Source organism: Dermochelys coriacea, chromosome 8 (assembly GCF_009764565.3).
Source record: "Dermochelys coriacea isolate rDerCor1 chromosome 8, rDerCor1.pri.v4, whole genome shotgun sequence".
Taxonomy (NCBI): domain Eukaryota; kingdom Metazoa; phylum Chordata; order Testudines; family Dermochelyidae; genus Dermochelys; species Dermochelys coriacea.
Window position 1 is genome coordinate 63,821,832 of NC_050075.1, and position 144,179 is coordinate 63,966,010.

The window sequence follows — 144,179 nt, forward strand, 5'->3', positions numbered from 1 at the left end:
TCCCAAGTCCTCAGGGAAAATTAATCATTAAAAATACTTGCTTTTAAAACATGTATTATATTTTAAAAGGTACACTCACCAGAGGTCCCTTCTCTGGCTTGGTTGGGTTGGGAGGGTATTTCAGTCAGGGTGAGAAAAAGATCCTGGCTGTCGGTAAGAACGGTGTGCTGTGTGCTCTCCTCAAGCTCATCCTCCTCATCTTCCCCATCCACAAAATACTCAGGCATGGTGGAGAGGACCCCATCATCAGAGTCCACGGACGGGGTTGGGTAGTGGTGACGGCCCCCCCTAGAATTGTATGCAACTCAGCATAGAAGCGGCATCTCTGTCCCGAAGCGTCCATTTGATTCTTTGGTTTTCTGGTATGCTTGTCTGAGCTCCTTAAGTTTCACACTGCACTGTGTTGCATTCCTGCTGTAGCCTCTGTCCCTCATGGGCTCAGAGATTTTTTGAAATGTTTTGGCATTTCGTCTTTTGGAACATAGTTATGATAGAACGCATTCATCTCCCCATACAGCAATCAGATCCAGTACCTCCCATTCGGTCCATGCTGGAGCTCTTTTTCAATTCTGGGACTGCATGGTCACCAGTGCTGATGAACTCGCCTGGCCAAACAGGATAGGAGATTCAAAAGTTCCCGGGGCTTTTCCTGTACACCTGGCCAGTGCATCCGAGTTCAGAATGCTGTCCAGAGCAGTCACAATGGTGCACTGTGGAATAGCTCCCGGAGGCCAATACCATCAAATTGCATCCACACTAACCCCAATTCGAAATGGCAATGTCGATTTCAGCGCTAATCCCCTTGTCGGGGAGGAGTACAGAAATCGATTTTAAGAGCCCTTTATGTCGAAAAAATGGCTTCGTTGTGCAGACTGGTGCAGGGTTAATTCAATTTCATGCTGTTAAATTCGACAAACTCGTAGTTTAGACCAGGCCTTAGTCAGGTAATTCATTTTGGGGACCCCCCACTCCCTGAGCTGTGTCCTCAAGTCAGGGAGTTAGGGTTTGAGGATTTTATAACCTGCTGCATATTACACCTGTTCAGGGATTTACCACCTTCTTCCACTTGTGAGTCCTTTGGGCTGTACTGAACCCAGTCAGCCACACTGCTAAACCACTTCAAAGAAGAATTTTGTGGTTATAGGTCATCAAGGGCCCCAGCAAAGTATGTGTACCAATGGGACACTAATTTTACATTTGTTACATCAAGTGACAGGTATTTTCAGTGTGGACACTGGTGACTAAAAATAGTGTTTTACCCTGTTATGTTGTATTTGTCTCCTGTTTAATATAATTATTGTGTTGAATATATTGTATGTGTTTGTGTGATTTCTTGGAAGTCTCCAACTATCTGGCAGGTAAGTGGGGATTACCCTGTAGTTAGAATTTTCTGCCCAAGCTCCCCTGGTGACCCTGCCAGGAAGGAGCGAGGGGGGTGGAGGCACCACCAAATAATTTCATAGGAAAAAAGAAAGAAGATACACCCTGCTGAGTGGGTGGCGGGATCCAAAAGAAACCAGACCTGTAAGTGGATTGGCATTAAAGGAGGTAACCAGTTGGAGAGGGGGTGCGACAATTAAAATTGCCACCCCACAGTATCATGTGCAGTAGTTCTTCACCTCAGTTTCCCACCTTGTGTTGTGAAAGTCTAATGGACAAATGTCCCTTAAACACACAACTCCGCCTTTCCCTCTCTACATCCCACTCATCGTTTGTTGTCAGAGGTTAGAAAAGTTCCAGAGTCTGGGTAAAATTGGGCCTGGCTGGGCCACTCCACCCCCTAGCTCTTGCCTGGACACACAAATATTCAGGGGAGAAATATTCAAATATGCATCTGCTCTGACCATGCTCCAGCTCAGGGGCTTCACGGGCTGAGCACAAGTTTCCCTGAAATTGCTACTCCCAGCTGCCAGGGATCACTGTGGAACCAGGCCCAGGAACTGAGAGCAGGGAAATTGCATGTCTGGTCTGGCACAAAACCAGCTTGGGGAAGGAGACATCTGATTGGAATGCAACGATATGTGGAATTGGGAGGGCAGCAGGAGAATAGGGGCAATTGGGGAGAGGGGTAGGAACTAGAAGGAGGCAGGAAGGGGAAGGAGGCAGGAAGGAGGCAAGGCATTGTGGCGGGTGGTGGGGAGTAGGATAGGAAAGAATGTGATGTAATTAAAAACTGTATCTTAATAAAAACAGAAGGGGGGTGGATGAAGGCAACCCTAATTCTGGCATTTCCTAATTTGTGAGAACTTAACTTTGCAACCTTAAGATTTTTTAACATAGTTTTTGTGTGCGTAATTCTCTGCAGACCTTACATGTTATTGCTAGATACTTGCAACAGCCTTCCCCCATGTTCCGAGCTCCATAAAACTCGGCTCTTGGGATTCCTAGGTGTAACAGGTGAGTCATTTCCCAAGTACCCCTTTTGTGACCAGAGGTGACTCTTCAACACCTTACCTCAGTTTTCCCTATTCAACACTCTAAATAAATTTCACTGGTCCAGAGTCCTTAAAACATTCCCCTTCTGGGTCTAATTTATTTACATACAATTGAAAACAAACCCAATTCTGGGGCTTCTCCCCTTTTCCCAGAAGAGAATCCAAGCTTTCTGGCTACCATTCTAGTTCTTTTCTTCTTTTAGCAGGCTACTTCCAGACTTACTTGGCTGGAGTCTTTTGGTCCCTGTCATAGAGTGATTCACTCACCGCAGGACTAGTGCGTCCTACTGGTCACTCGAGGCCGACACCTGCATCCAAAGTTTGTACACTGTCGCTCTGTCTCCGGTCTACAGCTTCTCTCACTTGGCTGCCCCAATCACACCTGGATCTGTAGCCTCCTGTTACGTGGCTTGGCCTGCCAGCCCAGGTAACTAAAGTCCTCCTCTTCCAGGGAAATGACTGTGCTCTGTCCATCTGGCAGCTCTCATGCCCTTCTACTTCTTAGTGGCAGGTAGCAGAACCCAGGCCCACCCTTTACACCAGGTTCCAGCCCAGGGACCCTTTACTAAGCGGCCACAGTCCCTACTCTTACAGTCCTATCCCAGCTGCTGTTGCTCTGGGCTATTTCCTACCTGTGTGGCTTCCGCCAGCCTCCACCTCCCTCCATTCAGGGAGTGACTGCAGCCTATCTCCCTGCAGCCTTTCCTAGCCACGGGAACCCCCTACCTGCAGCCAGATACCTGGTTTGGGCAGGCAGCACCTGTTCTGGCACAGCTGAGCCTGTTCCTCTAATTACAGCTCTCTCCTGTCCACATTCCATATATTAGGTTAATTGGTCCATGGCCTCCATTAACCCTTTCCACTTCTGTGTGGGGTGGACACCCCACCACAGTCCCTGAAGCCACAGGCTCTCCTTCAGAGGCTTCTGCTCTTTGCAGCATTTAGTCGCCTACTAACTGTCTCCAAGTTCACTCTGCCAGATCTTCCTCTCCCAGTTTCCTCTTCCCCTCTGGCTCTGTGTAGAGTCCAGCTGCCCTCCATCAGGCCCCATCAAGAAGCTGTTAGTGAAGCATGGGCAGTGCTTAATTTGTGCCAGGACTTGCCAGGGATGAGCCTCAGCACCTCCAGGCTTGGCAGTTCATAGCCATGGCATCTCTGGGCTTGCTGCATCAGTTATGAATGTAAAGAAATTTCTTGAGCTCTGACAACTCTTTCATTACAGATTAAGCACTGGGCACAGGTGGGCTGGATCAGTTCTCTCCTAATGGGGCCCAATCTACCCTGTGACACTTGGGATCAGACAAACATACTGTGGGTCAAAACCATTCTCTAAAAGAATCCATTTCCATCCCAGAGTGGTATTTAGAGAAGCTGGAAGTCCAGTGGGAAGGAGCTGACCCTTCTGTTACTGCTGCCACTGCCAATCTTGCCCTCTGAACGCAGTTGTGGAAAAGAGCAGTTAAGAATCAGGAGAACCCTGCCATTAACTCTACATTTCCTGAGTCTTGTGTGATTAAAATCTCACCCTTAATCTTGCATTACATTCATTTTGTGCATCTATTTATATATTTTTAATTCATTAATTTCAATACATACCAATTTGGGCAGGGGCATATCACAATAGTTAGACTTTTCCCATAATTGAAGTTTTCCACCCAGCTAGTCACACAGGAAGCCTCATCCAAAGACCATTGAAAGCACATACATATTTGTGAGGAAAACTCTCATTGACTTCAAAGGGCTTTTGATCAGGCCCTGTGAGACAGTTATTGGGACAAATTCTCAGAGGCACAGGACAGAGGTGTCTGACAGAAAATAGCCATCAGCAATGAGTTATGGAGTTGAAGTAGGCCGTCTCCATGCTAGCTCCAGTCAAAGCTAAGGATAAGTCACTTTACTGGAGTCATTCAGGAGAGGCATTCACCCCACCACAGAGCAGTGACAGTAGTTAACCAGAAGGAATAATCTATTGGAGGGGACAGCTGTACCTGGTTTCAGTGGTAGCCAGAATAACAAAGTACATTTAATGGACTTTCTTAGGGCCAGACTGAGATCCCCCATGCATCCTGAGTAGGACTTTACCTTGCAAGTAGACCCATTTATGTCATTAGAAATTGGAATAGTGACAGCCTGGAAGTGTGATCTCACTCCTGACTACTGTTCTTCTGGCATGCATCTCTCTACAGGGCCTGCCAGAATTTGCCCTAATAACAGTCTCACTGGCCCTGATCGAAAGCCCTTGAAGTCAGTAGGAGTTTTTGACACAAATATACATGTCATAATATTTATTTCGAAGGGACTATGTAACGGGTTCCCCTGTGTAAGTGCAGTACCTGCCAGAGATTGGAAACTTGATATCAGCATCACAGTGTGAGGGCCAATCGAGGTTGGTGGGCTTGGAAGAGCTCAACGGTCCCACAGTCCAGGTTGCACCCCAAGGACCAGTCCCAGACTGCTCACAGCATAAGGTACTACTCAGACTGAAGAACATATCATAAACTGGCCTAAATGTGTATCTACCTAAGTTTGGAAAGGGAGCCATATAACTTAGTATCTAAAAGCCTCACAGTCTTTAATGCTGGAGTGTAATTTGCAGCTCAAGGAGACATACCCGCATTAGCTTTGATTGAGATAGTATGCTAAAAATAGAGGGTGGTCACAGCAGTGTGAGTGGTGGGACAGGCTAGCCACCCCACGTACATCCCTAGTGTCTCTGACAGGCACATACCCAAGGTAGCTAGCCCTTTCCACTGCTCAAGCTACCGTGACGACTATCTGTTTTTAGTATGGAAGCTCGATGATAGCTAGCACAAGTTTATCTCCTCAAGCTGGGAATCATACCCCGAGCTTGAAGTGTAGACATACTCTGGGAGGTAGAGAACTATATTATTCCCTATTTACAAATGGAGTGCTGAGGCATTCAGAGACTAAGTCTCTGGAGTCCCAAGCTAGTGCCCTAGCCACTGGACCACCTTTCCACTCTGCCTGCTTTTTGGAGCTATTTGGTTAAGTTCCAGAATTTGACCAATTTACTGGGGACAGAGCATCCCATCAATGCACACTAGTTTTGGATTTGTTTGTTATTCCCAGCTGGTTCTGGCAAATCAATCAGTCACAGGACTGGTCAACTTTCCAATTTACTGCTTACAGAGGAAGGCAGAAATAGTTTGTTCACATACTGCGAAACACACATAGCTCACTATTGCTCAAGTTATCTGCAGACCTTGGTTCATCTTTGTTTGCATTTTTCATCATACCCTAAAGTTTCCAGTCAGTTTATTTCAGGATGGGGCTGTTAATAAGCCACAAAATATACAAGACAGGAATGTTCAGGTTATCTTAATTGCTAAATGTTTTGTACAATGTTTTCATTTAAAAAAGAAAATTAAGATTATGCATGTTTAATCTTTAACCAAAAGGAACAATCATTTCTATATATTTCTGTTAAATAGATTGTGGTTGCGTCTACTAAATTACTTTATTTTCCCAAAAGTCAATTTTTTCCCCAAAAGTAAAAAGGTCTGAATGTTTTCCTGAACAAAACCAACATTCTGGTACAAGATCAAGGTTGCTAGTGAGATTTTCTCCTTTTGGCCAGGTGGGAAATACTACTTCTACCAGCATATTAGCAAAAATAGGAAGTGCAGAAGCACATGTGATTACGTTTTAAGCATCAAAAAAAGGTTTGGCTTTGATTTGAGTTTGGGGTGAAGATTTGGCTCAGATCTTATTTTATCCAAACCCAGTTGCCCATCCTGCTTTACTTGAAATTAGTCGTAGAAATGTACCTTTGTTCAAAGACATAAATAAATGTGTGTAACCGATACATGTAAACTGTAATCCATGCAAATATGCCCCCCCAAAAAAACAACAACAACCAGGAAACAATCTGAGAATATTACAAATAACTGGTTAATGGATATTGAACGTAAGATGCTGGTTAAAGATACCCTTAGATGCTTATTTTCATTCAGCCTAAGGAACCAATCAGATAGAAAAAAATGGAAAGTAAAAAAGTTACTTGTAAATATATATTTTTGAAGCTAATAGTAGCCCTGGGAGCTTCCAGACTCCTGGCTCCATGGCAGGAAGTCCCAGGTGTTCTCAGTGACTGAACTAGGTCAGTGGCAACTCTGTGGCAGGGAATCTGGAAGCCCTAAGAGACGTGGCTGAACCAAGAGCCTCAGATTTGGGCTCTCTGCCATGGAATTTCATTTTGAAATTTTCAAAATAAATGCTTCAATTATTTGTCAACTGAATTTTTTGAAACGTCCCTTCTGTGAGAAATTCACTTTTTGTTCTGAAACAGAATTTTTTTAAAATCAAAATTCCAGAATGTCCCACTGAAGGGACATTTTGATGTTCAACCAGCTGTAATATTATCTACCACAGACTGTTAATTTCCTTATTGTAGAATTCTTTATAGTCTTGCCTGTTATGTACAAACTTTACAAACAAATGCTCTTGGGGCTTTAGTCAAAGTGTCATGAAGCATGAGGAGGGAGACTCATGTGAATAATTCTTGGCACAGGGTTGGGTGCCAAGGAAAATCTCTTAATGTCATTAGAGGACACTTTAATCCAAAAATATATTTTAAGTATCCAAGATTCCCTGTTCCTTCTCCATTTAAAACACCATTACCAAAATAACCTCTCCCAATTAATGGAGGTACACTGATTTATCCCAGCTGGGGATCTGATCTCATGTTTTTAATTTCTTAATAAACAACTTGCATACTTCTACTGGAATATTCAACACTGATATTAAGCAACAGCTTTTATCTTGTGAACAAGGCATAAATCTCACTTTATACATTAGAATTTCAGAGAATATTATATTTGACTCTGTTCAGTCATCATGTCATGTATTGATTGTATTTTATACACCCTTAGACATCCTCAATAAAAACAAATAAATAAAAAACTTGGCTTAGTGGACAAGTCATCAATATTGTGGTTAAACTAAAGATTGCTTGTTCCTGTGTTTACATTTAGGGTATTCCAGACTCCCCTCTAAACATTGTACCCTAAGTCCAGAAGATGTTGGATCCAATTTATATCCCCATTTACACACAAATTGAACAAAGATCCCTGATAACACATATAATTTTTGCTCATAAGGCCATCTCAGCTGTATTTTGTTCCTCTCCATATCCTCTGGGGTTACAGTACAAGGCTCTGCAAAAAAAAAAAAAAAAAGAAAGAAATGGCACTTTAGTTATTTGCACAAGGGTCTGACCTGGACATTTGACTCAACAGCACTTTATTTGTAAAGTATGTATTCGCAAATGCTTCAAATAAATAAAAAGATCAGTGCTATTTTCTCTTTGCCTCTGATGATACAGAGACAGAGATGCTAAAAGAGTGTAGACCTTCTTCCCTTCTGTCATAGATCCTAGCAAATGCCCCCTTGTGGAAACTTGCTAAGTCCAGCCATTGCCACAATTTTAAGGTCCCTAGGCACACTCTCAGGGCTCAGACCTTTCATGTCCAGGGCTCAGACCGCTGTCCAATTGCCTAGCGCTTGGATGGAAAGATGACTCTTCAGAGTTCCTTGCACCTAAACCCATCCTCTCCCAGAACTCCACCCAAAAGGTGTGAAGCTCCTGGTTTACAGTTTAAGACTCCCAGGGGCACACAACAGTTAGGAAAAAGTACATATACACACACACACACACACACACACACTTTGCACAGCATATAACACATTTGCTCTTTTACTTAATATAAAATGCCGTTGAGCATAGACCACAAAAAATAATAAAACTCTGAGACTGCAATGTCCTACACTAGTTCACCCTGCTCTTGTGTGTCCTTGAGGAACCTTTTGGGAAAGCAGGCAGTTCCCTGCCTCATTCAGCCTGTCACATGCTGGCTGGTCTCTGTCCCTCGTGGAGTTCCTTATGCAGTTTGTGTGACTTTGTTCTCTCCTGCCCCATTCTTCTTCCTGTCTGGCCTTCTCTGTTCCTGTTTGGTTGGCTATTTAAATCCCCCCAGGTTCCTTTGTTTTGTCTTTTGTGTCACTCTCCACTGCTCCGACCTTCCTTTCTCCCTTCAGGATGCAGCATAATTTCAGCACATTAATTTTTTGTGTCATTAACCATAAATATTTCCCATTGTCCCTCTCTGGTGTGTACCTGCTACAGGACTTGTCAGCAATGGTGGATCCATATACATATTGGCAGTTTTCCATAATGCAACACCACAATATCAACCAGATTTCATAAACTGTACAGTCATAGTCCCAATTCATCTCCTGATGGAGAATTATGCAATCAAATGTCTATGGGGAAAATTTCTTCCCAATTAAAACTAGGAAAATAGTGAGAGTAAATAAATATCCACAGATATTCTCTTGACTTCTAATTCATTTGGGATGTGACCATGTCCACACCAATTCTTACTTATTTACAAGGAACACTGGAGATACCATTGGCTCAGTTGAATGTGGGGTGAAGTCACATGTGCATGCCACTACTGGGGTTACACAGGAGTCCCGGTGAGGGGGAGAGTGAACAAAGGATTTAAAAGATAAATAAACTGGTGCGATCAACATCATGAACAGCCTTGATGAGGAGATTGTAGTACAGCAGGCCAAGAGGATGGATGCTGCAGTCCCTCCAGCTGAGAGGGCCAGCCCTTTGTACCATCAGTAAGCAAGGCAGGACAGGGCAAGCAGAGCCAGTGATAGTGCTATGGGGTGCCACAGACACAGGAGTGGGAACAGCCATAAAAGCTGCAGGTAGTAAGGTACTGCTGAAGTTGACCAGCGGGTGGTACCAGTGAGAGTAACTGCCACAGCTGGGTATCTTTTCTCCATGAGTGGAGGCACACCGTGGGAAAGAGCAGGAGCCTGTGGAGGGCAAACTGCTCCTGGGGACCAGAAGGATGAAGCAGGATGGCTGGAGGAAAGCCACAGGATATATTCAGGTAGCCAGAATATAATGAATACCAGGCTTTTAGCCGTAGGAAGAGGAACATTATTCTTAATTAATTATTATTATCTGCTACATGATGCATAGAGAGTAGAACTAGTCAGAAAATGAGGTTTTCTTCTGCAGAATTTCTAACTTTTCAGCAAAATAATAATTGAAAAAAATTGTTGGAAATGCCACCATGGTGCCTTATGGGAGTTATAGTTCATCCATCTCATGATCCCATTCTCCTCAGGCTCCCTGGTTGGACTGCATTTCCCTTGATATGCCATGGTATCCCCCACTGGGTGAGGATAAGATGTGCATCATGGAAATCCCTGGCCATAGTGCATCATGGGAGATGTATTTCAGCTGGGGAGCCCAGCCTACAGTGGAGGATGCCACAGTTGAAGCATTGGAACTACAACTACCATGAGGAACCATATCTAACCACAGCATATCTAAATACAAATTTTTGGTCAGAAACTGAAAACTTTGATTTTCAAGTATTTGGTTTTTCAACAACAACAAAAAATAAAAACTTTACACAGAAAGAAGAATTTTTTTGTGAATTTTCAGTCAAAAAATGTTTAGATGGAAAATTTTTGACCAGCCCTAAAAGAGGGAGTCACATCACTCACACAAGCATCACACAAATATATTAGGGTCAGTCATCAATGCTCATGCTCAGCACCATCTGTGGAGGAGGCAAAGATTGTCTAAAAGCCACTTTTATACCTCCCCTGATCCTGGAGACAGCTGGGGACTGATCCCCACCCCATAACTCAGCAGAATTTAGAGCAGCCACAGGACTACCCAACTTACAAAAGCTAGAATGGTCTCCTAGGGACTGTTCTGCTAGCCAGAAATTTGTTCAGTGCACCTCAATCTGTCTCTGCCCCCTTTGGCCCCTGACATAACCCCTCCTCACCCCATATGGTTCCAGCTTTGTGCCATCCCAGGATTCTCCTCAAGCTGAGAGAATCCTCAGCTGCCCCTTAAAGTACTCTGCTCTGGTAATACAAATAAATAGTAAATAATAAATGGTAATAAATAATAAATTATAATATTTTTTGCTTTTCCAATATTTCACATGACCCTAGCAGGGTCCAGAATCTGTCCCATTTCACTGTTGTGAAATCTTTACATAAATAAGACCCAGAAATTCAGGGCTAGAATTCTGCACTGAGCATCAGGAGCAGAAACAGAAGCAACATTCTCATCACACAGACAGAGCATTACACAAGAAGCTATGCACAAACGTGGAAATATGGGATCGCTCCTATTCCACCTTCATTTGAACCTTTTCTCATAAGAATGTAAAGGTGCTGATGAAGACGACTCTTGTGTAATAAAATGTAAGAAAAACCCCAGACTTTAGAGACAGAAACAGGAATGGCTCTGATATGTAGATAGGTACTAGTGCTAGCCTGAGTTCTGTGTTGCCTACAAATATCAGAGCCCAAATATGGAGTCTACTAAATTTTTCCTCTTTCCTCCTTTCCACATTCTATCCTCCCTAATTATTAACTAACTGGATTCTAAGAGACTCCAGGAAAAGAGGAAACAAGTTCCATATTCTCTGTGTGTAAATAAGACAATCACTGGCAGGTTTTCCCCGTTCACTGCTTTATGGGGCATGTACTTATTGGTGCTCAGAATCCTTTCTGGTTATTTTCCACCACCATCTCCATGGGTTTCACCTCTGCTACTAGTCTCATACTCTGGCTATGTGTATTGTGTGTAAGCAGGCAGCGTTGTTCATCTTAAAAAATAACACAGCTTCATAACTCACTACTGTTCTTTTTCATATAATTGATTTTTGTACATACCTAAGCAAACCGGTGGGTCTGTCCATTGTCCAGAGTCACATCTAACACTTTGAGGTCCCTTCAATATATGCAAACTTTTGCATTTATATTCCACTGTTGAATTTAGTACATATTGTTTTAATGGGAACGAAACAATGTCTCCATTATCAATTCTTGGTGGAGGCCCACACTTTCCACCAGCCTCTGAAATGAAGTATAGAAATAGAGAATAAAACTACTGGGCAGCATTTAGTTACTGTAAATGCTGTAATATGACAGTACAGCACTATTAATTCACTCTGATTTGGAGACCAGAAAAAATCAAAGGAAAAAGTGAAAAATAGCTATCCTGATATTGGAAAAGAAACCAAAATATTAAAAGTCATACTGACATTCAAGTTGCAGCAGTACTGGATGAAACTGATGCCAAACTAGGGTAACAAGATGCTCTAGCTCTTCATGAATTGGTTCTGGGTGGACTTTGAAGCAGGGAATGTATCCTGTTTTGAAATCCTTTGGCTTGCCAGTCATTTCCACCATACTAATCCACCATTCCAACTTAAAATTTGACACACAAAGTAAAGGAGGCTTTGACAAAATTCATCTTGTGCCAAGGCTTCTTATGTGTGCTAGTGTTCCCACTTCTTGTCACTCAAGTAGTCACTGGCCTGTGCAGAGCCTCATTTTTCCCTGAACATGTTAACCACTGAGGTATTTCAGACAGTGGTTCAGTACATTAGAGCATTAGATACTCTTCCTGTGGTGACTAAGTATTGAGAGGAGGAGGAGGAAAGAAAATTAAGAGAGATGAGAGATGGAGGGTAAAAACTAGGTAAGAAGATACAAGTTAAGGAGAGAAATGGAGAAAATGGGTTAAAAAGTGTAACATAAAACACAAAATGAAAAAAGGAAGAAATACTGACTAGATAAGAAAATGAGCAATGAGAGTTCAACAAAGAAATTAAACAAAAGAGAAAAAGAGGAGAAAGATAAGAAAAGGAAAGATGCCAAGGAGAAAAAACAATAGTAACAATAAGAAGTGATGTAATCATGGATGGAGTTAATGCTTCGTTCTCTGGAAAAGGCCTTGGGCCCGACAGATTAATAATGGATTATACAAATATAGGAAAGAGAAGCACCACTCATCATTTGATAGTTACTCTCAATAAATATCAAACGATAATGATTTGATTAGTAAAACAGCCCAGAGTGGCTAAAGGGGCTGCAAAAGATTTTTTTCTGCACGGGAAAGTCATCAGCTTAAAAAGGTAGTGTCTGGAGGGATTGTGTTAGGGCAGAGATGACCTGCAGCATGTAACCCTAGCCAGTTCTGAGCTGTGGAGTTCTCTCTTATGGTTTTTCAACCATCATTGGCCTCAGAATCAGGCTCAAAGCCACTTTTCCCCCACCCATCCCAGCTGTGCTTACCTTATACTCGGCACAGCTGAGGAACTGGCCCTGTGGCTTGAAGGCACTGGCCCACATTTGGAGCCATGTGTAGCCTTTCCACCCTAAGGAAAATTCTGAAAGCCACTGTGCTATAGAGAGGGAACACCTCCTGAGCTCAATGATGTACGGGGGTGGGGGGGTCTGTGCATGCTGCACCACCCCTAAGGAAAGAGGGGGTGGTGTTGCCAACTCTCAGGATTTTGTCATGAGTTACATGGTATTTCATGTGCTGCTGTTGTTTTTTTTAATTCCAACTCCTGGAGTTATGTTATTATGTGAGAATTTCAGCTGTCATTAAAAAAATAAAAAGATGATAAAACTCATGGATGTGGAGGAGCACTTGAAAACATGGCCCAGTGGGTTAAAAAAACAGAAGACAAACAGACCCCAGATTTATTATTTTTAAATATTTTATCATTGTTTAGTGAATCTGATGAGTTTAGCAGGCCTTATTCATAATTACTGAATGCTTGAGGTTGGCAATACAAGGGGAGTGTTCTCCCTTTTGTGGCTGGCCAGATCCTCTAGTCAGTGTGAGCCAAGGCCCCTCCCCTTTCTGTCCTCTTTCCAGAAGGAATTAAAGGGCAACAGGCTCTGTACTGAGAGCAGGGACTGCAATATATGATTGTTTCCCCCTGCCCCCTCCCCCAAAAAAATATTAACAGAAATACCCTGGTTTTATTTTGTTGTCAAAAGAACTGGAAAATTAAAATATTATATTTGTGGAAAATGTGCGTGTTGAGAGAAAAGATCGTTCTGCTGAAAAAAATTAGAAATGTTTCTGTCTACTCTAGTTATTAATAAAGGAAGATTCATAAGCTCTTTGAGGCAGAGGCAGTCTCTTTATGCATATGGCTACAGTGCCTAGCACAATAGGTCCCTAATACTACTATTTTGGGGAAGTTCTATGGCCTGTGTTATACAGTAGGTCACACTAGATTATCAAATCGTATCCTTCTGACCTTGGACTTTTCCTGCCCAAATAAGAAGGTTTCCTAAATAGCTGCCCAAATAGCTATGGTTTCCTAAAATCAAATGCAGTCTATAGTACTTTAAATGGTGGGGCAATGTTTAAGTTAAAGAAACTGTATTTTTTTCCTGAATTTAGAAGTTACTAATACTTTTAAAAGACCTTTTACATTTTGTTCATATTTCATCCATTTAACTTTTCATTTATTTTTATAAAAGTCATAATTACTTAAAATGATTTACATTTATAGTATGATTTTGACTTTAATGTATATAAACAAACAAACTGCTATTAAAAATAAACCATCCCAATCATAATGATACCGGTGGCAACTAAACAAGAAGGTCTTACTCTTTTTCAAGACTACATTGCTTCTGCCAAAGAGAGATTATAACGAGGAGTCCTTGTGGCATTTTAGAGACAAACACATTTATTTGGGCATAAGCTTTCATGGGCATGAAGTGGGTTTTAGCCCACAAAAGCTTATACCCAAATAAATGTGTTAGTCTCTAAGGTGCCACAAGGACTCCTTGTTGTTTTTGCTGATACAGATATCACAGCTACCGCTCTGAAACCAGAAAGATTATAGAAAATATTCTACTTCTTTAACTGCATTACCATCTCCAGCTTCAAATTACATTTTCATAGTATTTTTCCTGCAAATAAAAGGTAAATGGCAACACCATAAGCACACTCACATTATTGCCACAACATTAAAAATAATAATTTTAATGAGCAGAGGATGTTAACATTTACTCTAAGAGTACGATAACTTTATAGCTAATGGAAGAGGAATCATATCACTTATTTTTCTAATTTTTTGTTTCTAAACAAAGCAATGGAATGTACAGCTTTTGGGTTTCCCAGAGGTTCTAGTTGTGTGGGCGGTCTACCTGGCTCCCCAGCTACTTGGGCTGATAAGAAGTTTGAACTTATTTTAAATTTTTCTGATGGAAGAATGCTGAGTAACTGGCCGTTGCTAGGGCTCTTTCTCAATTAGCTATGTTTATAGTATATTTATGTTGAAATTTCCATAAATTGATGACATAATATTATCTTAAGAATTTTCACCCAGATAAAATCATGCCAGCTTCCTCAAAAGTGGTCTCATGTACCTGGATTTTTTTATATTTTTGGGGTGAGCCACAGACATCGATCTCTGTGTTATGGAAAACACCAAATATTTTTAAAATTGCTAATTTAAGGGGGGCTTTTCCAAGTTGATACTCACTAAAGATGACCTAATTCAAAGCTGATTGCACCAAGTTGCATGGCTACAAGGTAGGCCTCTCACTATGAGGGGGGAGGTACATCAAGGTTGAGTAAGCAACTTTCACAAACAATAAGAATCAAGCGTAAGGCTGAGTTCCCTTGCGAGACATCCCAGCTGTTTAATATTATTTAATTTTAGGGTGTGGAATTGTGGTTGTAAGCATGCTTATGTAGAACACTACCCATAAAGTCTTCATGGGGAAAGCACCAGAAGGAAATTTCCCTATGTTAACACAGCCCAAATAATGTCTCATAGAACTTATTCATTAGAGAGTGTGTTCTGCATTCTGTGTTTAAAAGTCCTGAGAGATTTGATATTGTCATTTATGCTAACTCATCTGGTAACTTCTGATAAGTTGTCAAACTTCTCCTTATCAAGAGAGTTCTGTTAAAGTCTGAATTATATCATCTCTGTTGATGTGAGAGGAAAGTATTAACCACTATACAAGATGGAAGAAGCTTTGTAATTGGCTCTGGGATTGCGATTCAGACATTATCTTAATACTGAAACCAAATTATTATCTATTTAACCAATGCAAAGTTATACATTTAATTGACTTTGGAAAAATTCCCTACTTGGGATTTACAACGAAATGGACAGCCATCTCCTCAGACTCCTTCTTAGAATTTATATGAAAAATTTTTTGCATTAATTTGATGATTTGACTAATTTGATTATTTTATTTCAATCCAATATTGAGACTAATTTGTTGATTTCTTGAACTTTCATTAATTTTATTTTTATTAGATTGTTTTAACACTTTACTTTTAGTTTAGTTTAATGAAATAGCAACTTAGCTTTGGTGATATGTTTTCTTGGTTTTATTTTAATTTGTTTAATAGTTTTAGTAACATTTATAAAATCAATACAGTCACATTTCTTTCAGTAAGCAACATGGGTTCAGAAACTTTGAAAGCACAGGGTGGATATTGGCCAGTCAACCTAGAAGCCTGATGAGCTCCCCCTAAATAAGTCTCTTGGTCTCACAGTCTATACAGCGCCCTGACCAGTAGAATTGCCCAGAAAGAGATCCGGGCAATTAGAGTATGTTTTCTTCTTCCTTAAAACCATTATTAATATTATTGAACCTTTGGAAGACTTTTGAGACCAAACGGTAATGACTGGAGTTGAAAAAGCTGTCTTCCCTGTGCAAAAGGGGGGAATTAGCTGTGGGATGGTAAAATGGGAATGTTTGTTAAAAATAAACAAAGGCTAGATTCTTTCAGTTGGAATGCTATAAAACTTCCTCAGAAGGTCTGAGGTTGCCTCAGATAAACTATAGCTATATATCCCTCGTGCACTTGTTTGTAATCCTCTGACGCAGATTCGGACATCAGGCCTTCCTTCCCTGAAAAGGAAGATTTCTTGACACCCCCTTTTCACCCTTTGGTCTTAGGTGTTTGGCCCTGTGACAGAGTGGTCTGGGACTTTGTGGTGTGATATACATTGGGGAGATGTTTTCCTTTTAAGAAATTTCTATTGTTGATAAAACTCTTTTGTTGCAGGTGGCATGAGTGAGTGAATGAGATACAAATGGAGATGGAGTAGGAGAGATCATATTCATTTTTGGTATTTGAACCTCTCTGCTTTATGTCCGTTTATGCTGCAAAATTTTGTTGTTCTACTTCCTATTTCACTTTTGTTGGGAATTAAATGAGTCTCAGAGGTTTAGCAAGCGCTGACACTGGGAAATTAGTTGGGGTTGTCATGACAACAGTTAACCAGGAAAAGCAAGAACTAATTGCCCGGATTTGATTTGAAACACTAGATGAGGAAACACAGTCTGGGTCAATCAGGACAGAGGAAGGGCCAAATAAAAACAGGTTTCTTCAGTTTGTAAGGTGTGGATGATTCCACAAGAGTGGGAGCCTTGTGTGTGCTGGTGGAGCTGAGGCCTGTGAACTGGAATTAGTTAAGAACTAATGCCAGGATACTCAGACAGGAAAGTTGAGGGTAGTATACTGCAACTGTTATGCTGTTAATTTAAAGGCTGAAAGCTGCAGGTATTCTGAATCTGGATGCTGAAACCATTAAACTTCATGTGCTGAGACTGAATCTGGGAAGATTGTGTATGGGGAAAACCAAGTGTGAAACCTGAATTCTTTTTTATTCTTTGGGCATGTTCTTTCCCAGTTTTGGGAAGGATGAAAAGATTATATTATAGAAAGAGAGCACTTGTGACTATTTTATTAAACCTAGACCCATCAATTGAGAAAAGTCCCGGGGACAGGTCCTATGCTCCTGTTTCAGAGGGAGGCAAGAAATTGGGCTCAGGGATTGTTCAAAAATATTTTGAGTAAGTAGGGTTCTCCCTCCACACAAAGAGGTTTGGCTTAATGACTCACCTCCCACTCTGGGGCTTGCCTATGGCTCTCTCAAGGAATGGTTTAGGCTCAAAAATGAACTCTCCAGAAGCATGATGCCTTAGGACTGACTTGCCCAAGATGGGAGGTCCCCATGCTCTACCCCTTTCTGACACATGGGGTTTACCTGGGTCTGCATTTCCTCTGAAGGCTTGAGCATGGAATATTGTGGGAGACCTCTAGGAGACCTTTGACAAGTGGCAGGAGTGGGAAAGGGTCTGGGCAAAAATGCCCCTTAGCCAGCTACATAGTGGTGGCACTGTGCATCTTGTGTCTAATGCTGCCTTTCTGTGATCCTATACGAGGTGGAGCCATTGCAATCTTCAGTCTGCTGCACTGTCTTTCTGGTGTTGCTATTTTGAAGGTGGGGGCATGAAAGTGGGAACTACTTGCCACTGGAGCTGGCTTTTCAAATTCCACCTGCCCCTTTCTCCATCTGATGGAGGGGACAGAGGTGATTGCACCTGGGCTGCTGAAATGCTTCCTGCATGTTGGAATCAGAACTGCATTTTCTTTGCATGGCTTCTATCTTTCATGCCTGGACAGACTTCAAGGTGACCCCAACTCAGACTGGGCTGTGAGATGGAAACTCCATTCTGTTCATCAAGAACACAGAGCTTCCCAATGAGCTACTCAAAAAGGGGGGTGGGATGAAGCAGGAGACACAGAACTTCCTTTTTGCCTTTGGCTTTTTGGGCTTCGCTTTTCCACTGAAGACTGTAGGGACCTGTCACTGCAGCTCGCTCTTCAGAAGAGGAAGCAGTACTGAGGAGAAAAACTCCAGCAAGCAGGCTGAAGCAACCATCATAATGGATCTGTGGCCCTTAGCATGATGAAGAATATATTTCTTTTTCTGGTGCATGTTTTGCAAGTCACATAATATAACAGGGATCGGTAACCTTTGGCACACGGCCCGCCAGAGTAAGCCCCCTGGCGGGTCAGGCCAGTCTGTTTACCTGCCATATCCGCAGGTTCAGACAATCGCAGCTCCCAATGGCTTCGGTTTGCCATTCCAGGCCAATGGGGGCTATGGGAAGCAGTGCCCAGCACATCCCTCAACCCGCGCCGCTTCCCACAGCCCCCATTCGCCTGGAGCGCAGAACCGCGGCCAGTGGGAGCTGTGATCAGCCGAATCTGCAGATACAGCAGGTAAACAAACTGGCCAAGCCTGCCAGGGGGCTTACCCTGATGGGCTGCATGCCAAAGGTTCCCGATCCCTGTAATATAAGGAGAAAGATACAGAGAGAAGTAAAAGCTTCTTAGTATGAATGCAGCTTTTGATTCCAACAGTATCTTCATTTTTAGGATATGTATAAATAATAAAATAAAATACCTCTGCATTCTGGTGGTTCTGACCATTTTTTCTTCTGACATGTCACTGTCTGTGACCCAATGAGGCTCAGCCCTTGTTGACATCGATAGCGTACTCTCTCACCAGGCAAATATCTTTGGTTTCCATACTCTAGAATCTGACTATTAGTAACTACAGGTGGAGGTCCACACATCATATCTAAAAAGATACATGAGCACATTTACAGTCACTGACATTTCCAAGAAATACTTGAAATACAAATCTTTAATGACATTTCATTAGCTGTTTATCACTTCTGTTCAGATCCTCCAGGTAAGGTACGTAACTTATTGTGTTTAGTTTATCAGAACCTTTTTAATTGTAGAAAACCAATTGACAAACCTTTTTAACTTCAGAGATTAATATAATTAATCTGAAATACCCTCAGTCTATAGAAAATAGATCCTGTCAAAATAAACTGATATATTTTTGATGCAATTACAAGTTTGTTAAGTAGTGATGTAACAGACTTGGACTTCTGAAAAACATTTGACTTGGTGCTACATGATAATTTGATTAAAAAACTAGAATAATACAAAATTAACATGTCATATATTAAATTGATTAAAAACTGGCTAACTGATAGGTCTCAAAATATAACTGTAACTGGGAATCATCATCAAGCAAGTGTGTCTCTACTAGGATCCTGTAGAGCTCGGTCCTTGGCCTTATGCTATTTAACATTTTTATCAATGACCAGTTTTATCTGTGCTTGAGTCAGCTGCAGCCCTTGTCACAAAGAGAATATCAAAGAGAATATTGCTGACAGGAATGGGTTGGGATTTCAAGGGACACCAGAACTTCCCTCCACATCCTTCAAAAAAAATGAACAAGACAGACTTCTGAATTCTTTTGAATTATTGAGGGGCTGAAAACATAAGAACATAAGAAACTGCATATAAGACTTTTTCCTAACTTCTCCAAATGAAAACCTCTTAAAGTCAGCTTGTTTGGCTGCAAATATTTGCATCACCTTGATTTTACTCATTTCAAATTTAACTTTTACAACACTTCATTTTTTTTTAAGTTTTTCCTTTCCTGTTTTAAAGGAGATACTAGTTGCAGACTCTGTCACCGACAGATGTCCATATGGACTATGAGAGGAGTGAAGGAGGCACTGTGATTTTACCCAAAGTTGGCAAAATTAATAATAAGCATGTTAAGGGCAGGGCTGCATGACCCCTCTCTTTGAACTGTCCATTGAGCTGGTGAAGTACTGAATGTTGTACCCATTCTAATGGCCAGATTCTGCTTAGCCCTAATACAGGTGCTCACTTGTGGCAAGGGTACAAGGAGCCTTCCCCGACTTTTAAATAGCTTACGTAGGGGCCAGGGAGAATTTCAATCCCTATGCTGAGATGCATGTAAGGCCTGCTTTCTCTCTACTAGTGGAACATGGTTCTAAAAGGGATAGGGAGGCAGGGCCACTGCTTCATCCTTCTACACAATAGGCCATAGAGCTGACAAGCAGTGGACTGGGGAAAACGAGCTGCAACCAAAGAGGGTAGTAGTGACATTCATTCAGACTCTGTTTGCCAAGGATGTTTCAGAAGGGATTCTGCAACCTCCTTGCCTTACTTGACACCCATATACTGGGCAGGTACAATCTGGCATGAATTGTTTTAATAAAAATTCAAACCTCTACCTTCACAAGTTGGAGGTTGTGACCATTCCCTATTAATACAGGTGACATCATTTGGTCCATGACTTTCAAAACCTTTATGACACTGATACTGAACTCTTTCAGCAGGCCAATATCTTCTGTGTCTATGGTCTATGATCTCAGCATTGGCAACTACAGGTGGATCTCCACATGTTGCATCTGAAAGGGGAAATTTATCAATGTGAAACACTTTTATGGAGTATCTTATACTTTATGGCCCATAAAAGAAAACTCCAGGCACTCTCATAACAAAAGTAATGAAACAAATCTGTAAATGTGAGATGAGTGCATTTATTCTGTATTCCTTATTCAGGCAAAAAAAGTCACAGGCTGCAGCACTGGACTCTATATTGTGACAAATAAGTAAATTGAAATATGTTAAAACAACCTGCAGAACTTTTTGATAGTTTTAAAAATGCATATAAGTTCTCTTCGTAGAAGCTGGGAGGAAAAATAATTTGCTTTCCTATTCTGTCCTTTTCCATTTGACAAACAACAAATCCTCTCACAGCTCCTTCCATATCTGAAATTATCAGCATTTGTGTATCAACCTTCGCAGTGAATGAAGCACAGCCATGGAACTGAGTTTGGTGTTAACTTTCTGCTTCCTCTGCAGCAGCAGAGGACAAAACAGTCAAGTATCCTAAAGTATTTATCAAGTCTATCAGTATATCTATCTGATGCAACAAAAGGCATGCGGCACTGTGGGTAGCCAATCCCAGTGTATTCTGCACTGCCTTCAGGTGCACCTTGTGGGGAATTGTCCCTGTGTATTGTGCAGCAATCACTGTATATTTAGGGATACCTATAGACCTCTCAGGAAATTGTGGGTACTTGATCCCCAAATTTCTACAATTTCCCTTGTTCCATCCCATAATATGCTGCTCTCACACTCCATTTTTTAATTGGCTGCTGCAGTCTCCTTAAAGTATTGATCTACTCCAGCTGTATCTCTGACTCAGCTCGATAACTGAAATATCCTTCTCTCTAGTCTTGACAAATGCACTCTTGATCTGGTCATATACATTCAGAATGCTGCTGCAAAGATCATTTTCCGATCCCATCCCTTTGAACATGTCACCCTCTCTTTTAATTCCTCCACTGGCTCCCCCCTTTGCTATTGCATCAAAATATCCCATCATCTTTCATTCACTATCAGCCTCTCAATGCTCCTCTCCAATCGGCCTATGATGCCAGCCTCCACTGCCCAAGTGTTCCATTTTGAAACTAGCACTTTCATGCTTTGTCCCATGGGAGACACTCCCCATAAACATTCACAAAGTAACCTAATTATCCTCCTTCAAATCCCACCTTTAAATTCTCCTTTTCCATGATGCCTACAAAAAAACTTGACAATGTAGGCCATTGGTGTGCTGATACCATTGTCTGTCATGCTAGCCAATAGTGTCTTCTTGTCTCCTTGTACTCCCAGTACACTCTGTATCCATCTGTTGACTCTTGTCTTATACTTAGATTGTAAGCACATTGGTTATAGGGACTGTCTTTTTGTTCTGTGTCTGCACAGCATCTAACACAATGGGGTCCAGGTCTATGGCTAAGGATCCTAGAAACTATACTAATTCAAATAAATAGTAATCATCATCTCCTGGGTATCTGAGTACCTATAATAGTATAATAGGTTCCTGACAATTAAATCAAACTACACACTGTACCTTGGCATTCAGGTAGCTGGGTCCACTGCCCTCTTTTACATGTTACCTCCTGTGATCCAACAGCAATAAAACCTGGGTGGCACTGATAGCGCACTGTTTCACCAGGTTCATAATTAGTCTTTACGCTACCTTCAGCCTGAGCATGGGGGACATCAGGTGCATCTCTGCATGGCATTTCTGAAAAAATAGTCACACAAATTGAAAGTGAGTGAAACCCTCTCGCAAATTACCTTAATTCAATAAAGCCTGTTTAACAATGTGCTCAGATACAAAAAAGAGAGAAACTTTAAATAAAGGCTTCAAGCAGCACTCAGAAATGTGCACTGAGACATGGATGGGTATGAAACTTACACAATGTGCACTGTTAAATAAAATTGCTCAATACTTGGTTAATTAAATAAACAAACGCTAAATAGATTAGAATTCAGTTTTTGTGGATGTTTAGTTTCTGCCTCAGTCTAAGATCAGCATTTCTGGTTGCTTCTTGTCTCCTGGATTTCTCATACAGTGGCCTGTCCTGTGCTAGGCTTTGTCAACACACAGAAGTCATGTCATTGTAACTTAAATTGTATTTTAAACTGAGTTACTTTAACCCCATGCAAACTCCTCTGTAGACACTTTTATTTTGATTTAAGTATCTCACTTCAGTTTCGTTTAAACCTGTTGTGACTAAACTGAATCTGGTTTAAACTGAAATAAACTTTTTTAGACACCATCACCATAGTATCTGAGTGACTGACAATGTTTAATGTATTTACTCTCATGACACACCTGTGAGGTATCTAAGTGCTATTATCCACACTTTACAGGTGAGAATTTGAGGCACAGAGAGAAAAAAGATGATGCGCCCAAAGTCACACAGGAAGTCTGTGGTGGAGCAGGGAACTGAAAGTGGGATGTAAAAGAGTCCACAGATTGATACAACCGTTTAACTAAATAGGTTTAAAATCACAACTCAAGATAAACTTGGGTAACTGCCTCATGTACACAAGCCCTTATTAATGCTATAGAGATGAAAAGATAGAACCCATCATAATAGCATCAGACCATCTTACAAGCTTTAATTAATTTATCTCCATAGTGTCCTCTGAGGTAAATATCCCTTTGCAGAAGGTAAACTGAGGCCCTGGAGGATTAAGTGACTTGCCCAACATCACAAAGGACATTTGTTTTAGAATCAAGAACAGATGCCAGATATCTGAAGTTCCAGTCAAGTGCCTTAGCGACTAGACAGCCCAGTGGTATACCACATACTCATTTCAATAGTCCTAGGACTGTATGATTATTATAGACCATGACTGTGGGTTGGGCAGCCATTGCTGGAATTTGCACTCACTATTATGTGGAAAAATACTTTTTTTTTGTAAAGCCCTGGTTGTAACACCTATAAAAGTTGCATTGCATAGAGAGAAATGTTACTTCTCCACTGGTATTCCCCATCCCAGGGGCAGCACATGGGGAGGTTCACATTATAGAAAAATTGAAATGTTCAAGTAGAAACCATTAATTAACTATTGCTTTTACATAAACACATATTTACCAACAAAGTCAAAATTACAGGAATGACCCTATAGTCACATTAAAATCCCTGTTTTAATGTTTACGTAAGAGGTTGACTCATTTCTCAGCATGTGGCCATGTTTTTGAAAATTAAGTATCACTGGAAATTGTCTATTTATTACATATAGAGGAATCCTGGAATTTGTTGTGAGCTTATGCCAGGACTGGTTAGAATGTGATCCTTAACCTGACTTATCTGTCACACGCAAGTGATGAGTGCTATAAGTACAAAATGATGGGTCCTTTTTCCCCTGTGAAATAAACAAAAGGCTCCTATTGTTCTGTATTGACAAGATATCAATGCATGTGCCTTTTCCAGCTGGAAGTGCTAATATCTGTGCTATATTGCATCTCACAAAACAACACACATTTTCTAAAAGTGTAAAGAAGCACCTTACCTTGCTCAAATGCAAGCCTTATTCATGAGCCATCTAGTTCAAGGCATGTCAGTTTTTGCTGCTAAGATGCAATACAGGTACAGCACTTACTGCAGCATCCCAATTACATCCCAAAGCAGAAATGCTGGATGTACTAAACTTTTATGAGCACTTTAGGAATGTACATTGGACAATGACTGAGGGAAATGACCCTACCAATTATCAGAAAGTTAGAAAAATCTGTCTTCTGTTGTAGAATCATAGTAATAAAAGACGGAAAATACCCATCAAGTAACATATTCTCTCTCTCTACTAATACAAGATTATTCAAATATATATGCTCTGTTTTCTGAATCATTATAAAAATTTAAGTTATAAAAGCTATAAAAGAATTCTTATTTTTTGGATGGATTGATTCCATCCAATTACAAAACTTCTTCAGTCATTGTTTAGTATATTTTTAAGTAAAATAAAATGTACAGTTTTTTTTAGTCATTTTGACTCTGAACAAGCGAATTCCCAGACGATTGCTACCACCTGAATACTGGCTGATGTCTATTGTTTTCTATGGGCATAGCACGATACTGTGCCAAGGAGGAGAGAGAATTTCCAGCTCCTGTGTGGCATAAGGGCAGGTTGGGAATTTTTGGGTACAACTAGTTCTGCTCTGGCTCTTTGCTCTTGTAAACTTAGAACACTCAGTCCATGAAATGTAACAGTCTGTACTCCAGTAGGAACCAGTCTCTTCCACTACCAGCTCTTGACACCGGTCCTTTGACCCATGAAGACGCCGGGTGTAGAGAAGAACTGACAGTGGAAGAAGCTGGCACCAGTGACTGTTTGGAAGTTGTTAGGAAACATCAGCCTGCTGAGACAGATGTGCCTATGGTCTCCATGGGGCCTGCAGGGCAGAATGCTAGAAGAGGTCTCATTTTCTCAGAGAAGTAAAAAAGAGGGAACAATCACTGGGACAGAAGATAAGTTCCACGAGGCAGTTTTTAAAAAACAAATTTTTTTTAAATAAATCCTTCAATTATAAGTTTGTTTCGCAACAGTCTAAACAAAAGTAAGAGTTCCTGTTCACCATCGTTTAGCCTCCACTTAAAACTCACTGGGCCAAATTCTTTGCTGAAGCCATTGGAATTACACTAGCAGAGACTTTGGCTCTTTGATTGCTCTACTGAAAAAATATTAATGGAAACGCAACTCAGCATACAGTATAATTACCAATACAAGCAGGAGGCAAGGTCCATTTTTCCATATTACAAGTTATCTCTGATGGGCCTCTTAACATGAATCCCGCATTACAGCTGTACTTTAATGTTGAACCATTCGGATAAGTCATTGGTTCCGGTTTCTCCATTCTTAAGCTTTGATTTTCTAGACTTAAAATCTCACCATTTTCTACGGGATATGGTTGCAAACATGATTTTTTTTCTGTTTGGAAGAGAAAAATTAACAATAAAATTTACATATCAAATGCACATGTAATCTAAAACTGAAAGAACAAAAGGTGAAGCTGAGTGAATGTAAGTTCTAGTCATTGTTCTTAATGCAGGACTCCTTGTATGGGCTCAAATTAAGAAATGCTACAAACAAATCCTCTGACCAGCTTCATAATAAACATTTGAAGCTGTTACAGTGTAAATTAAGCACAGTACAGTCAAACAGAAACACAGGGATTGTCAGGCTGAACAAGACCAATGGTCCATCTGGTGCAATATCTTCTCTCTGACTTTGGCCAGAACTAGATAATTCTGAAGAAGCTATAAAACTGCCATGAAGGAAAATTATGCAATAATATGTTCACCTGAACATTTTCCTCTTAACCCCAAGTTAATGAAGATAACAGTGATGAAGTGACTGAATTCCTGCTTCTCTGTATGCTCAAAAAATTTTCCATACATCAAAGCTGGGTAATGCTGAAGAGTTTCATTAAAGTGTGATTATTCCATCTTGTTTCTAGCCCCAAGTAAGAGCTGAACATACACCTACACACTGAGGGGTGCATTAAGTGAGGGATTTTTAAGAAAGTTCAGTACTGGCTTAACTCTTCTTTCTTTGAAGTCAGTGGGAATTTTACCATTTACTTCAATGGGAGCAGTTAGGTCCAGTGTGTATCAGCTCCAACAATATGACAATTGTTATTACTGAATGTGCTTTTTGTCTGATTCATCCAATTTCAGGAAATCTGTATTAAAAACAAAAACATGAATAAAACATCCTACTGACCAATACAGTGTGGTGGTGACTGCCACTTTCCATCTTCACACATTATTTCTTTCATTCCATGAAGCTTGAAATTTTCCAGACACATAAAAGCTATTTTTTCACCAGTCTCGTAGCTTCTTTTCTCTGTTATCTTGGAGGCTCCTGGTAGCTGAGGGGGAGGTGGGCATTTTCTTTTATTCTCTTCAACAAAAGATAGTTTCAGTCAGATCTCATGGCTCAAAATATGGTAAATGTGACAGTTCATTGCAAATAAGAACAGTTAGTAGATGAAAATCTGAGCATACCACAGATCTTTAGTAACCATTCTCCACTTTTAATTGCTATCATATTCATATGGTGCTGAATCACAAAGATCTGCTGGTTGATCAGCTTTCTGCCCAGAGTTTTTCAAACATTCTATTTCAGTTCTTCTCAAATTGTGGAAAAATTGGCATTTTGGATTTTTTGTTCTGACTTGGGATTAATTTTTTTTTAAAATGTGAAATTTTCCATGAAAAATAAATTCCAGTTCCCACATAGCTCTAGGGCTTGGTTTGTTGCCTTGGATTTGAGGGGTGTGTATACCCCAGAATATGATCAAGCTAATTGCAACCATTTTGTGTGCATTCCACCACCCTGAAGTAATGAAATAGAATACCACATAGTTAAGGGTTAATTTGGAGACAGGCTTTTAGAAACAAGGTCAAAACTAGCTACAGTTTCTGCTTATCAGAATGGGAGGTAGGGACAGACAAGTAAAAAACTGAGTGTGAAAACCTTGGTGGCTGAAAAACTTTGAATCTAGACACCTTTGATATTAAAAGTTTATTGAAAATTAGAAAAGTGATGATCCAGTAGAGATCATTATGACCTATGTGTTTTGTAGAAGTTAGTTATAAAACATTAGCTAATAGAATATACTTGGGAGCAGTCCTCTGAAGCCATCTTGAAAGACATTTTTCCTGATACCCTCTTTCTCCCCATGGGTGAGCAACTGGCCACTGTGAACCTGTTGTTAATTATTCAATACCATTCCAGATGTTAGGTAAGTATCTGGGATGATCTAAACCTATTGCTTATGTTTGTATGTGCTTAAATCTAATAAACTGTAGTTTTAGATAGAGCATGCGTAGTAGCATGAATCTGATCAGACGGAAGTGCTGTGTTCCTGTTGATTTATTCCTTACACCGCCTGGAGTAAAATAGTTAAGTTGCCCCTGTTGGGGGTTCTGAAAACCCCGGGTAACGGGTTCACAAGTGAAATGACGGCCTTAATTCTGACGCTCCTTGCAGTCTCTCTATACTGGACCTGGTGGCCTATAGGACCTCTAAGTTGGTGGATCTCACCACTGGCACAAGGGGGACTCAAATAGAAAAGAGTTGGCTGATGCCCCTCAGAATCATCCCATACAGCAGTGTACCAATGTATACATATGTTGGGGAAGGAAGGGCTGCTCTGACTTACATAAGGATCATTCCAGTCCCTGACAAACTCCAGAATCAAAGAGGTGCAAGGATAGTCCTCATGAAAAATCTGGAACTTAATAGGAAATATGACCGTTCTCTTTTGAGCCCCTCAAGTGCCAATTTGAGGGGAATAGAGTCTTTGATCAGGACCCATGTAAGATCCCAGATCAGGAAACAACAAGCTCTTATTGCTTTTGTAAGCTATGGCCTGATCTACACTACAGAGTTAGGTTGAAGGAAGCCACCTTAAGTTGACCTGTGAATATACGTGTCTGCACTACCGAGTCACTTACATCCACCTAAGTCGCCTCTGATGTTGACTTCTGTAATCCACCTCTGCGAGAGGCGTAGTGCTTAGTTCGATTTTCATGGGCCAACTGCGAGGTAGTACAGACGCAACATTGCATAATTTGACTTAATTGGCCTCCAGGTGGTGTACCACAATGCTCATCTATGACTGCTCTGGAGATCACTCAACTCTGCTGCACTGCAGCCAGATACACAGGAAACAGCCCCTCCCCTGCTAAAGCCCCGGGAACTTTTGAATTCCCATTTCCTGTTTGATCAGCATTGGGAGTGTGGCAGCTTGAGCACAGCTGATCATGGAGACTACATGCCCCAAATACACTCCAGCCTGGTCTGCACAGGAAGTGGGGGATCTCATCGCTGTGTGGGGAGAAGAGTCTGTGCAGGCAGAGCTCCGATCCAGCAGAAGAAATACCGACATCTATGCAAAGGTCACTCATGGAATGGGGGAGAAGGGCTACATGAGGGACACACAGCAGTGCTGTGTGAAAATAAAAGAACTTTACCAGGCATACCAGAAGGAAAGGAAGGCAAACAGTCATTCTGGTGCTGAACCCCACACAAGCCGGTTCTACAACGAGCTGCATGCTTTTCTCGGGGGTGACCCTACCAGCATCCCCACAAGCAACATGGACATCTCATGGGTGTGTGAGTATAGGGACAACAAGGAGGATAATATGGTGGATGAGGAAGAGGAGGAGGAGGATGATAATGAGAGACAGGCAAGCAGTGGATCAATTCTCCCTGAGATCCAGGAAATATTATTAACCCTGGAGCTCTGTGGGTCGCAGGACAGCATGGTGGTCCACCGTGATGCCGGGGAAGGAACCTCTGATGAGCACGCATTTTAACTGGACTTTCATTTTAACTTTAGTGGGCACACACATTCAGTGGTATTGCATGTTTATTGTGAAGAAAAAACAAGGTGCTGTGGTTCTCTGCTTAGAAGAGGCAGCTCCAGCTATGCAGAGGGTGGCCCCTGGAAAAAAGACTGTTTATGTGGACTGGGATAGCCTGGGAATCCTCCATAGATATCCCTAGGAAACTTTCATGGAAGTACTCTGCAATCCTTTGCAGAAAATTTCTGGGCAGGGCAGTTTTATTTCTTCCACCATGGTAGGACACTTTCCCATGCAACTCCTGAATTAATGCTGGCATCATTGCAGTACACAGCATAAGGACAGATGTTTGCAGCATCTCCTTCCTTTCCACCTCCCTCAGGAGACTGATATCACATAGGGTCGCCTAGGGGAAACAGGGGAAGTTCTCATTAAAAGTCCTCTTACATGGGGAAAAAAAGGGGAGCGGGGCATATAGACCCACCCCACACACACACACTCTGGATCGCCAAACCACATGACCACGAATGTGCCTTTACTGTGCTTGGCGTAGGTCGGCAAATAGTTTGAAGTGGCTGATGGGGGCTGGAGCTCCACATCAGAGATTCTGCAATTTCGGAGTGAAAATGCCCCCCGTCCCTGTTTGTAAACAGCTTCCCGTGGTGCTTTGGGGAAGGGCCATTGTTCGACTAGCTACTTCTGCTCCCAACATGAGCCTGCCATAACTTCATTAAAAGTGCAGTCACCCATGACTCACGGGCGGGGGGAAGGGGGCGCTACTTACTGAAGCAGCAAACAGCATGAACGGTTATGGATTCTGATTATGTTATGTCTTGCACCTAGTGTAATAAGGGTTTTCTTTTAAAGAAAACGGCCTTGCTATAGAAACATTTTATTCATGTACAATGGCTCCTTTATTTTTTCCCCTTTCTGAAAACTGGAAATGTGTCCTTCGGTGGGTCATCAACACCTGAAAGACTTTCAGTGATTAGAATGGAGGAGAAAAAGAACGTGGAAGGACATGTTCAGCGAGATAATGAACGCCTCTGGGACAACTGACGCAGAGCTGAGAGTATGGAGGATTTTAGTGTCCAAGAAGTTAGAAAATGGACATTGAGAGCAGGAAAGCTTCCAATGAGCAAGAATGTGTGGTGCAGGATGAGATGCTTCGGATTATGAGAGACCAAGCAGACATGTTGAGACATCTGGTTGAACTGCAGGAACAGAAGCAGGAGGGTTGAGTCCTCTGCAGAACCTGGTGGACAGCTAACCAGCATCGCCTGGGCCAGAATCACCCTCCCGCAAGCGTTCCATGTGTCTTAGGCATCCACAAAGGATGAAAGTCCACTATCCCTTTCGCTTAACTTGGGGGGGGAGGGTACAAGGAACAGAAGGCGCCCATTCACCCACCTTTGATAGTCTGGAATGAGGTGTTGTGTTACACAGCTGAAAGTGTTTTTCACTTTCCAACTTTACAACCCCTTTTCCCCAAGGTTACCTTTTCTTTCTGCTCTCCTTCTTTACTTATGTTTGTTAAATAAAGTAAATGGATTCGAGAAATAAATGTTCTTTAGTGAATGGAAGCAGGGAGCTTGGGCGGGGGTTTGGCTTTACAGGGACAGTGATACAAGCCAGGTGAAGGTTTGGGAAAGCACAATGCAGCTTTGTGAGACAAGCAGCTCACATTTCAGTAATGAGTCACAATAATGGCTTTTCAAAGCCTTGCTTTACTCTTCTTGTTGCCATGGTGTCTGACTGCTCAAAAATGGCTTCCATGTGACATGTCTTAACTGCCCATCTCTGCAGAAAATTTTCCCCCTATTTTTCCACAGATATTATGGAGCACACAGCAGGCAGCTATAACCATGGAGATGTTCTCCTCTGTATGGTCCAACTTTGTTAGTAGATTTCTCCGGTGCCCTTTTAAAGAACCAAAGGCACATTCAAACACCATTCTGCACTTGCTGAGCATATAGTTGAACGGTTCCTTACTGCTGTCCAGACGTCCAGTGTATGGCTTCATGAGCCATGGGGAAGGCTGGGTCCCCCAGGATAACTATAGGAATCTCAACGTCGTCAATGTTAATTTTGTGGTCTGGAAAGAAAGTCCCAGATTGCAGCTTTTTGAACAGACCTGAGTTCAAGGAAGCGGGCGTCATGAACCTTTCCTGACCATCCTAGTTGATGTCAGTAAAATGCCCCGTGATCCACCAGCACTTGCAACACCATTGAAAAGTATCCCTTTCGGTTTATGTACCCTTTGGAAAGGTGGTCTGGTGCCAAGATAGGGATATGTGTACCATCTATCGCCCTACCACAATTAGGGAACCCCATCGCAGCAAAACCATCCCCTCTGTTCTGCACATTTCCCAGACTCACTACCCTTCATAACAAAAGTTGATTAATGGCCCTGCACATTTGGAGCACAGCAGCTCCATTGGTTGATTTACCTACTCCAAATTGATTCCCCGCTGACCAGTAACTGTCTAGCATTGCAAGCTTCCAAATAGCGATTGCCACTCACTTCTCCACGGTCAGAGCAGCTCTTATTTTTGTGTTGCTGAACTGCCGGGCAGGGGAAAGCTCTGCACAAAGTTCCTTGAAGGTGGCCTTCCACATTCAAAAGTTCTACAGCCGCTGCTCATCGTCCCATACCTGCAAAACGATCCAGTCCCACCAGTCAGTGCTTGTTTCACAGGACCAATAACAGCACTCAACATAGTGCAGCTGCTCTGAATTTCCACCAGCAACTGTGAATTGTTTTTTTAATGGCTTGCAGCAGGGCTGCTTGCAGGACATTGCTATGTTCCCTGTGGTGGGCCCTACCTTGGCTCTGGAAATACTGCAGAAGAAGGCGCAAGGTGTTTGAGATGCTCACAGCAAGAATGCACAGGTGAGCAGGCTCCATGCTTCTGGGGTTATGGCATGGGCATGGCAGTTTTAAGGTGCAAAAACCACATGGTTGTTTGCTGTTGATGTGAGGGAGTGAGCACAGTGCATCATGGGATACTGACGTAATGTTCCCATTCTTCCATGAGACAATGTTTTGGTCCCATGAGGCATGCACAAACTTCCTGAAAACACACTGCGGCAAGTTGCACTTTGGGATATCTACCCATGATGCACTGCTTTGTGCATCGATGCAGGCGCTACTAGTGAGGACGCACTCCATAGAGACAATGAGCAAGGTGTGGCCAAGCACAATCGACTTCATTAATTTGGGGGCTCGAGGTCGAATTAGATAAAGTCGACTTTGGGCTTGTCTACACTACAAAATTAAGTCACTTGCAGCCCTAGCAGCCTCCAGAATTCTATTTTTGTCCAATATCACACAAACTGGCAGCATTTCCTAGATTATCCATTTTTCCAGATTTATGCATGGGGATTGTATTGCATGAAGGCTCAAAATGATATTACAAACACAGAATCCAAACACATCTAGTCCTCACTTGGTTTTCCAGAGTTTCTAGTTTTTCCGCCTCCTCCTCTTCTTATTGAGAGGTTTTTGCATTTGTTGAGTTTTCATTTGCACAGATATTTATGGCCTTAATCACAGTCTCCATGTACTTCAAATGCAGTTCAACCCTAGTAATTTTAGGATAAAACCACTCACGATACTGAGTCCATCTTTTCTTCCACAGAGGACACAAATTTTGTAAAACATTGAGTTAAACATGTAGGGCAAAAATCATTTCCTTTGGAGTCCCCTTTCTCTTCTGCTACAGGATTAAGTTAATTAAAAGAGAGACTCACTAGCACAAGCTCAGCACACTGGTCTGACATTTTATTTAGCAGTTTCCCACTGACCCAAAAACTCTACAGTTTGTTTAAAGTTTCTTTCTGAGCACAGGACAAAAGTCAGGTCTATGTAATCTGCATTCACCTATGGCACTGCAGATCAAGATGACATTATCTCTATGTAGAGAGAAAGAGAGAAACTAAACCAACTCTCATGGCAATATGTACTTTACTCGGACTCTTAATTGTTCTGCAAAAGTAATTCATAGTAAATTAGCCAAAAGTCATTTGTTTAGGATGTCAAATTATTTCTGCAATTTAAAAAGTATTTGGACAGTGTTTTCTTCCTATTAGCATATAAACAGATTTCTGGTTTAATTATTAAATCAGTCCTATTTTTCAAACTAGTGAACTTCATTTAGATTAATAGTAGCTTTAATAAAATTAGCATTCTTTAGCTGGATTACAAAGCAACAATTTTATATAAATGCAAATACTTACCAATGCATTCTGGCTTGGGTGACCATTTCCCATATTCACAGACTGTTTGTTTAAGTTTCTTGACATCTGAACTACATCTGTATTTTACAACATTTTTGTGATAGAAACTCTTTTGAAAATTGTAAACCGATAAAAATCTGATATTCTCAAGATTCCTTGGAAGTGCACATTTGACAGATGGATCTAAATAAAACCAAATACAAAAATTAAAATTTGTTAGTCCTGTTGGGATCCAGAACGGAGAACAGGAAAATTATCTTCCCTTGCACTCTTAATGTTAACTTACAGTGCTCAAGAAGTGAGGAGAATAAGAAAGCAGCCTGATTTAGTATGCAGGGGGTGAGAAACAGTGGGTTGGTGGGGTACAGGGAGAGGGGTTTGCAGAGTCAGAGTGTGAGGAAATGCACTGCGGGTGGGAGACAGTGGTGGAAGGGGGGACAACATCTGGTAGGATGGGAGTAGAGGGAGAGGAAATGTTTTGGCAAGGTATAGGAACAGATGGTGTTGGATAGGAACAGAAGGGGATTGGGCAGGAGCTGGAGGACGTAGGGGAATATAGGAGCAGAGGGTAGGAGCCAGCAAAAAGGTATAGAGAGGAAGGTGGGAGTATAGAGGAAGAGTAGGAGGGCCCTGATGGATGGTGGTTAGGGGGTGGGACAGTTGAAGGGTCTATAATCACTAGTATACACTCCTATCCAGAACCTGGAATTAAATACAGCAGTCCTGAGTTTCTACATTTCTTTGCTCTCAAATATCTGTGAAACCCACTGGGAGAGTGTATGTCTTCTATAGACCCTGATCCACAAAGGATGACAGCTTCCTTTAAGTCAGAAGTCTGTGCAGTGGATCCAAAGAGCCAAACCTTGCTGATGATACAAATTAGATGCCAGAATTTCTGTTTTTACAGTTTTCTTGTTATTTAATTTTGAAATGGCATCAAAAAAAAAAATCTTATGTTAGGAAGTGCCAGAATGATGTTTACCTATTCAATCTTAATTTGGCTCCCTTGTGATTATGCATTAAATTACAGTCTTTGATTACATGATCACATCCTTTTTTCATCCCTCTTCAGTCCAAAGGATGGACCTGGTCGGAGGATGAATTAGGGTTGTGTAGTAAATGAGACTGATCTTAGGAACCTTGTTTCAGAATGTGGAAGGCTGGTAAAGAATGAGGTAGGAAATTTCCTGAAGAGGAAGGATTGTCTCATTGTTCAAGAAGTTGAATGCTGACCAAGAGAATTGGACTGTATCCCTGACTCTGTAAAAGAATTATTATATGGTCTGGCCAAGTCAATTAAATGTTCACAGTTGACCACAAGACATCTAGGGCCAGATTTGTAGAACTGCTGAGCACTCCTGGCTGTAATTGAAGTCAATGGGAGCTGTGCTTTTAACATACAATGTGCTATAAAACTGCTAGAAGTAGTGTGGAAAGTTAGAGCCTAGGCATTAGTAGACGCTTTTGAAAATTTTAGCCCTAATGTCTGTATTTCAGTTTCCTACCTGTGAAATGGAAATAATTCCCCATTATCTCACAGGATTGTTGTGAGAACACATGTATTAATGTTTGTGGAGCGCTCAAATACTATGATGAGAAACACAGAAACATCCAGCAGGAAATTAGTAGTTTTCTATTCAGTGCAGGGTTTGAATGGTGTGCAGTAAACAAGGCCTTGGCCACATAATGAATGTGGAGAATAAAAAGGAATGTTGAATAACTTCTCATTTGCTCAATGAGGCTGGGGATTTTGTGAAAAATATAGTATATTGTTCATCTAATTAAAGTCTATAACATAACACATGTCCAGGAAGGCAGAATTAAAGATGCATGGATAATCTTCAGTTGTGTATTTCCTAACTTTTGAGTGCTTGACTTTGCAACCTTGATGTTATTTTAATACAATTGGTTTTGGATACAATATCCACATTATTCATCTATATTTATGAAAATACTATTAGAGTCTATACATCTTTAAATAAAATTAAGTTACATTGATGTTTAAGATGTTATCTAACAACTGTTTACCAGCACATGAAGGTAAAGATGTCCATTCTCCACTAAGACATTTTATGATATTTGTCCCAACAATTTCCAGGTTTCCTTCACAGCCATACTCCACTGAATCACCATGAAAATATTGGTTCTGGTTTACACTGATAGCACTCCCTCTGACAATACTGGGGGGTGGTACACATGTTTTTTCCTCTTCTGTAGGGTAAAGAACATAAATGATCCATATTATAGTTTTATCACATTTACAGATACATCATAAAAGAAATTTAATGCAAACATTAAAATCACTATTTTAGGAACTTATCTTGTTCCCATTCTATATTCTTTGATCCAATAATTTTAAATCTCAGGTTGCAGTCATATTCCCTGGCTTCCCTCAAGCTCAGCTTCCCACCTTCCAATCTGCAGCAAAACCAGTGCTAAAATATTTTCCTCCCTTCCTGCTGTGACCACATCACTGCTCTCTGGATTCTTTCCTTTGCTGGCTGTCTTTGTCTGCAACAAATTCAGGTTCCTTACTCTCACTTCCAAGGCTCAGCACAATCATTACTTCCTATCTTTTTGCCCCATATTGCCTACCCCCACCTACCTACATTCATCACAAAATCTCCTGGCTAGCTTCTTTTTTTCTCTCCCCCATTTCACTTTTAGTTTGTACTTAATTTCATACCCACCCCTGCACCTAGGATTCCTTATCGCTTATTATGCGCTACCCAACCTCCCCTCCCTCTATTAAATTACTCCTTACAACACACTCCCCCAGGAAGCATTCCATTACTGATCTGCACAAATATCCTTTTCTACATCTCTTTGCCTTTCAACTGTTTTTGGTACATGCATCTAAAATTCTCTATAAATAATAAGCAACATTCATAGTGTCTATTTTATGAAAACATCTGTAATTATTTCCTAGAGCTGCAGGTCTTCACTACTGCTAAATCCAAACAAAAAAACTCCATTTGATTTCCAAATAAACTGCAAGAGCAAGAAAATACTATAGTTTGTACATTTATTTTTAATTCTTAAAATTAAAAAAAAAGAGTTAATATGCATACCAAATGTCTCCCTCAGAGTACAAGTAGTAAATTAGCCATGTGGCACTCATAAATAACATTATTGTAGCATCAAGGAGCCCCAGTTATAGACCAGGACCTCGTTTTGCTAGTATGGTACAAACACAGAACCAAAGAGCTTACAATTTTCTTAATCAACCTTCGTTCCAGATCCTGCAAATTACAGTTGGTCCCTGGGTAGCATATTAGGTGTCAAGGTAATAAACATACTTTGTCACAGAGTATCCCTTCACTTACTGTGTAAATACTGCTACCTAGCTACAAACACACAGCCTGTTTCTCTCTCATCACATGTGCTTTTAGTTTTCAGCATACAACAGGAAAAGTGTTTCACACAGCTTTCTCTTCTTTCCTCTCCCTTCACTTCCTAGTTCCTCCCAGATATATCTTTCCATTTACTGAATAAATTGCCTCATTAGCTCAACAATTGCCGCCCAAGTAATCCCTAAGAGAAACTGCTTAATTGACTTCAATTAAGGCTGGAGTCTTTCCAGTGCTACCTCACTAAAGAATGCACCTGTCAAAAACTTGCACAGGTCTGATTCCATCCCACAGAGGGCTATGGTACAGAAACTATGCACACCAGCCAGCGTGTTACACCTCATTGTGTATAGTTTTCTAATCTTGAAAGTGAAAAATCTATAGTTTACCAATGCAAAAGGGTGAAGATGACCATTCTCCATCAACACATTCTATATTCTTTGATCCGATCATTTTAAATCTGAGGTTGCAGTCATAATCCACCGAGTCACCATGCGGATATTTCTCGTGAAGTTCACTGATAATATTCCCATTGGTAATGCTGGGTGGTGGCCCACAATCTTTGATTTCCACTAGAGCAAAAAGAATATCTAAATATTTTGTATAATATTAGTCACAGCTAGAAATATTCTATAATCAACATGGATGAAAACAAATTCACTCCTGCAAGTGGGGAAATGTGACACAAATGTCTTAGTGAGTGACCACACATCTCTGGAGATTTGGATTCAAATGCTGATTTAGGTCACAAGTGGAAATGATTTTGCAGGGCTCATCCTAGTCTCACTCCACACAATTAGTAGGTTCTACTCCAGGATAGAACAGCAAGGAATGAGCAGTTTTTTGGACTGGGTAGAAGAACACCAGTATAGATATGTGATAGAAGTTTACATAACACCTCCCCACACAATGAATAATTAGCTTACATTGTTAGTACCTGTGATAAATGAGGTGGGGGTAACTCCCTTTAATGGACACCCAGTCAGTCAGTAGCTATAGGATCCTCCTAAGCAGCTGTACCCTAATTGCCTTAACTGTAAAGGGTTAAGAGAAGCTTAACCTGAGTTAGCACCTGATCAGGGGAACCAATAGGGTTCCTGTACCCTTTCAAATTGGAAAAATGGGTGGGGGTTCTTTGTCTTTCAGGCTGGAGAAAGGGGAAGGTAACAACATGCTGTAAACTTTAAGCTAGGTATGGAAAATCATCAGCATCATACTTAGAAATTCCTCATTTAGAACCCCAGATATGTAAGTAGCATAGGAAAAGTTAAGACAGATGTGATTAGGAACCTTTGATTGTTTTGGTTTGTGGATTCCTCTGTGCTAACCCCAGGTGCTTTTGTTTTGCTTGTAACCTTTAAACTGAACTCCAATAAAGTTATTTTTGGTGTTTAATCCCTGAGTTTTCAGATCTTTCTTTCTTTTTTTAATAAAATTTACCTTTTTTAAAATAATCCTTTGATTCCAAAGCCCTTAGATAAGGGGTTGGTCCGTGCTCATGTCTGATTGCTATTTTATTCTCAAGCCTCCCCAAAAAATGAGGTGAAGAGGCTTGGGGGGGATATTTTTGGGGGACAGGGTTTCCAAGTGACCCTTCCCTGAATATTTGTGAAAATCACTTGGTGATGGCAGCAACTTCTGTCCAAGGCAGAAGACTGTGCCTTGGAAGAGTTTTAACCTAAGCTGGTAGAAGATAAGTTTAGGGGGTCTTTCATGCAGGTCCTCACATCTGTACCCTAGAGTTCAGATTTGGGTGTGTATACCCTGACAGTACCCTACTTTAAACAATGAGGCATGATCTGGATAATTTAGAAAGGAAATAGGGGTATGCACTGAAGTTATCTTGTGCCCCTTGCCTACAGCACAGAGGGACTAAGTAGGCACAGCCTATCCTTTTCTGGATCAGATATATTGTAATTTTTACCCATGGCTATGAAAAGTCTGAGGGGACTTTTATATGTATAAATTTTACCTGTCCATTTTCAGAAAACAGGCCTCTCCACTATGCATAGCTAAGAATAATAGGATGAAATTAAGAAAGGGAAGAAACATCCTAACTGTGAGATATATGCGGTTCAGGAATAGTTTCCCACTGTAAATGGTGAAAACTCAGTTAGTCAGGGCATTTAGAACTAGACAATGAAAATGTGCTGAAGGCAACAGTCCCTGCATTAGCAGGGGGACAGATGAATTATTTGACTTGGAGGAGAGGTTACAATACAGAAGAAGCCCACCACAAGATTAAAAGTATGCAAGAGTCAGATGAATTACTATTCTCCCTTTTCAATAACCCTAGAGTAAATAACAGGTTTCAGAGTAGCAGCCGTGTTAGTCTGTATTCACAAAAAGAAAAGGAGTACTTGTGGCACCTTAGAGACTAACAAATTTATTTGAGCATAAGCTTTCATGAGCTACAGCTCACTTCATCGGATGCATTACCTTGACATATTGGAGGTGCTGGGGACCATCCAAAATAATAACACTGAGCAGAGTCTGGTCCTACTCTGGTGTAACGTTTTGCACAGGAAAATGTCACTACGTCTCCATTAAGATATTTGTCCTTCTTGGGAAAAGCCTCTCCATGGGCCAGCATCACCATCTCGCATTCTATTGCTAAAGATGGCGGTGAGGGAAGGAAAGAAAATACCACATTGTAACAACTACACCTATGGAAAAGGATTCAATAATTTCGCTAATAGGAACAAAATAATTTAGGGTCTGATTAAGAGCTTTGATTATCAGCAAGAAGAAAAGTCCTGGTGAGGATAGACTGGGAATCTCTAAAAGTATAAGATTCCCATCTCAGGCGGGGAAGAAAAAAAGACAAGGAGGCAAAACAAAATGAATAAAAACAAGCTGCAGGGCATAATATGATATTTGTCAGAAGGCAAATGATGAACCTTAACAAATGAGGATTTGAATTTTCATCATCTTTCCCCCACATTCTACCTTCTAATTATAAATAGTTTTGCAGGAAACTTTAAAACCAGGCCATTTTCACTGACCTGGGGCTTCACTCAGCAAAATTATATTTGGTGAACTGTAAATAATAAGCTGGTGAATTTAACCTTTCAAACTACACTATTTTCCATCAGGCCTTTAGATTTCCCTGTTGCAATAAAATCTTAATGCAGATATTAAAATAAGTATTTCTTATTTTAGTAAAAATTCTGTTTGCGTGTGTTGATTCAAGCACTCTAACTAGCTAACATACAAGTTACTAATTCTCTAAAAATCCACTGACTATGGCAAGTAAAACCATGACAATCCTCCATTCTAAAACAGCCATGCACCCTCAGCCCGCACTCCAGGCCCTGGTGTCCCTATACAGACACTTCAGCTCCATAAAAGAGACTGGGCTTCCTGCAGCCTGCTCAGGAACACCTTATGATTCCAGATGGGGATTGACCACAACCATTAGGGTTCAAGAGACACAGTACTTAATGCTTCCAATAGCCCAAAGAGAATTTTCTCTTGCTATAGTCTTAGTACATCTCTGATACCACTTCCCACACTGGCTATATCATCTGTAAAAACAGTCTCTGAAATGAAGTTGGAGGGATACAACAAACAGATGTCACACTGCACCATCAATAATGTCACCCACATAGTTTATTCCAAATTTTCAAAGAAAGCTGGGAAACGAGGTTGATATTTTAATCTTAATCTATGAAGAACACTGTTTCCTTGGGATTGCTGACTAATGGGATTAACTATTCTTGACTACCTTGGGAGCCATCAATTTTTTTCCACCCAATCATTATCCACAATGTAACCTGCATATTAAATATTTATTTATTTAAATTATTAAATGAAACCGCTACAAAACCCATTCAAAGAGAAACATTCTGCAGTGTAGAAGTTTCATTAGTACCAAAAAAATAGCTTACCAAAACATTGGGGCTCTGGAGTCCATCCATTTATGCTACATACTGTGTGACCCCTTGAGATTTTATTTAATGTTTGGTATCCATCTGCACATTCATATTCCAGTATGTCTTCAGGCAAAAACACCATTTTGCTGGAGTAGAAATGAATATACTCAAAAGCAGGCATTCTACATGTCCCTACAGAATTAGAGAAAGATTAGTTATTTTTATTAACTAGATACTCTGACAGTCTAAAGTATCCTCATTATACATACTTTGTGTATGTCAACCTTATTAATTGCATATTTTTAAAAACTTAAAAAGTAAAACACTTCAATGCCACACCAAAACATTCTATTCTACACAAAGTGTCGCACATTACATCTGTTTCATTTGTCTTTAGAAATATGTGGAGGTAAAGAAGAGGTTTCTTAGACGCAAAAGTCAGTTACAGAAGAGATCATTTTGAGCATTTAGTTTGAAACCTGATTTTGTAGGCTTCCCACTATGTTAGTTCCACAAATGTCTTCTCAGACCTGTTTGTTCTTGACAATCTACTGTGATAGTGACTCAGGTTTTCCCCTTGAGAGTCAACGCCAATGCTCTTACTATAAAGAATATCTTCCTAACATCTATCCTAACTTTTCCTTACTTATTGTGAGGCCACTGATTTTTTTTTTAACCTTCTGACACTGAATAATTCCCTTCCTTCAGTTGCTGTACTGGATATTGTTTCTGTGGCTGTTCCAGTTGTAGTCATGCTTCCCTCAGCCATCTATGCGGATGTCTGCATTGCAGCTCAGAGTGAGCCTCCCAGCCCAGGTCGACAGACTCATACTAGCAGGGCTTGAGCTAGAGTACTAAAAATACCAGTGTGGACATTGAGACTTGTGCTGGAGCTCAGGCTCTCAAGCCTACCCAACCCCTAGGCTTCAAGCTGCAAGAGTTACACTAAGAGCTAAACTCTCCAGTGTGGGGAAGCCAGGGCACAGATTTTCTGATCTTACCAGTTAGGCACAACAGGGAATCAGAGTAGGGGAGGGATCAAAGGTGATTTTAAGCCAATCTTCTGCCTTCCAGATCTTCAGACTGATCCACCCTCTTCAAGCTACCTTGTGCTGGCTATCTATGCCCCAAGGGCTCACTCCAGCAGCCAGTGATCCCTGCAGTGCAAGGACACCCCAGTAATGTCCCTTTTCCCTAGCCAACTCCTCCATGCCTGGGGGGAACTCTCACTAGCTAGCTAAACTGATTTCTGCCTGTTTTGTGCAGCCAGAGCAATGCCAAGTGGATGGAGCAAGAGGCAAATTTGGCTTTGTATGTATAAAAGGGCTAGGGATGGAAAGACACATACAGCCTTACATATGATTATCTAACTGCATTTAACAATATTGTCCCTTATATTGACCCATTTTATCCCATTTGAAGGTCTAGTCCTTGTTTACTAGCCAAATTAATCCATGCTATGGCACTGTCATGCTCACTGTCTGTATTTCCAACATCATGACATGCATGAACATCACAAAAGCCAGGAACATTTCCTCACTTAATTCCATATGAGTCATATGGTGCAGAAAGCTCCTATAGAAATGGGAAAAAGAAAAGGAGTACTTGTGGCACCTTAGAGACTAACAAATTTATTAGAGCATAAGCTTTCGTGAGCTACAGCTCACTTCATCGGATGCATTTGGTGGAAAAAACAGAGGAGAGATTTATATACACACACACAGAGAACATGGAACAATGGGTTTATCATACACACTGTAAGGAGAGTGATCACTTAAGATAAGCCATCACCAACAGCAGGGGGGGGAAAGGAGGAAAACCTTTCATGGTGACAAGCAGGTAGGCTAATTCCAGCAGTTAACAAGAATATCAGAGGAACAGTGGGGGGTGGGGTGGGAGGGAGAAATACCATGGGGAAATAGTTTTACTTTGTGTAATGACTCATCCATTCCCAGTCTCTATTCAAGCCTAAGTTAATTGTATCCAGTTTGCAAATTAATTCCAATTCAGCAGTCTCTCGTTGGAGTCTGTTTTTGAAGCTTTTTTGTTGAAGTATAGCCACTCTTAGGTCTGTGATCGAGTGACCAGAGAGATTGAAGTGTTCTCCAACTGGTTTTTGAATGTTATAATTCTTGACGTCTGATTTGTGTCCATTCATTCTTTTACGTAGAGACTGTCCAGTTTGGCCAATGTACATGGCAGAGGGGCATTGCTGGCACATGATGGCATATATCACATTGGTAGATGCACAGGTGAACGAGCCTCTGATGGTGTGGCTGATGTGATTAGGCCCTATGATGGTATCCCCTGAATAGATATGTGGACAGAGTTGGCAACGGGCTTTGTTGCAAGGATAGGTTCCTGGGTTAGTGGTTCTGTTGTGTGGTGTGTGGTTGCTGGTGAGTATTTGCTTCAGATTGGGGGGCTGTCTGTAAGCAAGGACTGGTCTGTCTCCCAAGATCTGAGAGAGCGATGGCTCGTCCTTCAGGATAGGTTGTAGATCCTTGATGATGCGTTGGAGGGGTTTTAGTTGGGGGCTGAAGGTGATGGCTAGTGGCGTTCTGTTGTTTTCTTTGTTGGGCCTGTCCTGTAGTAGGTGACTTCTGGGTACTCTTCTGGCTCTGTCAATCTGTTTCTTCACTTCAGCAGGTGGGTACTGTAGTTGTAGGAATGCATGATAGAGATCTTGTAGGTGTTTGTCTCTGTCTGAGGGGTTGGAGCAAATGCGGTTATATCGTAGCGCTTGGCTGTAGACAATGGATCGAGTGGTATGATCTGGATGAAAGCTAGAGGCATGTAGGTAGGAATAGCGGTCAGTAGGTTTCCGATATAGGGTGGTGTTTATGTGACCATCGCTTATTAGCACCGTAGTGTCCAGGAAGTGGATCTCTTGTGTGGACTGGTCCAGGCTGAGGTTGATGGTGGGATGGAAATTGTTGAAATCATGGTGGAATTCCTCAAGAGCTTCTTTTCCATGGGTCCAGATGATGAAGATGTCATCAATGTAGCGCAAGTAGAGTAGGGGCATTAGGGAACGAGAGCTGAGGAAGCGTTGTTCTAAGTCAGCCATAAAAATGTTGGCATACTGTGGGGCCATGCGGGTACCCATCGCAGTGCCGCTGATTTGAAGGTATACATTGTCACCAAATGTGAAATAGTTATGGGTCAGGACAAAGTCACAAAGTTCTGCCACCAGGTTAGCCGTGACAGTATCGGGGATACTGTTCCTGACGGCTTGTAGTCCATCTTTGTGTGGAATGTTGGTGTAGAGGGCTTCTACATCCATAGTGGCTAGGATGGTGTTTTTAGGAAGATCACCAATGGACTGTAGTTTCCTCAGGAAATCGGTGGTGTCTCGAAGATAGCTGGGAGTGCTGGTAACGAAGGGCCTGAGGAGGGAGTCTACATAGCCAGACAATCCTGCTGTCAGGGTGCCAATGCCTGAGATGATGGGGCGTCCAGGATTTCCAGGTTTATGGATCTTGGGTAGCAGATAGAATACCCCAGGTCCTGGCTCCAGGGGTGTGTCTGTGCGGATTTGTTCTTGTGCTTTTTCAGGGAGTTTCTTGAGCAAATGCTGTAGTTTCTTTTGGTAACTCTCAGTGGGATCAGAGGGTAATGGCTTGTAGAAAGTGGTGTTGGAGAGCTGCCTAGTAGCCTCTTGTTCATACTCTGACCTATTCATGATGACGACAGCACCTCCTTTGTCAGCCTTTTTGATTATGATGTCAGAGTTGTTTCTGAGGCTGTGGATGGCACTGTGTTCTGCATGGCTGAGGTTATGGGGTAAGCGATGCTGCTTTTCCACAATTTCAGCTCGTGCACGTCGGCGGAAGCAGTCTATGTAGAAATCCAGGCTGCTGTTTCGACCTTCAGGAGGAGTCCACCTAGAATCCTTCTTTTTGTAGTGTTGGCAGGAAGGTCTCTGGAATTCCACCATGATTTCAACAATTTCCATCCCACCATCAACCTCAGCCTGGACCAGTCCACACAAGAGATCCACTTCCTGGACACTACGGTGCTAATAAGCGATGGTCACATAAACACCACCCTATATCGGAAACCTACTGACCGCTATTCCTACCTACATGCCTCTAGCTTTCATCCAGATCATACCACTCGATCCATTGTCTACAGCCAAGCGCTACGATATAACCGCATTTGCTCCAACCCCTCAGACAGAGACAAACACCTACAAGATCTCTATCATGCATTCCTACAACTACAGTACCCACCTGCTGAAGTGAAGAAACAGATTGACAGAGCCAGAAGAGTACCCAGAAGTCACCTACTACAGGACAGGCCCAACAAAGAAAACAACAGAACGCCACTAGCCATCACCTTCAGCCCCCAACTAAAACCCCTCCAACGCATCATCAAGGATCTACAACCTATCCTGAAGGACGAGCCATCGCTCTCTCAGATCTTGGGAGACAGACCAGTCCTTGCTTACAGACAGCCCCCCAATCTGAAGCAAATACTCACCAGCAACCACACACCACACAACAGAACCACTAACCCAGGAACCTATCCTTGCAACAAAGCCCGTTGCCAACTCTGTCCACATATCTATTCAGGGGATACCATCATAGGGCCTAATCACATCAGCCACACCATCAGAGGCTCGTTCACCTGTGCATCTACCAATGTGATATATGCCATCATGTGCCAGCAATGCCCCTCTGCCATGTACATTGGCCAAACTGGACAGTCTCTACGTAAAAGAATGAATGGACACAAATCAGACGTCAAGAATTATAACATTCAAAAACCAGTTGGAGAACACTTCAATCTCTCTGGTCACTCGATCACAGACCTAAGAGTGGCTATACTTCAACAAAAAAGCTTCAAAAACAGACTCCAACGAGAGACTGCTGAATTGGAATTAATTTGCAAACTGGATACAATTAACTTAGGCTTGAATAGAGACTGGGAATGGATGAGTCATTACACAAAGTAAAACTATTTCCCCATGGTATTTCTCCCTCCCACCCCACCCCCCACTGTTCCTCTGATATTCTTGTTAACTGCTGGAATTAGCCTACCTGCTTGTCACCATGAAAGGTTTTCCTCCTTTCCCCCCCCTGCTGTTGGTGATGGCTTATCTTAAGTGATCACTCTCCTTACAGTGTGTATGATAAACCCATTGTTCCATGTTCTCTGTGTGTGTGTATATAAATCTCTCCTCTGTTTTTTCCACCAAATGCATCCGATGAAGTGAGCTGTAGCTCACGAAAGCTTATGCTCTAATAAATTTGTTAGTCTCTAAGGTGCCACAAGTACTCCTTTTCTTTTTGCGAATACAGACTAACACGGCTGCTACTCTGAAACCTATAGAAATGGGGGGATTGTTCTTGGCTGGAAATATGGGAAAATGAGGCACTCATCCAAAAAACGGCCTATTCCTTCATTATACACATTTTTTTATCCTGATTTGTTTTGAAGCTTCCCAGTTTGCTTTGTAGAGCCAGAACTGTCAGCAGCTTCAAGTTCATGTATTTCCACAGGCAGCCACCATAGAGGAGATTCTCATAGTCCTGGTAGCTATGCTGATTATGTTATAATTGTACCCTTCATTCTGTTTCACAGAGCGACCTCATCTTGAAACCTAATTATAAGTGAGTTCTTTCAGTCACAAAGGTGATACTAATAGACAGAATAACCAGGAGATAAGGTATCCTGGAATAAAAGGAATGCCCTAAACTTCACTTGGGCTGGGCTAATACTGTAAGTCATTATTTCATGAAAGTGGGAGATTTAGTTCTCCACCATTAAAACCATACTTCCCCTGGCCTGGAGAAAAGGGGAAGGGGATTAAGATACCTAAACTGATAACAATCAGAAGAAAGTTTTTTGAAATCTTTCTACTCTGGTGTTTTACATAAAATACATCTCCTTATGATTTAAATATAGATCAGACAATGGCAGTAAGTTCTTTTGTTTATGATGGTAACATCTTCCCAAATAATAGATTATAAAATAAGGAAAAACAGTTACAACTAAGGGAAAATCCAGTAAGGAGCCATGTGATTAAACTACTCACTGATGCATTCTGGAAAAGGACTCCATCCTTCTTCAAGACATTGTATCTCCCCTGTCTCATTTCCTTCTGGAGTCATGTAACCAATCTGACACCTATATGTTGCTTTTTCATTTAAATCAAACCTGTTCTTTGTTTCATAGAAATATCCATGAGGTACCTCTGTCCTTCCACATATTTCTAAGGCAGGGAAAAAATACATTACTTAAAGAAAAAAATACTGTTAATTAACACGTGTTTTATAAATGTAAGGTGACCATGAGGAGAAATGCACATGAAATTAAATGGAGTAATGCCATTTAAAAACTCCTTGAATAATTCACTTCATTTCTCCATATTGTTCTGACTTTATGGAGACCAGATGGGATGTCAGTAAGTATGGATAAAGGTCACCACACCATATTGCTTCCCAGCTCTCATAATTTCTGATAGTGTCTTGCAGAAGTCAAATTAAAAGTTGGCTAGAAGGAAATGAACATTTTGGTTTTGACACTAATAGCTCTTATTTTATAGCAATTCTTTTGTTTGTTTGTGGACAAGTAATTCTGCAAAGAAACTTTTGTATTGTTAATGTACTTGACAAATCAGAAGGGGCTTGTACATTTGTCATAAATATAAAGGGAAGGGTAAACACCTTTAAAATCCCTCCTGGCCAGAGGAAAAATCCTTTCACCTGTAAAGGGTTAAGAAGCTAGGATAACCTTGCTGGCACCTGACCACAATGACCAATGAGGAGACAGGATACTTTCAAAGTTAGAGGGAGGGAGAAACAGAGGGTCTGTGTCTGTCTGTGTGATGCTTTTGCCAGGGACAGAACAGGAATGGAGTCTTAAAACTTAGTAAGTAATCTAGCTAGATATGCATTAGATTATGATTTCTTTAAATGGCTGAGAAATTAGACTGTGCTGAATACAATGAATATTCTTTTCTTTGTATCTTTCTAGTAACTTAAGGTTTTGCCTAGAGGGAATCTCTATGTTTGAATCTAATTACCCTGTAAGGTATTTACCATCCTGATTTTACAGAGGTGATTCGTTTTATCTTTTCTTATATTAAAATTCTTCTTGTAAGAAATTGAATGCTTTTTTCATTGTTCTTAAGATCCAAGGGTTTGGGTCTGTGGTCATCTATGCAAATTCGTGAGGATTTTTATCAAGCCTTCCCCAGGTGGGGGGGGTGCAAGATTTTGGTGAGGATTTTGGGGGGGAAAGACATTTCCAAACAATGTTTTCCCAGTAAACCCGGATGTTTGGTGGTGGCAGTGGAAGTCCAAGGGCAAAGGGTAAAATAATTTGTACCTTGGGGAAGTTTTAACCTAAGCTGGTAAAAGTAAGCTTAGGAGGTTTTCATGCAGGTCCCCACATCTGTACCCTAGAGTTCATAGTGGGGAAGGAATCTTGACAACATTTAATTCAATTTAATTCAATTCAAAGGAACAGTGCTGTTAGCAGGGTATTATCCCTTAAAAGAATTCTCTCAGCTTTGGAATTAACTCTTTGCCTGAATTTTCTGACCTTCAGGATACATTACACAGCTCATCTGTTTTCCCAAGCAATTGACAAAAATAGAGATATGGAGGAAAGAAGGCTTTGAAGCAGAATGGATGATGTTTGTATGGCTCAATTTTCTTAAGGTATTGCTGACTAGAAGTACAACCTGTATTTGAAATTGTATATGTGATATCTTTATCGATTTCCAGGTCCCAGGGGCACTGGACAAATTGTCCCACAGAAGTAGGGGAGGCAGAAAGAAAAGGTAGGGCCATGGCTTTAACCCACTTTGAAACACCCAGAAGTGTTTGTCGGGCATAGTCAGAGGAACATGCTGTACCATCCTAACATGTATATACTACACTGTGGTAGGGCATCTGGGAGACAGTCTGGAGCTTACAGCCAAAATAGCCTGGGTTCAATCCAGAAGCACCCTGCCCTTCCCCTGGAGCTGGGCTATATAATCAGGGAAAGGAAGCTAAACAATGGAAAGGGGACCTGAAACCACACTGGCTACTATAGGTGGCAGGTCACTACCCTGACCAGAGCCCTAGAGACTTTTGTTTATTGGACTATACATTTGGTTGCTCTGACTCAAGTCTCTGAAGTCTCAAGGGCCTTATGAACTATATGAAGTGGTTCCTAAGGAATAGGAGCCAGCCTGCCTGCCTGCCTGCCTGCCTGTCTGCCTTCTAGAACACCAAGAAGCAGCAGGAAGTCTGATGGCCAGGGTCAGTTTGGAGACCGCCTTAGAGGACACTTTTTTTTGTTAGTTAGGTTTTGGCCTCCCACTTGATGGACCCTGTATAAATGGTGTAGTCAGCAGGGTTCCATGTGAGCCCCTTACCCTCAAGAAGGGCCATGGATGGAATACTCTGATTATTCCTTCAACATAACAGGCAGTGGGGGATTGGAGCTGGTGTTTCCTGGAGGCGCAGGATGCAGCCCAGCCATACCCACAGGACACACAGTTGGTGGATCATGAGAGGAATTGCCCATATCAAGAATCAGAGCTGGTTTCCCAGATCAGAATCCCAACAGCCTCAAAAAGAGATGCAAATAGTCACCCCACAACAGGAGGTGTTATGTGCAGAGCAGGAGCAGAACCACCAGCTTCAGACAGACATGGCCAGACTGCTCACCCAGCAAACTGCAGGGAGAAGATACCCGCCATAGTAAATCTCCCGAGCCTCACCCTGACCAAGCTGAGTGGTGATGATGACCCAGAGGCCTATTTGATCACTTCAGAGAAGGTCTGGGAAAGGAGTACTGGATAGTGTGACTTGCTTCTACCTCACCGGCAAGACACAAATGGCCTGTGAGTGACACAAGTAGCTGAGTGAGGCTAGGGCATAGTCATATACCACACTAAAGATGAGCATAAGGGACTGGCTTGGCATCTACTTGGAAATATAATCATCAGAGTTTGGGGAATGAACCATTTTCTGCCAGAGTGTACCCATGTGGTGTGGCCCAATGACTCCAAAATATGGTTGCCTAGTGGCTGATTCCAGAGACCGAGACGATGGAGGAACTATTGGAAGGTATTGTTCTGGAATAATATCTGCAGATCATCCAGCTGCAGTACAAACCTGGATCCAGCATTTCTGTCTGACATGTTTAGCAGTGGCCATGGAAATGACTGAGAGGTTCCAGAAGGCCAAATCACCCACAAATGGCATGGTCACCCACAAATGGCATGGCAGGCATGGTCAGGAACAGCAGCAGGAAATGGCACAGAAATGCTCACAGAGAGGGTCAGCTCAGAGCCACTGAAATTCTGGACTGAATCCCACCCATAACAGCAGAACAGACAAAGCCCCCACAAAACTCAAGTTGCCTGGAGCATACCACTCTTTGTCTAGGGAGGATGGGTGGTGTGTTATCACTGTAGGGATGAATGCTCCCTTATGAAGTGTGACTATCTGGGATGCTACTTTGATTAGTCTAGGGAAGTGAACAACCAATCCATAGGCCATCCCAGTACCTTATGTAACACAAACAAAAATAGGGCCAAACACTGTGGAGTGTTTGGTAGATTCAGACTGTGGGCAAACCAGTTCCAATACTACCTAGTTTCATTGTAGGCCTTAAATCATGGACATCCCATCCAGGTGTCACGTAGCCATGGTGCTAGTACACTGTCTGTTTGGTACACCTGCGCATCTACCAATGTGATATATGCCATCATGTGCCAGCAATGCCCCTCTGCCATGTACATTGGCCAAACTGGACAGTCTCTACGTAAAAGAATGAATGGACACAAATCAGACGTCAAGAATTATAACATTCAAAAACCAGTTGGAGAACACTTCAATCTCTCTGGTCACTCGATCACAGACCTAAGAGTGGCTATACTTCAACAAAAAAGCTTCAAAAACAGACTCCAACGAGAGACTGCTGAATTGGAATTAATTTGCAAACTGGATACAATTAACTTAGGCTTGAATAGAGACTGGGAATGGATGAGTCATTACACAAAGTAAAACTATTTCCCCATGGTATTTCTCCCTCCCACCCCACCCCCCACTGTTCCTCTGATATTCTTGTTAACTGCTGGAATTAGCCTACCTGCTTGTCACCATGAAAGGTTTTCCTCCTTCCCCCCCCTGCTGCTGGTGATGGCTCATCTTAAGTGATCACTCTCCTTACAGTGTGTATGATAAACCCATTGTTTCATGTTCTCTGTGTGTGTGTGTGTATATAAATCTCTCCTCTGCTTTTTCCACCAAATGCATCCGATGAAGTGAGCTGTAGCTCACGAAAGCTTATGCTCTAATAAATTTGTTAGTCTCTAAGGTGCCACACGTACTCCTTTTCTGTTTGGTACCCTGTTTATCTTGTTCACTGATCCTATGGCTCTGCACTAGCTCCATATGATGAAATGCCCATGTCAGTTCTGAGCAGTAGAACACTGTCCAGGAAAGGAACATCATAACACTGATTTCTGTTTGCTGACTGAGGAAGATGTAGGCACAATTATTGAGTGCACCAATGGATCTAGTCAGAGCGGGGAGATATGTGATGAGGTGTACTACCCCTTTAAGGGACAGTCTGGCGCTTACAACCAAGACAACCTGGGTGTAAACACGGGCTGCTACAGATTGCAGGCCCATTAGTCTTTAGGTCACTAGCCTGACTAGGGCCCTAGAGACTTTGCATATCTGACTATAAGTTTTGTTGCTTTGACTCAAGGCTCAGAGTTCTCAAGGGCCGTAAGAATGGGTTAAGCAGTTCCTCCCCAAGCTGACACCTAAGGGAAAGGGAGAATAAGCCAGCCTGCCTCCTAGAACAATAAGGAAGCACTAGGAATTCTGCCAGAAAAGGTCAGTTTGGAGGGTTGATTTTTTAAAGGGGACATACATTTTTGTTAGTTTGGTTTTGGCCTCTCCCTCCAGGATCCTATACACACGCACTCCTCCTGACTGATAGGGGGCTGGGGGAGGGATTGGGCTTCCTACAGTAAAACTGGGCCAGTTTTCCTCCACATCATCCCCAACACAGGCTAGTCACTAAATGCCATAAATTGGCTTAAGCAACGTTGCCTGTTGTTAAGATTGCTGGACACACTCCATTATAAGACCCTGTTTTCAGTTGCTTACAACTTTGTCAAACATTAATTGTTGCAGATAAAATTTTCTATGCTGGGTGTCACCTCAGTATGAATTGTTTTTGAAAATATCTGCTAACATGGTTCAGCCATTTATAAGAATGAGATGAGAAAAAAAAATTGTTTTGCTCATGTTAAAATAATCTTACAGCTGTTTTGTTAAGAAACTAAGGCACTTGGATGCTTTGGGGAAAAGACTTGCAACTTGACTGGAATGTCCACCTGGTATCAAAAATGTATCTTACTTCTCGTCCAGAATATTCACTCAAATTTGGCAAGTTATAAGTTTACGTAAATCTCTGAAATTTCAAATGCCCAGTACAGAACTGTTACAATTTGACAGCTAAATTCTTTGAAGATCCTGTCCACGCTGAGCATATTCTAGGGTTGCAGGGGCTGAGCAGGACTTCACTGCTATTGTTTTTCCTAGCTTCTAGGGGCCATAATGGTTCTGGACATCAAAACCGAGACCACTGAAATTGTCTCTCCTGCACGCTCATTCCCCACAGTGATGGTGCCCAGTCAGCCTGGAGAAGGAGAAGCAAATAGAATGACTGAAATGCAGTGGGGTGAAGAGCACTGATGAGCAGAGCCAACCTGTAAGGATGGAGCTAAGAAGAATCAGGAGAGGCTCTGGGGTGGGGATAAGGAGCAATAAATATGGGCTGCAGGAAGAGCATTGATATTAATAATAATTTGTATTATGCCCACAAATATATTTGGCTGGTCACAGAAGACAAAGAAATACTTAGTACTTGTCCCAAGAACTTTACAATTGAAATATTAGACATGACACAACAAGGGGAGGGGCATGACAAACAGCAGAGAGGGTCTGGATGAGGAAGGCCGAGGGTCACAACAACATGATCTTACAGTTACTCAGGTCAAGAATAAACATTCTCATGATAAGTCATCTGCTAGAATTGGTATTATAACACTTGCTTATAGAAATCAAAGGATTTATTGGGACACTGCAAGTAGTAACTCCAGCACAAACAGGCAGAGCTAAAACTCCTTCCTAATGCCCTGATCAGATATAACAACATATTAAAAACAAAAACAAAAAAGCAACAACTTTGCACTAAGATAAAGATACAGCACCACCCTATGGTGGAGGTTCTAGCTATACTAATCACTACACTATTTTTATATTTCTCTTAAGCAGAACATGTTTAGTTTGAAGTACTTTAGCCAGGAGCCTGAAAGAACAAAAATGCTGCTTACTGTTCAAGATACATCTTGGAGTAGGCATCCAGTTATTCTTTGTGCATGTAACTTTTGCTTGCTGATTTTCGGGGACATATTCATGATCACACACATACGAAATTTCATCACCTTCTTTGTAGTATTTCTGCCATAGAATTAGGAATCTACCATTTGACAACCAAATGGGAGAACACTTTTCTAAAGGAAAAAGGTTTAGTATAGTTAGCAGTTGGACAGCAAGTATTTAAACTGGGGTGGGAGGGAATGAGATCCTTTGGCTTTCCACTTTCTGTCAAGCCTACCATTCTGTGCACCAGATATTCTCCACTTCAGATCCCTCATTAAAATTCACCTCTTTCACTGTCACTTCCGATGTCATTCTGACCACCAATGTCTCTAAACCTACTGATTTTGTACTGGAACAGCTATGCTGTGCATTATGTTGGCCTGAATTTGACTGTAAACTCTTTGGGGAACAGGTTTCAGAGTAGCAGCCGTGTTAGTCTGTATTCGCAAAAAGAAAAGGAGTACTTGTGGCACCTTAGAGACTAACAAATTTATTAGAGCATAAGCTTTCATGAGCTACAGCTCACTTCATCGGATGCATTTGGTGGAAAAAACAGAGGACTTAATGCATCCGATGAAGTGAGCTGTAGCTCACGAAAGCTTATGCTCTAATAAATTTGTTAGTCTCTAAGGTGCCACAAGTACTCCTTTTCTTTTTTAGAATTGTCTGTGATGAGTAGTAGGGAAAACAGGGATGGAGACTCTATGAGGGGCCAGGGAGCAGGGCTGGCCAAATAGTAAGACATTTATGCATGCTCCATGGAAAAAAAATCTTCATAGCAGATGGAGAAAACTTGGGTGTAGGTTAGAGATTTCTCCAGCTGGAACGCAAAGTTTTCCAAAATCTTTAGAAAGAGTGGATCTGGCTTTGTAAAAAGCTTTGTGCACAAGCCTGGGAAATCGTAGATATTGGCTAAAGACTTTATGGAACAGCTGTGATGCTTTTAGGTCTCTCAGACACCCCTGGTCTACGCCCAACCTCTGAATTACTTTCCAGCCCAGAGCCAATTCTCCAGGTACTAAGTGTGTTCCCTATACATACCAGTTCCCAGAATATGCTGAGGAATAGATCTGGACAGGGAACCATTTTCCTATTTCACATTAAGACAAAACCTGAGACCTTTTGAAATTTTTCATAAAAAATATGAGAGAGAGATGATCATCCCAGAAGAGCCAAGTGGTAGGGCACTTACATAGTAAGTGAGAGACCAAGGTTAAGTCCCTGCTTTGCCATTCTCCCACATCCCAGCTAAGTGACCTAATTGCTGCCCTCATCACTGATTATAAGCCACTGGTAAAACTACTGGGTTCAAAGGTGATGCACTTCTGGGATGGCCACACCTCATAACCAAAGAGCAAATTAGCCCTTACTATTTCAGGAAAATGGAGTTATCCATGGAAAATGGTTGTTTTCTATGGGGGCTATGAGTAGTAATAGCAAAATGAACAGCAAAAGATGCCAGTGGAATTACATGAGCAGCACCAAAGAGTAGTAAAAATGAAAAGGAGTGGCCAGAAGTTATTTTAGGTGGCTGACTTTAGTTCAAGATATAGAAAGGAAAAGTAGCCAGCATGACTCCTGCAACAGCCATTGAAACATACCAGAAATGGTACTATGTCACCCATGAAAGGGGGCTATGAAGACTGTCAGTGGCTGCACATTGACGTTGCAGAAAAATAAGCAAATTTATTTAGTTGTGGCTGATGCTTATTCTCGGTGGCCAGAGTTGGTGCACATGACAACAATCTCTTCCTTTTGCCATCAGAGTTTACCTACAAAGCTCTTTTCAGATAATGGTCCATAATTTATTTCTGAGGATTTTCACACATTTCTATGGAAAAATGTATGGAAGCATATTAGGTTGGCTACCTATCACCCAGCATCAAATGGATTGGCTGAGTGTTTTGTGCAGATATTGAAACAAGCATTAGACCAAAATAATGGGGGACACAGTGCGTTGCAAATTTCATGTTCTCATATAGGTCTAGCTCAGTCTGCCTGCTGAGTTTTTTAAGACTTTAGTTAGGTACTACATTTGATTAACTTAGATCAGACTTACTAAGAATACTCGATGAAAGACAGCAAACAGTCAAAAACCCACAATGTAAACCTGCCAGGTTTGTCTGCATAGGACAAGAGTGTTGGTACAAAATCACAGGGGATGAAGTGGGAAAAAGGTGTGGTAAAGCAGATATTGGGACCAGTGATATGTTTGGTAGAGGTAAAAGAGGAGACAATGAAGAGGCACACTGATTGACTGTTACCAGATACAAGCTCAGCATGGTTATAGGATGTGGCCTCTCAAGTTACTAAAGAAGGTTGTACATTTTGTTGGCCAGAGGAAATAGTGCTGCTAGAAGGTAATGGCCGAAAGAGAAGGAGAATGAGCACGCTCTTTCTGTGCATGATCCATAAGGAACAGGACAAAGATCAGGTGTCACTCCTTCCTGGCGGTTACCACTGGCCTCAGTGAAATCGCAGACCTCCCATATGGTTACATTTATGAAATTTTTTACTGTGTTTGTTTTAATTGAGGAATTCACAGCAGAGGAGTGTGCTGTTTTGAAAACTGTATTAAAGTATATAAGTATATTAAAGTATACAAGCACCTTCTGCATAAAACTATGACAGTAAGATCCATGTGGACTTGATCAGTGTTTTCCTGATCCTGCTTGCAGGCTGGGGGGCTCCACAGGGAAGCATGCAATCTGGGTCTAGTAGCAGTTAGGCTGTAAAGAGGCAGCTTGCAGTAAAATAAGGTGAATTGTGCCTTCCTGCCTTGGGGACCAGCCTGCTTTCTCTCTGTGTTTTTGGTTTTGTATCTTAAAATTTTGATCACTAAGAAATAAAGTAATCTTATTATGCAACCTTCCCAAAAGGATATTTTGTGTGTTTATCTAACTTCTCTGTTTGTATGCCATGAGTAACAAGGCTACTAAAGATTTTTTCATGTCCCTGGATTAAGAGTCTTGACTGGGAGATGTAAGAGCCAGACTACAAAAGCATTGTTAAACAGTCTCCCCACTCCTCCCATCCTGGTTCCTTCAAATGCTGATGATACTCTACAGATTTATTAGTGTTTCATTCTACAATAGTATTTTTAAGAAAAAAATCAAATTTACATTTACTTACTAAGACATTTTGGCATTGGGTCCCAGCCATCTGCAGTACATCTGATTAGATTCCAGGTGCTCTCACTCTTAGTTACATAACCATCAAGACATCTGTAGAAAATTGTCACCCCTAAACGTACTGGAAAGTCTTTTTTGCTGTGGTTTTTGTAATAGCCAGTTAATCTGCCATTTTCTATATGTGGGTAGTCACAGAGTTTCACTTTAAAAGAAAGTTTTGAACATATATATATATATTACAGCGTACATGAAAGAAAAATTCACTGTTATATTCACTCATCAGTTCTCTCCTCGGTTTTAGTACTTTGCTATTTGAATGTTACATTAACTGGAGTCATGAGTTTAGGACATATACAATCTGATGATCTGGATTATTTTACTTCTCACCTCCATAAGCTTTTCCTTATGGACAGCTTTAGAAATTACTGCATAACAGCTTGTTATACACAGACTCCAGGAAGGATTACCCTGTTCCTTGGAAACTCATTGGAAGAGGTGGGAGGAGGGGAAAGCTCTGCAAGATTCCACTCACAATTCACTCAGATTGTTCAATTGGTGCATGCGTTACCGCTTTCACCTGGTGAGCAGGGGATCCTGCCCCCAGAACACACATATTGTGAGGGATCTCCTCATGGTACACGACCATCCACAAGTGGGCAAGATGGTACCTTGTAGGTGAGTAATTTCTCTCCACACTGAACAAGCTCAGTGTTTACCACAAAATCTGTAGTCTCATTATCAGAGGGTTAATTTATAATGACACTGTTGGGCTTCAAAATTTCTTACACCTCCTCCTGTTTCAGACAGCTTTAATTTATCGTTAAATATCAAGGGCCAAATTCCTCAATTTTTACTTAGTCCCTACTCAACAAAACTCTCATTGCAGCCACAGGGATTTTACCTGAGGAAAGATTAGGTAAACATTTGAGAAAAAACTTCATGATTTAGCACAGGAAGAACCACCTGGAAAAAACTGTAACAGTTCAGAATAAATGAAGGTACCAAATCTGAGGGCACAAAACTAGGGCTGTGGTGTATATGACTGACTAAGAGTCCAAATATGTCCCATAGAGTTTCTTACCATTCATACTATACTGGTATTGTGCCTGGTATGCTACCATTTTGATAGGTAAAATGCAGAGATACAAATCTTCCCTGTCGTAGGGTTAATCCTAACACATTCGCCAAGTCAGTCATACTGCATATGTTCATTGCACAGTTGTTTACAACTATCTGATACCACACCATGTTGTTTTCACAGGGACTTTTTCCAAGACATTCAAAGTAAGCTTTGCAAAAGGGAAAAGTCCTGCAAGTGTGAATCTTTCATTTCTGTTTACTGCAGAAGTGAGGCCTCTAGCTTCTTTTTATTTAAATATTTTTACACTGAAAATGATACACATTATATAATCATTGGGATTTTGATAGCTGTTTTAATGTGTTTAAAAACTTACAAATACATCTTGGAATAGGTAACCAGCCATTCTTTGTACATTCTGAAGTCTTTTCCATGTTGTCCGTTTCAAAGTGAAATCCACGATTACAGTCTACTCTGATTACATCCTCTTCTCTGAACACTCTCTTTTGGGGCTGGAAGGTTCCATTGGTCACTAATGGGGGATCACATGTAATTTCTATACAGAAATAGACAAATAAGTTGAAATGGAAACAGGACTTTAGGCCATAAATCCCCTTCAGTTAAGATTCTTTATATCCATCTTTTTTATTACCTCTCAACATTGCAGTATACCAGCACTTTCTGCATCAAACTGTGAAAGTGAGATCCCTGAGCACTTAATGAAGTCTATAGCTCTTCTCCTGTGTCTGCTGCTGGGAGGATCTGCTTAGGGTAATTTTATTTTATTTTATTGTGTAGGGAGCAGGTAGTTATTGTTATAAGTATCATTCTGATTAGGGTGGGAAAACTTTATCAAAAAGGCAAGTCTTGCAGTGAGACCTAAAACTGGACAGACATAATTTTTGTTATGTCACATGGAAATTCCTCCTATAGCTGGAGCTGGATCTCCTTCACCAAAAATGCCTTATATCTGGCTCACACACACATTTTCTCCTAAGCTTGGTGATTGGCATTGTCCCAAAGAAGTGCAAGTCTTGGCACATCATAAATGGAGATGTGATTTCCAATGTAGGTGGGTCCTGATCTACTAATGGCTTTGTATAATGACAGGTTTCAGAGTAGCAGCCGTGTTAGTCTGTATTCGCAAAAAGAAAAGGAGTACTTGTGGCACCTTAGAGACTAACAAATTTATTAGAGCATAAGCTTTCGTGAGCTACAGCTCACTTCATCGAATGCATCCGATGAAGTGAGCTGTAGCTCACGAAAGCTTATGCTCTAATAAATTTGTTAGTCTCTAAGGTGCCACAAGTACTCCTTTTCTTTTTGCTAATGGCTTTGTGTTCATGATCAGAAGAACCTCTCCATAACATGTGGATTCTGGGGGAAGAACCCCCCAACCGCTCATTCCAGGTGGAAGTTCTACTCCTTGCCCTAATGAGATTGGCTGGGTAAATTATGGGTGGCCTTGGCAGGATTAACCCTGAGGTGAGAAATGCAGAACATAATCCTTAGTGCTCAGATGAGACAGGGGTCCTACAAACAAGACTTCTTCACTACACAACCCTGATTCATCCTCAGAGCCACTCGATTTTAATAGTTAGGTTTCAAATAGACCCTCCTTTCTCTGCACCACATTCAAATAGCCCTTAAATACTCAGGAACTGCCCAGTCTCCTGGAAAGTCATCCCTCCAAGACATATTTTGCTATAGGACATCATGGTAATGGCCAAGTCAGGTCTGGTGTTAGAAATTAAAGCACCCACTCATTCTATAGGGCCCATTGCACTATCACTAAGTATATGAAAAGTACCTATCCCCATGGTACCTATAAATCAGGCCCACAAGCCAGAGCATTTTCTTCAATCCATATAACAGTGACCCTGGCAACGATACAGAACAATTTCTAAACGAACCAGAATACAATGACTACAATTACAATTCATGTAGTGTGGCATAAATAAGAGACATCTGAGTACATGAGTGAATTTTACCTGCTGTCTTGATTATAGCAGTGCTACTTATAGAAATATTGGGTCTGCTCACCTGTGTCTGCACTTTGAACTCTGCAGTGTTTTGGGGAATGCGCTCAGCCCCGCTGCATCAGGCAGTAAATTACCTGCATGGATAGTCTCCAGAACTTTGTAAAAATGAGAGTGAATATCTTACCGTCCTCCTTCAAAGATTTTCATTCACTCTCTTGTTAATGACTTTGTCCTGTTTAGTGTATATTCAACTGTTTCACCTTGTAAAGTGGTGAACACTTTACAACACTATCAAATAATGTGAAGTTGTATATATGAGAGTTTGCTGTAACAGCACTTGACTATGTACAGTATTGAGCATATTTAATATCACCCCACACCAGGGAAGAGTTAAGCTAAAGTGTTGTTGAATATTTAAATTCATTTTGTATCTTACCTTGGCCCTGAGCACAGAAAGCCCAGAGAAGCTGAATGACGAAACAACTCAGCAAAGTCATTCTGGTGGTTGACCAAGTAAACCCAGCACTTGTAATGGCTGACGTTGAGTTCTGCTCCTCTCTGGATTCTGTCGTCAGCAACTGCTTTTAAAGATTGATCTTGCTTTCTAACCCCTCCCTGTAGTTCTGTCTATCATCTCTCTTTCAACATCAAGGTACGAGATAGCATATGTAAACTCCACCGGGAATACAGTTCAAGGGTTTTTTTTTCCAATATCCTCTTTCATTACATGACATTTCTCCCCACACAGCGTGATCTGGGAAATACTTGTACAAAGTACTAAGACATCTACTACTGGGAGTTCAAACAAATTCCTCATGTGTAAATATCAGATAAATTGAGGTTGCTTAAGCTATATTTTTAGTCTGCAGAAACTTTCACTATGCATTCCCCAGGTTGGTTTTCATCTCTATTACTACATTCTTTTTTTTTCTGCTTTCCAAAATGGTCTATTAATTGTTCAACACAAATTTTCATGCTACATTCTGCTAACCTAAGATGTAGAGTTTCTGTGGATCTGAAGGGACCTATAGTTTTGAAATGCTGGAAAGGGAGTTCATGATTTATTCATATGTTTAAAGAGGGGTTCCTGGCTACGGGAAGTTTGAGAACCATGTGCACAAGAAGCATTTGTTGGAATCTTCAAAAATTCCTATTTGTAAAAATGAATGGGGGTTTTCATCAGTTTTTACAAACCACCTTTTTTCTTTCTTCAGAAAGAAGAAATACACCATGCACTATGGAAGACCATTAAATTGATATCCCATCATGTCTGACTGTTTCATTTGGCACATGTATTTCAAAAAAATGTGTCCAGTTGAAAGACTTTAGTTGCTGAAGTTGTTCCAAACTAAACATTTTATTTGAAATTACAGCTTTGTCAACTTTTCTGATTTGCCAAAGTTTTTCAAAATTTTTAGATTCACTTTCACTTGATTTTTTCTTTCATTATTCCAGAATTTTGGAACTCCCAGTGAACCAAACAAATCAGTTCTTCATGAACTGATTCTATCATGTCGGACTATTTCATCTGGCACATGCTCTTCAAACAAAAAACCAATGAGACTCAATGAAAGAATTGGACCTTCAATATTAGAAACCTTGGATCTCATCCCATTTCTGCCAAATTTGACCTTTTTCAAATTCCCACTTACCTGCAAAGAAAAAGAAGAGTGGTGAAGCTCACAACATCATGAACATGATGTAGTACAAGAGGAGACAAACACATTGGCTAATCAGACCAATGCCTCTTCCACAAGGCTACAAGGGGATTTTTGGGGGAGGGCATTCACTCAGGACTTTCCCAGTCATATGCTCTCTGGCAAAAAGACATCAATCTACCAGTCTGAGCCTGTGTATTGTACTGTCAGACCAGAAACCACTTACTCCACAGAACTGAACTAAAAAGCTAATATTTTTATTTATGCATTTTCAAAGCCAAGTGCAGAGTATAAGCTGAGTGCAGTGAGAGTTCAGGGACACGAGTTTTGTGTAGATCCCCTCCACCATTTGTTTTGAACCAGTGCACACAGAAGCATTATAAGCACCTATTATTTTAGAAAGCAGAGTATTTTTCTGGGAGTCTTGGAAATCCTTTTATGAAATTACCCCAAATTTGCACCACTTGCTCTAGTCCTACACTTGAAATATCACAGCAATTTTCAAGGCAAACTCCCTGCCCTATGATTTTACAGAACTTTAAAATATTGTCTATAAACCAAAACTCTGCTGCAAGCTTAGGTAGGCGCTGCCTTATAAACAATGTTCAGAAAGGCGCAGATGTTCTGTTTTACTAAACTGCCAAAATCAGCAGATGGTCGGAACTTGATGGTTACCTGTTCTGTTCATTCCCTCTGAGGCACCTGGCATTGGCCACTGTCAGAAGACAGGATACTGGGCTAGATGGACCTATGGTCTGACCCAGTATGGTCATTCTTAAGTTCTTATGTTTTTTGATAGTTACCCTGAATGTCTGGAACACCCTCCCTTCTTCTTTATGAAATTCCCCAGGATCTCCTGACCCCAGAATACAGTTCCTGTCTCTCTTGCTGTATGACCAACCCCTTCTCTTACACACATAAGTTTTAAATTAACAAGTTGCTGGGACCCTCTCTCTCTGAAGGTGGCACGATATTCTGGATGTATTTGTATAGCCCCCTTTCCCCTGATCAAAGGTAACAGGATAAGGGTGCAGCCGGGCTGGCAGATGCAGGAGACAGAACCATGAAGGGATATCTACACTAGAGTTTTTACCTCAAATTAATCGAGTACCAATTAATTCAAGCTAGTTAACATTTTGTAAAGGCTACGTTGGACTCTCCTCAAACATTTGTCCCAGAATACTAACATGGTTTGCCCTAGGCTGATCCTTCTGGTTAACCACAAACATTTGGGAACTGCCCAAATCACCCTTTACATTCGCATTAAATCCCTTGAGTTAACCATCAGTCAATTAAATGGAGGTAAAAAAACTCTAATGAAGCCAATTCCTGAGACACAGCATTTCACCAGTGGAGGCTGGTATTGTGCAAATGTGAGCGTTTATCAAACATTGATCAGAAGGTCATTGGCCAAACAGACACTTTGAATTCTGGCGTGAAGCAGCCCTGAATGTGGTAAATCATGTTTTGAAAGAATCCCCCTTGTATGCCAAAGGCTAAGGAAAGAAACATTGTTATCATGGCGTAACTTATCCTGGTGTTTTGAGTGGAGTCAGGATATGGCCAACCAACTACCACCTACAAATGTTACTGTTGTCCGCAGTGTTTCCAATGGACACCTCTGCACAATGTCTGGCAGAGCCTGGCCTGGTAACTCTGTTCTTCAGCAAAACATCTCAATGACTATTTATTTGGAGACTTATTGAGTAATACAAAGAGCTTAAACATATTGGTTCAACCCGTAAAATACAAATTTATTTTCAAGGAATGAACAGAAACAATACAAATAGGTGCAAAAATTAAATGAATGCAATAGTAAGGGTGAAATTTCCATTGCCCATGATTTAGGAAATGCAGAAGTACTGTGATGGTTCCCCTAGAGAACTAATTCATATGTATGCACTGAGAGTGGAAGAATAACAGCAGCTGCAGCAAGGTGGACAGGTGAATCCTGGCAGGAGAAACACTCTGTGAGAAAGGGCGTGGGCAGAAATAGCAGTATATAGGATGTCTAATGACTGGGATAAAGCATATATCTATTCCGTTTTTGCAGTATGCATGTGTCCCTGTTTTGTGGCTTATTTGGGACAGACCCACAATTTTCCTGCACTCTGGCCAAAGAATCCCATCAGTGCTCACTTATTTTCTATCCCCATCTGATGGCTAGGAAATTCACCTCAGGGACAGCACTGATTTAATTTCTAATTGACTGTCAAAAGAGGAGCAAAGAATTGAGAATTTATTCACAAACCACATACAGTTCACAACTGCAGAAATTCTCTGGAGATTTCAGTTCATTTTTGTGTAGTCCTTTCATAATATTTTAAGATTTCTTTTCAGTTTATTTGTTTATGTGTTTAACACATAGAACAATGTTTTCCATTCAATTCTGTTAAATGACTGTCTAGTTTGTAGTTACAGCTCTTAAAAAAAACCATTTTCTTTCCACAACAGCCAGCCATCAATAGTGATGGAGGAACGAGCTAAAACACCAAATATTTTCCTGAACTAAACTTTCTGGTTTGCAAATATCACAAGATCAAGATTTCAAATGATTCTTAGTTTTGACCAGGTGGGAAATGTTGCTGTTTCTACCATCCAAGAGAGAAAACTAGAGAGTGCAAAGGCACATAATTTCATTTTAAAGTTAAAAAGAGGTACTGGTTTGGTTTGAGTTTTGGGTGAAGATTTAGGTCCTTCCTTAGAGTTACAAAACCTATTTGCACATCCTATGTTGCTTCAAATTTGTTATAGGAATGTATATTTTGATCAAAGACATAAACAAGCATGTGAACTGACAAGATGAATCCAAGCACAAATGATGCCAAAGAATAGGAGATAATGTGTAAATATTACAAATAACTGGTTAATGGCCTCAATGATCCTGAGGTTCCGGTTAAAATTATCTGTTTGAGGCTTCTTATTTTCATTAATCTTGAGTAACTGTCAGATAAAGAGAATAACAGAAAGTAACAAGTTAGCGCTAAGTGTACAATTTAATCTAATAATAGAAATAACAGTGCGATGATCCAGGTCATCATATTTCTTTCCATCACATGGGGATTCTACCAATCAAAACTTACTAGCTTTACAAATAGAGAAAAAGTTAACGTAGCAATCTGCATGGAACCCAGAAGGATGGTCATGGGTTGCAGAAGAGAAGAGTTCGAAGAAGGGCTCCAGACACTTAGCCTTTGTGTGTAGATGACTTGCATTGTTATGCTGCAGTTGGAGCAACTCTGTAAAAAGTGGCTTTACTAAAGAGCTAGGTTATTTTCAGTAAGAATAGAGTCCTCTCATTTTATTACTAGCAATCAGCGAATGAACCAAACATATCACATGGTAGGGCGCGAGGAGAGAGAGCACATGTGTGGGCCTAATGGACACTGATACCGAAGATCTCCAATCAGCAGTGCAGGGATGCAGGCACACTTACAGTGGAGCACCCATAGGGACCCTACTCAAAGAAGAATACTAGGTTAGCAAGTACATTTTCAATCTGATATGTTTAGTATACGGAGTTGGGTTTTGACATTTGTTAAGCAAGACAAGACACAAATGCAACTTATTGCTACACCTTGGAGGAGGCAACCAGCCATTCTTTGTGCATTCAGCTGTATTTTGTCCATTCTGAATATGAAATCCATGATTACACGTAATTATAATGACATCACCATCCCTATACATGTTCCTTTGAGGTCTGAATCTACCATTATCCACTCTTGGAGGATCACATACAATTTCTAACGAGAATGAGACAGACAAATTTTATAAATGAAAATAGGCCAGTAAGCTGTACAATCCATCATCAATTATTGTGATTTATCTCTGAATAAAACATATGCAAATTGCATAGGAGGGAACCTACTGTGCTCCTCTACTTTTATGTAATGCTGTTTAAGAAGTTGCCAAATAGAATGTGGATGAACTGATTTTTAATTGAGCAATACGCATGCCAGAGCTGGTCAAAAATTTTCAGTCAAAACTGTTGCTTTTAAACGAGAAATGATCTTTTTTCTAAACCAAATACTTTCACAGAAAAGTTTGGGTAGCTTGGTTTGAGATTTTTGTTTTGAATTTTTCTAGTTTTTCATAAAAATTGGATATTTAAAATCATGTTTTTTCTACTCCCGTTTTTTTCTTTTTATTAGTAAATACAATAGAATGAATGGTGTCAAAGTCTTTTACCACCACTTTTTCTTTTTTCCATCTTTGGCTTTTCTACTCTGTAACTATTCCAAAGTTGGAGAAGTTTTCAAAATTTACAGAGTGGAAAAAGGAAAACGAGATAGGAAATCGCAGACACTATTCATACACTATTTTCAGTAAGATGCCAAAAAAAAAGAAAAAAAAATTAGGAGGGTGGATAGGAAAGGAAAACATTCAAAATTTTGAAATTAAAGTGTATATACTTTGTGAACAAAATGAAAAATTGCTCTATTTCAAACCCTGCAAAATGGTAAAACCATCAGATGTCAACACTTTTCACAAAATTGCTTCTCCATTTTTCATCCAGCTCTGGCAGATTTGCTGCGTCAGGGCTGGTACCATAGAAATTAAAAGGACGTTACAAATTTGTAGTTACAAATTGTTATACCCAGCGGGTGATTATACCATCTCTAGTTCTCCCAGCACTTTCATACCCAATAGCAACAAACCAAGCTCCAGGCACAAATTCAGTTTTCCCATTATAGACCCAAGTTGTGCTGTCAAGAAAGGCCTGAGCAGCTCTGACCGCTGTTTCTGAGAAGGCTTCTGAGTAATGCCCTTAAATATTCTGTGAATGGATTCAGTAACATCTGAAATAGCCTTAAATATACCTAGTTACAGACAATAACTCATTTTTATGAAATGTAATCAGCTTAACCGAGCTGCCATCTGGAAGGCTTTAACCTCTGCATTGTAGTGATCAGAGCAAAGAAGCAGCTCTTTCACGTTCACTTATTCCTATCATTGCAGAGTGCCATCTACTGAAAGCAGGATATTTGAGATACCCACTAGAGTCCGTCTCTACCTACCTTTGTATTCTGGATAGACAATTGGATTTCCATGGCACTGCACCATAAGATTGAGATAAATTTGTTGCAAGTGCATATCCTGGTTTGCAGCGAAGCTCAAGAAAATCATTACATTTTAAGTACACCCATTGCAGTATGTTCTCATTTGCTGTCCCATTCAACTCTACCATCCGGTTTTCATTTCTTTCACTGAAATAGCACATGGCTTTAAAACAAGAAAAAGAAGCCTTGGTAACCCCCCACACCCTCAGGTAAGCACATTAAAGTAATGTGTTTACACAGGTGATGAGATTTGTTCAGTGAATCTCTAAATAAACCTCAAAGCCTAAGAAAGCAGTATCTTTTTTACCTAAACAGAGTGGTGCTTTTGTCCAATTCCCATTGTCACAAAAAGATCTGTTCTGTCCTTCCATTGCATAAAATTTTTGGCATTTAAATTCTACAAAGGAGCCAGATGTGTGTCCTTTTTCCAAGAATGTAGTTGTGTCTCCATTCTCAATAGTAGGTGGACGGCTACAGTTTTTTCCTGTTTCTAAAGGGAAAAAATGACAATTATAATAATCTTATGCAAAAATAGTTATGATGTAATTTTTTGGCTTTAGTACAGCATGTGGAAAATGGCTCGTTGTCCAATGTTAGGGAAACCATTTGTAGAAATCTCATGTGGCTGAGCTAGGCACAATGACCAAAATACTAAGGGCCTTATCCTCAGCTGGTGTAGATTAGTGTTTCTATGTCAATTTATACCAGCTGAGGAAGGGGCTCTGAATTTCTTGCGTTTTATTCACTTAATTCAGACACTAATTTTTATATGTAACATATTTAGTTGTATATCTCATATTTCGTATCTGCCTTTCTCTTTCACACTCTCGATTATACATATTTGTATTACCTACAAAACACCATCAAAATCGATGTTAAAAGATTATTAAGATTGCAAAGTTAAGCATTCAAAATACGCATATGCAATACATTAAAAACTTTACTAGCATGATCACACACTATTTTTCCCACAAGACCCCTGCCACATTCATTGCACAGGCTAGCCGGTGCTCACTGAATGAGATGACTATTCAATATTTCTTTTCATCCTCATCTTTCTATGACCAGCCCATTGCCTTATTGGCCTCATTACTCACAAAAGCTAAAGGCAGGAGGAAGGCACTATGCAGGCCATCCCAAACAAGTGCCACTAAATGCGAAGCTGCACAGTGTTTTCAGTTGTTAGAAGCAGTCCCAGGGAAATGGGTAAGTGGGCAAATGGCAGGGGATGCTGTCCAAAGCACACGCTTATCACATGACTCTGCAGTTTAGCACATGGTCATCAAAACCACTATATATTTTCTATATATACACAACAAAACTAAGTTAAAAGACCTTTAGGACTACTATGTGAAGCATCCTAAAAGTTAGGAAATTCCAAAATTAAGGCTGCCTGTATAACCTTAACTTTGCCCCCTGTGTGTATACATTATGACTGGCCTTTAATGCATAATCATACTGTATTTTTTCTAGAGCAACCCGGCCTCATTCAGAGTGAAAGCTGAACAATGACTGAAGCAGCTGTTTAATACTAATTTTTGCTCACAGTGTTCAATGTGAGCTCTGTTTCATTCACTACACATTCTGCAGTGGTCTTGCGCAACCCAACTCATGAAGTAAAAAAACCTTCTCATTCACCATCTAATCTGCTCACTGAAGGAGAAATTCATCCCTGCACAGAGAAGCAGCTCAAGGTCTATGCACCATTTATGCCCTACCTTGTGCTGGTCCTCTGAACAGCAATGAATTCACCCTGAATGAGGCAAGAGCCCTGTGGAAAATACAGTATACCATCATTTAAGTGATGCCTATAGAGGGTGATGCCTCATGAGTGATTATCTCTAATGGCAGGGGAAGGTATTACATTCTGTCTTATTATATGTATGTGTATATATATATATATATATATATATATATATACACCTCTATATTAACATTTAGAAATACCTCTTTTATTTTCCTTGTCAGCAATGTCAATTTTATATTTGTAGCGAGAAATACATTTTAATCTATATCTTGATGAAGATAATGGGTCTGATACTCCACTATCTTGCATCTTACAAAACACTTTCTACCCTGCAGAGAGAGAATAAAAAAAAAGAATGGCCATGTTTTGCAGTCACTCACTACAAAGCAAGTAAATGGCTGCACAAGATGAAGGACACTGAAAACTAAGGCACTATCATTTTCATTTTTTCTGGTTTTTCATTAGCACCGCGTAGCCTCAGCAACTGGAGACCAAAAATCTGCTTCTGTCTAATGGCCGAAGACATGCACAGTTGATTCAGAGTGACCACACACTGGAATTTATGTGCAGTGAAGGATATACCCTCACAACTCCTTCAGTCAGGAAGTACGTTAATGGGCACATGGACTTGACTTCATGTATCTCTGGTAAATCTGCATCGTATTTTGATAAATCAGTTTCTCAGTTTTATTTGATCTCTTGTGTACAGTCAATTAGGTTCATGTATTGTGCTGTGTGTTCTGGACTGTGACACCTGTGACACCTGAACTATTCTGTCTTACAGCTAGAAATGGCAGAAATATCATGTGGCTTTTCTTACTTTTGTTTTGAGAAAAAGACTCTTTTTTTGAGGCCTGGATGCTTGAAAAATTTTTATTCTACATTTGAAAAACTACCTGAAAATCCCCCTTCGATTAATTATAAAGTTGCTGTCAGGAATAACTATTGCTCATGAAAACTTAGAAGAGAGGAGTGTGTCAAAACAATATTTATAATTGAATTCTGTCTGAATAAAATAGTGTCGTAAGTATGCACAGTACTTTACAGAGCTCAAACAAGGACAAGGTCCTTCTCCAAAGAGCTTACAGTCAAATTCAGACCATCACAATGCACAGGATAGCAGTTCTGGTACCAGGACTGTAGGCTCAGAGACATTGGAGGTTAAAATGATGTAGAAAGTAACAGTGAAAGAAGTGAATTCTAAGGAGGGGGTCTGAAGTAGAGGATCCTTTTTGCACAGAGTGGGCGGCTTTCCCACTGTAGGGAGTATATTGATAGGAGGCGCAAAGCCACAAGAAGCTCACACTCCAATCACAATATAATTGCCAATCACACCTTCCTGGCACTCATGACTCATGCAGGTGGGCGAGAAAGGGTTAAAAAACAATTCGGGGGTTAGAATTTTGGTCTTGAGCCTCGTTCTTTGCTCCCAGGCTCTAAGGGGCATGGGGGGCTGTGGAGCCAGCATGCTTAGCTTTTGGTTAGGATCTTGGCAGGAGGGAGCAACTTGTGTTTCTCTGTAGCAAATCTTCAGACTCTGAGTCCGAGTCAGTGATAAGTGGGTGAATAATGACTTAGCATGAAGCCTTAGGGCTTGGGATGAAACCCTGGTGCCATGGAAGTCAATGGCAAAACTCCTATTGACTTCTACGGGGTTAAGTTTTCACCTTTTTGGTAGCAGCTGATGAGTTGGGAATGGAATTGCTTCAAGAACAGTCAGAGGATTCTTTAATGAAAAAAATGTCCAGTTGCTAGATGCACTTAACATTTTTGCCTTTAGGAAAGTGTTCTGTCAGTCATTTGGAAGATGGTAAATTTATATGTAACTATGCGAAAACCTACCAAAAAGGTGATGACATTTCATGTGTGCGAGCTCATTAATATAGTCCTGAAAATCTGCACACCAAAGTTGTATGCACAAAGAATGACTCGTCGCCTTCTCCAAGATGCATCCATAACAGTAAGCAGCATTTATGTTCTATTGTGTTCCTGTTTAAAACCTCTAGACATGTTATTATCTTGGTCTGCCTAAGATAAACACCAAAATACCAATTCTAGCAGGTGACTCGTCGTGGCAATGTACATTTCTGACGTGAGCAACTGTGAGATCATATTGCTGTGATATTCGCTCTTCCTCACCCAGTCTGTCCCTGCTGTTTGTCACCCCCACTCATTGTGTCGTATCTAATACAGTAACTCCTCGCTTAAAGTTGTAGTTATGTTCCTGAAAAATGAGATTGTCATAAACATATAGCTAAGGGTAGCCTAGAATTCCTCCTTACCTGTAAGGGGTTAAGAAGCTCAATTAACCTGGTTGCCACCTGACCAAAAGGACCAATGGGGAAAGAAGATACTTTTAAATATGGGAATGGAGGAAGGCGTTGTTTGTGCTCTTTGTTTGTGTGTTCTCTGGGGAAAGCAGAGAAGCATCATGTCAGAAAACTCCTTCTCCTAAAATCATCTTAAAATGAGTCTCAATATTGCAAAAAGAGTAAGTAAATAATGCAAGGTGTGTTAGATTATCTTTTGTTTTAGCTTGTGAATTTTCCCTGTGCTAAGCGGGAGGTTTATCCCTGTTCTTTTTTTTTTTTTTCTTTTCGGTAACTTTGAAGTTTTGCCTAGAGGGAAATCCTCTGTGTTTTGAATCTGATTACCCTGTGAAGTTACCTTTCATCCTGATTTTACAGAGGTGCTTCTTTTACTTTTTTTCCCCTTTATAATAATGTTCTGTTTTTTTAAGAATCTGGTTTACCTATTTGGTTGGTATATTATTCTCAAGCCTCCCCAGGAGAGGGAGTGAAGGGGCTTGGAGGGATATTTTAGGGAACAGGAACTCCAAGTGGTCCTTTTCCTGAATCTTTGTCTTACTCACTTGGTGGTGGCAGAAGTACCCATCCAAACACAAGGAAGGATTTGTGCCTTGGGGAAGTTTTTAACCTAAGCTGGTAGAAATAAGCTTAGGGGGGTCTTTCATGTGGGTCCCCACATCTGTACCCTCGAGTTCAGAGTGGGGAGGGAACCTTGACAGCAACTTTAAGCGAAACAATGTTAAGCGAATTCAATTTCCCATAAGAATTAATGTAAATAATGGGGGGTTAGGTTCCTCACACTCTACAAGGCAGCACGAATGGAGGGAGGGGAGACAGCATAGCAGACGTAGACAGACACCCTGTGTGAGAGAGAGAGAGATTGCCCCTTTAAGTAGGCTGACCCCACTCTAAGTACACTGACCCCACTTTTAAGTACAGTAACGCCTCACCTAAAGTCATCCTGGTTAAGGTTGTTTCATTGTTACATTGCTGATCAATTAGAGAACATGCTTGTTTAAAGTTGCACAATGCTCCCTTATAACATCGTTTGGCAGCTGCCTGCTTTGTCCACTGCTTGCAGGAAGAGCAGCCTGTTGGAGCGAGCTGGTGGGGGCTTGGAACCAGGGTGGACCAGCAGCCCCCATATCAGCTCCCCGCTCCCACTGCATCAGCCGCCCAGCAGGCTATCAATTGTCGGCAGTTCAGCTGTCCCTCCCCCCGTTGCCATGTGCTGCTCCTGCCCTCTGCCTTGGAGCTGCTCCCCGGAGCCTCCTGCTTGCTGTGCAGGGGGGAGAAGTCAGGGGGCTGTCAGGGTGTCCCCTTCCCCTCTGCTCCTGCACCCCACTTACCCCATCTCCATGGGGGGTGGGAGGTGACATGACAGGGCTCAGGATGGAGGGAGCTTCCTGGGACCAGCTGCTGTATCAACTTGCTGATCTACTTAAAAATGCAGTGTACTTAGAGTGGGCAATCTCTCTCTCAAACACAGGGTATATGTCTCTGTCTCTGTCTGCCATGCTGTCTCCCCTTCCTCCATTCGTGCTGCCTTGTAGAGTGTGAGGAACCTACCCCCCCCCCCCATTTACAGTAATTCTTATGGGGAAACTGGATTTGCTTAACATTGTTTCGCTTAAAGTCGCATTTTTCAGGAACATAACTACAACATTAAGCAAGGAGTTACTGTATTTGGTAAATACAGAAAAAAAACTATCAAAAGTGTGCATTGTGCAGCTGACACCTTTGAAATGAATTACCTTGTATTTTTTTTTAGAAGATGATTTTCTTCATCATTTTAGTTCTCAGAGAGCAGCAATTATATGCCCGGTTGCCTTATTTGTAATGCTGGAAGAAGAACACCACACATTAGAAAATAATTATCCTCAATAGGTCCAGAGATTCCAGGGAGTGAAGCATAAGGAACTGCAAAACACATCCTCACTAAGTAAAAGTAGCTGAGTGCTCACTCAGGTCCTGAAGAAGGCAAAATAGCCACCAGTTGGTGTGGTTTATCCTGGACCAACTCAGTTTGTATTCCCAGAGGTAATTACCTTTTTCCATAAATTTCTCATACTTTTTGTAATTGTCTAGAACAGGGGAAGATAATTCTGAAACAGCAACCTCATCTGACAATAATGAAGTGTTGAGTGAAAGCATTAAATATTCCATCTGCTCCACTGTCTGCTGAGCATCCATAGCTGGAGGACCAGAAACTGGAGAGAGAAATTTTTTCAGCTGCTGTGTAATGGTACTGGTACACAGAACAGTGCCAGCTAGAGAATGGCACCCTGATAGACACCTAGCAGAGTGCTGACTATGTGAATATCACATGGAGACTGGAGAAACACTTCCTAGATTCAAGAAAGTCCACCTCTGTACTTGATGTAGTACCATGGCCCATCTCCAAAGGAAGCTATGTCTAGATCTGCTCATGTAAGAGTCATGGTGCCAGCGTGTTAACTTGCACAATAAGGAATCCTGAGATGCTTCAGATCTCCTGTAAGGAGATCTCAATATGTAGGATCTCACTTCTAGTCTGAAGAAGAGTCAGCACTGGAATGCCAAGGTGGCATGGTACTGAGTGGAGAAGATGAACTGCAGGTCCTGGACCAACATAAGATGGACAGTACCAGAGAAAGCACTGAGGCTTTTCTGATGAAGGGACTTGCTGGAAAGAGCTTCAATGCTGGTCTTCCCCCTTTCTCTACTTGGCCAGAGCTCAGGACTTGTAGAGACATTCCCCCCTTCCAGTGACAGGAAAATCTGCAGCAGGAAGTCAGGTGTAGGATTTCTTTCCAGTTCTCTACCCAGCTGATGATCTGGGTTGGCTCCTCCCCTGATCAATCAGACCTTGTGGAGATAGGGCTTTCACTAGTCTGGGGAGTGACTACTCCACACTGCACTATTGACTTAACTCCCATGAGAAGCCATAGAAGCAGTTTGGATGAAAGGTTGTCCATGACTCAGAGGCTCAGCTACAACTTCGAGTTCTAATCTGTTCTAATTCAAAAACCCTGCTCAACATCCCAGAGATAGAATGGGACACATTCTGTTTCCTAATTGTTGTGTTTGTAAGCATGCCAGATGGCTGATGCCTGCAACTAGGTAGCTCAATTAGCACAACAGGCCCTAACAAATTAACCATAAAAAGCGAGTAAAAAAAGTAATAAAATGTCACAATAAACTAGATCAGGGTTTCTCAACTTTTTTCTTTCTGAGGCCCACTCCAATAGGCTATAAAGACTCCATGGTCCACTGTGACGCTACACCCCATGGTCTTCATAGACATATGCTTATGACATGAATATGGCATAACTACATTGTATTTGATGCAAGATGGGTCTCGTGAGATATCCTTGGAAAGGTTCTGATTTAACCAAATATGATTATCCTATTTGTATGCATGGATCATATGCTGTAAATTAGGAATATACACTCTGTATCAATTGCAAAATTGTTTGCATCTGGGAAACGCCCACCAGACAGGAGGCAATCAGCCTGAATGGGCCATTAGGAAGAACAAGACTTTGAAGATACCAATCTCCCACCTTCAAGAGAAGCTTCCTGAGTTGCTGCTTTGACGCTACAGGGTCAGGTGATCGTGTCACCTGGTACTAGACTCTCATCTTGGGCTTTCAAATGGGTTTCAAATGGGTTTTTCCATTAAGAGGGGGTAGAGGGGTCAGACTGGGAAACAAAAGATTCCCGCTATATTTAAATTCTATTTAAGGTTGGTGATTGAGTTAATCAAGGTCGCTGGTTCTTTACTGAATCCCTGTCCAGGATGACTGCTGGAAACACTTAAGACTGATCTGGGGAGAAGGATGGGACTCAGGCTGAGAAAGGTCAGCCTATGATGAGTATATCTGGAGATATGACCTGCAAGCGGTGCAGTTTACCTTCAAGAAACTCTGCAGCCTGCACAAAACAACATTTAGGGTGAGAAATTACTATTTGTAGCCAATTTATTTAATGTATCGAGCCTAGTCTGCATGTTTTGTTTTATTTGCTCAGTAATCTGCTTTGATCTGTTTGCTATCTCTTATAATCACTTAAAATTTACCTTTTGTAGTAAATAAACTTTTTTTGTTTATTTCAAAACCCAGTTTGTGCAATTCATGGGGGAGGGGCAAAAAGCTGCGCGTTGAACAGCTGGCGTGGGATGTGATTTTTATGAGTGTGTGCTGCACAGATCTCTCTATACAGTGCAAGAAATATTATTTTGGGCTTACACCACAAAGGAGGTGTGCACGTGAGTGCTGGGTAGATCCTCGAGCTGAATCCTCCCTCACAGAGCGGATTTCAGTCTGTGTCTGCATCTGGGTGTGTGCTAGAGAACGCTTGAGGGCCTGGAACAGCAAGGACAGGGTGTGGAAGCCCAGGCTGGTGGAATGGGTGGGCTCAGTGGGACCCAAGTATATCAGGTGGTACCCCAGAAAGGGAGGTCTAACCGTCACACCCACCTGTGCCAAAACTACTGGTTTTCTGCCTATAAAAGCCAGGGCTGGCATTAGGGGGGGAGCAAGCAGGGCAATTGCCTGGGGCCCCATGCCACATGGCCCCCCATGAAGCTAAGCTGCTCAGGCTGTGGCTTCAACCCTGGATGGCAGGGCTCAGGGCCCCAGGCTTCAGCTCCATGCAGTGGGTCTTTGGCTTTGTGCCCCAGACCCCAGCAAGTCTAACATTAGACCTGCTTGAAGGATCCCCTGAAACATGCTCACAGCCCTCCCCCTCCCCGCCACAGGGGGCCCCAGACTCCTGGTTAAGAACCCCTGACCAAGATAACAAATGTTGATAGGAAAAAATACAAAAGGGAACCAGAAAGACTAATGTAGTCCAAACAATATGCCCTGCCCCGTGAAACATGATCTCCTGAAATCAGCCGGGCTGGGGAGGGACAGGACTTCTCCTTCCCCTGCATGGCTGTTAAGGGGAGAGATCAAACCCACCTCCACAGGCAGCGCAGAAGATGCACCCTCACTTTTGCGCTGCAGCAGCCCCAGAGCTGAGCTCCAGATGGGACTTGGGGCTTTCATCCCCTGGAGCTCCTGCCTGGGCTCAGGGACCTGGGCTGGGGGCTGCCATCTCTCGTAGCTCCATTCCCTGCAGCTCCTGCCCGGGCTCAGGATTGCTGCACCACCACCACATCGCCGTGGCTCCAGCTGGGGCTTGGGGCAGCCGGGCTCTGGGCTGCTGTCCCTGATAACTCCTGCTGGGTGCCAGGGTGCCCAGGCTCAGGGCTTCTGCCTCCCCGCTGGCTCCTGCTGGAGCTCAGGCCTTCCACCCTGTAGCTCCTGCTAGGTCTGGGGCACCCATTTTTCAAATTGTCCAGGGCATGGGCACCCCCCTACAACAGAGGGGGGGGGTGTGGGTGTGTGAAGAGCTCTCATGTTTTATGGAGATTTATCTTTCTGTTTTGTTAAGGACAATGAATGCAAAAACTTCTGTGTACCTATTTATAGTCATTCATGTGTCCTGCCATTTGAAGTTCGTGGACAGTGTAATGACTGTGCACATGCCCTGACGGGACTGACCACTACATTCATATCTGTACTTCAGGGAAAGCTCACCAAATGTATGGGAAGTTGTTAGGAGCTTCTTGACTTCATTATTGTTTATTTGATAACTAATCTTCCACTTAAGCTTTCCCCTTTTCCTGCTTTGCACAGTGCATTTTGCATAATCCTAACTGGTTGATTCCTTCCATGAGAATCTTGTATAGGTCTTATATTGCAGACTGTCATTGAACTCACAGTGTCACACCATTTTCTACCTGCCTGCTTGAAGCTCTTCTTCTCAAACCAGTTCCACTGCTTAATGATATCTGACACTATTGCCAGGGAATAGACAATGCCACACTGAAGCCATTACGCCTGTCATTGACAGGACCAGAATCTGTTCAACCTTGTATTTAGCTGTGACACTGAGTACCTTCCCCAGACCTGAGGAAGAGCTCATTGTGGCTCAAAAGCTTCCCTCTCTCTCTCCCTCCAATAGAACTTGGTCTAATAAAAGTTATTACGTCACACACCTTATCTTGTGGAGATCCAGACCAAGGGTCCATGTAGTCCAGTATCCAGTCTTCCAACAGTGGCCAATACCAGGTTCTTCAGAGGGAATGAACAGAACAGGTAATCATCTAGTAACCCATCCCTCGCAGCCTGTTCCCAGCTTCTGGCAAATAGAGGCCAGGGCCACTTCAGAGCATGGTTTTGCATCTGTGCCCATCCTGGCTATTAGCAATTGGTGGCCTTATCCTCCATGAATTTATCAAGTTCCTTTTTGAACCCTGTTATAATATTAGTCTTTATAATATCCTCTGGCAAAGAGTGCCACAGGTTGACTCTGTGTGTGTGTTGTATGAAGAAATGCTTCCTTTTTTGTTTGTTTGTTTTTTAAACCTGCTGCCTATTAATTTCATTTGGTGACCCCTAGTTCTTGTGTTATGAGGAGGAGTAAAGAACACTTCATTATTTACTTACTCCACACCAGTCATGATTGTGTAGATCTCAATCATATCCCCCCTTAGTTGTTTGTTTTCCAAGCTGAAAAGTCCCGGTTTTACTAATCTCTCCTCATATGGAAGCTGTTCCATATCCCGAAACATTTTTGTTGCCCCTTTCTGTGCCTTTTCCAATTCCAATATATATAATCTTTTAGATGGGGTGACCAGATCTGCATCAAGATGTGCATAGATTTAAATAGAGGCAATATGATATTTTCTGTCTTATCTCTCCCTTTTCTTATGATTCCCCACATTCCATTATCTTTACTGACTGCACTGCACATTGAGTGGATATTGAGAACTATCCACAATGACTCCAAGATCTTTCTCAAGTGGTAACAGCTAATTTAGACCCTATCGTTTTATGTGTAGGTGGGATTATGCTTTCCAATGTGCATTACTTTGCATTTATCAACACTCAATTCCATCTGCCATTTTGTTGCCCAGTCACCCAGATTTCTGAGATTCTCTCAGATGTGGGAGTCCCAGGTTCAAGTCCCCATTCAAATGAATTTTGTAATTAGTTAGGCAGACAAAGTGGAAGAGCTACAATTGAAGACTTGAGAAAGACATATGCCAGAATAACCTATTGCCTAGTAGTTAGTGAATCACCTGCGTGGTCTGACTTCAATTCCTTGCTCCGCATCAAGCTTTGGACTTGGGTCTCTACCTGTGTGTGTGCATGCATGTGTGCACACACACTGTAGGGTATAATGGCACCACCACCTAGTGGTGTGTATTTTATATGAGAGAGCTGACCTGACTTAGGTGCTTAATTCCAGGAAAGCTTTCACAACTGTGTATCCTGAGTGGAGAAAAGTGCTCTTAATGACCACTGACGGTTAAGGTTTAGGCCAAAGCCTTGTCCTTGGCATTCCCTACTGTCTAGCTTAGGTGCCCTCTTGCTCAACCTCCTGGCTTTTGTGAATCCCAGTCTAAAGACACACATACATTTGAGGTGTGGTGCCCAGCTCCCATGTATGTACCCACAGTAACTCAGTCCAACCTAGTACCTAAAAGTAGCCGGTGGTGCTGTAGCACAGGCAATAGCTTGGGCTTGCCTCCCAAGTAGGTAGCTGAGAATCTGGTGGGGTTGTACTCATGGAAGCTAGGCCAAGCTGGGGCTGGTGCCTGTGTAGGGCAGGCATGTCTATAGAAGCAGGGAATCCCACCTCCAAGCTCAAATATAAATGTACCCTAGGGTGACTGACTCTCCCCGTGCATTGAATAGGGAACCTGGGTGACTAAATTTGGACTGTGGATTCCACTAGGAGAATAAGTAACATAAGTGCTACAGTCTTGCAATAATGTGAAAAACTTCAACATTCACATAATTTTGGGGAAAATGTATGCACAGGTTTTTTTCAGCTTTTATAGTGTACGTGTGCTTATTTGTGTATGCCACAGGTCCAGAACTTGATCCATTTCCTACATATAGCTTCCCCTCAATATTCACTTTACCTTCATTTATTTGTCTATGTGGATTCTGATAATGATTCATCTCTGTCACAGCACTAGTCTAATTTCCAGTTTTTGCATATAGTGGAAAATAGCAATAAACAATTTATTCACATACTGTCAAATGCATGTATCATCTTGCTATTTAAATTAGCTGCAGGCTTTCATCTTTAGCTCCATTTTTCTACAAATCCTAAGATTCCTTCCCTCTTTACTTCAGATTATGGTGTTAATAAAAAAAAAAAAAGTACAAACAGACTTTTTAAGAGTGGTAAATGAAACATACAAAAATCTTTAATTTTATAAAGGAAAAATAATTAAGACACAGTTTAAACTTTAACCAGATAAGTCAATGTTTTCTGTACAACTGTGCTAGATGACAGGATCATTTTTGGTTGCATGGACTAAAATGTTTGGAAAAATGATCACCAACAGCTAATAGCAATGGGGAGAACTCAAAAAAGCCTCCATGCATATCCCAAACTTTCTGGTGTGGTGATTGGGCTAAAAATCTCTCAAGATTAAGGTTTCTAATTAGACTTGCTGGAGTTCCTGATTTGGGCCAGAGGGAAATACTGCTGCTTTCTGTTTCAGCAAGCAGGAAGTGTGTAATTCAGGATGTGCAGATGTGTACAGTTTCCCTTAAAGTTTCCTTTTCCAAATAGCATAAAAAGCTGTAGTTCGATCTGAGTTTGAATTTATATTCCCATCTGTTATTTTATGATTGTATATTTTAAACCATTGTGACCAACGATTTAAAAAAAGGGACTGAACTGATGCATGTAATCAATTTAAACTAAAATACTGACAAAGGACATAATGTGTGAACATTACAAATAACCGGTCAATGGATTTTGAGCCTCAGATCTGAGTTAAAATTATCTGCTTGATGCTTCTTTTTATTCATCCTGAAGTGCCTGTCAGAGAGAGAACAAACACTAGAAAATCAGTTTAGTACATGTCAAATTTTTTAAATAAATATTACATACAAATCCCCTATGGATTGCACAGTAATAGACTATTTATTTCAACAGAATGGCATAAAACTCATACTGGATGGTTTTAACCTTTTTTGGAAAGTAAATGGGAACAAACTCCATGTTATTGCAGGTACCCCTGAACTGCAGTGGTTCAACTACTTTTCATATTACATCGATTACTTATTTTGAAGTGGAACTTAAAAGTAGCACAGAAAACCATACATTGATTTACTACATATTACTGTATTTTATTAGTATCCATGGTGTAGTTATTAGCATTTGAAAGTGATGGAATTTTTGGAACAGGGATCTTGAACCTGTTTCATTCCATGACTTCTTATCAACTGCTTCTAGCCAGCTTCCTTCATATGTATGCAGGAATTATTTGCTTCTGTTCGTATAAGGCTTAAAGGAGGTGTCATTTCTCACACCAGTTTAAAAAGATGATGTGGGAATTGCCACAATGATATAGTCATCCTAATATGGGAAGATCAGCAATTATGATTCTTCTTTATCAGAAGACAGGAAAACTCGAACAATGTAAGACAACAGATTTTTTTTCCATCAATAAATTTGATGGTATTGTTGAACTAGAGATAGAGTTGCTTACAGTAAGCAGGTCTGATTGATGGGGAGTCACAGACCTCAGTGAAACTGATGGGCATGATACTCGTCTTTCATTCAGGCTAAATGAGGAAGCAGTTACATGCCCCTTTGTCTAGGGATAGCTGACACAATGGAAACCACTGCCCAGGAACTGGACCATATGCCGGGCCTGAGAAAAGGCTAGAGCAATTCTGGTTGAGTGGTTTCTCTAGGGATTGACAATAGGAGGGCTGGGGATTACATGAGGGATGGAGGAAGGGAGTGTGTGCGCGTGCATGTGCGAGAGTGCCAGAAAGCTATGGAGAGACAGCAATAGAAGTACTGGCAGCATGGCCCTGACAGAAAAGATATATTTTTGGTCAGATTGGTGAAAGTAAAGATAGGCATGGAATTGTGAGCAAGGAAACTACCTCCTGTTGTCTGATCCAATCATTCAGAGAAACAGAACTTTGTGTCCATTCTTTTAAATAACAAGGGCTGTATCATGGAACTACTTGAAACTACACCAATTTTTTCCTCCCAGCATAAAAAAAGGTGGAAGACCCTGAATATTGGCGAAAGGCTTAGGCTAAAAAGCACAAAGTCAAAGATGATCAGAAGGAATTAAAACAGCACCTAAAACAGGAGCTGGAGACTTTGCAAAAGGTATTGAAGCAACAGTGGGAGGTTTACCAGAAAGGACTGAGAGATGACATGCAGTCTAAGGCCAGGCCTACACTAGTAATTATGTTGGTAAAATTTTGTTGCTCAGGGGTGTGGAAAAAATACCCCCCCGAGCAACATAACTTTTGCAGTCATAAGCGCACACATGAACAGTGTGATATCAACAAGAGATCTCATTGAGCTGGTTTTATTATGTTGACAGGAGAGCTCTCTCCCATTGGCATAACGAGGCCATGTGAGCCCTCTGACACCGGCACAGCTGTATTGGTACAACTGTGCCACTGTCAGCTTGTGAGTATAGATATGGCCTAAATCTTTCTTAGGGCAGCAGCTAAAAGACTAAGAAGCCCAGCTGCAACACTCCCACACTGGAACACTATGGAACTGATGACAAAATAGGTAACTAGCTACTCCAGCTTTGTGAAGACCTGATTCCAGGTTGCTTTTCAAGCAAAGGAAGGTAGGTTAGTTTGAGATCTTTTGGGTCAATAATCTCTGCCCTTCTAATCCCACCATTCTGCCTTAAACACTGACTAGCAGGGAAATGGAAAGTGAGAGGCTTTGGCCCAACTCCTCCCCTCCTCAGGCTCATGTGGACCAATCAACCTGCTCTTTGTCCCTGAGGAGTGCCTCTCTGTACAGGTTTCAGAGTAGCAGCCGTGTTAGTCTGTATTCACAAAAAGAAAAGGAGTACTTGTGGCACCTTAGAGACTAACAAATTTATTTGAGCATAAGCTTTTGTGAGCTACAGCTCACTTCATTGGATGCATCTATGTACAGTACCTACTCTCTCCACGACCATATTACCTTGTAGAGTGTTTGATGCACCCAGCACTAGTCTCAGACTATTGTGAATTATGACATTACCATGGTATCTGAATATTGAGAGAAGAGCGAGACTGAGGGTAAAATAATAAGAGGACACAGGCTAAATAGAAGTTGGGATAATACTGGCTAAAGGAGTGGAATATGAAACTCAGAGTAACACTAGAGAGATAAATGGGCGTGAATAATACAAAAATGAGGGGAGAAAGGAAAGAATGAATCTGAGGACAGGAAAGCCTCTTGATGTCCCTATAATTGATGAACTCATACATGTAGCTAAGCTTTGCCTTTTGGAAAGGTCCCTCAGTGAGGTGGATTTTAAAAGTAATTAATAGAGAAGCCAAACTCATAATTTGAAATTTACTTTCAATGCCAGCTGCCATTTCCTCTCTCTGCTTTTCTTCTCATAGAAAGGGATGTGGGATTAGGGTAAAGGAGATAAAATTTTGAAAACGCTAAGGCTACAAATTAACACAAATAGTAAAAAAGCTTTACTTGTACTGATCATATGATTTGACAGGTTTCAGAGTAGCAGCCGTGTTAGTCTGTATTCGCAAAAAGAAAAGGAGTACTTGTGGCACCTTAGAGACTAACAAATTTATTAGAGCATAAGCTTCCGTGAGCTACATGCATCCGATGAAGTGAGCTGTAGCTCACGGAAGCTTATGCTCTAATAAATTTGTTAGTCTCTAAGGTGCCACAAGTACTCCTTTTCTTTTTATGATTTGACAGGTTCCCCAGAGCCCTTTTTGCTTTATGACCTGCTTCTTTTGCCTTATGTCTCATCCCTAGATCTCATTTTTAGAATTGTGCATTTCTGGCACTGGTGGCCATTTTGAAAAAAAGTTTTGCCTTTCTATTTAATTTATTTTTATTAGATGCATTAGAATTAAAGAAATATGTTTCTTGCCCTTTCCTCATTTTAGCAAGAAAATATTTTATATATTTAGTGCAATTCTAAATAAAGTCTAGTAAAAAAATATGCAAAGTTTTAACAGAAAAATAAAGAGAGGCTAACATGCATCTCGAAAGAAAAATGACAGTTAGTACATTAATAGTTTACAGAAATCTTAGTAATGGACATAAAGAAGTGTTAAGACATCGGTGAACATGCATTTTCCTCATTTTTAGAGGAAAATATTTTTAATAGTACATTTCTATAAGAAAGATATAGAGAATTATTTTTTTACCAAAAAAAGTATGCCGTTAGCACAATTCTAAATAAAGCTGATTATACAATTCCACCAAGAATTATTGATGGATTAAATTACTTCATGACTATTTAGAAATGCACTAACTGCATAAAAACCATATATTCTACTAAAAGAACAGCATTCTATATATATATATATATATATATATATATATGTGTTAACACTTCTCCTTTATGCCTCTACCATTAAGACTTTGTATACTTATTTACTGACTATTTTAAAATACAGTAAATGCATTGAATATTTTCAGCTAATACTCTGATTTTATATAAATATTTCTCCCTTATTTCTCTGACCTTAAGGCTTTATTTAGAAATGTACTAGCTGCATAAAAAAAAAATTTTCTAAAATGAAATAATTAGGGCTGTCAATTAATCAAAGTTAACTTGCACAACTAATTCAAAACAGATTAACTCAACTGAAAAAATTAATAGTGATTAATCGCAGTTTCAATTGCCCTGTTAAGCAATAATAGAATACCAATTTAAATTTATTATAAATATTTTGGATGTTTTTTCTACATTTTCAAATATATTGATTTCAGTTACAACACAGAATACTAAGTGTACCATGCTCACTTTATATTATTTTTATTTCAAATATTTGCACTGTAAAAAAGATAAAAGAAATACTGTAATACAATCTCGATCATGAAAGTGCAACTCACAAATGTAGATTTTTTTTTGGTTACATAACTGCACTGAAAACCAAAACAATGTAAAACTTTAGAGCCTACAAGTCCGCTCAGTCCTACTTCTTGTTCAGCCAATCGCTAAGACAAACAAGTTTGTTTACATTTACGGGAGATAATGCTGCCGGCTTCTTATTTACAGTGCCACCTGAAAGTGAGAAAAGGCATTTGCATGGCACTGTTGTAACTGGCAATGCAAGTTATTTATGTGCCAGAAATGCTAAACATTCATATGCCCCTTCATGCCTCAACCACCAATCTAGAGGACTGCTATTAAAACTGGAATTAATAGTCAAGTTTTTAATTTCATGATTAATTGTGACTGATTGATTTTTTAATTGTTTGACAGCCCTAGAAATAATGCATGTTAACATATATGTATTTAACAATTTGTTCTGCCATTACTATAGTACATTGCCCAGGGGCTGAAGCAGAAAATGTTACAGAAGTTTCTGAAAGTCATGGATTCCATGACTTCTGTGACCTCCGTGACATAATCTTAGCTTTAGTCATGGTACCACTCAATGTAAAAAAAGAGTTGCAGATTAATATCTAGTTAGTTTTTAGAATCACAATTTTGGCTTTCAGAAAAAAGTGCTGTTACTCAACAGATTTATTGGGTTTTTTCATATTCATATTCACCCAGACAGCCAATGAAATCCTGGTATGTTAAAAAATCAAAAAAAATGAACCAGTATAGAGACATCACTTTTCTCTGGAAGCTTAACAATACATGGTGAAATCCTGGTCCATATTGAAGTCAAACGAAGTTTCTTCCGCTGACTTCAATGGAGTGGGCATTTCACTCATTGTCTCTTGTGTACTGTCTAGCTCATCTGGAAGTGGTAGTGAAACTGTGGTCCTAAAAATACAAAGAAGAGCACCATCATGCAACTTTATTCATATTATGTTGTAGGTCAAATCCTGAAGTCCTAACATGAGACTAGTGAAACGCCGACAGACTCCGGTCATCGGTGGGCAGGACTGAACCAGGGACCTCTGGAGCTAAACGCACAAGCCTCTATGGCATGAACTAAAAGCCATATGGCCCTTAGCTAAGGCTGTAGCAGACTCATTAACCTGTAAGTGGTCTCTGTGCCACTATAGGGGACAGAGCACCACACCCAGGAGGTGTGTGTGTTACACTAGGTACACTGAAGTCAATGTTAACTACTCAAAATGAGCAGTGGTGGCAAAATTTGGCCCATAACCTTTACTCAGAAGTTACTCAAGCCAAACTCCCATTGAAATCCATTGAGGATTTGCTTGAAGAAGGAGCTTAGGGTCTAGCTCGATATGAAAATTTTCTCATTAACGCTCCACATGATCATTGCCAAGAACATCACAGACTAGAAATAGATTTGCTTTCTGGCTTTTAAGTGAGCATTAAAAGAAGAGATACAGGGAAGCAAACGCTTCTGAATGAGAGTGAAGTTTGATTCTAACAATATCATCACTAGTGGGCTATTTTAGAAATAGGAAAGTAAAATACCTCTGCATTCTGGTGGTTGGGACCACTTCCCTTGCTTACATGTTACTGTCGGAGACCCAATAAGGCTCAGACCTTGTCTACATCGATAATGCACCCTATTGCCAGGGAAATACCTTCGCTGCTTAGCACCTAGAATCCTACCATCAGAAATCTCCGGTGCAGGTGCACATCTCATATGTGAAAAGACATATGAAAACACAATCACTGACACATTCCCATGAAGGAGATCAGGTTAGCACTTACGGTATTCCATTAGTTGTGTACAAATTCTATTCCAATCCTCTAGTGATTAACCAGTCCTGTTTAACAGAACACTTTAAATTGCTGGGAGGTGACAAAAAACCTATCCAATAGTGAACTGTTTTGGGTTAAGATGCATGGATGGGTTAAAGATGCAAGTCAAACAAAATCATCAAGTTTCTGGAAAACATTTCATGCTTGACAAATCAATCTTTATTCTATTCGAAACTTTCCGACCAGCTCTCTATATATCATATTGTGCTCTTCCTCCCTAACCCACTAGGAGTTTATGCTCTGTGGCTGAGTCAACTAGACTCTGCCAAGTTCTTCCCCAGAAATAACAAGGACAAAGACATGTAAGCTTCTATTATAACTTCTTCTGTTTCCCTTCCATACAAAGGTGGTAGAGCCTTCAGGACTCCAAATCTGTGGCTCTCAGATGACTAATCAGAGGAAAGGAGCGTCTTCGCAGGAGCCATTTGTCTTTCCAGTTTTCATTCTGGACCCTGACAACACAGCTCCAACATGTTTCCGACTAATGGTTCTCAAATCCATGAGGAGACTTTGCAGAGTGTTAGTGGCCAGTGTCAGCTCTGATTAAATAATCATTGTAAAAAGAGCAGAAGGGAGCTGGGTTTCTCCCTTGGAGCATCAAATCATTCTCCTCTTTTGACTGTTCTGTGTCAGTAGCACTGTTAGCTGCTAGAATGAGATACTATTTATATATTTACAGCCTAACGATCAGCGAATGACCTACTTGCTTGACAGACCACTTCCATTCCCAAGAGATATTGGCACTGGAACCAGTGAAGGCCCTGGAGCTCTGGTTGCACTGAGTGCAAGGGCTTCACAAAATTGGCAGCTCTCCAAAAGCTAGGCAATCCAACCTGGGCAGAGCTGGGCCAATGCAACTTCATGGAGAGGTGTGTAAGCATATGCTGCACCTTCCTTGAAAAGACAAGCAGCTAAGGGTACAGCACAACTCTATTTGCATAGGTGGAAAGAGTTTCTTTTGGAGCTGCAGTCTTTAGCAGTTTAGTTCCTGTTTCAATCTGGGTTGCAATAATGGGAAGGAGGTACAGACAGCAATTCCAGCAACTGGATGGGCGGAATATTAACATTTAGTTAAATGCACTTTATCACCTGCCCAGCTGGCAGAAAACAATTGATGGGAAGCAGGGCTCAAATTGAGTTGTGTCACAGATTCAGCACTTTTGTGGGGAGGGGGTTATTTTATATGCTTCACATTCTCAGCTTTCATGTGGAAAACTAAACTAAAGATAATGAGGAAAACCATAAAAATAACTGAATGAGTGTAACTGATGCCAAGATACTTGCCTGGTTCTGCGCTTAGCTTGAAACAATATTTCTAAGTGGGGTGAATACTTTGTGAATCTAAATGGGGTTGGCTCAGATGCCCAACTATTTCACAGGTGATCAAAGCAGGTAAAATAACCAAAAGAGTATCACAAAACTGTACAGTTGACGGAGAATGGATGGCATTTGGGAGATAGCCGCCGCTTTCTCCCCCCTTAACTTCCAACCTCTAATTGTGGGGTCAGGAGAATTCTTCCCTGCCTCTAATGGCTCTTACTGCAGACATCACAAAATCAGTTACGCTCAGTTGAATGTTTTCAAAACCATGCAGACTAGACCAATATGTTTTAATGAAGGTTGAGATTCTGATGTCAACATAGGACCCTGAGAGCCAGAGAGTATGTTCCTATTTGTGCCTGTGCCGGTGCCTTAACCCAGCCCTGCCCAAAGGTGTATGAAAACCACATTGTGAGGCAATCATGTTTTGAGCATCTGCAGAATCTCCTGAGAGTAACATCTCACCTTGGTGTACCAAGACAGTAGAGATTAAGAGAGTACCACCAACTCCCCAACCCCCAGCTTGAGCCCTGGTGAAAGGGTAGGATTGGCTCCTGCATAAAACTCCCAGAAGGGGATAAAAATGTAAAATACAAAGAGCAATATTTATCTGAATCAGCTCACCACAGCTACTAATGGCTTGGCTCAGCTCGTAAAATGGCTGCCAACATATTAGCAATATACTATGGTATGAGTTTCAGCAATGATAATGTGCAAGAAGCATACTCAGGGAGTCCAGACACCAGATGGGGTCTACACTATTTGGTGAAGTCTGCTCTCAGTTCTGGCCACAAGTTGTCAGAAAAAAGGAAATGCTTCTTAGTAAGATAAAGTTGGACAGTAGGGATGTGATAAATCTACTTTGGTTGGGTCAGCCAAATATCAAACAACAAATGTTTGTATTCAACTGTTCCTCAACAGTTCCAGAGAGGCCAGCACTCCCAGAAGGAAAGACAGCATGAAGACCTGTGGCTGACCACTCAATAGGTCCAAAGATTCCAGGCAGTGCAGCATAAGGAACTGCAAGACACAACTCACTAAGTATATGTAGCATTAGTTCATGAGTGTTCACTCAGGTCCTGCAGAATGCAAAATAGGAGGCAGTTACTCACCTTGTGCAGTAAAGATAATAATTGAAGACGTGTGTCCCTGTGGTTGCTCCACTGTGGGTGTATCTTCACCCTTGCACCTCTAATCAGAGATTTTTGGTAGCACTGTCCATTGAGCCAGCACATGCGCTTTCCCTCCCTCATGATCTGCCTTGAAGCTATCTAGCACTGCGCAGGCAAACCCCACTCAGTTCCTTCTCTACTTCAGAGTTCTCCATAAGGGGTCTGCAGTAGAGGGGAGGGAGCACCTCTAGGTGGACACATCTCAAAGAACCATCATTACTCCACAAGGTGAGTAATTTCTTCTTCAAGTAATGTCCACTGTAGGTGACTCCCAAGCAGTACCCACTACCACTGGTGGTTGGGACTTTGGAGTGCAATCTATTACTACAAAGAGTATTGCAGAGCCAATGATGGCATCAGAAAAAGAAAAGGAGTACTTGTGGCACCTTAGAGACTAACAAATTTATTTGAGCAAAAGCTTTTGTGAGTTTTAGTCTCTAAGGTGCCACAAGTACTCCTTTTCTTTTTGTGAATACAGACTAACACGGCTGCTACTCTGAAAGATGGCATCAGAGACTGCATTTCCAGTGATCACATAATGTTCTGTGAAAGTGTTGGCAGAGGCCCAAGTTGTTGCTCTGCAGATTTCCAAGATTTGTGACCGAAGTAGAAATTGACCTCGTGGAGTGCATACAGACTCCGGATGGAGGCAGCAGCTTGCGCCCTTGATAACAATGATTAATGAAACCAGAGACACATTTGAATAGTCTTTGAGCCAATACTGCTGAGTGTTTGGATCTTTCCATGAGTGAAAGAAAGAGATGTGGCGAGTTCCTGAAGTCCTTAGCTCTGTCCAGATAGAAGGGTAGTGCTCTTCTAACATCTAGCATATGCAGAATCGCCTCCCTGATATCACAATGTAGTTTTGGGAAAAAACAGGAAGATAGATCTGTTGATTCATATGGAAAGCAAAGGCAGCTTTAGGGAGAAACTTGGCATGTGGCCTCAGAGTTATTTTGACTTTAAAAAAAGACCATGTATGGTGGGTGTGCTATCAGGGCTGCTATTTCTCCTAGCTGAAGTGATGACAATTAGAAATGCTATCTTATGGACAGGTTTGAGAGAGCAAGTTGCCGTGGGCTCAAAGGGAGGTCTAATCAAATCCCTGAGAACTAGGTTAAGATTCCAAGCTGGAGCAGGTAGTCTCACGTGTGGGAAGAGATTCCCAATGCCCTTAAGGAATCTACGTATTAGTGGGTAGGTGAACACTGAGTATCCATTTACCTGGTGGTGGAAAGCCATTTTCAATGTGAGATGTACTTTAAGGGAGCTGAGTGAGAGTTTTGACCTCTGAGGTCTAAAATGTAGTGTAAAATAAGAGAGAGGGAAGATGAGGTTGGGTCTATATGCTTAGATGACAACAAACTTGGACTCATTTCCATTGTGTAGATAACTACATCGAGTGGTCAACTTTTGGCTGTGTAGCAACACATCTTTCATTTCATCAGAGCATTCTGCCTCTAAGCCTTGGAACCAAGAAAGAGCCAAGCCTGCAGACAGATGACCTGCAGGTTGGGATGAAGGATCAGCCCATTGTTTTGAAAGAACAGGTGAGGAATGGGTCAAAGAGGAACTGGAGAACATATTGCCATCTGTGTCAGGTAAGGGAACCAGACTTGTCTTGGCCAGGAGGGGGCAATCAGGATAACTCTTACTTTGTCTCAATGAATTTTCATCAGGACCTTGACTAGAAGAGGAAACTGGGGGAAGGCATACAAAAGGTTCCCATCCCATGGGAGGAAGAGGGCGTCTCCCAGTGAATGTTTCTCCAGACTAGCCCTGCAGCAATAATGAGGACATTTTTTGTTCTGGTAAGTAGTGAAGAAATCCATAGTTGGGGTTCTCCAAAGGGCAAATATATCTTGAAGCACCTCTAAGTTCAGTTCCCATTCATGGTCGTGAGAAAAATTCCAACTGAGACTGTCAGCTGTCAAGTTCTGTATCCCTGGTACATAGACAGCGGAGATGAGCACATTGTGATGGATGCATCAATTCCAAAATTTGAGTGCTTCAGTGCAGAGGCAAGGACATCTGGTACTCCCCTGGTGATTTATGTAAAACATACAGGTCATATTGTCCATCATGACCTTACTGTGGGTGTTCTTGATGAAAGGCAGAAAGCGTACAAAGGCATTCCTAACAGCTCTTAGCTCCTAACATTGATATGGAGGATCACTTCTGTGAAAGGCCACTTGTGCACTTAATCTTGTGGTTGTATCACTGAGCTCCCCAGCCTATTAGGGATTCATCCATCCCATTTGAGGTGAAAGGCATCCATCGTTAGAGTCAGCACCAGTGACGGTGCACAAATGGAATGCCTGTTTGGATATTGGATGGGTCTTTCCACCAATCCAGGGAGTGCTTTACTGTTAAGGGCAGTGATAGCATCTAAAGACACTTCATGAACATCTAGGTATTTGGAATGACAAAGGTGTGTGCTGCCATATGACCTAGCAGGCACTTCCTGGCTGATGTTTGGAGCTGGTCTGGACTGTCTCTGATACTTGTAAGGGTGGTGAGTTTGTGTAGTGGGAGGAATGCTCTCACTTGTACTGCATCAAGGTTGGCACTGATAAACTCCAGTCGCTGTACCAGGGTTAGTGTGCCACTATGATGGAGAAAACATTGTAGAATACCCTGGGTGGAGCAGTCTGTACTGATAAAGGTCCGGCCCAAAGGTAAACCATAGTAATCTCCTGTACAATGGTTATATCAAGATATAGAAGTAGGCATTGTGTAGGTCAAGGGCAGTAATCAATCTCCTTGTTCTAGAGCTGGAATAAATGGTACTTAGGTGACCATCTTGAACTTCTGTGCCGTCCCGTATTTGTTTAATGCCCTTAGATGTAGAATGGGCTCCCAACTCCCTTCACCTTGGGGATCAGCAAATAATGGGAGTAAAACCCCTTACTCCTGAGTTGTGCCAGGACTGGTTCTATGGCCGCTAGGTCTAACAAATGATCTATTTCCTGATGAATTAGGTTCTGATGAAAAGGGTCCCTGAAGGAGGACAGGGAAGGAAGCTTGGGGGAGGGATGTGAATTGAATGGCATAACCCTTCGAAATAATCTCCATGACCCATCTGTCAGAGGTGATCTTCTCCCAACTGCTGTGAAAGAGGGCCAGGCGACTTCTGAAGGGGCATGACAGATGTGCAGATGGCTGCTGATGTTGCAAGGTGTAATTGTTCAGGCCCTCGACTAACCCGTCAAAAGTGCTTAGAAGAGGCAGTCTGAGAAGTCGTGTATTGGGGTGCTGGCTGATTCCCTTTTTGAGCTCTGGCCCTCTTATGCTGCGGCTTGTAACAGTGCTGAGATGGTGGGTTTTGAGGAGGTTGTGACCTGTGCTGTGGCTGAGAGCTATATCTGCTCTTCTGTTCTGCAGTGTAGATTGCTGGGGAGTGTAATGTGGCCTGGAATCCTTCAAGGTGTGGAGAGAAGAATCTGTCTTCTCCACGATGTGGTCTGGATAAAACTGGAGGCATGTAGGTAAGTATAGTGGTCACTAGGTTTCCAGTATAGGGTGGTGGTTATGTGACCATCGCTTATTAGCACTGTAGTGTCTAGGAAGTGGACCCCTTGTGTGGACTGGTCCAGGCTGAGGTTGATGGTCAGGTGGTAAATTGTTGAAATCCTGGTGGAATTCCTCAAGGGCCTCCTTCCCATGGGTCCAGATGATGATGTAATCAATGTAGTGCAAGTAGAGTAGGGCCATTAGGGGACAAGAGCTGAGGAAGTGTTGTTCTAAGTCAGCCATAAAAATGTTGGCATACTGTGGGGCCATGCGGGTACCCATAGCAGTGCCGCTGACTTGAAGGTATACATTGTCACCAAATGTGAAATAGTTATGGGTGAGGACAAAGTCACAAAGTTCAGCTACCAGGTTTGCTGTGATAGTATCAGGGATGCTATTCTGGACTGCTTGTAGTCCACCTTTGAGTGGAATGTTTGTGTAGAGAGCTTCTACATCCATAGTGTCTAGAATGGTGTTTTCTGGAAGATCACCAAAGGATTGTAGTTTCCTCAGGAATTCAGTGGTGTCTTGAAGATAGCTGGGAATGCTGGTAACGTAGGGCCTGAGGAGGGAGTCTACATAGCCAGACAATCCTGCTGTCAGAGTGCCATGCCTGAGATGATGGGGCGTCCAGGATTCCCAGTGTGACAAAGCTCTGTCCTTGCCTCCATGGGTCCCACATTTCCTGGCGGATTTTGCTAGCCTCAGAGGCTCACTGTGTCCTTGCACGTAACCCTTCTCTCTCTAGAGACAATGGTCAGTCTACTAAGCCATTTTCATCATAAGCCTGCAAGGGGGAAGTTATCCTTCCTTGCACAATCTCTGTTGTGTCTCAGTCTCAGTGATTAATCAGGGAGCAAAGGTGGGGGTCGGGGAGCCCAGGCCCACCCTCTACTCCAGGCTCCAGTCCAGGGACCCTAATAGTATCAGCTATGGTAGCTGACCTTTCAGAAACATTACATGTACAATTCCCTGGGCTACTTCCCCCACAGCAGCCCTCACTTCCTCAAGCTTCACTTCACCCTTACCTCAGGGCCTCTTTCCTTGTGCCTGATATGGTGTGTACTACTCAGCCTCTCCAACAGCGCACCTTCTTCCCACAGCTCCTGACATGCACACCCACCTGACTAACTGGGAGGCTTTTAACTAGTTTCATCCAGCCCCTGATTGGCTTCAGGTGTCCCAATCAACCTAGCCTTCTCCCTGCCTTCTGGAAAGTTCTTAATTGGCCCCAGGTGTCTTAATTGACCTAGAGAAGCTGCCATTTCACTTATCCTGGTACCAGGGATTTGTTTAGCTTGGAGATAATATATCTATCTCCCATTACTTTTCTACAGCTATCTGGCCTTGCCCCATCACACCAGGTTTATGGATTTTGGGTAGCAGATAGAATACCCTGGTTGGGGCTCTAGGGGTGTGTCAGGGAAGATTTGTTCCTGTGCTTCTTTAGAGAGTTTCTTGAGTAGATGGTGTAGTTTCTTTTGGTAATCCTCAGTGGGGTCAGAGGTTAATGGCCTGTAGAATGTGGTGTCAGAGTTGTCTAGCAGCCTCTTGTTCATATTCTGACCTATTCATGATGACGACAGCACCTCCTTTATCAGCCTTTTTGATTATGATGTCAGAGTTGTTTCTGAGGCTGTGGATGGCATTGTGTTCTGCATGGCTGAGGTTATGGGGCAAGTGATGCTGCTTTTCCACAATTTCAGCCCGTGCACATTGGTGGAAGCACTCTATGTAGAAGTCCAGTCTGTTGTTTCAACCTTCATTAGGAGTCCACCCAGAATCCTTCTTTTCGTAGTGTTGGTAGGAAGCTTTCTGTGGGTTAGTGTGCTGTTCCGTGGTGTGTCTGATGTCTGCCTCAGCATCATGTTTTGTTTTGAAAAGTTTAAGCTGAAATGGTTTCACTGTTTCAGAGATTGAAGTTTGAGTAAAATATTCTGTTTTGTCCATGTTAAGTTATTGTTACATGTTTTGTTGAGAACCTCTAGCACTTCCATGGTTTGGAGCAGGGACTCAAAATTTGGCTGTGGTGTCTACCTGGTGTCAAAGATGTACTTCTTGCTTTCCTCAGAAAAATGAAACCAAATTTGGCTAAGTTATAAATCTATGAAAGTCACAGTTTGTACAGGTTTGGAGCTTGATTATTTTGTGAAGATTCCATCTGTACTGAACACCCTCAAGCCCAAGGTGGCAGGGGCTGAGCAGAACTTTCCTTGCAATTGCGTCTCCTGGCTCCGAGGGGCCACACTCATGCCAGGCACTGAGACTGTGGGTATGCCTACGTAAGAGTTGGAAACTTGTAAATTGTAGCACGAAGAGACATACTTTAGCTTTAGCTCTGATCCAAGTAGCACATTAAAAATAGGAGTACTGCTATAGTGATGCAAGTGGTTAGCCACCTCAGTACATACCTATGATCTTTGACAGGATCATATGTGAGAAGGCTAGCCCCTCCCACAGCTCAAGTGGCCACAGCTACATTTCTATTTTTAGTGCTGAGAGGTGGGAATAAGGATGGCTATGGGGTTGGGTTAAGGAAAAACAGGGTTGGGCAGAGGACTATTATTATTATTTTATTACAAAAAGATATGCTTAGCTCTACACAGAAGACAAAGAAATGCCTGGTACCTGTCCCAAAGAGTTAACAAGCTAACTTTTAGAAATGACACAACTAAGGTTGCCAACTTTCTACTGGCACAACACCGAACACCCTTGGCCTGCCCCCAGCCTGCCCCACACCTTCTCCGAGGCCCCGCCCCCACTCACTCCATTCTCCCCGCCCCCCCCCGTCAGATCTCTCCACCCTCACTCTCTCATTTTCACTGGGCTGGCTCAGGGAGTTGGGGTGCAGAAGGGTGCTCCAGGCTGGGACCGAGGAGTTCACAGGGTAGTCAGGTAGTCAGGGCTGGGGCAGGGGTTTGGGGCCCGGGTGATAAACAGCAGTCAGGGGCTGGGTGAAGAACTTTGAAGGTCACTGCAATACGATTGCAAAGTTACTCAGGTCAGAAATGTGCATTGTCATGTCAAGTCACCTGCTAGGATTGGTATTTTTGTATTTATTTCAGGCAGATGATGATAGTAATATGTCTACAAGCTTTTTAACGAGCTGCTAAGTAGAACATGACTGCTGCTTACTGTTAGAGGTACATCTTGGAGTAGGTGACCAGCCATTCTTTGTGCATGTAACTTTGGCTTGCAGATTTTCAGGAAAACACACATATGAAATTTCATCACCTTCTTTGTAGGTGGTCCAATAGTTAAATCTAAATCTACCATTTTCCAAATGACCAGGAGAACACTTTCCTAAAGAAAAAAAAGATTAAATTTGGTTAGCAAATGGAAGTCAGACATTTAACAAAGAAAAAACAAAACAAAACAAACCACCCTCTTCAAAACTAGCTATTTATTTGAAAAAAACTTTCAAATAAGACCTTCTTCCTGCATAGTACTGTAGTACTTTATACTGAAAAGACCTTTATTTTCAAACGTGAATCAAAGAGCTTGATTTTTTCCACTGGTATGAACCTTGTCGTATCAATTGTGCACAGATGTAAACAATTACACAAGATGCAAGGCAGTGAAGAATCAGGTCACTCAGGCCAGATTCTCAATTGGTGCAAAACAGCAAGCTCAATCAACATCAATGGAACTACACTGACTTACATCAGCCAAAAAATCTTGCCCAGTGTGTTTAAGTAGTGGTGTCTGCACAGATTCATTTACAGCATTAGCCTCCAGAAGACGTTATCAATCATATTATTTCCCTCAAGATATTTTATAGGTATCACTATGATGCTCATTGAATCTGTTTATTAAAACAAAAAGCATCTTTACAGGATCCAAATGATACAGGCACTGAAACACCATGTAGGTACATAGATATTATTGCTGTTGATTGGGTTTGTGTTCAGGCTCAGCCACTAGCTGAAAAGTTCCATTAATCCAAAATAAAAACCAAAGTCAGGCATAATGGCATTGTTTAAATCATGCCATTGTAATGGAGATCACATCATCAACCCAGGATAAACAAGGTGACAGGAGAGGGCCAACAGCCAAAGGAAGTCTCTCTTACTTTCCTTCTCCCCATGCTCAGTCACTGGAATACTGTGATGAAGTGTAAAGGTAACTGTGTTAAGCCCTCCAAACTAAATTCATGTTTGTTTCATGCAGCAGATTGAAATGTATTATTCAGGCAGGTTTGAGTTTGGGCTCTTGAGAGGGTTGCCAATTTTGGTTGGACTTATTCCTGGAGGTTTCATCAGATGACATACTCTTCAATTAAAGATTAATCTTTAATACCTGGAGACTCCAGGGCAATCCTGGAGGCTTGGCAACCCTTATTCTTGTTCCTGCCGCATTATGAGACCTGATTTTTTTCCCTTCCCAGCATTATCTAGCAGCATAACATGGAGCTCTTGGCCAGTGGCATTTTTCCCTTTCTTCTGAGCTCTCTGGGAGAGCTACCATTTCCCACTCATTAGTTATCACCTGAGGATGAAACCCTGAACCTGGTGACCTCAATGACAGCGTTGTCATTGATCTCAGTGGAGGCAGGATTTTCTCGCAAGGGCTTAAGGCCTCATGGTAAATTACTGTGGATCCCATTACCACTAACTCAGACTAAGCCAGGAGTTTTGCTACAGAGCAACACAAATTGCTTCATCCTACCAAGGGCTAAAGATGCTGCCTTCACAGCTCACTAAGCCACTGACAGCCTAGGAACAAGGTTTGGCACCAAAATTCTGATTTCCTGAAGATTTTTATAACCTCTTTTTTCCACCTACTTCCATGAGCTATGAATGCCAGGAAAGTGTGACTGGCAATTACAGTGCTATTGAAGCTGTGGGGTACTTGTGACTTTGCATTTTCTGTCAGGACACTGCCTACACTCAGAAAGCCTGTCACTGTGTGTACCAACTGTCCTTCTGCTTCAGATCCCTCATTAAAAATAACTTGCCACAAGAGTCTCTTGACCTTGTATTAGAGTTGTCATACTGTGTAATATGTTGGTCTGAATTCAACTGCAAGATGTTTGGAAAAGTAACTGTTCTTTCTTGTGCTTTGTGGAAGTCCTATGCACATTCACAGCACTATTTTATTCACAACTCCACAATTAAGGTTGTGATGAAAATATTTCCAATTACAAGCATTGTTTTGACCCACTCCTCTCTCTTAACTTTTCACAGGAAGTAGCTTTTCCAAGGAGCAATTTTATAACTAATGTAAGGATGGGTTTCCTGTCCTCCCCACGCCCACTCTCCAAGTGTAGAATAAAAATTTTCGAACACCTAGACCTAAAAAGTAGCCCTTTATGAAAAGTAAAAATAAATTAATATATAAATAAATACAACCAGACCAAAAACGCACAAAACCCATTCATAATATTCCTGCCACTTTACTTTGAAAATAGAATAAGCTACAAACTGAAAAATTCATACATAGGCAGATATTTATACATCCTCATACCTATTCATTAGAATTTCAGTTTTCAAACTAAAATGTCAATTGATTGTGTTCACACCAACCAAACTACCCTGTAAAAGTATGATCACAGGGGGCATATAATTGTACTTTCTAGTTTCTTAGCACTTATAGTTTTAACTACTACTGAACTGTACTCTAAACTACTAGGAATGTGGGGAGAAGGGGGTGGGTCACATGGGTGCATCGAACTAGTGGAGTCTGGAGCAGGTCAGGGAGGGGCTTTGGTCATAGGATGTCTATTCAGTGCAGCTCCAGCATAAAAGCACATTTGATGGCTAGTGAGCCTGCTAAGTTGGAGGGAAGCAGACCTCTCCTCTGGCAAACTTTAGCATCTTCACAGGAGGTGGAAGGGGAAGAGTAGATTGGTGTGGAAGTATCCAAGCAGAAGGGCTGGCGCCTGATTGGAGTCAGGTTTAGAATTAGGCCAAATGCTGGGGACTGTAGCTGAGCTGCAAGGGCACAGAAGAGGAGCAAGAACTCGAGTCAGGCTGTGACAACTGGTAGGGGCAACAGAACCAGAGACTTTCTGTGTACATCTACACAATGAGTGGAAGCCTGCGGCAGCAAGCCTCAAAGCCTGGGTTGACAGATTCAGGCTCATGGTGCTTGTGCTACCATGCTAAAAATAGCTGTGTAGATAGTGTGACTTGAGCTAGAACTTGGGCTCTGATGCCTTGAGAGGTGGGCTGGGCTTCAGAGCCCAAGCTCCAGACTCAGCTGTAATTTCTGTATAGATATTTTTACTGTAGCAGTGCAACCTATGCAAGCCCAAATCTCGTGTTACAAACTTGGAGGTTCTCTGCCATGCCTGATAAATTCTGCATAATAGATGGGTAAAGACTTGTAGATTACAGTTTTCTTCAACTGGCATTCAACATTTTCCACTAAAGTAGAAAGAATCTGGCTTTGTAAAAAGCTTTATGCACTAATCTGAGAGAGCCTGGTCATTAGCTAAAGACTTTGTGGACTCTTAGAATTCTCTGCCTCTCCAGCTCTCCTCCCCAACCTCTCATTACCCCAATTAGTTACCCCTCCTGCCAGAACCAGTCTCCAACTACCCAGTCTATATACATCATGTGTGCATGTGTTTCAAAAGGTTGATAGAGAATATTTGACCTTGTAGAGTAAGGGTGTGCAGGGAGTGGGGGAACAAGATTTCTTTTGTTTCAGATTGTAATAGCATGTTCAGCACTTCACAATGCCCTAATTAATGGCTTTTCCCAACCCTTCCGGGGCGGGATCATGATGACCCTCTGGTTGAGAAATCCTGGCCTAGTAGTTAGGGCACAGAAGCTGGACTGGAGAGCGGGGAGTAAGGGGGATGCTGCCCCAAGCCACTGCTTTCCTGTGGGACTGCCGAACCTTGAAATATACATTATAACAGGAAGCTTTTGATCATACTTGTGCTAATACTTTTTAGTATTAAAGAACAAAAAAACTAATTTATGCACCCTGCTGCTATTGATTTTGTCCCAATTCCTTAAGCTTTCACAGTTAAAGTTTAATTAATGTTTTTAGACTTTGAATTGTTAGTAATGAGGGTGTGAATTGGCGGTGTTAATTGCCATTGCTGGGTGCTAATGATAGCACTGCAGTATTGTTTTAACCTTGCTTGAACATGATGTCCAGTTGACAATTTCAAAGCAGAGCAGCAAAAAGGAAAGCTAAGTTAGAAAGAGAATATTGTAAGCAAGTTACCCAAACTTATTAACTATTTCTCTGTTAGTACTGCTTCAGAATCATCTTCCAAGATGGTGGATCATCTTTCTTAGAAAATGATAATCAAAGCAAAGATATGAGTATGAACTTGTTCCCTCAGGAGACTTCAGAAGAAAAGGCAAGCATTCCTGAAATCAAGGACAAAACTAATGATGAAAGAAATGACCCACTTTTTCTAACTCCTTTCCATACAGAAGATAGAATGAATAGTAGTGATAAAGAAGATGTTTCTGTTAGTGTTGAACAAAATCAGGCAAAATGGTCTTCTTTGATAATGGAAGCTTTTTGTACTACATGTACTGAGAAAGGTCTTCTCTATTTTCAGAATTGCAATGACAAAGTTATAGTTTCTGAGTGTCAGTACAAATGTCAGAAATGGTATCTTTCACCTCTTCTTCTTTTTGAATGAAAACTACCAAATGGAGAGCATCATCAGAGGCATTGGTTAAAGCATTCTAAATGCACAGGAGCGGTATTCTATTTTATGTGAAAACTCTTTTCATTGCCTAATAATCTTAGCACCTTCATAACCCCAGGCTTTTCCAACTGGAAAAAAGCAGAGGAAACAGTGTGGAACATTGCAAGGCCGTAGCTGCATGGCTAGTATGTTCACAAGGCAAGAATCACATTGACAGGAAGATGGTATAGCTGCATCTAACACAAACTGCTTATTGGGAAAACATTTCAAGGCATATCATGACAGTTATTAAGCTTCTTGTTGAATGTGGTTTAGTATTTAGAGGAAGGGAGGAAGTTATTGGCTTTCCTCAGAACAGAAATTATCTAGGAATTCTTGAAGCCATCATCAAATTTGACCAGTTTGTAAGACAGCATATTAAACACTGTGGAAACAAAGGGAAAGGTCACCCATCCTACTTGTCGAAAACAAACTGTGATGAGTTCATTGAGCTATTGGGACATAAGGTTTTGGAATTCATTGTAACTGAAATCAAACAGGCAAAATACTACTCTTTGATAGTAGATTCCTGATATTGCCCACGAAAATCAGTTATCTGTCATTTTATGCTACTGCTTACATGGTGCCATAAGAGAGGACTTAATTAGGTTTCTACTAACTGAAAGCCAGATGGGCAAGTCTTTCTTCCAGACTATGAACAGTTTATTGGAAGCAAATGACAATGTTAGTTAAAACTGCAGAGATTAGTCATACAATAAAATACATACCGTGTCTGAAAAGAATGAAGATCTTCAAGTTTATATCGAAAAAGAGTAAACCCACTAGCTGTGTACGTGCCATGCACAGCTCTTCTCTGAACTTAGCTGGAACTTGTAGTATTGATTGTTGTATGGAAGTCATAAATGTTTCAATTTTGTTCAGAAACTCTATCTTTTCTGTGGCATTGCCCAGAAGCTTCTACGAAACAATCTTATCAAAGGAAACAAGAACCTCTTCTTGTCCTAAAAAGCTTGTCAGATATGAGATGGTGCTGTCATGCTGAATGTTGTAAAACAATTGTAGTGAAATATGAGGGCATTCAAAGCTGTTTGAAAGAAATAATGGACAATGCTGAGGAAAATGATGAAACTCAGAGGAAGCACAATTGTAGAAGAAAGCGTGCAGCCTGGAGACTGCTTTTGTTAGCATTTTATGGAATGTTATACAAGAAAGGTTTGACAAAACTAGTTTACAGCTTCAAAAGCCAGGTCTGAATCTTCTTGTTTCTGTTAATTTTCTGACTTTCTTTGCAAGCATTTGTCACAAGCTTACAGTCTCACTTTGATTTTGAGGAGCAAGCAAAACAATTGGGAGGTTATGCTGATGAATCCAACAATAAAGTACACAAACATATTGTAAAGCAAAAATTTCCTGATGGCAGAAGTGACACTGCTTTGAGTGAAAGGGAAATTTGAGGTTGACTGCTTTTATGTTATCCTCCATAAGGTAAGTTCAGAAGTAAAAAGAAGTTGTTAATGGTACACTAATTATCCACAAGGTTTGGTTTGCTTATATTTCTTGATCAAATAAAGTGACGCGAAGTGAAGGGGAGATGAAAACATGCACTCACACATTGCTCAGTGCTTACTTGAATGATCTAGAACCTGAGCTTTTCACCAAAATGTATCAATTTTCAGAATTTATAAGATGCTATGATATGCAGGATAAAAGTGTTACTGGAATCATCATATTTTTCATGATAAAGATCTGAGCAATGTTTTCCTGAATATTTACATTGCATTGAAACTGTATTTGACTATACCCATTGCCAACTGTGAGGCAGAGTGATCGTTGTCTAAGCTTGCCTTAAAAAAACGTTGTCTTCTGTTAACTATGGCAGAAACAAAGTTTAATGCCCTGGCTATTATGTCAATTGAATGGGATTTATTTCAAACACTGTCATTTCAAGATACAACAACTGAATTTGCAGCACTTAAAATTTGCAAGATGCCAGTTTAATTATGCAGCATTTCATTTGACTCTTAATGTTCCATATTTTTATGTTTATCCAGGTAGTTTATTCTATTCATTGTCTTTGATTTTCTTTTCATGATTATTCATTAATATACAGTACATGCTTATTGATTATCATAAGCAGGGTACTTTTTTGCTTTTATTAATACTGTGTTCATGAAATGGGGGCCTCCACTCATTAATCTGGCCAATAGGAGAATTGAGTTTTATTCCTGGCTCTGACACTAACTTTTGTGAATGTTGGCAAGTCATAACACCTTTCTGTGTCTTTCTCTTCCACCTTTTTCCTGTTTTGTTTATTTAGATTGCAAGCTCTTTGAGGGAGGGATTGTTTCTTACCGTGTCAGTACAAAGTGATGGGGATCCAATCTTGGTTATGCCTCTACTCACTACTGGAATACAGTCAAATATTATTAATTTCCAGGAAAAGTAAAAATTATTTCTGTAGTATTTTTGTGTGTGTAGATGAAGTACTACATGTAATTGTTCATTGATACTAATAGTTGATGATTTTTATTTGAAGAACATAATTTTATGATCTTGTGAGAATTAGGCTATGTTTATACCCTAGTTATGTATCTAATATTTGTCTAGTTAGGGGTATAGAGATTATTATTTGTAGAATATTGATATATCACGCAATTTTCAAAAGAGTCTACATCCCATTGTAACAACTGACTTGTTAAAGTTTCTTTCATTTGTAGTTTTGTATGATTTTGAAAACGACCAGAATTTGGTTAGTCTTTGTACAAATAAGAAGGAAGGTTTTATAGACAGTTATTAGATTAAGTTATTTGATGGATGGCCTGAGACTGCAAAGAGGAAAGCTGTAGAGGAGTCTTCAGCTGGCTACTTAGGTCAGCTTTAAATCTGCTTTGTATGGCCAGAGTGTTGCAAAACAGACTCAGCATGTGTCAGGATCACCAGCTGTAGGCCTCCATATTCAGAGCACCTGGCAGTGGCACTCCACCCTCTTTACCACCAAAGAGCAGCCCTGAAAAGGGATAACATATGCAGCCTAAAATAGTAATCTCCAGGGCAAGCTGCAAAAGTCTTCTAAGAAACAATATATTCCCACATAGCAGGAGGAGAGAGTGTGCATGTGCACACATGGGCAATGGCAGAAAAGAGAAAAGAATTCCTATATTTCTGTCACTCTCACAGGCAGTTTTCTTACAACTGAATATCCCAAAGACAAAAGAACCAACTAAGCCCTTCCTCGTGAAGAAAATTTCACAGCACAAAATACCTCTCCTCATAGGTCTCTGTCCACACAGGTTATTATTGATCTTTGCTCACCCTTTCTAAATCCACAAGATCCCAGTACCTTCCACAAACATTCTCACTCTCAGAGGGATACCAATTCCTACCCTATTCCCTTGTGAGAGAATCAGAAATGCTGATTGAGGGATCAGCAATAAGGAGAAAGAAAAAAGAAGGGGGGAAAAGAACAAAATAAAAACAACCCCTTTGCAAATCCTACAACCCGTTTATTGAAGGCCTGTTCCAAGTACTGGTTCCTTCTAATACTTTTGAATCCTTTTAAAGAGACACTCATGTCCTTGGGTGACAGTCTTTGCTGGGGGAGTTAAGGGGCCAGAGTGGAGCAGTGTTGTAGTAACACCCACCCTCCTTCGCAGTCCTGGTTCTGTCCATTGCTGGATATAATTATTAGTTATAGTACAATAGAATTTTTAAGAAAATAATACAAACACGTTTACTTACTAAGGCATTTTGGCACAGGAGACCAGCCCACTTTAGTACATCTGATCAGAGGCCACCTCTCCTCTCTTTCAGATACGTAACCATCAAGACATCTGTAGTAAATTGAGACGCCTAACTGCGCTGGAAAGGCTCGTTCTTTGTAATGTTCATAATAGTCTGTTAATGCTCCATTTTCTATACGTGGGTAGTCACAGGGTCTCACTTAAAAAAAAAGTTTTAAATGTATAATATTACAAGGTACATGCAAGAAAAATTGTCCCCTTCTGTGAACACTCATTCGAAGAGGTGGAAGGAGAGAAGAGGCCTGCAAGATTACAGTCGCAGTTTACCCGAATTGTTCCATTGGAGCACGAGATAGAGCTTTCACCTGGTAGGCAGGGTTTCCAGCCCCCCCAGAACCCACATGTTGTGTGGGATCGCCTCATGATACAAGGCCATCCATCAGTTGGCAAGATAGTGTCATGGAGGTGGCTGAATTTCCTCCACACAAGACAGGACATAATCCACATACTAAAGGTTCCCTTTGTGTGCAGATCCAGATCTTTGGATTAACTCTATGTTTTCCAAGATATCTGGAGTCCCATTATCAGAGAATTAATTTATAACACCCTTTCCTGGCTCCAAATCCACTTACACCTCTTCCTGTTTTAGACAGCTTTCATTTGTTTGTAATTATCAAAGCCAAATTCTGAAGTCCTTGATAAGTTTGTACTCAGTCCCTACTCAACAAAACTCTCATTGCAGCCACTGGGATTTTACCTGAAGAAAGACTGAGTAAACGTTTGAGAAGGAAGTTCTTGATTTTGCACAGGGAAAAGAACTGCCTGGAAGAATCTGTTGTATGCATTGTTGGTGTAGCCATGTCAGTCCCAGGATATTAGAGAGACAAAGTGGGTGTGGTAATATCTTTTATTGGACCAGTTTCTGTTTCTGAGAGAGACAAGCTTTCAAGTTTACACAGAGCTCTTCTTCAGGAAGAGACTGTGACAATTCAGAATAAATGAGGAAACAAAAATGGATGTGTAGCGGGGTGGACACCCGCTCAAGCCCAGAGGGGTTAAAACAACCCTGAGAGAGGGCTGCTGCAGAAGAAAGGCAGCGGGGCCGATTGGGGAAGCAGTCTTAGTTGGGGGGGGGTACACCCCAATCAGGGCCCAGCTGGATCTATAAAGGCTGTGAGCCAGAGGCCTAGGAGACTCTCTCTAGCTTCTGAGAGGGACGGACCTGGCTGCAGGGACCTAAGCAGAGTACCTAGATTGGAGCAGGGCTGGGGAAGGGCCTGGGGAGCTCCAGCCAAGAAAGCCCCATGCTGCGGCCTAGCATTAGGCCCAGCAGGTACTGGGGTTGCAGGGGATAGCCCAAGGTTGGACAGAGGCAACAGGTCCAAACCCAACCTTGCCTGTGATGAATACTCATACTGCAGTCTGCCCCAGGACGCGGGGGCTAGCTGGTGACTGGCAGGAGCCTACGACTGAAGCGAGGTAGGGATAGTGGGTGAGGGGCTCCCCTGGGAGGGGGAGACCCAGAACTGTGGGGTACGGACAGGAACAACACCCAGTGAAAGGGGTACCGGGGTCCTGGGAGGGACACGGGAGCCAGCAGCAAGGTGAGACACCAGCCTGAAGAGGGCGCTCTGGAGGCTGGAATGCTAATTCCCAAGGACAACCAGCAGGAGGCACCGCTGGTGAGTCCTTGCCCGGTTACAGGAGGGTACAAATCTAAGGCTGTGGTATAAATAAGTGACTCAGAATCCAATTATCATAATAGGTTTTCATTTTCTTTTATACCATTCATACAGTAATGGTGTCATGCTTGGCATGCTATCATTTGGATGGATAAAATGCACAGCTACAAATCTTCACCACAGAAGGGTTAAGTCTAGCACATTTTGTCAAATAAATCATGGTGTATATGTTGGTTGTATAGTTATTTACAGCGCTATTAACTTATACCGTATCCTCTTATTTTCACAGGTGCTTTATCTAAGTACATCAAAGTAAATAAGGAATAAATAAAAAACATAATAAATAAATAAATAAACTTACTTTCTCGTAACTGTTGTTCTTTGAGATGTGTTGTTCACGCCCATTCCACATTAGGTGTGCATGCATCGCGTCCACAAGTGTCGGAAACTTGCTCCGGGGGCCCCCGACTGGCGCCATTGTGCTGTGCATATATATCCCTGCCAGCACGACCCCCTCCAGTTCCTTCTTTCCAGCAACTCCGACAGAGGGGTAGGAGGGTGAGTGGTGGAATGGACATGAACAACACATCTCGAAGAACAACAACAGTTATGAGAAAGTAAGTAACCATTTTTTCTTCTTAGACTGCTTGTTCACATCCCTTCCACATTAGGTGAATTACAAGCTTGCCTCTGGAGGAGGGTAAGAGTCACGGAACAACTGCTCGGAGGACAGCTCTGCCAATTGCCACGTCCTCTCTGGCCTGCTAGTTGACTGCATCGTGGGTCATGAAGGTGTGCACCGAGGACCAGGTGGCTGCTCTGCAGATCTCCTGGATCGCGACCTGTGACAGGAACGCTGTGGAAGTCGCTTGCGCCCTGGTCTAGTGGGCCATGACCGCCGGGGCCGGAACACCTGCGAGCTCATAGCACACCCGGATGCAGCTTGTAATCCAAGATGAGATCTGCTGCGTGACACAGGGAGGCTACGGCCACAAACAGCTGTGTGGATTTGTGAAAGAGCTTGGTGCGCTCCAAATAGAACACCAGCGCTCGACACACATCCAAGGTGTGCAAGCTGCAGTGACTCGGGTCCGTATGGGATTTCGGGAAGAACACCGGCAGACAAATGTCCGGGCTCAAATGGAATTGGGAGACCACCTTAGGGAGGAACTTGGGGTGTGGCTGGAGCTGCACCTTGTCCTTGTGAAATACTGTATACGGTGGCTCAGAGGTGAGGGCCCTCAGTTTGGACACCCTTCTGGCCGAGGTAATGGCAACCAGAAATGCCACCTTCCAGGAAAGGTGGAGGAGAGAACAGGTAGTGAGGGGCTCAAAAGGGGGTCCCATGAGTTTAGAAAGGACCAGGTTAAGGTTCCATGGAGGGACTGGGGGACGGGAATACAGGAACACCCTCTCCAACCCTATAAGGAACCGTCCCACTATTGGGTGGGAAAACACCGAGCCCCCCAAGAACCCGGGATGGAAGGCAGAGATGGCCACCAGGTGCACTCTAAGTGAGGACAGGGTTAGCCCTTGCTGCTTGAGGTGCAAGAGATACTCCAGGATGCACAGGGGCCTGGCCTGGCCACACCTGTTGGGGTTCACACCAACACAAGAACCTTTTCCACTTGGACATATAGGCTGCCCTGGTAGAGGGCTTTCTACTGCCAAACAGAATCTACTGCACGGGAAGGAGCACTGGCTCTCCAGGGCATTTAGCCACAGAACCTCCACGCCATCAGGTGCAGTGACTGTAGGTCGGGGTGGAAAAGCTGCCCACCGTCCTGTGTAATGAGGTCCCGGTGTAGGGGCAGGACTACTGGGGCCTCCACCGACAGCTCTAGGAGCGATGTGTACCAGTACTGCCAGGCCCAGGCTGGGGCGATGAGGATCACCACTGCCCTGTCCCTGCACCCCTTGAGCAGGACCTTGTGCACTAAGGGGAGCGGGGGAGAAGGCATACATCAAGCCCCCTCTCCACAGGATCACAAATGCATCCGCGAGCGAGCCTGGGCTGTGGCCCTGGAACAAGCAGAACTGTGGGCACTGGGCGTTGGCCCTGGTGGCAAACAGGTATACCCAGGAAAACCCCCACCTGCGGAAGAGCGAAAGCACAATGTCTGCCCTGAGCATCCACTCGTGCATGTGGTATGGCCTGCTGAGGGAGTCCGCCAGCTCGTTTCGTACCCCCAGGAGATAGGATGCCTTGAGGAGAATTGCATGGGCTACGCAAAGGTCCCAGAGGAGAAGAGCCTCCCGACAGAGTGGCAAGGAATGAGCCCCTCCCTGCTTGTTTATATAAAACATGGCAGTAGTATTGTCCACCAGAACTGTCACGCTGTGACCCTCAGAGTGGCGTGAAAGGTCTGGCAGGCGAGACAAACTGCCCTGAGCTCCTTACATTGATATGGAGTGACCGCTCTGCTCCAGACCACAACCCCTGCATCATGAGATCCCCCAGGTGAGCCCCCCATCCGTGGTCCGACACGTCCGTCACAGCATCAGGTCTGGTTATGGGGTGGCAAAGGGGATGCCTTCGCAAACCACGGGCTGGGACTGCCACCACAGCAAGGAGTCCAGCACATCCCTTGGGGCTGTCACTACCAAGTCCAGGGGGTCCCTGCCTGGGTGGTACACCCGAGTGAGCCATGCCTGCAGAGTCCTGAGTCTCAGTCTGGCATGCCTGAACATGTGCGTGCATGCTGCCATGTGGCCCAGTAGCTCCAGGCAGCACCTGGCCATAGTCATTGGAAACTGGCACAGGGAGGCCACCGATTGTTGGATAGCCTGGAATCAGGATACTGGAAGGCTTGCCCTGGCCTACACTGTGTTCAGGACCGCCTCTGTGAATTCCACTCTTTGCGTGGGCACGAGGACGGACTTGGGGATGTTGACCAGGAGCCCTAGCTCACGGAACAATCTCAGGCCCACCTCCACACGACCCCACACTTCTGCCTCAGATCACCCCGCCAGGAGCCAGTCATCAAGGTATGGGTACACCCGGATTCTCTGCCTCCGTAAGAATGCTGCCACCACCGCCATGCACTTCGTGAACACCCTTGGGGCTGCGGCTAGACTGAATGGGAGAACCACAAACTGGTAATGTTCTTGGCCCACGGTGAAATGTAGGAACCGCCAGTGTGCTGGGTGGATGGTGATATGAAAGTACGCATCCTTCATGTCGAGGGCAGCATACCAGTCCCCGGATCCAGGGAAGGGATAATGGTGCCCAGAAAGACCATGCAGAACTGGGCCTTGACCAGGAACTTGTTGAGCCCACACAGGTCTAGGATGGGGCGAAGGCCCCCTTTGGCCTTGGAAATGAGGAAGTACCGGGAGTAGAACCCCTTCCCCCAGAGGCTGTGTGGCACCGCCTCTACCGCCCCCACCTCTAGCAGTGAGCGGACTTTCTTCTCTAGGAGATGCTCGTGAGAGGGGTCCCTGAAGAGAGACGGGGAAGGGGGGTGGAAGTGAAGCAGGGAGGGAGGGAAGAGAATTGCAGCAAGTACCCGTTCCGCACTGTGCGTAAAACCCAATGGTCTGACATAATGGTGGATCACGCACGGGAGAAACGGGACAAGTGGTTCAGGAAACAAAGGGATGGATCCGGTGACTGGTCTGGTACACTGTCCTTGAGAGCACCTTCAAAAGCCTGGCTTAGTGTCCGGCTGGTGTTTGTGCTGGCCTTGGTTCTGGCCCGGTGCATTATTATTACTATAGTTGTTGTGCTGTCGCCTGTTATCCCTGCCTCTCCTACGAAAAGGCTCATGCCTATGGCAAGGTTCGTACTGGCGTTGAGGGGGAGGTTGCAGCTTAAAGGGCTTCCTCTGGGTCACCGGGGTGTGCATACCCAGCAACTTAAGCCTAGCTCACGAGTCCCTGAGGCTGTGCAGCCTCGTGTCTGTCTGGTCCTAGAAGAGCCCAGACCCTCCAAAGGGGAGGTCCTGGAGTGTATTCTGGACCCCGGGCAGCAGGCCTGACTCCTGGAGCCACACCGAGCGCCTCATGACCAGCCCTGACACAATTGTTCTAACCATCGCATCTGCAAATCCAGGGAGGCCTGGAGAGAGGTCTTGGCTACTGCCTTGCCCTCATCCACCAGGGCCATGAACTCCTGTTGGGAACCTTGCAGGAGGTTGTCCTTGAACTTCCGCACCGCTGCCCAGGAGTTGAAATTGTGCCTGTTGAGGATGACCTCCTGGTTCGCAATCCTCAAATGAAGGCCCTCAGATGAGTACACCTTTCTGCCAAATAGGTCCAGGCATTTCACCTCCTTGCCCTTAGGGGCCAGGGCCTGCTGTCCATAGTGTTCCCATTTGTTTACCGCTGAGACCACTAGGGAGCATGGACTTGGGTGGCAGAACAGAAACTCATAGCCCTTAGAAGGGGAAAAGTATTAACGCTCCACTTCCTTGGCTGTGAGCGCTGGAGGCCAGGGTCTGCCATATACTCTTTCGTTGGACTGAATGGTCTTAATGAGTGGGAGTGCTATTCTGGATGGACCTTCAGGGCTCAAAATGGCCACCATGGGGTCCTCCTGCTCAACTGTCTCTTTGGCCTGCAACCCTAAGTTCTGGGTGACCCTGTGCAGCAATTCCTGGTGGGCTCTATGGTCTATCGGTGGAGGACCGGACACCTCTGTACCCACCACCACCTCATCCGGGGAAGACGAGGCGGTTAACTGCTGCTCAACCCCCTCCAGTTGGTTCTCCTGCTCCCCTTCTCAGGCCGGGGCGGGAGTCCATGGGACGGCACTGGACTCAGTGCCGGTCTCTCCCATTTATCCTGGGGGGATGCTGGAGGCCTGGATACTGTAGCCTCCAGCACCGTCTGGCATCGGTGTGGGAACCGGGACCACTGCACCGAGTAACTTGCCCTGGACGGGGCCCCTTGGTGCTCCTGATAGGCCCAGGGGGCGCAGAAGAGCCAATGGCCTGGCAGCCCCCATTGGCGTTGCCCGCCCACTTGAGGGTCCCAGCCGTCTGGGGCCCAGTGTCGATAGCTATAGTGGCCAGAGTCGGAGCTGGACTGCAGCGACACCAATTGCAAAGGCTATGGTGGTGCCACCGATTGCGAAGGCCATGGCGGTGCCAATGATCTGCATCGGCAGGAGAACGAGCGGCTCCTGGCTGAGCCGGAGCAGTACCGGTATCAGGACTGGTACTGGTGCCAGCATTTCCTGGACTGGGACCATCTGCAGGAGTCCTCTGGCGAGGGCCGTCTCAACTCCTCTGGGTGCCAGTCTCTGGGTGATGCCGGAGAGCTGCGTGCCCTTGCTGGTGCTTCCTCACGCCGACTCACTGCCGGTGCTGCAACCTCCTTATGGGCCGCTGGCAACTGAGAGTCGGCGGAGTCAAAGCTCGACCAGGACCAACTCTGGGAGCAGTGCCGGGATGGTATCCTCGAGCGGCACACCATTGTCTGCTTACCCCTCAACAGCACCCAAGGCATGGGTGCCGGAGGGTTGTCCCCATACAGGAGGAGGCTCGCCCCTGACAGCTCGTTGAGGTCCTTTGCAGCCTCAAGGGTGCCAGGCATAGAAGGTTGATCCGTTATGCCCTTGAGCCCATCGTCCGCACTGAACTCACTTAGGTCTGGGCTTGGTGGGGCTTGTGCTGCCAGGACCGCCTGTGTCAGCACCAGTACCGCGGCCTTCCTACTCTTATCAGCTCTCAGTGCCTTGGGAGGTACCAGCCTCCTGTGCGGGGAACGACCGCGCCTTTCTTTTGGCTGTGCCAGGGGTCACACCGGAGAGGACGAGCAGTGCTGGGGCTTAGCCTGGCGCTCTGGGGCTAACAGTTTACGGTGCTTAGCTGGTGCCAGGTCTCTCGACGGCTCCGAGGCACTATGCACCGAGGAAACCTAAGCCGACATCAGGTGCTCCAGGTCTGGTGGCTGCAATGCGGCCTCCAACAGCTGCTTTAAACTAAAGTCTTTCTTTCCTTGTTCTTGGCCTAAATGCCTTGCAAATCCTAGTTTGATGTCCGTCCCTCAGGCAATGTACACAGGAGTCATGGGGGTCACTAACTGGCATAGGTTTGTGGCACATGGCGCAAGCCTTGAAGCCGTGGGCCTGTGGTATGCTCCACGGCCCAGGGCGGGTGTTGGAAGCCTCCAAGCACCTCATGATTTAAGTGTCCACAATAGGTATGTTAACGAACTGATAACAGCTACTCTAAAGGCTAAGGGACTGCTCTTCTACAAGAGAGAGAGGTTGTTCCAACGCTGCCATGGACGGTAAGAAGGAAGTAAAGGGGGTCGGGCCAGCAGGGATATATATGCACAGCGCAGTGGTGCCACTCGGGGGGCCCCACCAGCCTGACGGGAGCCGCTAAGGGGAAAAGTTGCCAACGCTCGTGCACGCGGCGTGCACACACCTAATGTGGAATGGACGTAAACAAGCACTCGAAGAAGAACTACTACTTTCAAATTCTCTTGCTCCGGACACATGGTACATGAGTAAACCCTCAGTGGAATACTATAGGGATCATCACTCAAAGAAAAAGGAGCAGTTGTTGTGTAAGTGTGTGGGGTGAGGCTATGGAGAGAAAAGGTCATCCTCCAATTTTGGAAGTTGCTGTATCTTGCCTAACATGCTGCCATCTGACTGATCCCAGTGCCTTATACCAAGTCAGCAGCCTACTATATATGGTGATTGGGGACATCTACATTGGCTTATACACTCGCCAATTTCATCCATAGCTTTTGTCACATCCCTTATTTTAAAGACAAGAAAAATAAGTTATTTTACAAAATGGCCTTGAATACAGATCCAATCCGTTTTGTAAATGACAAAATAATACAAATATACCTGTCAGTTCTATGTACGGTCAAAGGAAAGGGGCAAACGCCTGACCAAATACCTACAATTGACATTTTAAAAAAATACAAGGTTAGCAAGTGCATTCTCAGTCTGATATTGTTTAGTATACTGAGTTGGGTTTTGACATTTGTTAAGCAAGATAAGACATAAATGCAACTTACTGCTACACCCTGGAGGAGGCAACCAGCCATTCTTTGTGCATTCAGCTGTATCTTGGTCATTATTAATGTGAAATCCATGATCACACGTAATTATGAGGACATCACCATCCCTATACACATTCCTTTGAGGTCTGAATCTACCATTAACCACTCCTGGAGGATCACATACAATTTCTAACGAGAATAAGACAAATACATTTTGCAAATGAAAATAGGCCAGTAGGCTGTACAATCCATTAGCAATTATTGTGATTTATCTCTGAATAAAACATATGGAAATTGCATAGGCGGGAAGATACTATGTTCCCTACTTTTACTGTAATGCTGTTTAAGAAGTTGCATAATAGAATGTGGACGTACTGATTTTTAATTGAGCAATATACATGCCACAGCTGTTCAAAAATTTTCATTCAAAACTATTGCTTTTAAATGAGAAATGGTCTTTTTTCTAAAACAAATACTTTCACAAATAAGTTTTGGTTGTGTTTTTTTAGTTTGAATTTTTGCAGTTTTTCATAAAAATTGGATATTTTAAATTTTGGTTTTTCTCTCCTTTCTACTCTTATTTTCACTAAATACAATAGATTGAATGCTGTTGAGGGCTTTTTCCTCCGCTTTTTTTCAATCTTTGTATAATTACAGAGTAGAAAAATCAAAGTTGGAGAAGTTTTCAAAATTTCCAGAGTGGAAAAAGTGAGATGAAACCCTGGACATTATGCATTTATTTGCAGTAAGATTTAAAAAAAAAAAAAAAAAAAAAAAAAAAGGATTGATGGGGAAAAACAACATTCAAAATATTGAAATTAAAATGTGTATATTTTATAGAATAAAAATGAAAATTGCTCTATTTCAAACCCTGCAAAATGGTAAAAGCATCAGATGTCAACACTTTTCGCAAAATTGCTTCTCCATTTTTCACCCAGCTCTGGTAAATATGCTGTCTCAGGGCTAGTAGCATAGAAATTTAAAGGACTTTGTGTTATCCTGAAGTAACAAACTGTTTCACCCAGCAGTTGACCATACCATCAGAGGCAGATTACCATTTTGTGGGGCCCTGGGCCAGAGCAAGTGGGCCCCCCCTTCCACCTGCAGTCCTCCCCATCCAACCGGGCGCTCCTGCCGGGGAGCAAGGTCAGGGCGCAGGGGCTTGCCCAGCTCTGCCTACCCAGTGCTCCTGCCAGAGAGCGGGGATGGGGCAGAGGTGCTTTCCCTGACCCCCGGCAGGAGCTCTGGGCGGGCGGAGCGGGACAGGGCACAGGGGCACCCATTTTTCAGGGCCCCCCCAATTGGCCAGGGCTGCTGGGCATGGGCCCCGTTGGCCCAGTGACTAATCCATCACTGCCATCTGTACACTGCTCGCACTCCCAGCACTTTTATACCCAATAGCGACAAACCAAGCTCTAGGCACAAACTCGGTTTCCCCATTATAGACCCAAGCTCTGTTATCAAAAGAGGGCTGAGCTGCTCCGAACACTGTTTCTGAGAAGGCCTCTGAGTAGTGCCATTAAATACTCCGTGAATAGATTCAGTAACATCTGAAATAGCCTTAGATACGCCTAGTTACAGACAAAAAGAAAAGGACTAATAAATTTATTAGAGCATAAGCTTTCGTGAGCTACAGCTCACTTCATCGGATGCATTATTAGAGCATAAGCTTTCGTGAGCTGTAGCTCACAAAAGCTTATGCTCTAATAAATTTGTTAGTCTCTAAGGTGCCACAAGTACTCCTTTTCTTTTTGCGAATACAGACTAACACGGCTGCTACTCTGAAACCTGTAGTTACAGACAGTAACTCATTTACACTTTTAAAATTGTTGTACAACAAATAAATGCCACTTGGTTATTAAATTAATTTGAGGGGCCAGAGTAGAGCAGGGAGAATCTGCCTCACAGTGCCTATTAGCCCCTGAAATGTAATTAGTTTAAACACAAGTCCAGTCTGGAAGGCTTTCCCCGCTGCATTGCAGTGATGAAAGCAAAGAAGCAGCCCTTTCACATTCACATATTCCTATCATTGCATTCCTCTATTGAAAGCAGGATATTTGAGATATCCACTACAGCCCATCTCCACCTACCTTTGCATTCCGGATAGACAATTGGATTTCCATGGCACTGCACCATAAAAGTAGATTGAGATAAATTAGTTGCAAGTGCATATCCTGGTTTGCAGCGAAGCTCAAGAAAATCACCACGTTTTAGGTACACCCATTGCAATATGGTCTCATTTGCTCTCCCATTCAACTCTACCATCTGGTTTTCCATTTCTTCCACTGAGATAGCACAAGGCTCTAAAACAAGAAAAAGGTGTGGTTGTCTTGGTAATACCCAAGTAAACACATTGAAATAATGTATTTACACAAGTGATGAGTCTGATTCAGTGAATCTCTCCATAAACCTCAAAGCCTAAGAAAGCAGTATCTTTTTTTACCTAAACAAAATGGTGCTTTTGTCCAATTCCCATTGTCACAAAAAGATCTGTTCTGTCCTTCCATTGCATAAAATTTTTGGCATTTGAATTCTACAAAGGAGCCAGATGTGTATCCTTTTTCCAAGAAAGTAGTTATGTCTCCATTCTCAATAGTAGGTGGACGGCTACAGTTTTTTCCTATTTCTAAAAGTAAAAAATAACAATTATAATAATCTTATGCAAAAATGGTTATGATGTAATTTTTTGGCTTTGGTACTGCATGTGGAAAATGGCTCGTTGTCCAATGTTAGGGAAACCACTTGTAAAAACCTCATGTGGCTGAGCTAGGCACAATGACAAAATACTAAGGGCCTCATACTCAGCTGGTGTAGAGCAGCACAAGGTCTATGTACCATTTATGCCCTACCTTGTGCTGGCCCTCTGAACAGCAATGAATTCACCCTGAATGAGACAGGAGCCCTGTGGAAAATACAGTATACCATCATGTAAGTGATGTCTATAAAGGGTTATGCAGTGCCTCATGAGTGATTATCGCTAATGGAAGGGGCAGGTGTCACAGTCCAGAACACTTCATGCACCTACTTGACTGTACACAAGAAATCAAATAAAACTGAGAAACTGAATTATCAAGATACAGTGCAGATTTACCAGAGATACATGAAGGCAAGTCCATGTACCCATTAACACACTTCCTGACTGAAGGGGTTGTGAGGGTATATCCTTCACTGCACATAAATTCCAGTGTGTGGTCACTCTGAGTCAGCTGTGCATGTCTTCGGCCATTGGACAGAAGCAGATTTCTGGTCTCCAGCTGCTGTTTTGTGAGGCTACATGGTGCTAAAGAAAAAACAGAAAAAATGAAAATGATAGAGCCTGATTTTTCAGGTTTCAGAGTAGCAGTGTTAATCTGTATCTGCAAAAAGAAAAGGAGGACTTGTGGCGCCTTAGAGACTAACAAATTTATTTGAGCATAAGCTTTCGTGAGCTACAGCTCACTTCATCGGATGCATTCAGTGTCCTGCATCTTGTGCAGCCATTTACCTGCTATGTATTGAGTGACTGCTTGCAAAACATGGTCATTCTGCTCTGTAATCTCTCTCTCTCTCTGCAGTCTGTAACGCGCTTTGTAAGATGCATGACAGTGGAGAATCAGACCCATCATCTTCATCAAGATGTAGATTAAAATGTATTTCTAACAACAACTATAAAATTGATATTAATGACAAGGAAAAAAGAGGTATTTCTAAATGTTAATATAGATATATATATATATATTGAGAGAGATATAGTGACAAAGTTCCTGCTCTACCTTGGTGGGTCTTGCGCTTATTGGTGGATTTGCTCTCCTTGGAGCTTCACGGCAGCCCTCAGCTTGGCCGTTTTCCTGAACCCACAGTCCAGCTCGACTCCTTCTGTGTCTGACCAGGAGTTGGGGGGAATCCAGGCCTGCCCTCTACTCTGGGTTCCAGCCCAAGGCCCTGTGGAATGCAGCTGACTAGAGTGCCTCCTGGAACAGCTGTGCGACAGCTACAAGTCCCTGGGCTACTTCCCCATGGCCTCCTCCCACCTTTTTTATCCTCACCATAGGACCTTCCTCCTGGTGTCTGATAATGCTTGTACTCCTCAGTTCTCCAACAGTCCACGTTCTCACTCTCAGCTCCTAGTGCCTCTTGCTCCCAGCTCCTCACATGCACACCAGAAACTGAAGTGAGCTCCTTTTTAAAACTCAGGTGCCTGCCTTAATTGATTCTAGCAGCTTCTTGATTGGCTGCAGGTGTTCTAATCAACCTGTCTGTCTTAATTGTCTCCAGAAGGTTCCTGATTGTTCTGGAACCTTCCCCGTTATCTTACCCAGGGAAAAGGGACCTACTTAGCCTGGGGTTAATATATCTGCCTTCTATTACTCTCCTATAGCCATCTGGCCTGACCCTGTCACTATATATATATATATATATATATATATATATATATATATATATATACACACACACACACATAATGCAGTGCTGCCAACTCTCATGATAGATCTGTAATGATATCTGGGGCATTTTTAAATCCCCAGTTCCAGGAGTCAAGTGAATATAGAGGAATCTCATCTTTTCTTTAATAAAGTAAGTTACTAGTCAACTCAATTATTTAGAAAAGCTCGAAAACGTGATCCCAGTGTACCTTAAGGCTCAAAACACAGAAGGTAAATAAAAATACCCAAAAGGTAGTATTATTTTAAATTAATTTCATTATTTTTAAACCAGTCTCATGAATTCTGGAATCTTGGAGATAACAATACTGAATAGATCACAGGGAAATAGGATTTTACCAAGAAAGTATTATCTCAACCATAACTAACACATGGGTCACTAGTTTGATACTATATTCAGTGATAGGGCACATCCACTAATAAATATATTTATCCACATATATTAAAGAAAATTTCTAAATACCATGTATATCTGGGAATATACCCTTGTCCAAATCTACTAGCCCAAAATCCTGTATAAAATTAATTATTCACTTGATAAAACAGAAATCAAAATCTTAATTTATTACAAATGCCAAGGAAATAAGCCCTAAAACAGAGCAATCCATAAAGAGGAGAAACTGATGATGTATGGTTATTGGCAAATGGCAAGCAAGGGCCTGCTCCTGCAAACTGGATGCATGAACAAAATCCCACTGAGGCCAAAGAGACCACTTATATTTGTTTCAGAGTAGCAGCCGTGTTAGTCTGTATTCGCAAAAAGAAAAGGAGTACTTGTGGCACCTTAGAGACTAACAAATTTATTAGAGCATAAGCTTTCGTGAGCTACAGCTCACTTCATCGGATGCATTTGGTGGAAAAAACAGAGGAGAGATTTATATACACACACACAGAGAACATGAAACAATGGGTTTATCATACACACTGTAAGGAGAGTGATCACTTAAGATAAGCCATCACCAGCAGCAGCGGGGGGAAAGGAGGAAAACCTTTCATGGTGACAAGCAAGGTAGGCTAATTCCAGCAGTTAACAAGAATATCAGAGGAACAGTGGGGGGTGGGGTGGGAGGGAGAAATACCATGGGGAAATAGTTTTACTTTGTGTAATGACTCATCCATTCCCAGTCTCTATTCAAGCCTAAGTTAATTGTATCCAGTTTGCAAATTAATTCCAATTCAGCAGTCTCTCGTTGGAGTCTGTTTTTGAAGCTTTTTTGTTGAAGTATAGCCACTCTTAGGTCTGTGATCGAGTGACCAGAGAGATTGAAGTGTTCTCCAACTGGTTTTTGAATGTTATAATTCTTGACGTCTGATTTGTGTCCATTCATTCTTTTACGTAGAGACTGTCCAGTTGGCCAATGTACATGGCAGAGGGGCATTGCTGGCACATGATGGCATATATCACATTGGTAGATGCGCAGGTGAACGAGCCTCTGATAGTGTGGCTGATGTGATTAGGCCCTATGATGGTATCCCCTGAATAGATATGTGGACAGAGTTGGCAACGGGCTTTGTTGCAAGGATAGGTTCCTGGGTTAGTGGTTCTGTTGTGTGGTGTGTGGTTGCTGGTGAGTATTTGCTTCAGATTGGGGGGCTGTCTGTAAGCAAGGACTGGTCTGTCTCCCAAGATCTGTGAGAGTGATGGCTCGTCCTTCAGGATAGGTTGTAGATCCTTGATGATGCGTTGGAGAGGTTTTAGTTGGGGGCTGAAGGTGATGGCTAGTGGCGTTCTGTTGTTTTCTTTGTTGGGCCTGTCCTGTAGTAGGTGACTTCTGGGTACTCTTCTGGCTCTGTCAATCTATTTCTTCACTTCAGCAGGTGGGTATTGTAGTTGTAGGAATGCATGATAGAGATCTTGTAGGTGTTTGTCTCTGTCTGAGGGGTTGGAGCAAATGCAGTTATATCGTAGCGCTTGGCTGTAGACAATGGATCGAATGGTATGATCTGGATGAAAGCTAGAGGCATGTAGGTAGGAATAGCGGTCAGTAGGTTTCCGATATAGGGTGGTGTTTATGTGACCATCGCTTATTAGCACTGTAGTGTCCAGGAAGTGGATCTCTTGTGTGGACTGGTCCAGGCTGAGGTTGATGGTGGGATGGAAATTGTTGAAATCATGGTGGAATTCCTCAAGAGCTTCTTTTCCATGGGTCCAGATGATGAAGATGTCATCAATGTAGCGCAAGTAGAGTAGGGCATTAGGGGACGAGAGTTGAGGAAGCGTTGTTCTAAGTCAGCCATAAAAATGTTGGCATACTGTGGGGCCATGCGAGTACCCATCGCAGTGCCGCTGATTTGAAGGTATACATTGTCACCAAATGTGAAATAGTTGTGGGTCAGGTTACCATAGTTGTAGTTACCAGCACTCCCAGCTATCTTTGAGACACCACCGATTTCCTGAGGAAACTACAGTCCATTGGTGATCTTCCTAAAAACACCATCCTAGCCACTATGGATGTAGAAGCCCTCTATACCAACATACCACACAAAGATGGACTACAAGCCGTCAGGAACAGTATCCCCGATACTATCACGGCTAACCTGGTGGCTGAACTTTGTGACTGGGAATGGATGAGTCATTACACAAAGTAAAACTATTTCCCCATGGTATTTCTCCCTCCCACCCCACCCCCCACTGTTCCTCTGATATTCTTGTTAACTGCTGGAATTAGCCTACCTTGCTTGTCACCATGAAAGGTTTTCCTCCTTTCCCCCCCCTGCTGCTGGTGATGGCTTATCTTAAGTGATCACTCTCCTTACAGTGTGTACGATAAACCCATTGTTTCATGTTCTCTGTGTGTGTGTATATAAATCTCTCCTCTGTTTTTTCCACCAAATGCATCCGATGAAGTGAGCTGTAGCTCACGAAAGCTTATGCTCTAATAAATTTGTTAGTCTCTAAGGTGCCACAAGTACTCCTTTTCTTTTCACTTATATTTGGAGCATTTTTGTGAATAAGAATTGCAGGAGTGCTTCTAGGGCCTGCCCTTGCTGCTGGTGAAGTCAGTGGGAACAAGATTGGTATAGACTTTGTAAGCAAGCCCATTTGTTCCTCCATATTGTAGCTGGTATTTTCCAGGACTTGCTGAAATTAGCCATTTCTTGATGGAAAGGCCTCAGCCATCCCCTTTCACACTACTAAAAGGTGCATCAATCATGTGAAATTAAAAGAGGTGCTAAAAAGTCATCAGATAGAAATAGAAGTTCTAAAATCCTACATCATGCACACAATTTACATGTTTCAGGGTAGCAGCCGTGTTAGTCTGTGTCCGCAAAAAGAACAGGAGTACTTGTGAATTTAATATGCAAACTAGATACCATTAACTTGGCTTTGAATAGAGACTGGGGGTGGCTGGTTCATTACATATATTGAATCTATTTCCTTAAGTTAAGTATCCTCACACCTTCTTGTCAACTGTCTAAAGGGGCCATCTTGATTATCACTACGAAAGGTTTTTTCTCCTGCTGATAATAGCTCATCTTAACTAATTAGCCTCTCACAGTTTGTATGGTAACTTCTAACTTATCTGTATGTATGTATGTGTATACATATATATCTTACTATATGTTCTATTCTATGCATCCGATGAATTGAGCTGTAGCTCACGAAAGCTTATGCTCTAATAAATTTGTTAGTCTCTAAGGTGCCACAAGTACTCCTGTTCTTTTTACAATTTACATGAAGACATGAACAGAGTAGTGTAAAAGGAACAATAATAAATCAATAAAATTAATTCCTGCTATACTTACATGCCAGGAATGAAGTTTGGGGTTCAGTAATTTCTCCTCACAGATAACATCATCACAAACAACTAATATAGGTGTTTTAGGTGTTAATAGTGTCGAGAGATGACAATAGTTATAGGAGAAGATACACAGATCACTGAATTCAGGTCTTTGCAACTAAACAAGCATTTCATCTCATCAACTAAAATCAAGGGGTTGTCAAAATCAGCAGTAGGCTGAGCTCCAAAATCCCCAATGCTGCATTAAGAATAAATGATTTCTCATTAGAATGACTTTCTTACATTTCCAAACCTCACTTCAGTACAAGTGAGCAGAGACATCTCCTCGTGCCAGAGTACGTGTGTGAAATCAAATCACTCACCTGCACACAGTTTCTACATAGTCAGGAGACAATCAAAGCCATATTAGGCTGTGCACAGCACTTGGCTGGTCAATAGCTTACATGGGTCTCTAAGCAACATACCATTATGTGCAGATTTATGCAATAACCAATATACACATCCGCCTGGTTTGTATATAACTTTATCTAAGTCAAGTAGCCGGGATTTCAATTATCCGAGGTCCTAACAAGCAGCATAATCTTACAGTAACCCCTAAAAAGATAAGAAGCCCCTGTACAATACCAAGTAGTTCTATGATACTTTGCTTTTAATAAGGCTCCTCTTACACAGTGTAAGTAAAAATATTACATGAACATTTCAGTGCTAAACTAGCAGGTATCAGCTAATTTGTTTAGTAAACTACATTAAAAGAAAATCAACTCACAGCCTGTCTCTAATAACAAAAACTTATATAAACAACAAGGAGTCTGGTGGCACCTTAAAGACTAACAGATTTATTTGGGCATAAGCTTTCGTGGGTAAAACACCACTTCTTCAGATGCAACACTAATATAGAATTCATGGACTTTCTAATAGAATTTTGGAATTTTAATCACTTCCATGCCTATTACAAAAAGAAAAGGAGTACTTGTGGCACCTTAGAGACTAACAAATTTATTAGAGCATAAGCTTTCGTGAGCTACAGCTCACTTCAGTAATGCATATGTAAAAAATAAACAATAGTTAATTGAACCTTTGCAGGTATGTTGAATATCTCACTTCTTTACACACCACAGCTGTACTATGTATATAGTGCATATCCCCAAGTTTATCAAGGCATATCCGATTAGCACATCCCCCTCACTCAGTGGCTTTTCCTCTGCTTTCAGGGGAGGACTTTTAGCAGTGAAGCAGGCCATCCATGATAAATGGAAACATGCCCCCCAAGGTACAGCCTTAGGGTGCCCCATCAACTCCTATGAGATCACTGAAATGAGGATCTTGCTAAATATTATTTGCCAATTTCTCCTAATGCTGCAGCTCTCTTCTCTTTCTTATGATGATACAATGGTGTTTCATCTCCATATTCTTTGTTTTGGATATTTTTAAACCATGCCTCCAGGATTCAGGTTCTGTGTCATTACTCGCATTTAGGGTTATTAACAACAATAATCTTGGAATTTGATAAAATGGAGAAAATTCTATCTCTTCTGTAATACAAATAAATAAATTTAGATGTTCTGTTGTCTTGTTATAAAAGAGACCCACCTAATTTAAATTTCATATTTGAAACTATTTGGTGATCTGCAGAGATCTCATTAATAGAAACTCCTAGGGACCAGATATGGCTTGAGCCATAAACCAGATAGTTGGATCCTAGGATCAAGTGTGGTCCATTGGACAGATGAATCTGCTCTGAATTCTGATACCACTTCCCCTGTCCCCCATAGTTGAGGAGCATTTGAATTCATGGGTTTGATATGGGTCCATCTCTACCAAAGAACCAACCTGTAGGAAAGAGCACAGAAGCAGTTCCCCTTACCCAAACACTGTGGTGCAGGTGTCCAGGTTTTCCCATTGCATATGATCCATTCAGTTCTCATCAGGCTGTATCCAGGATTGCACTTGTACTGCACCTTGTCACCTTCTCTGTACTCCAACTTGTCATCACTAACAATCTCCCCAAAATCAATGGCAGGTGGCTCTTCACATGCTGGAGCTGCAATAGATGTACAGACATAATTGTAGTTGTTTGATGTAGGGACATGTTCTAAGATAATTTGGCTTACTAATGAACAACTACTTGTGGCTTTTCACAATTCATTTAATTTAATCATTTATAATTCATCTATCAACATGGTACCTGGGAACATTACTACACAAACACACACTCAGTCACTGCAATTAACAGACAGAAAAGGGAGAAAAGAAGAGGAGAGCTATGCTTTATCATATGCTTAGATATGCTAAGGTTTGGCTGCACTGATGAGCCTTGCACCATGCACTGAACATCAGCAACACAGAACTGACTCATCACCACAGGGAATGAGCACCACAGTTGTGGACCCTCCACATGCAAGAATATCCTGCCTCCAGTCCCCAGGAGTGCACTTCAAGGGACTGTCTGCAGCTGTGCCTCAGCTGATCTGAACTGTCACAATGGTGCATAAGAAGGGAAGGAGCCTCCAATGTGTTACATCATGTACAGTTTTATAAATTAAAAACAACATCTGGAACTGTTCACTTTTCAGCAAAAATACATACAGCAGAAAGAGGAGGTCTAGAGACGGGCAACCATGATGAGGAGCATGGAAAGAGCCAGAAAACAGACAATGAAGAATTTATTAATACGCTGCATGGTCCTGCTCCAAAGAACATCTTTGTTCAGATCCACAACAGTATTCTCTGAAATGGGTAAAAGCCCCTTTGCAATTCTTCCATAAACATCCTTGTAATATAGGAGAAAAAATGGGATTGTGGATTATGAATATAACCAATGGAGTTAATGTTGGGATACAGTCAAAAGTAGATGAGCAGGAGATGAATTGGGTGAATTGGGTCTCATATATATATGAGACCCAATATATATATATATATATATATATATAAAACAGGGTTGGGGTGGAAAGCAGCATACAATAAAAAATATGGAGGTCTCACTGCATTATATAATGTGCGCTCCAATGTTGACCCCTCTTTTATCCCACTTGATGGTCTGGTCCTTGTTTACCAACTAAATTGATACATGCTGTCCTTTCTTCTGTAGGGTGGATTGCACAATGCCTTAAAGATCGATGGGCTCCTTTACCAAAGTGTTTCCATAAGTAATGTAATGGTTGAAGAACGCTCTACCTTTGTCATATTGGTCCTTTCTTCTTGGCCATCAGATGAGCATTGTGCTCATGTATGGGGCAAAGTTTTGGGGTTCACATGGGGAAATGTACAAGACTGAGGGATCGTAGGATTATGTCTGGATCTTTCTTTAATTGTTTCTTCTTACTTTGACAAGTCACAATCTATTGTTTGGGAAGGTGTCAATGTCATAAATAAAAGAACTTACTGCCAGTGTCTGATTGTATTTAAATCATAAGGACATACATTCTATGTAAAGCACTAGAGCAGAAAGGTTTCAGAACTCTTTCTGCTGACTGTTGTTGCCTTAGGTATCTTGAGTTTCTTCCTGTGGTCCCTTTTCTCCACCCTACATAAGAAAGGAAGTACAGGGAGAAGGTGAACTCACAACTCCTGTTAATGTAACATTTAAATAATAAAGTACTAAAGCTGAGGGGAGAACTGTTGAGTGAATATTCAGAACTTACCAAATTGAATTTTTCTTGCATGTACTTTGTAATATTATACGTTTTAAACTTGCTTTTTGAAGTGAGACCCTGTGGTTACCCACATCTAGAAGACAGAGCATTAACTGACTATTATGAATACTACAAAGAACGAGCCTTTCCAGCACAGAACAAGGACTGGGGTGGGCTTGGCTGGGAGTGGGGGGGCGCGGAGGGCAGGGTATTACAACAATGCTCTATTCTGGTACTTACACCTCCCTGCCAAAATTGTCATCTAGGTACATGAGTGTCTCTTTAAAAAGACGACTCCTCATATCTGGCAGCAGCAGCATTAGAAGGAGCCAGGGCTGGGAACAGACCTTACGTAGACAGGTTGAGGGATTTGTAGAGGGGTTGTTCTTTTCTCTCCTTTTCCTTCCTCCCCAGTGCTGGAACCTCAATCAGCATTTCCATCCTTGAAGCAAAGGGATGGGGATCAGGTTGGACTTGGGATCTCTCTGAGAGTAAGACTTGCAGAGAGGAGCTCAGGTCTGGTAGGTTTAGAATGATCAGTTATCACCTGTTGTGGTACAGACCCATGGCAGGGGGTATGGTAGGCTGAGAAATCTTCTTAACAGGAGCAGAGGCTCTTTAGTACTTGGGGATATTCAGTTGTAAGGGTGGAAGAGAAAGTCTCACAGAACAGTGAAATGACTTCCAAAGTTCACACAACAAGTCAGTGGCAGAGTTGGGAGTTAAATCCAGGTCTCCTGATTCCTATGCCTGTGTCCTATCCACTAGACCAGTGTTTCTCAGCCAGAAGGTTGTGACCTCCAAAGGAGGTCACAAAAGACCACCAGAAGGGTTGTGAGGTGTTGAAAATGTTATCATCTAAAACTTGCTCCCACATTTCCCGCACACCCTCACCCTTCAAGGTCAAGTATTCTCTGTCAACATCTTGAAACACACACACAAACAATGTATATAGGCTGGGTACCTGGAAGACTGCTGCTGGGATGAATACTAATTGCAGGGCTGGGGAAGCAGAAAGCCATGTCCATAAAGTTTTTAGCCAAAGAACAGTTTTCTCGGCTAGTTTTCACAAAGCTAAAACCTTACTACATGAAGTGGAAAGCTTTGATTTCCAGTTGGAGAAACCTTTACCTACACACAAGTTTTCTTGGTCTGCTACTCAGAGTGTTTCATGTTGCACCTATAAATGTATTACAGTCTTGCCAGCCCTGTTCCCTGGCCCTTCAGAGAGTCTCCAGCCCTGTTTCAACCACCACTCATCACACAGCCTGATCCCAGACTCAGATCCCCTGAGCCAGTTCTTGCTCCCCTTCTGCAGCCTTGCACCTCAGCTCCAGACCCCAGCCACCTCAGTATATGTCCTAATTCTGAGTCCAGTCCCAAGCCAGCCCTTCTCCTGGGATACCTTCACGCCAAATCTACACTAGCTTTTCCACTGTTAATCACTGAGGGCACAAATCACCTCCTTTGAAAGTCTGCGGGAAGAGGGGTCCTGCTTTCCTCCATGAGACTTTACCAGGTCCACCAGCCCTCAAAATGTATCTCCACACTGGAGCTGGGAGCTGCACGGAGCACACATCCTGAGATTAAAGCCTCTCCCTCTTCCTGGCCTGCTCCAGACTCCCCTGATTCAACGTCCCACCTCGCTGCCTCCCCCGACTCTTAGTGGTTTGGAATGCAGTTCAGTGCTGTAGTAGTTAAAATGATAAATGCTAAGAGTTTCGCACTTACAGCTTTGTGCCCTCAGTGATTAACAGTTTAACCAGTGAGTGCTTAATCATTTAGGGTGGCTTGGCTAATGGTTACACAATCATAACTTTTTAGTTTAAAAATGAAATTCTAATTGCTATACTAGGCATGGGACTTACAATAATTTGTACTGTATGGATTTTTGAGCATATGAACTATTCTGTCTTACAGCTAGAAATGGCAGAAATATCATCTGGTTTTTCCTACTTTTGCTTTTAGAAAAAGACTTTTTTTTTGAGGCCTGGATGCTTGAAAAGTTTTTATTCTTCATTTGAAAAACTACCTGAAAATCCCCCTTTGATTAATTATAAAGTTGTTGTCAGGAATAACTACTGCCCATGAAAACTTAGAAGATAGGAGTGTGCCAAAACAATATTTATAATTGAATTCTGTCTGAATGAAATAGTGTCGTAAGTATGCACAGTACTTTACAGAGCTCAAACAAGGACAAGGTCCCTTCTCCAAAAAGCTTACAGTCAAATTCAGACCATCACAATGCACAGGATAGCAGTTCTGGTACCAGAACAGTAGGCTCAGAGACATTGGTGGTTAAAATGATGTAGAAAGTAACAGTGAAAGATGTGAATTCTAAGGAGGGGGTCTGAAGTAGAGGATCCTTTTTGCACAGAGTGGGCGGCTTTCCCACTGTAGGGAGTATATTGATAGGAGGCGCAAAGCCACAAGAAGCTCACACTCCAATCACAATATAATTGCCAATCACACCTTCCTGGCACTCATGACTCATGCAGGTGGGCGAGAAAGGGTTAAAAAACTATTCAGGGGGTTAGAATTTTGGTCTTGAGACTCGTTCTTTGCTCCCAGGCTCTAAGGGGCATGGGGGGCTGTGGAGCCAGCATGCTTAGCTTTTGGTTAGGAACTTGGCAGGAGGGAGCAACTTGTGTTTCTCTGTAGCAAATCTTCAGACTCTGAGTCCAAGTCAGTGATAAGTGGGTGAATAATGACTTAGCATGAAGCCTTAGGGGCTTAGGATGAAACCCTGGTGCCATGGAAGTCAATGGCAAAACTCCTATTGACTTCTACGGGGTTAGGTTTTCACCTTTTTGGTAGCAGCTGATGAGTTGGGAATGGAATTGCTTCAAGAGCAGTCAGAGGATACTTTAATGAAAAAAATGTCCAGTTGCTAGATGCACTTAACCTTTTTGCCTTTAGGAAAGTGCTCTGTCAGTCATTTGGAAGATGGGAAATTTATATGTAACTATGCGAAAACCTACCAAGAAGGTGATGACGTTTCATGTGTGCGCGCTCATGAATATAGTCCTGAAAATCTACACACCAAAGTTATATGCACAAAGAATGACTGGTCGCCTTCTCCAAGATGCATCCATAACAGTAAGCAGCATTTATGTTCTATTGTATTCCTGTTTAAAAACTCTAGACATGTTACTATCTTGGTCTGCCTAAGATAAACACCAAAATACCAATTCTAGCAGGTGACTCGTCATGGCAATGTACATTTCTGATGTGACCAACTGTGAGATCATATTGCTGTGATATTCGCCCTTCCTCACCCAGTCCGTCCCTGCTGTTTGTTACCCCCACTCATTGTGTCATATCTAGTAGTTAGATTGTAAACTCCTTGGAACAGGTACCAGGTATTTGCTCATCTTCTATGAAGAGCCAATCATACTTTTGGGTGCAATAAATAACAGTAATAATGTTCAGCCTGCACCTGTTTCTCCTTATCCCCACCCCATAGCCTGCTTCTGCTCCCCATACTCCTCACCCCACTGCAGTTCAGTCAGCTACTTCCTTCTCCAGCCTGACTGGGAACCAGCGATGTGAACAATGAGAGCGCAGGAGAGACAGTCTCCCTGCTCTCAGTTTTGGCTGCTGGTACCACAATGGCCCTTCAAAGTCGGGAGGAGCAATTAGCCGGAAAGTCCTGCACAACACCTGCAGTCCTGGAGCATGTGCAGTGCAGACAGAATCTTGAGAGAATTTATCTGTCAAACTCTAACAAGTCTCTACTGTGCAAACTGAGATTTTCCTATGCTTATAACTTGGCCAGATTTTGGGAGCACAGAAAAAGTCACATTCCTGACACCGGGTGGAAACCCCAACCAGATTTCAATGGCCTACTCCAGAGAACATGGGTGCTAGAGCTCCTTAACAAAAAACTCCTGTAAGAATATTTTAACACATGCAAAACAAAATATTTCTTCTTCATTTCATTCTTATAAATGGTTGAAATGTCTATTTTAACAGAAACTTTCCAACAAAATTCAAACTGAGGAAGACACTCAGCATAGACCATTTCAGCCAATGATTAAAGTTTGACAAAGTTATAAGCAACTGAAAACTAGGTCTTATAATGAAAGTGTTGGGCATCCTATTAACAGGCGTCACTACTTGAGCCGTCTATAATCCAACCAAATTGTGACATTTAGTGAGTAGCCCGTGTCCAGGACATATACAATCTGATGATCTGACTTATTTTATTTTTCACCCCATAAGCTTTTCCTACCAATCAGAAAGTGACCGCTTTAGAAATTATTGCATAACAGCAATTGGAAGGCAGAGCCACCACTTCAACTCACTTCACAACACCCAGAGAAACATGCTACAACCATCCGAACAGTTAGTATAAGGCACACACTTCTCCTGTCTGATAGGATGCTATAGGAGGCTTCTTGTGGAGCATCTTGGAATAGGTAACTAGCCATTTTTTGTGTATTCCTCTTTCTTTTCCCTGTAGTCCAAATCAAAGTGAAATCTACAATTGCAGTCTACTCTGATTATATCCTCTTTTCTGAACACTCTTTTGAGGGCGGGTAGTTTCCATTATTCACTGCTGGAGGATCACATGCAATTACTAAAGAGAAACAGACAAGTTTAACTGGAAACAGGACATTGGATTGTAAATCTCCTTCAATTAACATTATTTATATCCATCTTTTTTTTTCTAACTCCAAGGATTGCATTATAGAACCATGTTTCAGAGTAGCAGCCATATTAGTCTGTATTCGCAAAAAGAAAAGGAGTACTTGTGGCACCTTAGAGACTAACAAATTTATTTGAGCATAAGCTTTCCTGAGCTACAGCTCAGGAAAGCTTATGCTCAAATAAATTTGTTAGTCTCTAAGGTGCCACAAGTACTCCTTTTATTATAGAAGCACTTTCTGTATAAGATTGTCAAAGTGAGATCCCTGTGGACTTGATGAAATCTGTAGCTCTTCTCCTACCTTTGCTGCTGGGAGGATCTGCTTAGCGTAAATTTATTTTATTGTTTAGGTGGGGCGCAGGTAGTTGTTATTTTAAGTGTCATTCTGATTAGGATGGAAAAGCTTTATCAAAAAAGGAGAGTCTTGAAGTGAGACCAAAAGTTGGACAGATATGATTTGTCTAATCTCTTCTGGAAGTTCATCCCACAGCTGGAACCCTTTCACCAAAAATGCCTTAATAGCTCACACACACTTCTAGGCTGGTAATCACAGGTTTCAGAGTAGCAGCCGTGTTAGTCTGTATTCGCAAAAAGAAAAGGAGTACTTGTGGCACCTTAGAGACTAACAAATTTATTAGAGCATAAGCTTTCGTGAGCTACAGCTCACTTCATCGGATGCATCCGATGAAGTGAGCTGTAGCTCACGAAAGCTTATGCTCTAATAAATTTGTTAGTCTCTAGGCTGGTAATGGCATTGTCCCAGAGGGGTGCAACAGTCTTGCCATGTCATAAACGCAGATGTGATTTCCAATGTAGTTGGGACCTGATCTACTGGTTTTGTGATCAAGATCAGGAGACCGGGCAGAACCCTCCCTGCTCATTCCAGGCGGAAAGTCTACCCCTTCCTCTAAACAGATAAGATGATTTAAATGAGAGTAGACCCTGGCAGGATTAACCCTGAGGTCAGAAATGCTGAACATAATCCTTAGTATTCAAATGAAACAAGGGTCTTACAAACAAGACTCCTTCACTGCTCTACCCTGATTTACCACAGACCAGGTCCACTGTAATAATTAGGTTTCAGATGGATCCTCCTTTCCCACCAATAAACATAAATAGTCCTTGTCTTCTCAAAAACCCAACAGTGTCCTGGAAAGTCATCACTCCAAGACATATTTTACTATATGACATTGTGGAAATGGACAAAGCAGGTCTGGTGTCAGAAATTAAAATGCCCACTCACTCTATAGGACCTATTGAATTATCTATAAGCATATGTAAGATTCCTGTCTCCATTGTATCTATAAATCAGGCCCACATGCCAGAGTGTTTTCTTCCATCCATATAACATTACATCTGGGAGTGGTACAAAACACAATTCCTAAACAAACCAGAAAACAATGAATATCATTACAATTCACATAGCATGACATAAATAAGAGACATATGAATACATGAATGAATTTCATCAGTTGTTATGATAACAGAAGTAACACATACAGACGTACAATGAAGGCTCACCAGCTTTTACACTCTGAACGCTGCTATATTTTGAGGGATGCACTCAGCCCTGTTTTAACAGGCAGTAGCTCTGACATATGAAAATATTCTCTAGAACTACCCAAAAATGAGATTCAATAACACACCTTCTGCCTTCAAAGATTTTCATTCACTGTTGTTAATTTCTGTTTATCTCCTGTTTACTATACATTTGATTGTTTTGCCCTTGTAAAGAGGGGTTGGGGATGTCTCCACTATTAAATGACGTGAGCTGAAGTTGTATGTTTAAGAGTTCACTAACAGCTTTTGACTATAAGGAGTACTTGTGGCACCTTAGAGACTAACAAATTTATTAGAGCATAAGCTTTCGTGAGCTACAGCTCACTTCATCGGATGCATTTGGTGGAAAAAACAGAGTAGAGATTTATATACACACACACAGAGAACATGAAACAATGGGTTTATCATACACACTGTAAGGAGAGTGATCACTTAAGATAAGCCATCACCAACAGCAGGGGGGGGAAGGAGGAAAACCTTTCATGGTGACAAGCAGGTAGGCTAATTCCAGCAGTTAACAAGAATATCAGAGGAACAGTGGGGGGTGGGGTGGGAGGGAGAAATACCATGGGGAAATAGTTTTACTTTGTGTAATGACTCATCCATTCCCAGTCTCTATTCAAGCCTAAGTTAATTGTATCCAGTTTGCAAATTAATTCCAATTCAGCAGTCTCTCGTTGGAGTCTGTTTTTGAAGCTTTTTTGTTGAAGTATAGCCACTCTTAGGTCTGTGATCGAGTGACCAGAGAGATTGAAGTGTTCTCCAACTGGTTTTTGAATGTTATAATTCTTGACGTCTGATTTGTGTCCATTCATTCTTTTACGTAGAGACTGTCCAGTTTGGCCAATGTACATGGCAGAGGGGCATTGCTGGCACATGATGGCATATATCACATTGGTAGATGCGCAGGTGAAGGAGCCTCTGATAGTGTGGCTGATGTGATTAGGCCCTATGATGGTATCCCCTGAATAGATATGTGGACAGAGTTGGCAACGGGCTTTGTTGCAAGGATAGGTTCCTGGGTTAGTGGTTCTGTTGTGTGGTGTGTGGTTGCTGGTGAGTATTTGCTTCAGATTGGGGGGCTGTCTGTAAGCAAGGACTGGTCTGTCTCCCAAGATCTGAGAGAGCGATGGCTCGTCCTTCAGGATAGGTTGTAGATCCTTGATGATGCGTTGGAGGGGTTTTAGTTGGGGGCTGAAGGTGATGGCTAGTGGCGTTCTGTTGTTTTCTTTGTTGGGCCTGTCCTGTAGTAGGTGACTTCTGGGTACTCTTCTGGCTCTGTCAATCTGTTTCTTCACTTCAGCAGGTGGGTACTGTAGTTGTAGGAATGCATGATAGAGATCTTGTAGGTGTTTGTCTCTGTCTGAGGGGTAGAAGCCCTCTACACCAACATTCCACACAAAGATGGACTACAAGCCGTCAGGAACAGTATCCCCGATACTGTCACGGCTAACCTGGTGGCAGAACTTTGTGACTTTGTCCTGACCCATAACTATTTCACATTTGGTGACAATGTATACCTTCAAATCAGCGGCACTGCGATGGGTACCCGCATGGCCCCACAGTATGCCAACATTTTTATGGCTGACTTAGAACAACGCTTCCTCAGCTCTCGTTCCCTAATGCCCCTACTCTACTTGCGCTACATTGATGACATCTTCATCATCTGGACCCATGGAAAAGAAGCTCTTGAGGAATTCCACCATGATTTCAACAATTTCCATCCCACCATCAACCTCAGCCTGGACCAGTCCACACAAGAGATCCACTTCCTGGACACTACGGTGCTAATAAGCGATGGTCACATAAACACCACCCTATATCGGAAACCTACTGACCGCTATTCCTACCTACATGCCTCTAGCTTTCATCCAGATCATACCACTCGATCCATTGTCTACAGCCAAGCGCTACGATATAACCGCATTTGCTCCAACCCCTCAGACAGAGACAAACACCTACAAGATCTCTATCATGCATTCCTACAACTACAGTACCCACCTGCTGAAGTGAAGAAACAGATTGACAGAGCCAGAAGAGTACCCAGAAGTCACCTACTACAGGACAGGCCCAACAAAGAAAACAACAGAACGCCACTAGCCATCAACTTCAGCCCCCAACTAAAACCCCTCCAACGCATCATCAAGGATCTACAACCTATCCTGAAGGACGAGCCATCGCTCTCTCAGATCTTGGGAGACAGACCAGTCCTTGCTTACAGACAGCCCCCCAATCTGAAGCAAATACTCACCAGCAACCACACACCACACAACAGAACCACTAACCCAGGAACCTATCCTTGCAACAAAGCCCGTTGCCAACTCTGTCCACATATCTATTCAGGGGATACCATCATAGGGCCTAATCACATCAGCCACACTATCAGAGGCTCCTTCACCTGCGCATCTACCAATGTGATATATGCCATCATGTGCCAGCAATGCCCCTCTGCCATGTACATTGGCCAAACTGGACAGTCTCTACGTAAAAGAATGAATGGACACAAATCAGACGTCAAGAATTATAACATTCAAAAACCAGTTGGAGAACACTTCAATCTCTCTGGTCACTCGATCACAGACCTAAGAGTGGCTATACTTCAACAAAAAAGCTTCAAAAACAGACTCCAACGAGAGACTGCTGAATTGGAATTAATTTGCAAACTGGATACAATTAACTTAGGCTTGAATAGAGACTGGGAATGGATGAGTCATTACACAAAGTAAAACTATTTCCCCATGGTATTTCTCCCTCCCACCCCACCCCCCACTGTTCCTCTGATATTCTTGTTAACTGCTGGAATTAGCCTACCTGCTTGTCACCATGAAAGGTTTTCCTCCTTCCCCCCCCTGCTGTTGGTGATGGCTTATCTTAAGTGATCACTCTCCTTACAGTGTGTATGATAAACCCATTGTTTCATGTTCTCTGTGTGTGTGTATATAAATCTCTACTCTGTTTTTTCCACCAAATGCATCCGATGAAGTGAGCTGTAGCTCACGAAAGCTTATGCTCTAATAAATTTGTTAGTCTCTAAGGTGCCACAAGTACTCCTTTTCTTTTTGAGAATACAGACTAACACGGCTGCTACTCTGAAAGCTTTTGACTATGTGCAGCATTGAGTGTATTTAATATCACCCCACACCAGGGAAGAGTTAAACTAGTGTTGTGGAATATTTAGTTCCTTTTGCATCTTACCTTGTCCCTTAGCAGAGAAAGCCCAGAGTATCTGAATGATAATACAGCTCAGCAAAGTCATTCTCAGCAAAGTCATTCCAATTAAATCCAGTACTTGCAATGGCTGATGTTGAGTTCTGTGCTTCTCTGCATTCTGTCCTCAGCAACTGCTTTTGAAGACTGATCATGCTTTCTACTCCCACTCAATACCTCTCTCTATCACCTCTCTTTCAACATCAAGATATCAGAGATAACATATGTAAACTCCCCTGGGAATACTGTCCAACTTGGGTTTTTTTATTGCCCTCTATGATTACATGGAATTTCTCCCCTCACAGTATGGTGTGGAAGATATTTCTGCTGAGACAAACACAAGGTATCAACTACTCAGGGTTCAGAGACATCCCTCATGATAAACACAGGTTGCTTAAGATACATTTTTGGTCTTCAGAAAGCTTAATTATGCAAAATGAACAATTAATTATTTACCACCAGAGTTTAAATACTACAATCTGCTCACCTCAGGGTTCATGCAGAGTTTCTGTGGGTCTGAAGACCTGGCATTTTGAAAGGCTGGAAAGGGAGTTCATGACTTATTCAAATATTAAAAGAGGGATTTCCTGGCTTTGGGAATATTGAGAACCTCATGTACAAAAAGTGTTTGGTGGAATTTTCAAAAATTCCCATTTAGAAAAATATTTGATGTGACTACCAGATTTTATAAATCATCTTTCTTCAGAACCTGTTCTTCAGAATACAATAACTAAACTGATATTCCAACATGCCTGACTATTCCATTTGGCACAAGCATTTCAAATAAATGTGGCATAGTGAAAGACTTTGGTTGCTGAAGTTGCTCCAAACTAAAAACATTTCGTTTGACTTGAAATGCCCTCTTTGTTTATGTTTCCAACTTTCTTCAGAACCTATTCTTCAGAATACAATAACTAAACTGATATTCCAACATGCCTGACTATTCCATTTGGCACAAGCATTTCAAATAAATGTGGCATAGTGAAAGACTTTGGTTGCTGAAGTTGCTCCAAACTAAAAACATTTCGTTTGACTTGAAATGCCCTCTTTGTTTATGTTTCCAATTTGCTTAAATTTTTCAAAATTTTTGGATTCCATTTGCCCTTACAGAAATGTTTTTTTTCCAATTTTGCAGAACTGCCAGCCAACTAAACAAATCAGTTCTTCACCTAGCTCCAATTCAATCATGTTGGACTATTTCATCTGGCACATGCATTTCAAAAAAGCAATGCGACTCTCTGAAAGATTCCAGTTTGCAATTTAAGAAACCTTGATACTCATCCCAGTGCTGCCAGATTTGACCTTGTACCAACTCCCACTTACTTTACCTGCAAACAAGAAGAAGAGCAGCAGAGATGCACAGCAACATAAACAGGTGTACTACAAGAGGAGATAAAGACATAGGTTACTCAGACCAATGCCTCTTCCACAAGGGAACAGGGGGATTTTTTGGTGTGAGCAGTCACTGAGGACTAGCCAAACCATGTACTGTTCAGCAAAGAGACATCTATGTGCAAGTCTGAGCCTGAGCATTGTACTGTCAGGCCAAAAACCACTCGCTCCACAGAACTGAACTAAACAGCTAATATTCAGAGACAAAAAGAAAAGGAGTACTTGTGGCACCTTAGAGACTAACAAATTTATTAGAGCATAAGCTTTCGTGAGCTACAGCTCACTTCATCGGATGCATTTGGTGGAAAAAACAGAGGAGAGATTTATATACACACACACAGAGAACATGAAACAATGGGTTTATCATACACACTGTAAGGAGAGTGATCACTTAAGATAAGCCATCACCCACAGCAGGGGGGGGAAAGGAGGAAAACCTTCCATGGTGACAAGCAGGTAGGCTAATTCCAGCAGTTAACAAGAATATCAGAGGAACAGTGGGGGGTGGGGTGGGGGGGAGAAATACCATGGGGAAATAGTTTTACTTTGTGTAATGACTCATCCATTCCCAGTCTCTATTCAAGCCTAAGTTAATTGTATCCAGTTTGCAAATTAATTCCAATTCAGCAGTCTCTCGTTGGAGTCTGTTTTTGAAGCTTTTTTGTTGAAGTATAGCCACTCTTAGGTCTGTGATCGAGTGACCAGAGAGATTGAAGTGTTCTCCAACTGGTTTTTGAATGTTATAATTCTTGACGTCTGATTTGTGTCCATTCATTCTTTTACGTAGAGACTGTCCAGTTTGGCCAATGTACATGGCAGAGGGGCATTGCTGGCACATGATGGCATATATCACATTGGTAGATGCGCAGGTGAACGAGCCTCTGATAGTGTGGCACGAACATGATACAGTTCTGTGGTGACCTAGAATCCTATTTTCGACGTCTCAGACTCAAGGAATATTTCCAACACACCTCTGACCAACATATTAACCCACAGAGACCTTCCTGCCAACACTACAAAAAGAAGGATTCTGGGTGGACTCCTCCTGAAGGTCGAAACAGCAGCCTGGATTTCTACATAGACTGCTTCCGCCGACGTGCACGAGCTGAAATTGTGGAAAAGCAGCATCGCTTACCCCATAACCTCAGCCATGCAGAACACAGTGCCATCCACAGCCTCAGAAACAACTCTGACATCATAATCAAAAAGGCTGACAAAGGAGGTGCTGTCGTCATCATGAACAGGTCGGAGTATGAACAAGAGGCTACTAGGCAGCTCTCCAACACCACTTTCTACAAGCCATTACCCTCTGATCCCACTGAGAGTTACCAAAAGAAACTACAGCATTTGCTCAAGAAACTCCCTGAAAAAGCACAAGAACAAATCCGCACAGACACACCCCTGGAGCCCCGACCTGGGGTATTCTATCTGCTACCCAAGATCCATAAACCTGGAAATCCTGGACGCCCCATCATCTCAGGCATTGGCACACTGACAGCAGGATTGTCTGGCTATGTAGACTCCCTCCTCAGGCCCTTCGTTACCAGCACTCCCAGCTATCTTCGAGACACCACCGATTTCCTGAGGAAACTACAGTCCATTGGTGATCTTCCTAAAAACACCATCCTAGCCACTATGGATGTAGAAGCCCTCTACACCAACATTCCACACAAAGATGGACTACAAGCCGTCAGGAACAGTATCCCCGATACTGTCACGGCTAACCTGGTGGCAGAACTTTGTGACTTTGTCCTGACCCATAACTATTTCACATTTGGTGACAATGTATACCTTCAAATCAGCGGCACTGCGATGGGTACCCGCATGGCCCCACAGTATGCCAACATTTTATGGCTGACTTAGAACAACGCTTCCTCAGCTCTCGTCCCCTAATGCCCCTACTCTACTTGCGCTACATTGATGACAACTTCATCATCTGGACCCATGGAAAAGAAGCTCTTGAGGAATTCCACCATGATTTCAACAATTTCCATCCCACCATCAACCTCAGCCTGGACCAGTCCACACAAGAGATCCACTTCCTGGACACTACGGTGCTAATAAGCAATGGTCACATAAACACCACCCTATATCGGAACCTACTGACCGCTATTCCTACCTACATGCCTCTAGCTTTCATCCAGATCATACCACTCGATCCATTGTCTACAGCCAAGCGCTACGATATAACCGCATTTGCTCCAACCCCTCAGACAGAGACAAACACCTACAAGATCTCTATCATGCATTCCTACAACTACAATACCCACCTGCTGAAGTGAAGAAACAGATTGACAGAGCCAGAAGAGTACCCAGAAGTCACCTACTACAGGACAGGCCCAACAAAGAAAACAACAGAACGCCACTAGCCATCACCTTCAGCCCCCAACTAAAACCCCTCCAACGCATCATCAAGGATCTACAACCTATCCTGAAGGACGAGCCATCGCTCTCTCAGATCTTGGGAGACAGACCAGTCCTTGCTTACAGACAGCCCCCCAATCTGAAGCAAATACTCACCAGCAACCACACACCACACAACAGAACCACTAACCCAGGAACCTATCCTTGCAACAAAGCCCGTTGCCAACTCTGTCCACATATCTATTCAGGGGATACCATCATAGGGCCTAATCACATCAGCCACACTATCAGAGGCTCGTTCACCTGCGCATCTACCAATGTGATATATGCCATCATGTGCCAGCAATGCCCCTCTGCCATGTACATTGGCCAAACTGGACAGTCTCTACGTAAAAGAATGAATGGACACAAATCAGACGTCAAGAATTATAACATTCAAAAACCAGTTGGAGAACACTTCAATCTCTCTGGTCACTCGATCACAGACCTAAGAGTGGCTATACTTCAACAAAAAAGCTTCAAAAACAGACTCCAACGAGAGACTGCTGAATTGGAATTAATTTGCAAACTGGATACAATTAACTTAGGCTTGAATAGAGACTGGGAATGGATGAGTCATTACACAAAGTAAAACTATTTCCCCATGGTATTTCTCCCCCCCACCCCACCCCCCACTGTTCCTCTGATATTCTTGTTAACTGCTGGAATTAGCCTACCTGCTTGTCACCATGGAAGGTTTTCCTCCTTTCCCCCCCCTGCTGCTGGTGATGGCTTATCTTAAGTGATCACTCTCCTTACAGTGTGTACGATAAACCCATTGTTTCATGTTCTCTGTGTGTGTGTATATAAATCTCTCCTCTGTTTTTTCCACCAAATGCATCCGATGAAGTGAGCTGTAGCTCACGAAAGCTTATGCTCTAATAAATTTGTTAGTCTCTAAGGTGCCACAAGTACTCCTTTTCTTTTTGCGAATACAGACTAACACGGCTGCTACTCTGAAACCTGTCATTATTCAGAGACAGGTACAGTAAACAAGCTGAGTACTGGGGGAGTTCAGGGATATGAGTTTTGTGTTGTCCCTCCCCATCATTTGTTCTGAACCAGTGCAGACAAAAGCATAATAAGAACCCGCCATTTTAGAAAGCAGAGTCTTTTTCTGAGGGGGGTAATGTATGGTGGAAATTCTTGAATGAATTTACCCCAAATTTGCACCATATGCTCTAGTCCTACACCTGAAATATCACAGCAATTTTCAAGGCAAACTCCCTATGCATGTTGATTTTAGAGAACTTTGAAAAATTGCCCATAAAGAGAAACTCTGATTCAACCTTAGATAGGAATTGCACTATAACCAATGTTCAGATGCCACAGATGTTCTGTTTTACTAAACAGCCAAAAACACAAGCTGATTGGAACTTTTTAATGATTACCCTGAATGTCAAACACTCTCCCTTCTTTTCTATGACATTCCCTAGGATCTCCTGGATTCCAAAATATAGTTCCTGTCTCTCTTGCTTTATGAAGACCCCCTTCTCTTGCACATACATCAGTTTTTGATTAAAAAGTTGCTGGATCCCTCTCTCTCTGAAGGTGGCAGGATTTTGAGGATACTTGTATAGGTCCCAGTGCTTTCCCCTCCTCAAAAGGTAGCAGGATGAGGTATAGCTAGGCTGGCAGATGCAGCAGACAGAACAGTGATGGTATATCTATACTAGAGTTTTTACCTCAAATTAATTGATTATCAATTAACTAAAAATCTGTAAAAGCTAGCCTGAACTCTTCTCAAACATCTATCCCAGAACACTAACATGATGTGACCTAAGCATCTGTCTAGGCATCATTACCTCTGGTTAATCACAAACATTTGGGAAGTGTCCAAACCACCCTTTACGCTCGCATTAAGTCCCTGGAGTAAATTAGCAGTAAAAAACTCTAGTGAAGCCAAGTCCTGAGACATACATTTTGGCTGTGGAGGATAGCATTGTGCAAGCATAAGTGTTTATCAAACATTGATCAGAAGTTCATTGGTCAAACAGAACTTTGAATTCTGGCGAGAAGCAGCACTGTATGTGATAAATCATGTTTTGCAGGCTAGAGAGAGAGAAATTGTCATCATGGAGGCCTCTCAGGTAGCTTATCCTGGGGTTTTGAGTAGAGTCAACCACTCTTCCACCTAAGATAGGACCAACCAACTTCCACCTAAGAATCTTACTGCTGACTATGGTATTTCTGATGGAAACCTCTTCATAATGTCTGCCAGAGTCTGGCTCAGTAACTCTGTCCTTCAGTGAAACATCTCCATGACTATTTATGTGGAAACCTTTTAGGTAAAGCAAAGAGTCCAACCCCAAAAATATGTATTTAATAAATAGAATGAACAGAAAATAATAAATAGCTGCAAAAAAGTAAACTAATACAACATTAAGGATGAAATTTCCATTGCACACAATTTAAAGAATTCAGAATTACTGAGATGGTTAGTGAATTCATTTGTATGTTTGCTTTGAAAGCAGAAGGATGGCAGCAGCTGTAGCAAGGGGGAAGGAGTGACCCAAGAACCTCTGAATGCCAACTGGTAGTGGGCACTGGAGTATATAGGGGTATAGGGATCCCCTAAGTTCACCAAAAGAATTTCATGTAAGGTCTCTAATGAGAGCCTGCGTCACTCTGGTCATCACGACCATTGCAAGGTATATGTATGGAAAATATGTGAGGAATTACATATATACACTAAAAGGAGACAGTAGCTAAAATCAGGTCACTCAAAGGTGGTGTATCTTGAGACACACTCCTCCAGGCAGGAGGTGGGAGACACTCATCTCCAGGGTGAACCATTATGTGTTTTATGTCATACTGTAGGAGTCTATTAACATTCTAAGTCAAATGCTGCTGAGTAGCTGGAGGAGACTTCAGAAGGAAATTATCAGAAAGAGATAAACAGTGGGGAGAAGCCTATTTTGAGGTGAATATAAAAGGTCTGTTCTGGTATATTGGAGGGTGCACAATGACACTATGGCATTCCTTCAGTGTGTGAGGACATTCTGGCAACAGGCTTAATCTGATGACAAAGTGTCCGAACCAAACTGGATGAAAATGCTGGGGAAAGAACTTGGGGTACATTATCTTATAAGAGATAGGAGAATGCCTTGTTAATTAGGTTTACTCTCTAGAAAGCATGTTTGATGACTTTTTTATGTAACCTCTAACACTGGTTTTTAATTGAATCTTTATCTTTCTTAAATAAATTTCCTTTTGTTTTATAATTGAACTCAAGCACTGTGAGTAATACAGGAGCAGTGGGCTAAGGTAAAATTAGTAAACTTAGATACACTGTTCCTTTGGAAACAGAGGAGCTAAGATTTCTGTGGGTATCCAGTGATCGGGGGCTGGATACCACATGGGAGCAATTTGAAGGGACTCAGGGGCTGGGGTGCACTTGTCAACCTGTAAGACAAAGACAGGGCTGGTGTAGCCCAAGGGGGAGTGTTAGAGAGCTAACACCCAGCTAGTAAAGGCAAGACTCCCTCACGATGGAGGCAGGTGATAACAAGGCGCCTCACAGTCTTGGGTGGCCCATGAAGTGTCACAGTGGTGCATTTGGCAGGAGAGGTACATTGTTCTCTAGCTAACCAAAAATCACACTCCAAGTACTTATAAATCAGATTCTGAGAGATTCAAAAGAAAAAAAGTTGGATGCAAATAAAGAGGAGGTTATGGGTTGTTATTTTCTGTTTGCTGATTTGGGGTAAAGAAGAAAATATAAGATGAGTAAGCAGGATAAACAGCAAAGAGATTAGACTGATCCACCAAAAGGGACTGTGCCCAAGGGTGGAACAGGCTTAGAAGACCAACATGACACAGTTCTCGGTGCTGTATCCATGTAAAGCAAGCTGCCTGAGATAGAGGTCCAGAAGACAGAGATAGTGGAGTGGACCAAAAGGCTGGAAATGGAAGCTAAAAGTCAAAACGGGGAAGCAGAGAAGCAGAAACAGGCAGTGGACAGAGCAGCCCACCAGTGAGCATTGGAGCTAGAAGACAAAAGGTGTGAAGCCCAGGAAGCAGAAGCCCAAGGTGGGGGGGAGGGAGGGGAAACAAGAAGAGGCAAGAAAGAGAGGAGAGGCTGTATGCCCTGAGCATACTGGAAAAACAAGGCCAGGTGGCCTCAGCCCCCAGGTGCTCATCCTCTCCAGAGATCCCATGGCTGGTACAAACTGTGCCCTAGCCACAGGGATATTGATTGCACTGGAGAATATTTAACCACCTTCAAATGGAGCTGCAGTGTACCCTGATGACTTGAGAATAAATGCTTTCCAAAATGACTAGCAAAGCTTTGCAAGTGTTTAATGATATGGATGTAAATGTAGCTATGAGGCATGGTATTATAAAAACAGTTTCAAATTACATCAGCATCATATTGCCTCAAATTCAGAAATCTCAAAAAGACTGATAAATTACATCACAGGGAATGTGTGCATAAAATGGTGGATTATTTGAGAAAATGGATAAAGAGTAAAGGGGCAGATTCCTTGGAAAAGCTGTAGATCTGATAGCTCAGGGGCAGCTCTTTGAAGTCCGCTCTGAGGAAGTGTGAACCACTGTGTAGGAGAAACCTCCAGCATCAGTAGAAGCAGTCACTGAAATAGCTTCCGTGGTACATACAAGTGAGACTATACAGTGAGCACAAGCCCCAAAAGGAAGGGCAAAAACCTGGAATAAAAGGATGTGCCTGATTGTCCTTGTGGTGAATGAATCCACACCACCCCAATAACTGCCTCCTTTTAGTAGCCCTAATTATCAGACCCCAGCTCAAAAAGAGGGACCAAGAAAGTGTCACTTATGTGGGTCCCTTGATCACATGAAAAGGGAATGCACTAAGTATAGGGGGGTCCCAATTTAGTCCTTGATCTGTTCAGGTTAACGCAGCTTCCCCTGTTCAGAGACTTCAGTGGTGGCAGAGAGAGTTCTGGTTAACTTTGTCAGGTCTGACCTCCTGGAAGTAGACAAAAAGTTCATTAAAAAGGCCAAAATAAATGGTAAAGTGTGCTAGGGCTGATGAAATACTGGTGCTCAGATTTCCCTGGTCAGGAGAGATGTGATTCAGGAGAGTGACATGCTTCCAGGAGAGGAAGTAACGCTACTACATGTTTTAGGACAGTTTAAAACCATGGTGCCTTTAGCCTGCATCAGATTGGAAAGGGAAGGTTTAAAGTGTACTTTGAAAGTAAAGAATTCTTAAGAATTTGATGTGTTCGTTGGTAATGATATGATATCACTTCCCAAAGCTGTTAATATTGTGACCTGTACTAAAGGGGAATGAGTCTCTGAAGCTACACCTACAATGCATGCTTCTTTCTACAACATTTAGAGTACATACTCAGGTAGCCCCCTTAGCACAGGTTTACATAACAGCGTAGAGGAGAGGCATGGCTTAGGAAAGAAGAATACAGACACACCTGAAGGAGATGGGTATGTATCAGCTGTATCCCAGCTAAGGACTCTGGCAATGGGGAAAGGCTCCAGCAGAGAGAAGGCAGCCAGGAAAGGCTCTGGCAGGGCTCTCCCTGCCAGTTCCTTTCCTCACCACAGTGAAAGGCTCCAGCAGCAGGAAGCTGCTGAAGCCTTTCCCTCCTTTTTCCCCCTGCCACAGCCTTTCACTGACATGTGTAGGTACACACAGCCTGTTTTTCACTGTGGCTTGTAGCAAATCCATGACATTGAAGATGAGTAGATGTAGCCTGAGTTACCAGGAGTAAACTCTGAGGAGGTAAAGGCAAGTGAGGGGAAGGGGAAACCTCTGTCCCCTTATCAGCAGAGAATAGCAACGGCAGGGGAGGGAGAGTCTTCCCCCCTACTTGTGACAGCTCTTCTTGCAAGCCAAATGGATTTTACTGCAGAGCAGGATGCCAACCACCCCTCTACCCCCAGAAAGCATGAAAGTCACAGTACTCGGTAATGCCCCAGAGAAACAGGAGGATGTTCTTTATAGAAGAGGGAGGGATGTACAGAGAAGCTGTGGTGCGCTGTAGTGCTAGGGAGCCATATAAATTATTGATTGTGCCCACTAAGCATTGTGCATTAATGTTATATGCCCACAGTTGCCCTTTTGCATGTCACTTGGGAACTGAGAGGACTTTTGAAAAATTCAACAAAAATTTCTTTTGGCCTATTATTCAAAATGAAGTAAAGGTGTACTGCAGGACTTAGGACTTATGTCACACAAGGCTCCCTTTCACCCAGTACCAGTAATCAAGGAAGTATTTTTCAGGATGGCCACAGACATAGGTGCTGGAACTAGTGGTGCTGGGGGTGCTGCAAAACCCGCTGGCTTGAAATAATTTCCATTATATACAGGGTTTAGTTTGGTTCAATGGCTCTCAGCACCCTCTCTATACAAATTGTTCCAGAACCTCTGGCCACAGATATCATTGGGTTATGCTCTGCCCAACCCAGAGGGGGGAAAAATTATATTGGTTGCAGCAGACTTTGCCACCAGGTATCCAGAGGCTGTTGTTCTTGTCTAATGTGGAAGCTAAAGCAGTGGCTACAACTATTTACTATATTCAGCTGATTAGGTTTTCCAAAGGAGATCCTGTCAGATCATGGATCAAATTTCATGTCCCAGGAAGTTAGTGAGTTATGGAAGATGTGTGCAGTAAAGCAATGGAAAACAGCCACATAACACCCTCAAACTAATTATTTAGTGGAGAGGTTCAATGGGATCCTAAAATTTATGCTGGAAATATGTACCAAAAAAGAGGGCAAGCCGCTGGGATGTAATGTTACCTTTTCTATTATTTGCTTACCCCGAGGTACCCTACATGTCCACAAGGTTTGCCTTATTTAACTTCCTGTATGGGAAAAAGGTCAGAGGTCCCCCGGATCTCATCAGAGACCCCTGGAGGATGGCACTCAAGGGAAACCAGAGGCTGAATATGTGCAAAAGTTCAGGGAAGATTTAAAGACTATGATGGAAATTGTTCAGGAAAACCTCATTAAAAATTAAGCAGCTCAGAAAGTATGGTATGATCTCAATATCCATGTTCATTCATTTGATGTGGGTGATTTGGTAAGGTGTTACCCCTTGTAAAAAAGTATAAAATGCAGAATTCATGGAGGGAGCCTTTGGAGGTTGTGGCAAAGGTTAACAATCTTACCTACAATATACAAAGGCAGCAAGCCTGCACCACGGACCATTTGTCTAAACATGTTAAAAGTGTATCACAAATGGAGAAGCTATTGTAAACATGGTATGCTGTACAAAGCATTCTCAACTTGTACTTCTCATTGATTTGATGGCTGAATGCCCTAACAATTCCTCACTAGAGATCACTGAGGAATGTGAAGAGTTAACCCGATCTGAAAAGGCAGAGGTTACGAGTGTTGCAAATTTCTCTCAGTGACGGCACTGATTTAATTTCTAATCTGTCAAAAGTGGAAGTAAAGAATAGAAACTGCATTCACAAGCCACAAAATATATGCAGTTCACAGCTGCTCCATTTCTCTGCAGATCTGAGTTAATCTTTGTTTAGCCTTTTCATAAGATTTTAAGATTTCTTTTCAGTTTATTTATCTATTTATAATGACAGGTTTCAGAGTAGCAGCCGTGTTAGTCTGTATTCGCAAAAAGAAAAGGAGTACTTGTGGCACCTTAGAGACTAACAAATTTATTAGAGCCTAAGCTTTCGTGAGCTACAGCTCACTTCACTTTCGTAGCTCACGAAAGCTTATGCTCTAATAAATTTGTTAGTCTCTAAGGTGCCACAAGTACTCCTTTTCTTTTATCTATTTAGTTATTTAACAAACAGACAACAATATTTTCCATTCAATTCTGTTAAATTACTGACTACTCAGTGGTTACATCTATACAAAAAAATTTCTTTCCACAGCAATCAATCAATAACAGCATTGAGCAACCCTGCTAAAAGGCTGAATATTTCCCTGAACTTTCCAAGCCCAAAAGTTTAGGCTAACATCACAGGGCAAAGGAATGTACTCCTGAAATGATTTGTGAGCATATAAAAAGGGCTGCTAGTTGATTTTAATTATTACAGTTTTCTCTAAAATGATGGATGTTTTATCATATACAGATACCTTGGGAATGCCCATTGCAATCAATATAATAAATAATGTTCTTGTATTTTGACTTATTCATTATTTAAATGAACTATGACAATCTTTACATCTGTGGAATGCCATATAACTTTTTCAACAGCAACAGAATGATCTGGACCTAACTATTTTTTTGCCTTATGTCTTTTTGCAGATTTTTAATATTTATTGAAAACAATTAGATGTTGGTTTTCAACAATTAGAAGACAAATGAATATATCAAAAGCTGATAAATATGAACTGGCTTTTTGGTACTAGTTTCTATTAAAAGCCAAAAAGCCACCACTACATTTAGAAAGCATTGGAGAGCATGCAGAAGGTAGCAAAATACATAGCTGAAATCACAAATACTACAAATTATTGCATAAAATATAAGACTGACTTTTAATTAGTTCAGACTCTGGAATTCTGAAATAATTTATATCAAACTTTTCTCTATACTTTGTCAAATGTTGTAGCAATAAGTTTTACAAGAGACACTCGCTATCAGTTAAGAGCATGTCTTTCATTTTAACAATTTAGCTTTTTGTGCAATACATATCCATAGTAGCAGTAGAACAGTATAGCTCTGCAGTATCAGTGTCTCAGAAACAGACCAGACACATTTACAATGATAGTTTGTGTTTTCTATTGCTGTAAGCTACGTTCACTCACCAATGCCTCCTGGAACTGTCCTTGTAAAAGTTTTATTCCCTGACTTCTGTAATCACTTCCCCTAATCCTCTTGCAACACTCAATAGTCTCTTTCTATCTGCACAGATACATGATGCGAATTTTGAAAAAAAATACCTTGCTAATATTTTTAGATATAAAGCCTTTCAAAATAAACCTGAAAATATCTGTCATCAAGGAAAT

At 42.1% G+C, this 144,179-nt stretch overlaps 1 protein-coding gene across 1 annotated transcript; it reads right to left on the reverse strand.

Moving 5' to 3' along the window:
• Positions 1-5,516: 5,516 nt before the first annotated feature.
• LOC119860512 (complement factor H-like) lies at positions 5,517-120,453 on the reverse strand. The gene is made up of 20 exons (XM_043490677.1): positions 120,274-120,453; positions 113,337-113,525; positions 112,689-112,871; positions 112,336-112,548; positions 110,261-110,434; positions 101,593-101,793; positions 93,369-93,536; positions 46,169-46,345; positions 40,141-40,317; positions 38,690-38,863; positions 36,640-36,822; positions 34,929-35,111; positions 32,901-33,083; positions 26,071-26,250; positions 25,066-25,275; positions 21,902-22,078; positions 20,211-20,387; positions 18,548-18,724; positions 11,181-11,363; positions 5,517-7,612 (listed from the first exon to the last, which is right to left on the reverse strand). The coding sequence occupies exons 1-20, from the start codon at positions 120,332-120,334 to the stop codon at positions 7,392-7,394; spliced, it is 3,591 nt and encodes a 1,196-aa protein (XP_043346612.1). The 5' UTR covers positions 120,335-120,453; the 3' UTR covers positions 5,517-7,391.
• Positions 120,454-144,179: the final 23,726 nt, after the last annotated feature.

What these genes read in the sequence shown, in the direction of transcription:
- LOC119860512 (XM_043490677.1), bottom strand. Translation starts at nt 120,334, where the DNA reads ATGAGAACTGAATGGATCATATGCAATGGGAAAACCTGGACACCTGCA. An exon ending in GCCTCCTCCAGGGTGTAGCA is followed by an intron (nt 101,794 to 110,260) that starts GTAAGTTGCATT and finishes TTTTTTTTTAAG; the next exon opens with TGAGACCCTGTGACTACCCA. An exon ending in TCCTTTTCCAGAATGCATCA is followed by an intron (nt 40,318 to 46,168) that starts GTGAGTAGTTTA and finishes CTAATTCTGTAG; the next exon opens with GGACATGTAGAATGCCTGCT.